Genomic DNA, 121511 nt, shown 5'->3' with positions numbered 1-121511 from the left:
CCCTAGAAATGATACTTTGTACCCATTTAATTCATGTGCTCTTAGTAAATAAACACTTTTTAAATTTTAATTTTAAATAGAGCTGGTATACACAAATTTGGAAACAAAACTGATTCTTGGTATTCATACAGTTCCAAGTGCTCCAAATAGGAGCCCACTAGCCACAAGCATTCGAGGTGCCCTGAGGGTCTGTGATCATATTTTATAGAGGATGGGGAACTTTGGCAGGTCACTTACAAGTGTCTTCCAGGATTGAGGACAGGGATGACTTACCTTTGAGTTTGGATCTATCCAGTTCTCATCTCCACTGCCATCACCCTGGTCTAGTCATCAAATGAGCCACCACAATGGCCTTTTAAATGATCCCCCTGTTTCCACCTTTGCCCCTATGACCACTTGTTCTCCCAGAATAGCCACAGTGTTCTTGAAAATCTTCACTCACATTTTTTTTCTCTGTCCCTAGGAACTTTCATAGAATTTCCATTATGCTTAAAATAATATAAAATCCAGACTTCTTTACATGGCATCCAAATATGGTTTCCCCTCTGCCAACTGCTCTCCTCTGATGCCAACCTGGCTGCCTTCCTGCTCCTTGGGCCTGCCAAGCTCCCCTACCTCCCAGGCTTACCACACCCCTTGTCCCAGAGCTAGTCTCAACCCCCACAGTGGCCCCTTCTCTGCAAGCCTTAGGTTAAATTTTTCCTCATCAGACAGCCTTAAATCATCCTCAAAATTGTCCCCTGAATCCTAATTTATTATTTACTTATGGTCTGGGTCACCGGCCACTCCCTACTTCCTTCAACAGGCAAGGTTTTGTCTACTTTCCTCCAATCTTTGCTCTCCTTGTACTTAGAAGAGGATCAGGCACTGAGTAAAGACTCAATATTTATTGAGTGATTAACATTATAAAAGCCTGAATCAAAGAGCTTTTTAGAGAAAATAGAGGTCAACAGTAAAAGATAATAAGAAAGAAAATGTAAGTCTTGAGAATTGTTACTCTGTGGGTAAACTATTGTGCTACTATCCAAGGAGACAGAGGGAGGAAGAGATTGAAGACAAGATAGATTGAGTTTGGAACATGCTAGATTTGAAATTCCATAGCCAATCCAGGTGGAGCTCTGCAGTATGCAATTAGATACAACCGTCTAGAGCTTCTGCCTTAATAGAGCAGAAGTCACATTAAGAGTATCCCGCTGGTGTTCTTCATTTCACTTGTCCTTAGTACAGTGAGCTAGAACATATCAGGGACTCATGTTAGCAGAACTAAAATGAAGACCAGAAATGGCATAACTCCATTTGTACCCTGGGGACAAGCATCATGGAAATGTGCCTAGTGGGCCCAGGTGTCTTATCCTGTTAATTTGTTTTTCATTCCATAAGTAATTTGTTACCACAGAAGATCTTGTTTTCCTTCCTTTAGAAGAAATATAATAATGACAATTTCACAAAAGTTGCATCTTCGTTCCTTGTTTATCTTAACAATTTTTAGTACTTTAGACAAAGAAGAAATTCAAATATAGTAGGCAATAAAATGAAAAATATTTGCTCTGATGATCAAAGAAATATGTGACAACTACAATTACAAGAAGAAAATGTAGACTGGGATTTTTTTTAATGGTGTTTTCAGTATAGTGTGTAAAAATATACTCAATGTATTGCTGGTGGTACAGTGATTTGTTTTAAGAATAGTATTTCTAGAGCTATTAAAAATGTTCACGGGTATGGTGGTGCACGCCTGTAATCCCAGCAACTTGGAAGGTTGGGGCAGTAGGATAGCAAGTTCAGTAACTTAGCGAGGCCCTAAGCAAATTAGCAAGACCCTGTCTCAAAAAAAAAAAAAAAGAGAGAGAGAAAGAAAGAGCTGGTAATGTAATGTAGGTAGTTAAGCATCCCTGGTTCAGTCCCTGGTACAAAATTAATAAAAAAAAAAAAAAAAAATTCGTGGCTTTTGACCCAACAGCTATACTTCCAGAAACTTAAGGACATATGTGATGTGTAAAGATTTGCTCAAAGGGCATGCCTCACATTTATCACAAATACATCAACACAAAGCTTCTCATATTAAGGGAATTTGCTAAACATCATGTGGTCTACAAAAAAGGTGAACTCTGTGATGTTGCAGAAGAATATTGGACATGCTCATGGTGTAATACTAACTGAAAGAAGCAGCTCACAAAAAAGCTTTTACAAGTAAAAAGGTATTCATTTAAGCATTTTATACAGAAAGAATAAATATAGAAAAATAATAACTTTGGTTATTTCCACTTGAGGTAGTAATGAAGTAATTTATTATTTTTTCTTTTCATGAAACTGTATTCTCTCAATTTTCTACAATAAATAAACATGACTGTAATTTTTGAAAATCATTTTTAACTAATAATAAATTGTTTTAAACTAATAATAAATTATATATAACATACATATATTTATATATTACCCCACCATCTATTTCATTTATTTACAGCAAATTCATCACCCTGTCTCCGGTAAAAGGAAGCAAGTTAGAGCACTGCTGTGACCTAAATGAAGTGTGAACATACTAAGCCCAGTCTACGACGTGCTCCTATTAATAGGTAGAGTTTGCTGTCCAACCCCCTATATCAAAAACCATCATCATTGACCATTCACAAAAACCCACCTCTAAACCTAAACTACTGTGGAAATGCTTTATTAAGCTGATACTGGTGAACAAACCTAATATTGTCCATTAACTAACCATATCATCCCAGTCATGTACCCTGTATATTAAATTGTGAAGACCTGAATAGAGTTTATCCAATTTACAAATGAATTTCCAAGTGACACATTAAATGGTTGAATGGTGGTTATCAAATTATATTTAAAGTGATTTTTTACTCTGTAAAATATTGGAAATTTGTATAATGTTTATAATGGATAAAATAACTTTGAACTAATAAATTAAACAGATAAGGCAATAATATATCTGGACACGTGGGGCCTGAGGGGAAAGTTTAATTAGAGATAAAAAGTAGGCGGAGACTTTTGTAAACAATCTACTGGGCAATTTCAGAGTGAGCTAGATCAAACACAAAGAGACAATACAGATTTGAAATTTGCTAAAAAAAAAAGACACCTCCAACCACTGCAACTAAATATGCCAACAAACACAATAAAAGAGTTACACCTTAAGGGCACAAACAAGTGAGGACACAACTATCCAAATCCTGCCTGGTTCCTCACAGAGACCACCCTCAAAGGTGGTGGCTCTTGCCAAGAACACAGAGCCATGAGTGGACCAGGTCACAAAAGCGAAGAAACCACTGACTCACCTCCTGCTGCAAGTGCCATCAGGCTGGGTGAGGCCCCCTCTATCTACTGCCACATCAGGGAATTCCTTGCAGTGCCAAACTACCGGGGAATTCTATATTTTTGTGTCTTCTTGCCTGCAATAGACCAGGTCAGAGTCTGCTGCACCAATGTTTATAAAATGATGGCACTGGACATGTTTCTTTGACATAAGTCTGTCAATCACTAACTCTAGTTTCATTCTTATTAATCAAAGAGCAGTGCCTTTGCCTAAAATGGAATGAAAATTTCCCTATGGTAGTTAGAGAAGGATCAGAAGACTGAGGAAGAAGTCTGTGAGTCTGCCTCCAGTAGAATGAATTAAGGTATGCCTGGGGAAAGAAGAAAGAGTGACGATAGCATGAGGACTCCAACTCCTGAGAGAACAGCAAGAGGACCAGAAGAACTTGCTGATAAAGCGGGGTCGGATAAAGAAGAAGGCTCTCAAGTCCAGGAGGTTTATCATCTGCCATGCCTCAGACCCCTATCCTTCAAACACATGATCCACGATCCTACATATAGTAGGTAGGTTCTTGGAGGAGCAGTTTCTATAATATGTGAACAACTTTGAGTTTAAACTAAGACCTTTATTGTATGTGCCAGAAAACACAAAATAAGCATTTGCAACTTGCATTTTTCAGCTGGATGATAATTACTAAGTGTTCCTACCACTTTACCTGGATATTTATTTACACGCCTTCCTCAGCATATTCTTTTTAAAAATCTGTTGGGTTAACTTTTCTGAGCATTTCATGTCTGCAAAATGTTCCCTAGTTTGTTCCAGCTCTTAGAGTCTCAGAAGCCTCTAAACTTACCTGCCTTTTAAGTCTAGTGAAGAGTATCCTTCAAAATTGGACAGACCTAAGTTTGAGTTTGAACTCTGCTGCTTATGAGGTGGGGCAACTTATTTTGTTATTTCTGAACCTCAGTGCTCATGGAAAATGGAGACAAGGATAGTGCCCACCAATCTGGCTTGAGAAGCCAGCCATGTGGAGAATCCACGGTGCTAAGCAGAGTGCCTGGCATGCTGGGGCCCCAGAAACAACAACACCCAGGTCGGCATGGATGTTGCACAAATGCTCCAGCGGTGTACTGTTCTCTGTACCATGAAAGATGCTTTTACCCCAGTCAGCCCTTTATGCCTCACCCAGTGCCTGCTAAGCTGGGCTAAAAAAAAGATAAGCCTTCACTCACAGTTTGGAGACAAGAAAGCTGTTTGCAAGCCTGAATTATCCAGATTCCCACCTTTCATAGACTCACTTGGTGTTGGTAGAACCTCTACTTGAAAAGACATTTTCACGGAAATAGGTTTTTAATGCACCAAGTTGACAATAAATCTCAGCTCTCCTTTTTCAACCTCATCTCCTCACTCTTCTGATTCCCAGGCCATTCTAGCCTTTTCTGCTGATCAACTGTTCTAAAAACTTCCCCATCTCATGATCTTCAAACACAATATTTTCTCCACATTTTCTTTCCATAGAGGAATAATGCCAGAACTTAGCCAGGGAAATCTCAACTTCCTGCTGCTGTGGTCTTTTTAATAAATCTTGTTTCATTGAGTGATACTCAAAAATTGTTTCATGGGCACTGGAATTTAAAACAAAACTTGTCATGTAAATGTACCAAACAAATTGGGGCAGTATTTAAGACACCAAGAAATAAGAAAATAAAGGAAGTTGACCTATTCATGATCAGGTATCAAATTCTTTTAAGCTTTATCTTGGAAATGTTTTTTTTTTTCATTTGGCTCAGTCTCGCCTTTCAACTTGTCAAAGGAATAATAATACCGATTGTGTGTGCTGTCAAGGCATGTAAAGCAGATATGGAGGGCACTTTCTGAATTTATTTTCAAGGTACAAATCGTCACCGTGACTAAACAGTCTTCCTTTGCGCTTTGGTTCCTCACTTAATTACATAGGGAGTTTTTAACTCAAAAATGTTTCAAAGTAAACATTATTGGAGCAACTATAGTCCACTCCGTTTTTCACTAACTTCTGCTGAAAAAGAAAAGGTATGCTCTGAGTTAATTGAATCTTGAGATGTGAAATAAGAATTTCCTTTAATTCAACTGATATACCTATAGATGCTGAGGTTCCTGCCCATGTCCATGGAATTTTTGGAAAATAAATGGCAACAAAAATGCAATGTATGCTGGCCATAGTTTCTGCCTACAGAAAGATCCCAGAAACAGTTTTAGTATTACTCTCAATTACCCATTTTGTAATCTCCATATACTGAAGCACTTGTTCAGCACCAATTATGGACCATCTGCTGTGTGGTAGGGCCTGTGCTGCAATGAACAAGGACCTTCATGACCTTAGACTTTGATCTTCTCTGTTGACCAGTCCCCACTCTAAGCCCTACACCTGGACATACTTCATCCCAATTCTGCCTGTGCTGTTCCCTCCAGAGTGCCCAGGAAGCCAACCCCACAGCAATTTGTATGATCCTTCTACCTTGGGTTGAACTTGTTTTTCTTAGTACCACAGGAGAATCAAAGTAGCCCTTCCCTGCTTACCACCTTACAATGCTGGCATATGCTCTGTAGGGGCTCAATAGATCAAAATGTATGCACAAAATGTTTCCAAGATAAAGCTTAAAAGAATTTGATACCTGATCGTGAATAGGTCAACTTCCTTTATTTTCTTATTTCTTGGTGTCCTTAAATACTGTTCCAATTTTTTTGGTACATTTACATGACAAGTTTCATTTTAAATTCTAGTGCCCACCTTGGAAATATCATTTCAAAATAGGGTATTTTGAACTCTTAGACAGCAGTTGATCCAGACTTACCCTCAGCACACAGCTCCCTTGACAGCAAACCTGTCACTGCCACAGAAGCCACTGTGACTTAGAAAGCTCTCCTACAGTGGGTGTAGGGTGACAGTTTGCAAACAGACTCCACCCCTCTAGATTCAAACCCTAAAGCATTTATGCCTGAGGGAGCCTGTCAAACCCTCTGCTCCAAATCCCTGGTTTTACAAATGAAAGCTCAAACCAGAAAGGTTACATGAACATGGGGACTGAGTGATAAAGCATTATGGAAGACAAGACTCCTTGGCTCTCAGCCTAGTGTGCTTTATTAGAGTGTCTCCTGCATTTCGTTATACCTGTAAAGATTTCACGGATGATGGATCATAGCCATTATCTGTGAATTATACCTTCACCAGAGCCAGGGGAGGGGGAGTTCTCAATCTTGTTCCTGACTCCAGGTTTCAGTTCTACCTTCTGGGCTAGATTTGGTGGGGGCTCACGAGTCACATTTTAATACATTAGCAAAGGGTCACTACTGGTGTCACCTCCGCCTCCCTGCAGGCTTTGAAAATCTCTGCCCATCCCAATGTTCCTCGTGTACCCACTCACCCCACCACCTCTGCAGGAGGACTCATCCCGATCCCCCTGGAAGGAGCTCTATCTCCTTAACTGCCCTGGCAGCACCACAAACACTGGAGTAGTCTGGAGTAAGGCAGGAGTCTGAGGGTGAGTCAGCTGAATGGAATGTCTACCGAGTGTGGGAACCGCCTGAGGTAAGAAGATGGAATGAGACAAAATCTTACATCCTCCACCAAAGAAATCGAAGAAATCGTAGTCCCTTTGTAAAGGTCTCTCCCTCTCAGACAGGTCTCTCCCGCTTCCTCTACTGCTGTCTTCAAATTCACACTCACTTCCCATACACGTTCCCCTAGGAGAATCCTGGTCCTGATGCAGAGGGTAAGACAAACGCTTTTCATCTCTACACTAGAACTTGGGAGAGGGCTGAAGCAGCCAATTCAGTTGTTGCACCGTGGGATGAAGAATAAGTACCCAACTGGTGCAAACACAGGGAGACATACCGTGGGTAATCCAGGAAACAACCTAGGAGCTGTCTCCCTTTCCCAGTAGTGACAAACAAGATGAACTTCCCCCTTGTTACCAACCTGCAGAGATTCCTTCCAAACTGAGGGCAGGACAGACCTCTAACACTCAGAACAGAAATGTAGCAGTCAAAGGTTTAATGTGGATATAGTCTATATTCTAAGGGAAGCTTTGTCCCTCTTTGTCATAGGTTCCCCAAGTGAAAAGTTAAGCAACTACAAGTTGTGGCTGGTTGTTTTAGAACTCAGAAGACATGTTTTAAACTCTCCCTCACTGTAACCTTCTTTGGTGCGGGTTTCTCTCACAGCACCAATATTATTTCACTCCACTTCTTTCTTAGTTAACTCCCCTCACTCGACTGAATGAAATAGCCTTTATCTTTTACCATTCCATAACCACCACTTAATATGATTCCTACAGTTAAATCTGGGATAGTCATGCTCAGCAAAGCTTCTAGAACTTACTGCACAGATTTGCTCAAACGCTTTAATTATTAAAAAGAAATCAGTCTTGCATCTTGTCTCCATGTTCATGTAAAATCAAAATACTGAACGGAAGCTTCCTCCTGTGAACTGACTGTAAGTGATGAAGGGAATGTCCCTAAACTCACAAAATGTCCCCATCCTCATCCCCAGACCGGAACCTATGTAATGGCAAAAGGGACTGTGGATGCGATGAAGTTAAGGCCCTAGAGATGGGGGATCATCCTGCATTGTTCCAACGAATCTTATAGGGCATTAAAAGAAAAGAATATTCCCTGGCTGTGACCATAGATGCAGAAATAGAAGAAGAATCAAAGACCACCGCCAGCTGGCTTTGAAGGAAGAGGAGGAGCCATGAGCCAAGGAGCACAGGTGCCTGCTTGAAGCTGGAAAAGGCCAGGAAACACACTCTGCTCAGAAACGCAGCCCTGCCAACACCTTGATTTTCCCAAGATCTTTGTGATTTGACTTCTGTCCTACTGAGATGTAAGATAATATATTCACGTTGTTTTAAGCTACTACGTTTGTGGTAACTGGTTTAGCAGCAATAAGAAACAAACACACACTGCAGTATCCCATGCTTAAAAGCCAGCAAAGCTCTCTGAACCTCCATTTCCTGATTTACCAAAGTAGAGACAATTAAGGGTCACCTAAAGGGGACTTTGAAATGCAAGGAAGAACGTGGAGCAGAATACAGTGCTTGGAACCTCAGAAGTGAGGAGACGGTTTCTCTGAATTAACTACAGAGTGAGCCCCCACGCCCACTGCTATGCTACAGTCGTGTGCTCGCACCACCCCTCTGCCAGCTGGTAACGAAAACCATTCCTCCCAGGCTGCCTGTTAGACAAGCTCCTGCTATTCTCTTGGGCATGGCTGAGATTGATTATTGGGTTTTAGGTAAATTCCTTAAATAGCAGTGTAGGTTTCCCAGAAAAACAAGGCATCTTCCAGTTACCATAGTCCCAGTTCATCTATCCTCGAGGAAAATAGGGACACTCCCAAGTGTCATTGCAACCCACCTACTGTCACTTGCAGGCTCGTCTTGGTGTCTGCAACGACACTCGCGAGACCGAAACGAAGCAAATCAGGGTTTCCGAAGACTGCATACTTTCAGACTCAAACATATGTCCAATCTTGTTACCTCGTTTTGAAAGGACCGTTTTCATTTCCAAAGTTTCAATTAATATGATTCAAACTGTTACCCATTTCCCACAAAAGGAGGTGACGGCAGCGGATTTTAGTTGGCGCGGTCTTGGCATTTACGATGGGCTTAGAGTGCCGCCTAGTGTGGACGATGAGTAACAGCACACCATAATATATTCCGTGGAGGGAAAGCTACCGTGGGAGATGTCAGGGATGCTACAGACTGAAAATCTCAAGGTCTCGGTGACCGGCTGCTGCTTCATGATCTTGCTTGACCTAAATAAGATACATTCCAAGGAAATGCGTCTTGGATAAGTGCCTCACCTACGAAAGTGTAGTAGCTAAATAAGGGTATCCATCCTTTCTAGCTCTCAAAGAGCCTAAAGAGTGTATTACATTTACTGTAGAATATTTTGGTGAATTCTTCCCCTTAAGTTTACAAAGTAGGAACATGAAATCGACTTTTACTGTAACTATTTTAATTAAAAATGCAAATGGTTATTATCCCCAATTTTGAACATTAATAAACTTCTAGTTTATTCACTTCTGTTATTTTACCTGTTTCACCAGAACGTCAGCTGCACAATGTTAGGGTCCATCTGTTTCTAACAGATTTTAATAACTCCATTCCAGAATTACTCCCACATTACCCTTTTCATTTTTTCACATTCTCTGTATTCCTTTTTGAAAACTGTTCCTTATTCTTTAGCTTCGTTGTTCTTTTCATTTTTCTTTTATCTAGTTTCCTAAGAATAGTATATTACTAGATAAATTGCTGTCACATTATTCTCAAAGAAGTAAAATTTCTCCTATTTACTCCTTATCTTCCTTTGAAGAACAGAGGTTTGATACCTGAGAGAAGTTGCTTTATTCAGAATTTTAAAGGTAGAAAGCTAACACTTGATCAACTGTAGGTGGGATATTTTTCCCACCTACAAAACCCATGATAGGAGACTAGTAGATGAGAGGAAGGAGAGGCAGGAGTGGAGGACAGTAGAAGAGGTGGATCTGACCAAAGTGTGTCATATATCATATGAATATGCCACAATGACACCCATTTTTGGCACTAATAATAAATATTCACTAATTAATATGCACTAATAATGCAATTTTAAAAACACATGATAGAAACTAGAAAACCAGGATTTTCTATTTATCCACCTCTTCTTCCTCCTTTGAAATTCACAGTCACTGGATGTTAACCAGGCCTCTTTCTCTCCACCTGCCCCCCATCCTCTCTACAGCTGTAAATTGCTGCGTCCAAACTCTGGCTTCTTCCACAGATCATCCTCCAACACTCCAGCCCTGTAACCAACTGGCATTCAGCACCTCAGTTTTGATGATCAATGTTAAGCTTATCCTCTCCCTCCCTCTGGATCTGATCCTGCTCTGAATGTTGCTTAGCAAGGTTAAATTATCTGATGTCACTGTGGCAGAAGCTGCAATGTAACCTTCCAGAAAAATCCTTCTTTAAGAATGTACTTGCTCCCTCCTCAGTGTGGACTGTTGTCTATGGCTCTCCTCTTTGTAGGAGAGCCACATTTAATGACTGATTTCCAGGAAGAACCACCACAACTCACATATCACTTCAGAACATCCTATGGGGTCAGCGAAGAGTTCTCCTTGCAGATTTAACTTCTATCCAACCCTCCCTTCCTTCTCTTTCTCTATTGAGTGTTGATGCCAAAAGTACTTCTTCACAAACCCCCTGTACTCTCCTCGCCATCTCAGAGTCTGATTCCCAGGGAGCCTGGCCTGTAACACTTGACCAAACACTTCCCAAATTTGATGAAAGACATGAATATAACCACCCGAGAAGCTCAACAAACTCTCAGTAGGATGAACTCAAAGACACCCACACTTAGACACATGGTAATCAAACTGTCAAAAGTTAACAGTTGGGTGGAAATGTGGATCACTGGTAAAACACTTGCCTTGCATGTACAAGGCCCTGGGTTCTATCCCCAGCACAGCAAAAAAAGAAAGAAAGAAAAAAAAAAAAAAGCCAATGACAATGACAAAGAATTCTAAAAGCAAATGCTCATCATGTACAAGGGATCCTCAATAAAATTAATTACTGATTTCTCATCACAAACAACAGAAGGCAGAATGACATATTCAAATTGCTGAAAGAAAAAAAAATGATCAACCAAGAACTGGCAGATAAAACTTTCTTAAAACATCAGGAAGAAATTAAGACACTTCCAGATAAACAGAAATGGAGGAATTCATTACTAGTCTACAAGAAATGCTTCAGACTGAAATGAATGGGCCTGAGACAATAATCTGAATCCACACAAAGTAATTAAACCACCAAGAAAGGTAACTACATAAGTGAGTAACTATAAAATATATAATTTTAATTCATTTGCTGTTTGTTTATAATGCCTTTTTTCAATTTTATTTAAAGCCAAGTGCATTGCAATAATTGTAAGTCTTTCTTGATAGACATATAATGTATAAATAAGCATGTAATATACATAGCATAAGTTTTGGGGAAGGATGGAACTATGTAGAAGCCAAGTTTTTTAATATTAAAATTAAGTTTGTATTAACTCAAAATAATTCGTTAAAAATCAGTTAATTTTGATCCCTAAGGAAAGCACCAAGAAAATAACTGAAAACATAGAGTAAGAGAAACTAAATCAAATGCTACTTTTTCCTATGGAACATTTTTTCCCGTATATGAGCCACACTTTTTTTGTTTCTTTGTTTCCTCTTACTGTAGTTATTCCTTGCTTAGCAACTTTTCCAAGCTAATTTTGTTAAATTTAAACTTTTCATTTTGTATGCCCTTTGAAGTGTCTATTCCATTGGTGGTCAGCCAAATTAAAAAGAAAAAACTAAAGTAAATTGGAATTGAAATGATAAAGAAGAATTTTTTTTAATACAAGAACAAAATATTGGAGAAATTAAGAAACAAAGACATAAGACATCATTTTAGTCTATTGTTATTGCTATAGCAAAATACTTCAGACTGGATAATTTATAAACAATAAAAAATTATTTCTTACAGTTCTGGAGCCTGGAAAATTCAGGACCATGATAAAAGAGTTGCAGGGTCAAGCAGTTCTCCTAAGTCTATTTTATAAGGGCATGAATCCTATTCCAAGAGTAGACCCTAATGACTTAACCACTTCCCAAAAGACTCACTCTTAATATTGCCAAAATGAACACTAAGTTTAACATGGATTTGGAGGGACACAAATATTCAAACCATATCAGACATAGAGAAAACAAATGCAAAATGGTAGAGACAATAATTACATTAAATTTAAGTGGATTAAACTCTCCAATTAAAAGAGATTGACAAATAGAAGGGAAAAAATCATGACCAAACTATATGTTGTCTACAAAAGATTTTTTAGGATCAAGTACAGATTTAGATTGAGAATTTAAAAATGACCAAAGGTATTCTACGAAGACCTTAACCAAAGAGCAATGGAGTGACTGAACTATTTCAGACAAAATAACCTTTAAGACAAAGATATAGATATTGAAGAGATGGCAGGAAGAAAAGAGAATCTCTAACTCCTAGTTGACTGTAGCATTGTGAAGAGGCCATGGCTATAAATATACTTGATGACAAGGATCATTTTTTAACTTAATTTGCATACTTAGCTCAGCACATAATAGGTATTTGATAAATATTGATTATATAAATGAATTTATACATGAACTCTAAATCTCTTAAATCATTCCCAGAGAAATGATAGTTAAAGCCATAATTTCAAATAAAAGGGAGAGACAGCAACAACTAAATCATGGAAAATGCTGGTATGGTTCATATTTGTGAAGCAAAAAAAGAAAAGCAAGAGTTAGAATTAAGGAAATATAAGAAAGTAACGGAGGGTTAAGAGAAGCAGACTTTCAAAAGAGTGCAGGACATATATTAATGTAGAGAGTATATATGTAATCCATGTTTAACATATACATATTACATACACACATTACAGTACCCCCTTTATCTGCAGAGATTATGTTTCAAGATCCCCAGGGGATGCCTGAAACCATGAATAGAACCAAACCCTGTACGCACTATGGTTTTTCCTGCACATGCATACATTTGATAAAGTTTAATTTATATATTAAATTCAGTAAGAGATTGACAATAAGAACTGATAATAAAATAGAACAATTATATAATGTTCTGCAATAAAATAGCCAGCACCGCTATTGTCACCTTTTGGTGATTTTATTAAGTAAAATAGGGTTATTTGAACCCCAAGCACCGTGATACTGTGACAATCCATCTGATAATCAAGATGGCTACTAAGTGACTGACAGGTGGCATATATAGCATGGATGGTGGATAAAGGATGATTCACATCTGGGTAAGAGGGAGCAGGACAGTAGGAATTCATTGGGATACTCAGAACAGCACACAATTTAAAACTTGTGAATGATTTCTGAAAGTTTTCTTTTAATGTTTTTGGATTACATTAACCATAGGCAAATAAAACTATGGAAAGCAAAATCAAGGAAAAAGTTATTTCTGTAACCAAAATGATCAAAACACAGACATGTCACTCCTTGAGCGTTCCACAGAGAAGCTTCAACTGGAGGGTTTTTGTTTTTTTTTGGTTTTTCTGGCTGCTGAAAGGAAACACTTAAATTCCACCAACATAATAAATAGTGTATATATAGCCTTCAATAACCAGCAAATACTAGAGCTATTGAGGAGAATCATTCCTAATCAGAGGCATTCCTACTTCTCAGTGTTTGTACATCTCTCTTCTAAGTAACAACTCTATTGCTTTGTCCTGTCTGTGTTTTCTTGATGTACACCAAGTCTTTTTCTTCTGAAAAATAGCTCAAATATATTCTACATAGTGCAATAAAGCTTCTAGTTAGAAAAGAAATGAATGATGTAAAGTGAATGTGAAGTTAGAGGAGGATTTTAGCTATTTTAAGAAATGCTTTTTCCAACAGAAGCATCGATATCTATCTTAAATTAGGAGATAGGAGAAAGGAAAGAGAGAGATGAAACAGAAATTGACTAACATTTCATCAATTTGTTTCCTGGGGCTGTAATGTAATGGTACCAAGTCATCCTTATTAGACCAAGCTTCTTTGGATTTTTCCTTTTTTTTTTTCCCTTTCTTTTTGCAAGGCTTGCTAACTTTAACACATTATCCAATTTGTTCAGTTAGACATATACCATTGTGGTGTATAAACTGTTTCTTACTCTGATTTCTGCAAAATAAGTCAGTGCTCAGGCTGTTTGCAAAGAATGAGAAAATGTTGCACTTAAAATTGAATTATTCTCAGTTGCCAAGTGGATATCAATGGTTTGAACTGGTGTGTTTGGGTTTTAGGTGACCAGCATCTATCCCCCTCTGATTCATGTAGGATCACTTTGATTATAGGACGTTAATAACCCCACTTCCTGCCTCTCAGTTCATGAGGGTTCAGGTGACTGACTCCAGAGGTAGGTACCTGAGCCAAACCTGGTCAGGCAAGTGTTCTGGCATTGAAATTTAACTCTGGGGTGGAACAGCTGCTCAAAGTTGGGATAATTTGATTTTCCCTACAGTTGGCTACTCAGGAAGAGAAATCTCTTAGATCTGGTTGCCTTGGACTCCAGAACCTTTCAGCTCTTTGACCTTCCTTAGATTTGCATTGTAAGCAAATTGATTCTGATCACTATTCAAATCACAGACAATAAATCCAAGTTCGTCTCTTAAGTTATTTTGATTATGTTCTTTACATATTCAAAGAAAAAATTGAAATTGATATATTACAAAACATCTTAAAAGTACAAAAAAAAAACTAATTCTCCTGTACTATCCAATCTGAGATCTACCACCAAAGGGTCCTGTAAGGCAGTGGGAGCAATTTTTAGCAAAATCTCAGAATTTAAAACTTCTGACCAAGAGTTTTCCCATGCTAAGTATGCTTTTCTGGAAACAGATGTCTAATTAATACTATATTCTTTTAAATACCTTTCAAGGATGATCTACTTTTATGATTGCTCTCTCATTTGTTTTACTCCTTATAGTCAACTGAAGGAAAGCATGATGATTTATATCAAAACATTTTTTTAGGGTAAAACATCATGTATGGTTAAAAACTATTTTATTATTATATTTATAAAACTTTAACATTTTAAAACTTTTTAAATACTCATCTGTACACTCATAGATGGCAAGCAGTTAGTCTTATCCAGGACTAACCAATAGATATATGATGAGAATCACATAGGAAATTTTAAATTTCTCAGTAGTCACATGTTTCAGAAGTAAAAAGAAACAGGTAAAATAAATTTCAATGATATATTTTATTTAACCTAGTATATCTAAAGTAGTATTTCAACATGTAATCAAACTTATTGAGATATTTGATATTAATGAGATATTTGATATTAATGAGATATTTTTATATATTGTCCTTGAAATTAGTGTGTATTTTAATGCTTAGAGCACTTCTCAAATCAGATTCAAATTTCCATTAAAAATATTTGGTTCATATATAGATTTTATAAATTTTAGAGTTGAAAAAGCAGATTTACATACCCAAGTTCCTCAAACATAAAGTTTCTAATAAATAAATTCAGCATCAATCGTTTTAATTAGCTAAAATTGCTTGCAATTAACTTCAGTTTCTCTACTGCACTAGCCATATTTCAAGTGTTCATTTCCTGTGCTAATCTATACTTTCTTTTTTTGTTTTACTTTGTTCTGTTTTCGGTACTGGGAATGGCACCCAGAGGCACTTTACCACGGAACTACATCCCCAGTCCTTTTTATTTTTTATTTTGACACAGGATCTCACTAAGTTGCTTAGGACCTTATGGGTTTTTGAGACTGGTCTTGAATTTGAGATGCCCCTGCTTCAGCCTCCCAAGTCTCTGGTATTACAGGCATGAGCCATCACACCTAGCTATGAATACTCTTTAGACCTCACAAATCTAACTGAACGCTCTAGGCAAATGTGTTCAACGAGGATGAGGAGAGGTACTCAAACATCCATCAGATCCCATTCAAGGTTTTAGCAGTTTAAACACTCCTCAATCATTTTTATTATTGAAAGATACAAGGATTCCTACTTCAGGTATTGCTATGGTTTGAAATTTGTCCCTTAAAGTTTGTGTTGGAAACTATCCTCACTCATACTAATAACATTTGAAAGTGAGAACTTTGGGAGGTAGGCAGGATTAGATGGGGTTATGAATTCACGGTCCTGACATATATCTGAAAGGATATATATAAATTGATCTATGTGTATTTTTTCCATTTTTCTTTTGGTCACTATTCTCGTTTCTTACAGGTATGAAGGATATTTATTATAGTTGTTTTAGTGATCATACGAAGTATGTTTATAAAAGTTGCTTTAACATTCTCTCCTTCTACAGTGATCCCACGATGGCATTAATGGCTTTATCAGAAGAGAGGCCTGAGCTGCTTGCTCTGTCTGGCCATCTGATGTCCCCTGCCATGATGTGATGCAGCAAGAAGGCCCTCACCAGATGCTGAGGAGATGCTCGTGCCAGGCTGTGGACTTCCCAGCCTCCAGAACCATTAGCCAAACAAACTTTTTTATAAATTACCCAGTCTCAGGTTTTCTTGTTTTAGTAGCAGAAAACAGACTAAGGCATGTTAACACTCATTAAACTGTAGCTTTATACATTTCATCAGAAATTTGGGGGGGTGTCAATATTTCTTCAAAGGTTTTTTTTTTTTTCCTTATTCTGTCCTATATCTTCTTCCAACTGCCCCCCCACAAACTACTCACCCAAATTAATACCACCATTCCAGGATTCTAGTTACCTACATGATCGACAGCTTGATATAGTCCCATATTGCTCTGTTCTTTTCTTTTTTTTCAGTCATTTTTTTTTTTCACTCTGTTTTATTTAGGATAGTTTCTGTTTCTGTCTTCAGCAGTGTTTAATCTGCTATTAATACCATCCATGGTATCATATATTTTTCTTTTCAGATCATGCATTTTTTCATTCTCTCTCCTCTCTCTCTCTCTATATATATAGAAATAGCTTGATTTATGCATATTTTTTTCTACTTTCCTTTTGGTCATTATGATGATTTCCTCTCCTTAAAATCATGGAGGACATTGATTAGTTGTTTTAGTGACTATATGGAGTATAAGGGCTGCTTTCACATTCTCCCCGTCTCTCACCTATGTCATTTCTGGATCTGTTCCTACTGTTTGATTTTTCTCTTAGTTATAGATTGCATTTTCCTGTTGAGGCCTGCCATAACAAAATACCATAGCCTAGGAGCTTAAAAACAGCATACATTTATTTCCCACAGTTCTACAGGCAGAGATGTCCAAAACCAGGCACCAGCAGCTACCGTATCTGATGAGAGTTCACTCTGTTCAGAGTTGGCACTTCTCACTGTGTCCTCACTTGACTGAAGGTCATCAGCAAGCTCCCTTGGGCCCATTTTATCAGAGCACTAATCCCATCCTGAGGGTTCTTCTCTCATGAATTCATCACCTCTCAAAGACCCTGCCTCCTAATACTGTCACTGAGGGTTAGAACTGCAATGCATAGATTCTGGGGAGATGTGAACATTCAGGCCACAGCGCCTGCCTGCCTGCCAGGACACCCTCACTCTCTGGTGTGGGCACTCGCTCTCTCCCTCTCCCCTTCTCTCCATAGCAACTTCCTTTCCAGAATTCTTCTCCACAAATTTCCTAAACTCAGCAGGACTATAGGGTTGTTTGAGTTTCCCTTGTAAAGGAGTGAGCCAGGGCGCTGATTGGTTCCTTTGGGTGAGAATCTCCATTCAATGCTATCTGTTGTCCAGTGTGTGAAAACTATAGTTCCATGTACTCTGTCCAGTTTTCCAGTGGCTTAAGGAGAGAAGGCAAATCTAGTTTATGTTATTCTAGCATGGTCTAAAGGATCTAAAATTTTAATTGCCATTCATTTAATAAACGTTGATTTAGTGCCTACTGTATATAAGAAACTGTGCAAAGATCTGAAGATTGACTGTTGAACTATACAGTCCTGCCCTCATGGTTACTACAGCCCAACAGGAGAAAACAACAATTAAAAATTACGCAAGTAAACATGTAATGTAAATCATGAAAACTGATATGAGAGAGGGCAGAGTGCTATAAAAGTATATAATAGGAACACGTTTAGTTTGGGAAAATTAAGAAAAGTTTCTTAATTTAGTTTAGTTTGGTAAATTAAGAAAAGTTTCCCCAAACAGAGGACATTTTAACTAGGATTTAAGGAATGAAGGAGATTTAGTGTCAGTGTTCTGCAGAGTAGGAAGATTACCAAGGAAAGCCGCATATGCAAAAGGCCAGTGGCAGAATGGAAACATTAGGGATCATCCATCCCAGCCCTTAGATTTCCCAATGAAGAAACAAGGGCTCAGAGAATTTATGATATGTGCCATCTGTAGAGCAGAGACTGAAATCCAGGAGTCCTACCTTCAGGTCTAATGTTCTTCCCATTCCACGATATTGCTAATAAATGTAGAGAACACCAGAACACATTATATAAGGGTATTTGTCATTTTTTGGTTTATGGCATTTTATGAGTAATACATAATCTTGTAATTTATTTTCATTTAAAAACAATTATGGCCAAAATTTTATTCAGGATATACTTTTAATTGTCAATATTTTTATGTAGTTACAGAGTGCATCCTGGAACACGTAAAAAAAAAAAAAAGTGCAAGAAAGCAAAAAATAGAAAAGAATGAACACTCACATTTAGCACACAGAAGCCATAACAGCATCATAATGGCCTGGGAGTGTTAACGCAGTTCCCTAAGTGGCTAAATTACACCCCAGAGATTCTTGCTCAGCAGTGTAAGCCTTTAGTGCTTTCAGACATTTTGGGAAATGCATCCATTGCCCCATTCCAGGTTTAATTGGCATAATAAATGTCAATTAAAGCTCCTTTAAGATTTTAAACTGCAAGACTCAAGTGAAACTATGTATGTATAGACTCATAGGAGACTTCCCCACCAGAAGTCTTTCCTAAAAGAGACACCACGTATTTACATTTACCATGGGCGACAAGGATATGCAACATGTAACCTTGCATTCACATAGGAAAAGATATTTCCCCAGCTAAACTAAACATGTCCCTCAAAAATGACTTGTAAACTATTACATATCGTACATGTCATTAGATTCAGCTTTCAACAAATATGGAGAGAACATCAACTTAAGGACTGGAAATATAGTAATGAACAGAGGAGACAGACGTGTGTCCCCCACCATCAATGTGGAGGAATCCTTTAAGGTGCTACCAGGAGGCTCTTTTCCCTCCTTCATTCTGGGTCTACATACATCTTCTTTCTTAACTTTTACTTATGAGGCTTAAAAAACAATTACTCATCCAGTGTAAATATAAAGCGGGGTCTTTGTTAACTTCTGAACTTGGCAAAAATATTTTTTATGTCTCATGCGTAGTTCATTGATGTAGGTGTCAATAAATTTCCCTTTCCATTAAGTAGCCCATGCTGCCAACTGTTTGATACCATCGTCTTCATCTTCTGCTCTCCTAGAAGATGCTGGAACATAAAAGTGATTTAAAAAATTAGTCAATTGGCATCATTCACACGTTCAGCCTACAAAATGGATATGAGTTACATATAAAATGTGTTTATTTGTGAAATCAAATATAAATAAGTGCTAAAAGGAATGGACCTGGCTAGTATTTTAGGAAACTGTACGAACACAGGTAGTGGAGATGGTTAACAGACCTGCTCGAGATCGGTGTGCAAAGGAGGATGTGGCTGGTCTTCTATCTGGCTGTGCCGGGAGAGAAGAGGAAGGCACATTTGGAAGTCGGATATTTGTCATCTTCTTATTTAATTCCTCCTGCTCCAATTCTTCAAGTTCTGCCATCAACTCATCCTGAACATAGGAGAAAGGAAGAATTACAGAGTTAACGTTTCAAGAAGTGGGTTTCCTTAAACACAATAACAAGAACATCTGCTACCCAATTGATATGTGAGAACCCAGTGAAATGGAATATTTATTTTAAAACTAAGTCTTTTTTGCAACACTGAGCAATGATTAAAAAATGAATATTTTGGGTTGTGCAAATTTGTTGTAGTTAATCTTATAATACTTCAGTAAACAGTCATTCAAGTAATTTGTGCTAGCTGAATATATAATCTCAGTTTCTGGGAAATTTACACCTTGCCTGTCATTTTTCCAATATGCTCTCTTCTTTTCTCCTGTTGAGAATCTGTGAAACTTTAATTGGAAGAAATAAATACTTTTATTTGGGCTAATGCTATTGAAAATAAAACAATAGCATAACAAAACCCTAATGCATTAAAAATAAAAAGAATCAAAGATACTATGGTACCTTTGTCAAATCATCAAAGTTAACATAAATCATGTATATGCTAGGGTTAATTAAACTTCAATTCAAACATAGGTATAATGGGGCTGGGGCTGTACTGTAGTTCAGTGTTAGAGGGCTTGCCTAGTACGTGTGAGGCACTGGGTTTGATCCGCAACACCACATAAAAATAAATAAATATATAAAGACATTGTGTCCATCGACAACTAAAAAAATATTTTAAAAAAGATAGGAATAATGTATTTTTTTTTTAACAATGGTTTAAGAGAATCTGGTTTAATCTTAAACTATTCCCTAACTAAAACCTGTAGAGAGGCAATATTAGTTTGAGGTCTTAAGGATGTAGGTCACCTTATACCACGTCTGAGATGACCTGAGGTAGTTCATATCTACCTGTCTCTGTAAGTCTCAGATGGGAATCAGCTCCCCTCAGAAAACAGTCAGGAATCAAAATTAAATTTCCATCATTGAATTTTTGAGGTTTTCACAATTAGAAATTACCTGGGACACCCTTATAGTCAACCAGGTAGATTCTTCATTTATTCATTCACTCCTTTTAAAAAAAAATGTTTATTAGTTGTTTATGAACCTTTATTTTATTTACTTATCTATATGTAGTGCTGAGAACCAAACCCAGTGCTTCACACATGCTAGGCAAGCGCTTTACCACTGAGCCACAACCCCAGTTATTCCACAAATACATTGAGAACTCACAGCAGTACGGATTTTGAACTCAGTACTAGAGACACAAAATTGAATCAATGCTCGCCACACTTAAGGAGTTCATGCTTAAGATAGGGAGAAAGATACATAAACGAACATATTAAAGTGAGAGTAATAACACCACAGGGGAAGAGAGGAGATACTTAAGTCAAGAACTCATTGATCAAATCCATGAGTATCAGATTCACAGCAAAGCTGACCTCTATTAAACTGACTGTACGTGAAAAAAATAAAACAAGAAGATGTATAAAATCAGGTCATGTGAAATAGCATGATAAGTGTGATTAGGTGCTTTATAGTTCTCCACAGTTTATATAAATAAAATGACATTAGAATGAATATCTGATGCCTATTTCTGCTCAAAAAACTATTAGGAACAAACATAGTAACTGTAGTAATGGCCCAATGAGCTGCTTCTTGTTGAATGCATGCCCAGAATGCCATGGGTACTTGACAGCAACAGCACCAGAAAGATATTGATGTTTTCTTCAGGAAATACGATGGACACAGTAGTCATCTCCTCAATCATTTTCAGACTTTAGGTTCCAAACTCTTATTTCATCATTTATAAAAAAAATTTTAGAACTTAATAATCCAGTGATCCAATAGTTTCCATTCTATAGATGAAAAAACTACAGGTCAGAAAAGTAAAGGAACGTAAGATGCCCTCATAAGCCCAAGTCCTTCCCACCATGCCACAATGCACGCTTTAGATGCTTGTTAGTCTACATAAGAGGTTGGCAAACGTTGTCTGTAAAGGGTCAGATAGCAATGTTTTAGGCTTTGCAGGCCACATATCTTTCCATCACATAGTCTTCATTGTAACTGTTTTCTACAATACTATAAAACTATGAAAACCATCCTTGGCTCCAGGTCAAACAAAAGCAGGCCAAGGGAATGATTTGGCCTACAAGCCATTTTGCCAACCCCTGGTCTACACCATTTTAAAAAGCTGTTAATGCTCAATTCTAATAGGATTCCATGGAGCCACATCTTACTTGTTAGATGTGTCATTTTCACTATCACATAAAAGGAAGTTGGATCCTTTGCTGTGCTACTCTGGGGTATGGAAATGTTTTTAAACATGTCCTAGTCCTACTTGTGTATTCCTTGAGTAGTGCAGCTGAAATTCACAGTGCAAACACCACCAACATAATTACATCCTCTCTGTATTATTAGACTGATTAATCTAAACAGAATGTGTGTGTTAATAATGCCACCCCACATTTATTTTGTTTCATAGTCTGAGTAATAAACAGAGGCAGCCGGACCTCTAATTTCACAACTACAGAGCATGATGCCTGGGTTTTACAAAGCGACACAGTCTGCTTTGTTTGCCCAGATGTGTGAGCACTCGATCCCTCCTAATGGGGCTATTCAGGCTCCAACCATTAAAAGTCAGTAACTTTACATAATCACATGCTGCTTTTTCCTTAATAGCTGAAAAGTTAATTAGGAGGCTGTTTGCCAAACTAGATTAATCTTTCCTTTAAATTAGAGGTACTAACACTTCATTTTCCCCTTAAGAGAAGTACATTTTCAACAAATATCATTTATTTTCTACATGACAAAACAATCTACCCATTACATATGATAGGCTGCTACCCTATTTTGGTACAGCAGCCACACACCACATTACCTCTGTGTTACCTACCTCATCAAAGCCATCATTAAATCCAACCCGTTGAGAAAATGCTTCTGAGATTTCTTGGGCAATGTCCTGTTGCTCTGTGATCTCTTGCATCAAATCATCTATTTTGTTCAGATCCCTAGCAAATAATAATTTGTAGAAACACTTTAAGATTTTAGCTTACAATTATGAATTTAGGCATAATTCTATATGAGAAATAAGTGAAATTTTTTTCCTTTGAGATGGGGCCTTGCAGTGTTGCCCAGACTGATCTCAAACTCTAGGACTCAAGTGAGTCCTTCTGCATTAGCCTCCCAAGTAATTGGGGCTACAGTTATATACCACCAAACCGCACTACAATGGTCAATTCAATATAAACTCATAATTATTTCAGTAGCATAACAAAAATTCCTGCTGATATATTTTGTCAACTTAAAAATAATTTGCATTTCAAGAAACTTAATAATCTTGTATGTGCACCTATATTTTAAATAAAGTAAATATTCATTACCTTTAGGAGTTACTAGAAATCAAATTATTTTATAACTAACAGAATTTATGGAGGCATTTTGAAATTTTATGTAGAAGAGCATATGTAAAATTTAGATATATACTACCATGCATCATTTCTGCAGGAGATATACCATGGACCACTGAGGACCACCAAGATGGAAATATGTCTGGCAGCTCTCAACAATCACTTTCTGAAAGCAACCATTTGTTGAAGGTAAACTCTGGGACTAGAGATCTAATTTCTACAATACCTAGTAGATCTCAGATCCTGCCTCCCTGAGGGTTTTCCCATGGTATGATGCCGGGGAGGTTATTAAAGAAAACAGGATTAGGCCTATGGAGCCCTCAGAAGAATCAGCAACTTCAGTAAAGGAATCCAGGAATCCATGGGCTGAGGATGAGAAGGGCTTAAAGGCACTTTCTAGCACCAGAGCCCCACTGGTCCCTAACCACCAGCCTAAGTTGTTGGTGTCCCCAAGTTCTAAGGTGTTTCTATAATATTCTGTCTATCTCCAAATCATTCCTTCAGATCTGAAACTGGGACAAACTGATTGGATACAAGGATACAAGAAAAGACAGAATATCTCATTATTAAGTAACCTAAACACTGAAAATTTGTGTCCCAGTAGAATTGATCTTTTTGAATTTTTCAGACTCTATGAAGGCAAAGTAGTAGGACATATCTTCATGCACTAATCAAAAAGAATACTTTTATTACTCTCCTACACCCTTTATCTCCAATCCTTTTTATTATACTTATAATGAATACATTTATTAAAAGGAGAATGAGAAATGTGTTGCTAAATTTTGGGGCTGGGTGTGAATTTTTCTCAAAAGGAACACAATGGTACAATGTTGCTAAGCTACCTAGAGAGAGAATAATTTGCACATTTCAGCACCCAGTTTACAGCAACCATAGAGGATTTAGAGTCTGATCATGAATCTAATGACCTCTCTGAAGCTGCCAAAATGGGGCTGATTGTTAATGAATTACCAAGGCAAGAAAATGTTAGCAAGGCTGTTTTCACTGCCCAGCCTCTGCGTTTTCCATTTTCCCCATCCTGTGTGAATTTGTCTACATTCCTCAGGCACTCATTGCTCTTGTGCATCTTTGACCAAGATTCCACTCTCATGACCAACATCAGGAAAGGATCAGGTCACAGGCATTTATTTCCCAGTGGGGTTGTAAACCAAACTGCCACCAGTCGCACTACCACTCTCAATGATTATTGAGTGTTTACTCTGGAAACTATGTTAAGGGCATTTTATCTAGTATCTCACTTAAATTTCCAATTTACAGATAAGAAAACTGAATCAGAGAGAAAGAAAGCTATCTGCCCAAGGGATAGTCAGCTGGGCAGCAAATTATAAACCATCAAATTTGACTCCCGAACTATAAAATTTCATCCCCACAACTGTTATTCTGTATCTATTCTATATGTTAGCCTATGTGGCTCTCGAAACTTGGATAATATCAGAATCACCTGGGAACTTGGTTAAAAACAAACAACAAATTCCATTCTACTTCAAGGAACTTAGAATCTGTGCTTTCTTGATCAGCTCAAATTCTCACTCAAGTTTGGCAAATCACTGTTCCATAGTTCTAACACCTGCACAGATGTTGATGTTGAAGTTTTCTTTTTTTAATTATAGAATTAAGGTATAGACAGGTAGCGTTTCAGGCAATCATGGGAAACTAAGAAACATGAAGGGTAAAAATGCACACCCTTCTTTATTCATGATTTGTTTGTCCTCAAAAGCAACCCCTGATCTACCTCTGAGAAAGTATTCCATTCAATATGCCAAAGAGCCTCAAATGAGTAAACACATTCCTGCCAAAATCATCATATAATTTCAAAGGCTCTGTCCAACACTGAGGGTGTCTATGATTCAGAGAGAGAACAAAGTCACTCACATGTTTTCATGAACAGCTTTCATTGCCTTTGCTGCAAATCCCATGTTCCTCAACACCTCGGTGTTAGTGTGGGAGTTTTCCAAGGCTTCTCTCTGGAACTCGATGGTGGAAAGGGTGCCATCAATCTGCGTGAGCTGCTTCTCAAACCTCTTCTTTCTCTTCAGTGCCTGTAATGCAGCTAAATAAGGGAGAGACCCCATTTGGAAGGGAAGATACACTACTCAAGAAGCATTTGCACACTAACCACAGACTCAGAACTGCTGACACCCAAGACAAAGCAAGGACCAAACACCCCTGAGATACTTAAGGGTAACATCTGTCCTCTCAACCACTATACCGGGAACACTATGTTATTCTTTCTTCCAAAGATCTGGAAGGTATAACAGAGGATGAAAAGTCAATTATCATATTCCATGAACTATAACACAGAAACAATTCTGTCAATATTGGATTTTTTTTAAAAGATGAAATTATGAATAAAAACTACACAAAACAAAAATAAGTCTTTAGAGGAGCAAAGGATGTTAATGGTTGTCAATTTTAGTCCTGATTCCTTAAAGGCAAGTTTATGGAGACCCAGGTAAAGAAAGTGCTTAAAGCCAGATCACTAATGGATGGGATCTGGAACCAGAACCTGGAATGTGGACCTACATGTCTTGATTTGAAATGATTAAGAAATGGCTATTAAGGTTACATTTAACCAAGTGTCCGTGAAATCAGTGCAGTTAGAGTCACCCTCAAGGAGTATATGGCATATGAGGATCATAAAAGAACATTGCCTTCAGAGAAACAATATCCAAATAACCTTCTCATTCACCCGTTAGCAAGATAACCTTACCTGCATCAATTTGAAACCACAAAACTTAGAGTCCTTTGACTGTGACACTTTGAAAGGCCACATTACAAGGCCCTAAAATGTTCATTTTGATAAGGCATTTTTGGGAAAGTACAAGAAAAAAGCAGCAGAAAAATGTTGGCATAAAGATCAGCAATAATTAAATGGATTTGACAAAAGAACTCAAATGGTTTGTAGATTTGGAGGGAAACAAATAAGTTATCACAACCTATTTCTGGAAAAAGTCTCCTACCTGTTTGAAACAATTGCTTTTTGTAACTCCAACATATTTATTTATTTCAGTGTTTTTTCACTGGTTCACAGATTCATAGCCATTGTATTTTCTCAAGGGATTTTATTAGTCATCAGTGTGACTCTCTTACACCCTCTCTGGTTACCTGAGCATCAGCCACCATCAAGAATGACACATTCATATCCAGACCAGGAAGTCCATGAACAACTGACCACTTCAGAGGAAACAAGTGGTTATTGCTTTCCTTCACCTTGAGAAGACAACAGTACATAAGACAGATACTCAGGAAAATCTAGCCAAAATGTACAAGATCACACCAGACATTATCTTTGTTTTTGGATTTAGAACCCATTTTGGTGATGGCAGAACAATTGTCTTTGGCATGATTTATAATTCCTTGGATTATGCAAAGAAAAGTGAACACAAAGATAGATTTGCAAGACATGACATATATGAGAAGGAAAAGACCTCAAGAAAACAGTGATAAAGTATAGAACAAAGGAAGTCAGGGGAACTTGCAAAGACCAGTGTTGGTGCCAGGAAAAAGCAGAGTAAAGACTCTGCAATGACAATTTGTGGTGACTATGCCAGTTTTTCATGAGAGGATTAATTAATGCAAAGACTTTTAAAAAATCAGCATAAAATATCATTCTCTGTCCCACTGATCTTTTTTTCCCCTTCAATTCCATTTTGGTTTATATTGAATTAACATTTTGACTTTCTTTTGGTTATAGTTTGCTTTTAATAAACTTTTTTGTGGACCTCTATTTCAAATTTTTCATTTGCCCTTTTTTAGGATGCCTATTACAAATAGCATATACTTGAATACCATTATGATTTAGATATGAGTTGTCCCCCAAAAGCCCATGTGTGAGACAATGCAAGAAAGTAAGTATAAAGGGGAAATGATTGGATTACAAGAGGCTTAACCTAATCTGTGCATTAATCCTCAGATAGGGATGAACTAGGTAGTAACTTTAGGCAGGTAGGGTGTTGCTGGAGAAGGTGAGTCACTGGGGGCATGTCTTTGGGGTTTATGTTTTGTCCATGGTGAGGAGAGCTCTCTAGTTCTCTCTGTATCCTGGTGGCCATGTTCTAGGCAGCTTGCCTCCACAATTCCCTTCCACCTTGATGCTTTGCCCACCTCAGGCACAAAGCAATGGAATTGGTGGTACTCTGAAACTTTGAGCCCCAAATGAGTTTTTCCTCTTCTAAAATTTTTCTTGTCAGGTTGTCTGGTCAGTTATGAAAAAACTGACTAAAACAGGTGTTTAGTTTGTGTGATCATTTTTAACCTATTTTAATAGACTCTTTTTAGTTGGGGCAGGGTACTGGAGATTGAACCCAAGGGCACTTAACCACTGAGCTACATCCCAATCCCTTTCTATTTTCTTATTTAGAGACAATATCTTGCTAAGTTGCTGAGGCTGGCTTTGAATTTGTAATCCTCCTGCCTCAGTCTCAGGAGCCACTAGGATTACAGATGTGCTCCATTTTTCTTTTTTTTTTTTTTTTTTTTTCTTGATACCAGGGATTGAACTCAGGGGCACTCAACAAGTGAGCCACATTCCCAGCCCTATTTTATGTTTTATTTAGAGACAGGGTCTCACTGAGTTGCTTATCACCTCGTCTTTGCTGAGGCTGGCTTTGAACTAGCCATCCTCCTGCCTCCGTCTCCCAAGTCACTGGGATTACGGGTGTGCACCACTGAGCCCAGCAGTCCCTGTCTTTTAATGTAAGATTTTAAGTCAATCTCATTTATTATAATAATTGATTTTACTAAATATGGTCTTTTTACTGTCAACTTCCGTGTTTTCTGATTGTTATACTTTTTATCCTTGTTGATTTTTTTGTCTTTATGTTGATTAGTCAAATATTTTGTTCATTTTTCACTTTACGTATATACTAAATTTATTCTAACGAATACACTTGTATTTAAAATGTATATGTATAATTAAACAAGTTTTGTAACCTTATTGAAAATTAATGTGTCTATAATATACTGTTCCCAGACAAGATTCTCTTCTCACCCCAGACTCCACAATATATAATTAAAATAATATGCAATTTTTTATAGTTCCAGATAATTGACATTTTTCTTATTATTCCTTCAATTTTTAAAGAACTCTTTCTTAATAAGTTTCATATTCACAATTTCATTTGTTATTTACACTAATCTATAAATTTAGTGACTTACTTTCTTACTATTGCTCCTTATATTCTATATTGTTCTCTTTTAAGTTTTACTGGAGTGAATCTTTTTTTTTTTTCAGGAAAGCATTTTCAGCATATAAATAAAATACTGTAGGTATAATCACATAAAGGTGCATAGATATAAACTCTCTGAATACCGATAGGTCTGAAACTGTCTCTGTTTCAAATTTGCATGATAATTTAGACTTTTCCAGAATTCTAGATGCCAAATATTTTAAACTATTCTGTTGTGTTGCTGTAGTCAACATTTCAAAAGTTCGAAAAAAGAATTCTCATTTCTTTGTAGATGCTTTGCTTTTTGTTTAACCTCTGAAAGTATTTCTTAAATACTTTTATTTTTTACATTACAGTTATGAAATTTCCCTAGCATAATTCTAAGCATGTGCCTTTTATATTTGTTTTTTTCCAACTAAGCATTTTTATTCTTAAGAATTAGAATAGAATTTTCCTTTAGCTTAAGGAAAATGTATTTCATTATTTCTTTTATTCTTTTTCTCTCTTCCAATATTTCTGTCACTCTCTTCTGAAATCCCTACTTATTTTTAATTATCCCTATGATCATCTGTTTCCACATAAACATTCTCTTTTCTTTCTTTTGAAACCTCTGTGAGTTAGATACCAGCTTCTCTGGCTCTATTCTCTCACCTATTAATTTCTCTCTCCATCTTTATGATCTACATCCAGGGAGAATTTCTTGACTTTATTTTCCTGATCACTAGTTTTTTTTTTTTTTTTTTTTTTTAAATTCTTCAACTGTATTCATTTTGCCTTTTCTTGCCCTTTAATTGATTTTAAAATTATGTTTTTAATTTCTAACTTCTTGTTTTCTACCTGCAGATTTTTATGACAGCACTTTCTTGTCTCACGGATGCAACAGACTCTTGAACCCTGAAGATACTAATGCAAAGTGTTTATTTTCCACCTTTCGTTTCTGAAGTTCTCTCTCATCTCTTGGGTTCCACTCTCTGCTTTGCTTATCTTCATGCTTTTGCATAATTGCCTTTCCTCAAAATGCTTCTGATTGTCTCTTATAGGTTCATATTTATAAACAAAAGACTAGAATAGTTGATGTAAGTTGCTGTGTGCCTTGTGGTTACAGAGGCCTCTCCTAGAAAGGAAGGCAGCCCACAGCTGCGTGGAAGAAGCGAGAATGCCAACAGGCAGGCTTCCTTCCACGGAAGGGAGCAAGCGCACACCTGGGGACTTTTAAGTGGCCCAAGAAAGGCTTCGCTTCTGGCATGGAATATTTCTAACCCGTGGCAGTGGTGACTTTCCTTCCCACCCTCCCTGCATACTGTGGAGCCCGGGGTTACCTCAGGCTCTGCTATCTCCCTCTTCAGGTGTGGCACCACCATTAAACTTTTATTGAATAGCATTTACACTTTATTTACAGAACAGCTCTTATTTGCTTGACCTGCCCTTTAGAAAAGAAGTAAAATATTTTTTCTTAAGTCAATTGGCTCAAAGACCTTCCTACAAGATCACACTTAAGAGAGGCTTACCACACTAATGAACAAGCTGTGTGAGGGTTTTCTCTACCACACAGGGAGAATGGCCAGCTGACCCTCTGTGTTGTCCCTCTGCCTGTGGATCCACAGCTATTGCTGTATCTGTCACACTGTATTGTAATTATTTGTAAAATCTGTTCTGCCCTACCTCTCCTGTGCCTAATTATAAACGTTTGATGGAAGATAGCACATCTTAGGTCTCTGTTTCTCCAGCATCTTGTCCAGTTCCTATGACTTGGTCAATAAAATATATAACAAAAAGTAACATTTACTGAGCATTTTCTATATGCTAAACTGGTGTTAAGTGCTTTGTGTGCCTGATGCAATTTATGCCACTTAACACACACAAAAACCTCAAGAGTACATACTACTATAAGCCAATTTATAGCTAATGGAATCAATGCATATTCAATGAATAAATTGCAAGATTTTGTGCCCACCATACAATAACAACATGGTACAATGAAAAGAGTATGGCCTTCAGGACCAGAGTGTGGACCCCTCTTCCCCAATTTAACAGATGTGTCACTTTGCTGTTTTGAGCTTCAGTTTGTTGCTCTGGCAATGGGGATTAAATCAGGTCAGGGAATTGTAAGAACTGGGATCATTTATATAGCTCCTGTGAATGACGGGGCCATGGCAACTAAATATTACTATCAATGACAGTGATTTATATAACATTCTTACTAAGATTGTATATCCTATTTCTGATAACCCTTGAAAACAAATTTTTTTTTTCAGTAAAACTCACCATAATGGGAACACAATATTACAAAAGAGCTGTACGTTTCAATAGGTACAGCAAATCATGGTTTCCAGCAGTCTCCTAAAAAGCTGACCTGCAGATACACAGGCGGAACTGGAATGTTTAGAGCAGGTCTCCTCCCTCTCTTGCCAGGCTGTTCAGTGCAGTGGTGCCCACTGACCCAAGAACGTTTCTTTCTAGAAATTTTTAAAGTTCTCCATTAAAAAATATACCATATTTGCTAGAAAAAAATTGTAGATGTTTTTTAAATTAAGAAATAAAATTTGGTATAAAGAAGTCTTGGCGCCTCCAGATCTATATTTTAATCTTACCTTTACCACTTAATAACTGTGCATAATAATCTTAATGTGTACCCTTAATTCTCCTTACTGATGTTCCCTCACTGGAATAATAACCATACCTGGAAGATAACAGTAGAACATTGTACTGTGAAACCGCCTGCTTCCAAATCTGGGATCCTTCTATCTACAGCTATATGGCTTTAATTGACTTGCTTAGCCTTCTGGTTAATGGGAATATAACTCACTCAGTTGTGAAGGATTAAAGAAGTAACACAAGTAAAATGCTCAGTGCTATGCCTGGCACACACCAGTAATTACAAAATATTAGGGATCTTCACCATCACTGCCATTTCCTTCACAGACTGTCAGAACCATAAAGAGGAAGCTACACGATATGAGCTCACCCTTGCAAATGGTAATTATTAATAAATTCTGGTTCAGGCACAATTTTATTTTATTTTATTTTATTTATTTATTTATTTATTTTTATTGTAAACAAATGGGATTCATGTTGATTCTCTGTACACGGAGTAAAGGCATACCATTCGTGTAATCATAAATTTACACAGGGCAATGTTGTTTGATTCATTCTGCCATTTTTCCCCCTTCCCCCCCACCCACCCCTCTTTTCTCTCTATACAGTCCTTCCTTCCTCCATTCTTGCCTCCCTCCCTAACCCTAACCCTAAACCTAACCCTAACCCTAACGCTAACCCCTCCCACCCCCCATTATATGTCATCATCTGCTTATCAGCGAGATCATTTGTCCTTTGGTTTTCTGAGATTGGCTTATCTCACTTAGCATGATATTCTCCAATTTCATCCATTTGCCTGCAAATGACAGGCAAAATTTTAAATGCCTATGTTAACATATGGTTTCTGCCTCTCAAAATTATTTGGGAGAAATATGAAAATTCCCCCTGGGTTGGGATCTCAATTTACACTTTAATTCCCATATTGCAAATTACAGATTGGCCCGCCCCAGAGTTCCACCTCACACAGAGCCAGTAAGATGATGAAAGTAAGTAAAGCAGGGAGAGGGTCCGGAAAAGGGCCTTCTTTCTTTTCTCTCTTGTGAGAGAGAGAAATGTTTCTCTACTGTGACATTAAAAAACAGTGCCAGGCCAGGCACAGTCGCACACACCTGTAATCCCAGTGACGGAAGCAGGAGGATTACAAGTTCACGGCCCGCCTCAGCAACTCAGCAAGACCGTTTTCAAAATTTAAAAAAATTTAAAAGGCTGGGGTTGCGGCTGAGTGGTAAAGTGCCTCTGGGTTCAATCTCTAGTACAAAAAAAAACCAAAAACAAAGCAAAACAAAAAAACTAGTGTCAGAACACTGGCCTCAGACTCAGGACCTTAAGAGAAGGAGTGGGGACCCAGAGTCCAGGGAGCATAAGAATGATCTAATGGAAGCAGCACCACTGGGCTGCCGTCTGTGGTAGCCCTGCAGACCTGCCGGCCCAGCCACCCACATGTTCAAAAGAAGCAAGAAATCTGGATTTACAAGCAAAGTCCCCCAATTTTTAAGTGCTCATTTAAATATTTTATTTAAGTCCTGTGTAGGTAAAACCAATTACTCCTGTATGACTGGATCTCACATTTACTGTGACTTTTTTCAAAGGCATGCAACAAATGCTGCAAATCAAGCATGGCTCCTGATATGGCAAAGGACACTTTTAGAACCATGTGGTTTAACCTGTTTGGAAGGTATAATTAAATCTTCCAAACTCCCAGCACATGCTTTTAAGCAGCTGGTGAGACCTAGGCAACTTTCTTTCTAAAACAAAAGACTCTATTGTATCCCTCTGTAGTGGAGAAATACCCAAGGGTTTTGTCTTCTCACGTAATAGTGACATACCTCCAGCAAGAGAGCTGCAGAACAATGTGCTGTATGTTCTCCTGCTAAGGTGATACATGAGGAGTCTTTATTGCTGTCCACTGGGGATTGAGAATGAAATGCAAGAACTATCCACTTCAACCAAAATAAAACCAACCCTATGCAACTTAACTGCCAAAGGAGGAAGACTTTCAGTCATCTGGGCCAAATAACTTAAAATAGCAGAAAAGGGCTGTAGTTTCATTGCTTGTATAATGGATAGGAAATGTTGGTTTTAAAGGTCAGTCTATTCTTCTATCATCTAGGATGTATAAATGTGTGCATTGCTAATCCTGGCAAATAGGAAGAACCTTTCAGGAGCCATTATATCCAGTGATTATAGACAAACCTGGTCATGAAATATAAAACTGCATGATGACAGCTCTTCTCTATGGGAGGATGAGCCCTAGGGAAGGACTAATAAATGAGGGTTTGAAGATTAAGCCCAGTTATGAGAGTTCCTAAGACAGCTATGTCACAGATAATTGGTTATGTCATCTTCTGTTTTTAATTGGGGAATCTCATGATCAGGTTTTATTTGAGGAAGTTTACTGTAAGCCCTGTTCTTATTCATATACAAATCGCTTCATAAATTAAGCAGTACCTCCCATTTATGGAACATGATTTTAGTTTTCAAAAAGCACAATCTGAATAAGTGTCACAAACATTTCACGAGCAGGATAAAAATAAAATCTTTCTGTTCAAAGTCACAGGTTAGATTGTAAACAGCTGAGGAAATACTAGAAAATTTTAACAGTCATTTAGCCAGGGACAACCCATTATGAATTTCCATTATTTGTGCACAAAGAATGTTCTTTATTCATTCCTTTCAGTCACTTAACACATACCTACTGAGGATCTACCACATGCCTGGCACTTTTAGGAACTGGAGGAACAAAGAAATAAGATGACAAACTCAGAAAGGCAAAATGCAAAACAGGCATTCAATTGCTTATTCACTACGCTGTGAGCATTTATTAGGGTTGGGGGTATAGCTCAGTGGTGGAGCACTTGCTTAACTGTGCAAGGCCCTGGGATGGATTCCAGCACCACATTTAAAAAAAGCAGCATTTATTAAGCACCTACTATATAATAGGCACTGCACCCAAGGACACTAACATGCATAAGTAACATTCTTCATCTCAAGTTATAGTGAGAATAATGAGAATATACACAGTATAGTTGATACATAGAGAGATTTGAAATCAATCTCTCCCCCCACCCCCCTCTCCCTCGGGGGTAAGGGAAGGCTTCCCAGAGGAGGCAACGTAGATAAAGCCTGGTGACTGTCTACGCATATACTCAATACATTGATCCATAAAAATCATGATCTCTTTCCTGTGAGGTCGGAAATTAGGCGACTATAGGGGGCAAAGCTGAGCGGCTGGAACAAAGACCAGCCCACCAAAGGCGACCAGAAAGTTCGCAACAAGGTGGATGGATCCATTGACACTTCACACCCACCTGTCACTCAACAGGACCCCCTCCCATCCTAGTCTATAAAAACCCTGGGCAGCCAGGGCCACGTGCGATTTTCTCTGGGTCCCTATACCCCAGGGGTCTGGGAATTTCGCCCGAGAGCCAAATTCCAATAAAGCTTCCTTCGACCACTTTCTGTCCCATTTTATTTGGCAGCTAACTGTGCCTGCCAAGCCTGCCGAGTTTACATTTGGTCCTGCCCGCCAAGCCCGCCAAGCCCGCCTGGGCTTACATTTCCTACTGCAAATCTCATACCAATATGAAGTTTGTGGCTGAGATATATTGGACACCAGGAACTATAAACCTCACAAATAGAGCAAATCGCACCAGCTTGCCACACCAGCTGAATCTTATATATAACCTCCATATTTTCAGAGGTCTCACCAATATTAAATGTCATGGAAGGGTAAATAGTAAGCTAAAAAAAAAAAAAAAAACTGGAACACAACAATGATATATGGGATTATACAATGGCAAGACAGATGCCTGAGAAAACAGTAAAAGGGAATGAGATTGGAGAAGCTAAATCAAAGGTTTTCTGAGGAAAGAGCATTTGGAAGTGGAATATTGCAGTAATCCCACAACTTTGAACCTCATTGTGTATTTTAAACCATGGTGTTTGATTAATATTACGAAGCACAAAAGACAAGCTGATCAGTGCCCTCCTCCTTCTACAGATGTAGAGAGCAAATGAACAAAGGAAATTAAAGTTATTTCCCAACATTAAAGATGCTCATCTCTTCATTCTAAATAGTTCACAGTTGCTTTTGAGGAACAGGCCATTCTTGCTGTCAGGATATCATACAGGAGCATATTAGAGTAGGTAAACCCCAAGGGGAAGCTCATGATCCAAAAATGCTATCAACCCTGAATTGCAAAAAAGGAAGAAATGTAGCGTAAAAGACTTATTTTAAATACCCAGTGAAATTCTCATCCCTTATAATTAATTGCTGCAGAGGTCAATTGCCAGGCAAGTGGAAGTGATCTGTTATTGGAACAACATACCAATACATTAATTAAAATCTACTTGATATTCTTTGTGAAAACCTAATTAATTATTTGACACCAGGCAGAATACATAACTGATTGAATTTTTTTAACTTGCTACTAGTATTATTCATAACCTCACAAATTGGTACCCTTTGCAGACCTGCTGTCACCTAGAATATAAGAAAAACAGTATGAATACGAAATCAGCAAATGTTAAGAGAAAAATCAGAAAAAGCTACTTATGCGTATACAGGCTAGATGTGTACTTATGATGGAATTTATTCTACATATGTACCATGTTATTTACATGTACATATTTAACATGGTTCTATTTTCTACTTGTTGAACAAGTTCCTTGTTCATGTGATGCAGCAATAGTTTGTAGCACTGTACATGTACCGCACAGTGCTCCATCACCTGAAGTTCAGGGACCAACAAAACGTATCCCTTTCAGGTCTCACCGTCGATGACTCTATGGCCACTCTGTTGAGAACTTATGATCAACAAATCTTGGAATGACTCAAGATGACTATTAGTATTTTAAACTCTTTAGAAATACACTTATCCTGAAATTAATGACACACTATGCTATACTTCAATTCTTCAAAGACAAGTAACACCCAACAAATCAAGACAGTTGTCATGAATAAAAATATTAAACATTTAAAGCTCACAAAATGATATAACATATACTCTTCTATATGTGAATCTGTGGGAGGCGCGGGGTTCTGGGGATTGAACCCAGGGGTACTTTACCCCTGAGTTACATCCCCAGACCTTTTAATTTTTACTTCGAGACAGGATCTTGCTAAGCTGCTTCAGGCATTGCTAAATGGCTGAGGCTGGCTTGGAACTTGTGATTCTCCTGCCTCAGCCTCCCAAACTTCTGAGATTACAGGCAGGGGCCACTATGCCCAGCTGTATATACAATCTTTGAAACATATACAAATGAATGTAACATAATCATGATTTTCTTGTCCCCTCCACCCCCACTTTCTCTTTCTGCAGTTAACAGACTGGAACTTTTGAATTATGGTAATATTTCTGTTCAAATTCCAAGGTTATATTTACTTTCACTCTGTATGTGTTACATATGTGGAAAGAAATGATATAGCTGGGTGTGATGGTATGTGCGTGTAGTCCCATACCTACTCAGGAGGCTGAGGTGGGAGGATGTCTTAAGACCAGAAGTTCCAGACCAGCCCAGGTAATATATCAAGACTCCATTTCAAAAAAACAAATAAAAATTTAAAATAAGTGGTAATGTAAATAGCATGCTTACTGAGCAAGGCTCATAGAACAATATCACAGCCACAGAAAATGAGACACACCCATTATGACTATGTAGCCTGTAACACTGTGAAAGGATCAAAAAGATTCACTAGGAATTACTTAAAGAAAGAACAAAAATCCGAAAATGCTTGTCAAATATTGGGTTGCATAGTTCTTTTCTCTAAATTTCTATTGAAGACTGTATTTCCTTTAAGCTAGATGCTTGACATTAAATTTTAATTTTTAAATTGAGGATTTAACGTGGAATGCAGGATTCCCAACTTTTCATAGAGAATGAGCTCCTTTTCTTTGCCTGTAATTTTAGAATCACCATTCTTGCTTACTTGCTTTTTTGAGTGTGTTTTCTTCTGTGGGTAGTGATTATGGGGTTGGTATTTTAAGGATATGATGGAGGTTGCACAGAGGGATGGAAGTGGGGCCTGTCCCAACCTGAGGGGCTCACCCGCTGTCTAGGGTGTTTGTTAGAACTTCTAACAAAGGATAATCAGAAGAAGCAGGGGAGACTAAAATCACCAGTATTGTGTACTGAAAGCACTAAACTGATTGCATTTACTAAGGAGGATGATTGAGAATGTGATTTAAAAAATAATAAATCCTCAATATTATATTATTTTAAGTATTGTGATAATTAAAAAGGACAAGTACAGTCACATGCAATTAAGCTTTTTACAAAAACAATACCAACGTAGTTCACTCATGCCTATTTCAAACCTGACCTCCAAAGCAAAGAATTCTACGTTTAAAAAACTGAGTATTAGATATATGACCTTCTAACTTGGCTGGAATACCACACATTTTCCCCTCCTGTTATCTTGAAAATTATCTGAAATGTAGTTCTAAATACTGAGAATCAAGCCAGCACCACTAAGAACACCTGTGGGTGAGCTCACTGTACTCTTCTGCCACAGATTCTCAAAATCATATCAAGTCCTCTAACACTAGTATAGTCATAGGTTAGTAGTGAATTTTCTGCTTTATTCTATCTTATTTTGTCTGATTCAATAAACTGAAAAAAAGTCAAAATCAAGGAAAATTATATTCTTTTCTTAACATTAATATTTCCCAAATGTAGTGTCTTCCAGTCTGGTGGAATTTAAATGAAGAAGAATAATGAATGTTTCAATATTCATAATACTGTTCCAAATTCATTAAAGTTTTTAAAAAGTAAATGTACTGTTATGAAACATAAGAGTCCCAATTGCTCTTCTAGAAGTGTCCAGAACGCATCAGTAAATTGTCAAAACCTGTGTCACACGTACTTGACAGAATGGTTCTAAAGCTGCAATATTCTACACTCTAATTCTGAGAAGTTAGAAAATAAGACAATGATAACTAGAAGTCCATATGAATTCCCAAAGATGTAAAATGCCAAACTGTTAACCTCACAGGCACCTTTTCTTTAGATGCTTATTCAAGGAAACTCCATGGACCACTTGCTGGTTTCCTAATCTAGGACAGAAAAGTCATACAGAAAGTTTTGAGGACCACAGTATTGAAACTTACCCTCATCTCTTGAAATCGAATCTCCGACTGCGGCATTCTGAAGAGCTCTCTATTGAATGTGATGAAGCTAACACACTATCAGTTCCATGTGTGAGATTCACAAGGCACATAGGGCATTTTGTGTCAAAAGGGAAAAAGTTGGAGAAACAAGATGATAACAAGTTGAAATGTAGGTCGGGTGTATTCATAGCTAGATGAATAACTGAACTCATTGAGTGCTGATCTAACATGCCATAGCTGAATCTTAGATGAAACACTGTCACTATCATGCCGAAGTTATCTTGGAATGAAGTCTCCAGTGGGGAAGCCATAAAGTTCTGTCCTTTGCTCTGTCTTATTTGATATTTTAACAAAAGTCTCTGTAGCAACAAAAAAGATTGATTGTGGCTGATTCACCTAAAAGAAATAGATCATATAAAAGACAATACAATTGGAATTAAAAATTCTTAATTTTAAATTGAGAATTTGATTAAAATTCTTAACACAAAAAGAAGGCTTACTAGAAATACATGTAAAATACTAAATTTGAACTTGACATATTGATTGAGATGAGAGGGTATTACCCTGACTAGAAGTTTTAACTCTTTCCAAATCTAGTAAGGAAAAAGTAAGCCACATGAAAAGTACATACAAACCGAGGATGTATTGACAGAGAAAAGGAGATAACAAGCCCAGGGCACTCTGTGCTGGTCAGTACCTAGGTGTGTGAGTGAGAGCGTAAGTCAATATAGGATCCTTGCCAGGTATCAGCGGGAGAGAGTAAGTCAATATGGGATACTTGACAGGGATCAGAAGCAGTGGAGGGTAAGTTTTAAAATCCCAGTTTAAGCAAATGGTATTTTCAGGGCTTGGGCAAATGTTTTAGGTTCTCCCACTATGGGCTGTCTATGTGGAGCCTCTGATGTGAGGGATGGAATCTTGGAATAGAGGCTGCGAGAAGGAACACATTTCTTCACATTGCTGTAACCTGCTTTTCTGGGAGAGAAAAGGGTCAGTTGACTGGGGAGGAGGACCTGGCCTAATATTCATTAATGATCCAGTTAAAAAAAAAACTTATTTTCTTTTTTTTCCTCCAGGTACTAGAATACAGAGTATAGTACAAGATAATCAGATAAACAAAGGCAAACATATATGAGAATGCCCAGTTGTAATTTGAATATTAGATAAGTCTGAGACCCTCTGTAACTGTTTGAGTTGTACTACCTATAGACGTGTGAATGTCCCTAAAGAAAGTGAGTCAGATAAAAAAAAAAAAAAAAAAAAAAAAAAAAACCTGAGTCAGGTGAATATGAGGACCTGTCAGAAGTTCCTTAACTATTGCTTCAGGTGTCTGAATGACAACAGAGAGGTGGAGAAGGAATGGGGTAAGGGAAGAAAACTGAGTAGAGATCAGTTGCTTGCAGGTGAATAGAGCATTGAATAATAGTTCACAGGCCCTCAAGTGTGGTGGGGATCAGAATCATTAAGGTAGCTCTTCAAAATTCAGATTTCTGGATCCCACACCCATCCTACTAAATCTAGCAGATACTGGTGAGCAAACATTTTAATATGCATCCAGAAGGAATGCTAATGCAGGTAATCGGAGAGCCACATTCTGAGAAACTCTTCGGAAAGGAGGTCACCAGGTAAGCTATCTCCCCCAGAGGACTTCTGCCAGGGTCCTGCTGTTACCTGAGCCACGCTTTTGCCCTCAGGGTTAGCTGGCTCTGTTGTGATTCTCTTCACACTGTAGTCCTTCTGGTCCCTGGTGAGTGAGGGTGGAAGCATTCAGCCTTATGATAAGTATAGTAAAAAGCAAAATCAAGAGACCAAGGAGGTTCTTCTCACTGACATAAGAGTGGGATTGTACACACATCCCTTCTCCGCAGCAGACCATGTCCACAGCATGACTGAAAGCAAATCCTTCCCTGTCAGTCCACACAGCCCAAACTCCAAAGCAAGACAGCTTATTCAAGTAGAGGATGTCCTGCCTGGGCAACTCACTTCTCCAGACACCTGATGAACTGGGGTGGGGAGGGTGGCCTCAGCACCAGATTTTCACTTGAATCATATGTAATGTTACCAAGGAGAGCTCTGGGCCAAATTTACTTCCTGCCTCAGCCTTTTCTATCAATCTATGAGCTCAGCAGGCTGAGGCCCACAGAGAGCCACAAATTGGATCCATTCCTTTTCACCTAATTACATATCTGGAGTTCCTGCTCAACGCTGGACAAGACAAGCAGCAGGGCCACCACTAGGTTAAGGGGAGAAAGAGGCAGGTAGGACACAAAACGCAGGTAGCACTCACTCAGGTCACACAGGGTGTGCCCTGGACATCTCACCTGCTGCACTCTAAAGTGGGCCCTGGGGAGCAAATCTCAGCACAGTAAAGAGGTTTGCTAAGGGAATAAAAATTGGGAGATCAAGGAAAGAGACTCTCAGAGAAAAGACTGCTGTCCCACAAAAGAGATGCAGTAGATTTATTAAACATTATTGCAAGAGACAAAATTTGGGCCAATAAGTGGGTTGATTTCAGCTTTAAAAAAAATGCAACTATCATATACTGATATTAATAGAGCACTATACTAAGTGCTTTATACAGAAATGTCATTCATCCTCACCACTCTAAGGATCTGTTATCACTGCATTATGCAGATGAGGAAATGGAGAATGAGCGATGCCAAGTGTCAGATTTAGGGTCACAGAGGTGCTATGTGACAGTCAGGGCTAGAATCAAGCCCAGTCCTGGTTACTCTGAAACCCAGGTTATTAACTACAACACCAAGTTATTTTATATCAAATTATAAAAGCTATACCATGAAATTGTACTTGAGCAAAATCCCTATGGCCATCTGTCAGGGATGCTATAAAAAAAGACCTCAAAAAGGAATTAGAAAATTAACTTCTAAGGTATATTGCCAAACCAATGTGGCAGCAGAGGTTTGCAGTGTGCTAAGATAAATGACATCTCCAGCTCTGGAGGCCACCAGCCTGGGGCATGAAGACTCCAGGCCTGCTTGTCTTATTCCAGTAAGCATATAAATAATCATTGCACATGGGTACATGATGTGAAAAGGGTCAGGAAGCATTGGAAGAGTAAGAGACCTGTTTTTTCCTATGTCATTAACAGGACAATGGATTTGGAGTTCTGATCCTGAAACATGGCAATAGGCAGAATCATCTAGAAGCACTTTTATAAAATCTGATGTCTAAACCCCATTCCAGAGAGTTGTTTCAGAATCTACAGAAGTGGATCCGAGGAATCCAGGTGACTTTACAATATAGCCAGAACTAAAAACTGCTGTAGGTGACAAGCGTTCAGAAAGGGAAAAAAAAATTAAGCAATATATAATGTTGCATTTGTACAAAGAAGACCACTAGCTGTAAAGCACGTGTTATATGATAGTGATCTGAAGAACTAAAAAATTAAATTCTGAATCTTGCTCCAACTGTTATTCTATTTGTTTTGGTCCTAAGAATTGAACCCAAGGACACTTTACTACTTTGCTATATTCTCAGTCCTTTTTTTAAAAATTCGTTCTCATTAGTTTTACATGACAGCAAAATGCATTTCAACTCATTGTACACAAATGGAGCACAACTTCTTATTTCTCTGGCTGTACACGAGGCAGAGTCACACTGTTCATGCAAGCATGCATGTACATAGGGTAATAATGTCCATATCATTCCACCATCCTTCCCACCCCAACGCCTCTTCCCCTCGCCTTACTCCCCTCTGCCCAGTCCAAATTCCTCCATTCTTCCCTATCCCCTGCTTTCATGATGGATCAGTATCAACATATCAGAGAAAACATTTGGCCTTTGTTTTGGGGGATTGGCTTATTTCACTTAGCATGATATTCTCCAACTCCATCCATTTACCTGCAAATGCCATAATTTCATTCTTCTCTAAGGCTGAGTTATATTCCATTGTGTATATATACCACATTTCCTTTATCCATTCATCTGTTGAAGGGCATCTAGGTTGGTTCCATAGTTTAGCTATTGTGAACTGAGCTGCTATAAACATTTATGTGGCTGTGTCACTGGAGTATGCTGATTTTAAATCCGTTGGGTATAACCCAAGGAGTGGGATGACTGGGTCAAATGGTGGTTCCATTCCAAGTTTTCTAAGAAATCTCCACACTGCTTTCCAGAGTGGTTGTGCCAATTTGCAGTCCCACCAGCAATGTATGAGATAGGGTCTTACTAAGTGGCTGAGGTTGGCGTTGAACTTACAGTCCTCTTGCCTCGGTTTCCAAGTTGCTGGATTATAGACATGTGCCACTGTACCCAGTTCTAAGCATTACTCCTTTGGACCAATAAAATCTTGAATATCATGGTATCATGGTTGTCACAAAGTCAATTTGGTTATATATACTTAGATTCTTTTTGGTAGATATTTAAGGTAACCCTTAAAGAAGATTAAGGTGAGGAAAATTAGCTATTCCTGCATTGCCTTGCTACAAGTTATAATGCAACCAAGTTTCTGACTAAATTCTGCATGTGCATTATTAAACAAGCATGCACTGGTAAGCAAGCAAAAACAGGTTGTCAACCTGTTTCACAAGCTCAATGAATTCCCAACTCTAGTCCTTCAGATGCTCCAAAACACATTATTTGAAAGGCTCACTGAGGCAGACAGTGACATTTCCTAGAAGGCGCTATGCCCTACAGGAGGTGCACTCAAATCAGAAATCCACCAGAACCAATGACTGGATGCCACAGTGATTTGAGATCAAACCTCAGGCACCACCTGGTGTTAAGTTGTTACACACCTAGTAGATTCTTCTCACCAATTCATACATGGGTGTCACTGGCTCTTTGCGGTTCCAAAATCCGTGGATATTTGTCACCGCCTGCAGCAACAACTTGCACGGGTCTTATGGGTGGTGGAGTGGAAACTGAGGCACTTCTATCTTTCTCTTTGGTGCACTGCTTTCTTGCTTATTTATAGAGGATAGAGGAAATGAGGTTTACTTGCTTTGATAGGAGAGAGAGAGAGAGTTTGCTTATCAGAGACAGAGACTTTGCTTAAGAGAGATTTTGAAAGAAGGACAGGCTTTTCTTAGAGCTTAGAAGAAGAGAGACCTGCCACGCCTTAAAGTCCTGCATCCTGTGAACTAAGGGTACGTCTACCTAAGGTGACCTAGTGATGCGTCTCAGTTCTGCGATCTGCCTTCCGCCGCTGCCTGCTAGCTGCTGTGCCGTTTTTCCCTACTAGCTGCCGTGGCGCGTTTCCTAGCTGCTTTCGTGTTTGAGTCTTCTTCTACTACTTTTCTGCTAATGGCTGCTGTAGCGTGTTTTTCCCTCTGGCTGCTGTCGTGCGTATGTCCTTCTTCTCCTGCTTTTCTTCTGCCTAATGGCTGCTGTGTCTGTCTTGCTCAGCCAACGCTTATATCACCTCCAGGAGGCGGAGAGCAGGGCCACGCCTCTTACGCAAAGATTAGGCGAGTAGCTCTGAGCGGGCAATTAGTGCTCGAGAACACACGCGCATACATTGTGTGCGTGGAAGAGAAAGTCACCTGAGTGTGCTTATGTCAATTAACCTCCTCGCTGCAGATGTGATCAGGCACCATCCCGGCGTCACCAACATGGCACAGCCCCCAACACATGGGGGACAAGGAAGTGTCTCTAAACTACCTTAGCCAATCTACAAATTGAGAATGCTTACAATAACACCAATAAGATCCCACTTTTAACACTTATCGTACTAATTTAGAGGTTACTTGTTTTTCCAGTGAAACTCCTCGTGGACTTTCAGAATGCTGTCAAGGCTTCTGTTGTACAGAAACAGTTCATTCAAGAACTATCTTCAATGTAATGCTAGCTGATCATTCAGCTAGTAAACTTGACAGTGTGTTAGCTGACCAACCATCTCCAGAAGCAAAGCTTTAACTGCACGTATTCTATGTAACTCTGGTTATAATGTAAACTACAACCATTCTAGCAATGGCATAAAGGACAATGGGAACCACTTAGTACTAAGTATACAGGGCTTTAAGTTATTATGAGTTTGAAAATATTCTCAGTGGCTAAAAGAAGTAATTAGGTGTGTATGAAGTTATCTTGTATGTTTGGGAGATACCGATATTAACAGTGTTTCTAATGCACAGGGCTATGAGTGAATTCTTTCCATAGTTTATATTATAGATGGCCTGATTCTAATCAACCTCTGATGATTACTTGCAAGGGTTACTATAGAACCAGGCCTGGGCTAACACCTGTGAAGTTCCCGAGAATAAATGACAAAGAATGAAAGGATTTTCTAACACTAGTTAGTGATTTGTTCTTCACACTTGCATCTGTAATTTCCCTGATTCAAGGAAGTTAGGTAGGTGCTCTTAGCATTGCCTTTAATTTTCTTTGTCTTTACAAAGTCAGCTTTTGACACACATTGGTGAATCGCCAATTAGAGACCATTTGAAAAATTAATAAAACCCATATTATTTTACATCTGATTCTCTGAAAAAAAAATCTACATATTTACTGGTTCCTTGAAGAAGATATTCAGTTTTTCTGATCATTTTAAACCAATATTTACTAAGCAACCACAGTAGATAAAGTTACATACAGATCCAAATAGATGACAAAGGCAAAAGATGCCTTGACAGACACTAAGCAAATGTCAGAGTACATATCAAACTGAGGAGGAAGGGTGGAGTAACAAATTGACCAGCAACATTTAAGTAAGCCATAATGGCATGGTCTCAATTTAGAAACTGCCATTTAATAACTTCCTAAAACATTTTCTGACATGAAGTAAAAATAGAAACCACTACTTAGCTCTAAAACAGGCTATAATATGACCAAAAGTTATATGCAATAGAAGAGAAAAATGAAACTTGACCTTTTCATTGTCAGTAATAAGTGGCCATAAAAGTATCATGCACACATTAACAAAAAGAGGCTGTCAAGGTCAACTCCATGAAACACCATTCCTTTCCTGCATTAAACAATGGTAGCATCAGTAGGGTGAACTCAGTCTTCCCAAGGATTCCTTATGACTAAAGAAGCCCAACTTGAGGACATAAATGTTTAGGGTTTGGAGGTAAGCAGAGTCCTGTTCTACCACTTCTATTTCTGGGTCTACCTGGTATTATAAGAACAAATCACTTCATCTTCTCACTGGGTTTTTATATGTGCCATGGGTATCATTTGGATCTAGTCCTATAGAGAAAGCCATATACTGAAGAAACCAATTAACTCTGGCAGAGAACAAAGGGTTCAAGGTGCGACAGGAGAACCAAGAATTATTACTGACTCAAAGTCCCTTGTGTGTGGTAAAAACCAGTGATAGGAAATTTAATATTTAATTCCTCGACCTTTTTTTTTTTTTTTAAATATCTCAACTACATAACATCCAACCAAAGTTTTGAGGAGCAAGGTAAGCCAGAACATACTACAATATGCTTCAATGGAGATTTACACGAGAGTTCAAGTGTGTGGTTTGTGATCTGGTATACAAACACTGCAGAAAACTTACATGTGCAGTACTGGAGTGGGAGGGCAGGATCAGAGAGAGGGAACCAGAAGCAAAATTTAAGGGAGCGCCAGAAAACTCAGTGTTCAAAATCAATAACATTTACTGCAATATTTACTAAAACTCGAAATTAATACAAACATTCATAAACAAAATATCCCATTAATTTTTTTTAATTAAAAAGTGCCATACAGAACAATATACTAGCCAGATACCAGAAAAAAAGAATTAGTAATACCTATCATGTCTTTATTTGAACATTTGATTTTGGATCCATCATGGATTTTTGTATTAATTTCGAGTCTTTTAAATATGGCATAAAAACATTGCTCATTTCGAGATTTTGGGAGCTTCCTTACATTTTGCCATCCAGGTAAAAGTACCTTGCTTAGATTGCCCTAATCACCTGGCCCTGGGGGCTAGGATCAGTTCCTAGAAAGGCTCTGAAGCAAATCCGGACGCCTGGGGGACCAGGATGCTGTGCGCCCGGCTGTTCCCAAGGGAAGGGCCAGAGGTAGGTGGGAGAGCTGCGGCCTGGGGGCGCGCCCCCAGCCTACCTCGCTTATTCTGCGTGCCGTGCTTCTTTGCCAGGGCGAGTTCTCTCTGGATTCGATTCTCCAGGTACTCTTGTTTCTTGCCCAGCATCTCCTCAGTCTCCCGAAGTCGGGCCAGGGCTTCCTGGGGGCTGGCAGCAGCCCGGCTCTTAGAGGAGCCTCCCCCTTTAAAGAACTTGCCCAACTTGCTCATGGTGTGGAGTTGGGGGTCGTGCTGTCCCGGGGCGTCTCCGGAACTCCCCAAGGATGCGCCCAGGGGACAAGGGGGCCAGAGAGTCCAGACCCAACAGGCGACGCTCCCGGCAATCAACAAGTTGTCAGGGCAGGTGACACACACTCCTGGGCATTTCCTGGCTGCCTGCTCGGCCCCGCCCCTCGGCGCTACCGGGCGGGGAGGGCACCCCATTTCCAGTCGGCCAGCCGGCGCCACCCGCCCTCTGGGAGTTGTGGGAGAGCAAAGTTGAAAAGGGCAGAAAGACTGCGCCAAAGTTGCTGCTTGATCCAAGCAGGGGACGCACGCAGGGATGAAGAACTGGTTTGTGAATGGCTCCAGGGGTCTTGTGCGGGACCTGAACACGTGTATAACAAGTGCGTTTTGCCCACCTGGAGATGTAAAATGCTTCATCCATGCGTGTGTTTTGCGCGCGCGCGCGCGTGTGTGTGTGTGTGTGTGCGTGCGTGCGCGCGCGCGCGCGGGCCCTGGGGTGGGCGCTCAGGTCTCCGTTCTTGTGAATAAGAATACTCAAAATATTTTTCTCCAAGTGTGTGTCCTGTAGGTAGGGGTGTGTGGCTTTCGGGACATTATGATAAATGTTTGTGAGCAAGTTAGGAGGAGCTGGTCAAATGGCTGGCCAGCATTTGTATGGTCCCGGCAGGTTGGTGTGTGCTTGGCAGCCGCTGGCATAAGTGTATCTACATTATTATCTTTAAATAGCTTCTAGTGAGAGAAAGATGTTTTTTTTTTTTTTTTTCCCTAAAGTCAGGACTTGGAAGTGTGTTTGGTGGTTATATTGACTTATATAATGAAAAATCTGAAGCTTTCTGTGTGATTGGGGGTATTTTAAAAACCTTAAATGGAGCTACTCTTGTGTTTGAATTTTATCAGATGCCTTTATATAGTTACCTAAGAAACAAAAAGTAGAGAACATCCTAGGGAAAAGATACATTATTTAGGTCATGCTCATTATCTTTGTCACATCTATTAGAGCTGCAAGCAAAGACTTTGGTAAAATGAAAGGATATATGTAATGATTACGCAATGCCACCAAAAACCTGTGTTGAATATGCTACAAAGAAGTGGTGTGTGAAATTCAGTCTGTGTTCAAGTTTTCAAATATTAGCAAGGTTCACTGCAGAATGCAGCCCTTTTGAGCTACATTATCCAACATCATCAGAACCTATTTGTAACTGTTAGCAAACCACTGTAATGGGGAAAACAGCATCCATTATTCTAACAAATTCACCTTGATACCCAAGATCAAGGACCTAATTTTGTCTACCATCATATTAACACAGAAGCAGCAAGTTATTCCATTTTACCCAACATTGGTATAGCTAGCATCAAATTTTGCAAGAAAAAAAAATTGAACATTTTCATAGTAAACTTACCAGTATACATCACACACACACACATAAGGTTACCATTTCCCAATAACTGCAGCAAGCTACGAAAAGTTCATAAACATGTTTTAAATTTGCTTTCTTGATTAGATTTTAATCCCCTTAAAAACTGAATAGTACACGTCCTATTATGCTTCCCACCACTGACCAGTTGGCCCAAATTTTACCAGTATATTATTTTTTAACCATGTTTTCTTCTTCTTTCCTTCCTTCCATCCTTTCTCCCTCCTCCTCTTCCTCTCCTTCTCCTTTTTTTTTTTTTTTTTTTTTGTACTGAGGACTGAGCCTAGGGGCACTGTATCACTGAGCTTCATTCCCAGCTTATTTTTTTACTTTAGTTTTTAATTAGGAGATAGGGGCCCTTTAAGCTAATGAGGCTGGCCTTGAGCATGCTGTCCTCTTGCCTTAGCCTCCTGAGTCACTTGAGTATATTCTACATATAAGAGACTGAGAATGCAAGTATAGTCCACCCTCTGGGAGGTTATTGTCCAGCTATTGTAGTGGTAGCTGCCAACTTTTGACTGCCACTATGTGGCAAGAGTGCTACATGCATTATCAATTAACCCTACATAACCCTGAAAGACAAATATTCCTTTTTCTGTTTGATAAAGGAAGTACCTAAGGCTCAACTGGTCACACAGTAAGAGTGGAAGAGAGCTTTATTTTCAAACCTATGATCTTGCCTGAGCTGGTCCAGAAGAGTAATTCATGAAGTAGTTCATATTATAAATAATATGATGTGAAAAGGTTATGACAAGGCATCCAACTTAAAGGATCCTATAAGCATTAATGAATTCACGGAAGGATGCATTTACATAGGAACTGGCCAGTATACCAAAACATTTTTTGTAGTTCACCATTATATTTTTTTGTTAGAAGAACACTGAACAAATGGAACAGAGGGACTGAAAGTTATAAAGGGGGTAGCATAACCATCCACCCACCTGCTCTCATTCTTCAGATATTTATTGAGCATCCCTATGTCCAAGGAATTGTGCTAGTAGTATTGGGGGATATGATTAAGACAAGATAGAACCATTCTTTGTTCCAACAAAGTTTATACCTTAGGGGAGAAGTCAGAAATTGAGCAAATTATCTCACAAATAATGAACTTTGTAAGTTAAAGTTATAACAAGTTCTGTGGAGGACAGCAACTATGAGAGTAAATAATAGAGGAAACTGATCTTCTCCTGGGATCAGAGAAGAGGGGTCTGAAAAAGTGACGCTTAAGCTGGAATTTGAATGATAAATGGAAGTTCCCTGAGTTTTCAGACAGGACATTAGTGTTTGAGTCTAAGAAATCACTCAGTCCTTTTTTTCCTTCTTCCTTCCTTCATTTGTTCATCACTTTTTCCTTAGTGTATTCTGTGTAGCCAGCACAGTTCTAGATGTGGAGGTTCAGTAGCAAACAGAAAGAAAAAAACCCGTGGATTTTTGTAGCCTGTGTTCTTGTGAAGGGAAGAGAGACAATTAATTAATTAAGAAAGTAATGTACACTATGTGCTACTTGGGGGAAAATGGGGACTGTTAGAGAATTAAGAGTACAAACAATATGTACAAATATCTCAAATCTGTAGTATTAGTGTTTGAAGGAAGGTCAGTATAACTGGGGTTTGGAGATAAAAGAGAAGAGTGTGAAAGATTACCTTCAAAGGTAGCATCCTGCTCACAGAGGGTCCCCATCATGTGTTAATGATTCATGTTTTATCAGAAGAGCAATTGAAAGTCAATCAGAAGATGAAATAAAGAATCTGGTTATTAATCTGTAAATTCAATGGAAAAAGTAATTTATCCAATTTAATGTGTGGCACTTTCAGAAACACATGTGGTATGCAAAGCAAGACACATTTAAATTAAAAATCATTCCCTTCCATTAATACATAAATTCAATAGGGAAAAGATAATACTTGCAAGCAAGTAAACCATCCAGATATGTATTAGTGTTTAATCCAGCAGTGGGATGTAGAAAATAAATTTTTAAATCAATGATTCAGAAGCTGAAAATAACACATTAATCTTCATTCAATACTCATCCTACAAATGTGATTTCATAAAGAGTTCTCAGCATCTAGTGTATTTTTCATTTTCTAATCTCAATTGATCTCAGCTAATAAGGAGGCTGTTGTTCAAAAGAATGATCTTGTTCAGGATGATTTACCATGGTTAAGATAGCAAAGGAAATTGGAAATTTATAGATCTGTTAAAAAGACCTAGATGTCAGGCTAATTGATACATTTTGGCCACCCCTTGAAATTGCATCCATTTTTAGAATGCCAAATGAACTCTCTAAAACAACAGAAGAATAATTATCCTTTAAACATACTGCAGAATAATCATCAAATAGTTATTTATTAAGCAGTTCAACCAGCATGTACACATTCTTTTCATCAGCAATTCTTTTTTGCTTCTTAGAACCAAATATTCATCGTATGTAATACTCAATCACAGTAATGAGTACAAAAGTAGTCATTATGAAAAATAATAATTTTGCAAAACTACAAGGTTGATTGCCCTAATTTGTAATGAAAATATATGGTGCCTGTGACTGAGTTCCACCTGTATTGCTTTTTGTCCATGTTTCCCATATCTTTGTCCATCCCTGATCAGAGAGAAGTTAAAAAAAAAAAAAAAAAAACCTAAGACTTATCAGACTTGGCTTTAAAATATTTTCTACACCACGTTTAATGGATATAAAATGTAGCCCCGCACACAGCTCAATGTCACCCTTGTTGCACAACCTTCTAAAAGCTAATTTTTACACTTTCCTTTACCTCCAGAATTTAATTATTCTTGAATAGAATCACATGAGATTTGTACCTAATCCAGAAACACAGATTCTCCCCAGTCCAGTTCCTTTCCTTCTCATTTAATGATAACCTCAGAGTTCCATTTGCTTAGGCCAAAAGGAATTGTCCTTGGAATTATCATTGACCCACATTCAATCCATCAGCAAATCCAGGGGCTCTAACACAGAAACCTGACCCCTTGTCACCACCAACATTGCAAACATCACACTTTGAGCCAAATTCCCTAGATTATCCCTGAGGGACTTCTGGTTGAATTCCCTATAAACACTCTGATCTTGCCACAGTTCCTACAGAGCAGCCAGAGTAAGCCTGGGTCAAAACCCTCCAGTGATTTCCCTCCTCACTTCAGTTAAAAGTCAAGGTCTTCACAAATGTCTTCAAACCCTCATTTGAAGTAATACTGACCCCCAGCCTAACCTCAGCAGGGACTCCCTGTCCATACATCCTATCCCTTTCCCTGGTTCACTCTGCTCTAGCCCCACTGGCCTCCCCCTTGGGCTGCAATACACTAGCACACTCTCCCTGCTGAGTCTCTGCCCAAGCTGCTCCCCTGCCTTGTAATTTACCCCCAGACATCTAATTTGTTCACTCCTCACCTTTTTTTAGGTCTTTTTATAAAATTACATTGTCACCCCACTGTATTTTAAGTCGCATCTCTAACCTCTGATACCGTTTTGCCCACAGAACTTCTATCCCCTTTCTTGGTTTTATTTTTCTCCATGATACTCACTACCATCTGTTATATGCTGTTTGGGTTGTTTTCATTCTGTTTATTTTCCATTTCCATTGCTCCCAGGATGATCCCCACTAGAGCAGATGTTGCTATTTGTTTTGGTCACCAGGATCTTGCCAGTTCCCAGAACTGAGCCTGGCACATTGTAGGCACTGTATTAATATTTATTGAATGCAGGGAGGAAAGAAGGAAGTGGGGAGGGAAGGAGGGCAGGAGGGAAGGAGGGAGGGAGAGGAAGGAAAACAACATAGGTGATAAAATATCCAAATGATGGTACAACAAATGAAAAAATTTGAAACTAGATCCAACAATCGGTGTCATCACTCTGACAATACAGAAGAGACACCCCAGTTCCCCATTAAATCTCTGAGACCAGTTACAAAAGTTCTCACAAAATACCTGGTCCATCTTACCTGAGGCAAAGGAAAACACTTGACCCGGTACTGCAACTAGAAAAGGAGGCAAATACTTTCTCAAAATAAAAATGTTTTATCTAGAAAATCATTGATATTTTTAGATCTGTTATTCCTTTTAATTGGTAGGAATTTCAAGGAGTGAAGGTAATAGTAGCTGTTGTTGCATCATCAAAAAACTTCTATAGTTAATTAGACTAATTAAATATTCACCTCCTGCCAAAATGCAATTTAAGCTGTTGTTTCAAAATGATTTCATGTGTGCTCGTCAGGGCTACTAAAATTATCTCTCTAAAGAATGATTACTTAAGAAAATGCTATAAACTTACCTGCGAGGGCAAACTATTGCTTAAAAATATGAAGATTTCAAAAATGCACACATACATACACAGCATGCATGAACACGGGTATGTATGCTTGTTTGCACACAAACATACAGATACACAAAGTGTGGCCATGATGATGGGACTGGGGACATGATGATAAGTTTTTCTCTATATCACATCACACAGTTCCTTCCTCATCTCTACTGATTAAACTGTAAGCATTATAAACACTCTATGAGTATTACATAATATGTTTTTTTTGGGGGGGGGGTTGTTTGTTTGTTTTGGTACTTGGGATCTAATTCAGGGCCTTGCACATGCTGGACAAGCACTCTACTACTGAGCTATATCCCCCAGCAATTTTAAATTTGATTTTGAGAACGTCTCATTAAGTTGCCCAAGTTGAATGCAAACTTTTGAAACTTCTGCCTCAGCCTGCTACATTGTTGGGATTATAGGCATGAGCCAGCAAGCCTGGCCATATTACTGTTTTTAGTTTCTTCACCATCCTGTTACCTTCCTTTTAATATCTTCCAGTTATCCTGTTTCACACCCAAAGTATATACTCAGAACCAAGCAAAATATTCCTGGTGTTTCTGATCAGAGGGGCACATAAAACACATTACAGTGTTCATGTTCCTTGTTCTAAAAATTGTATTTTAATAATTGTGGTTAAGATTATAACAGCTATCCCTGTAATTCAAGTGGCTCAGGAGGCTGAAGCCAGAGGATCACAAGTTCAAGACCAGCCTCGACAACTTAGCCAGGTCCTCAGCAACTTGGTGAGACCTGTCTCTAAATAAAAAATAAAATACATAAAAGGGCTAGGAATGTGACTCAGTGGTTAAGTGCCCCTGGATTCAATCCCTGGTACAAAAAAATAAATAAACAAAAGATTTTAACAGCTTTGGGGACAGCTATATATCAATGTTGACTGGTTTATTCATTGATTCAGTGAACAGATATTTTTTGAAGCCTTGCCATGTGTTGAGCACTGATCAATGAGCTGGAGATATAATGCATAAGACATTACCTTTCTCCTCAACTGACAAAGAGAAAGCAGATATAAATCAGTGGTAGAAATATAAACTTGAAAACTGTAACATGTTACGAAGAAATATTTGGAAATATGAGAAATGTAAGAATGTACACTGAGGTAGTGGAAATGATGGGCCCCAACATTATCTATGTCCTTATCCCTGAAACCTTTGGCAAAAAGGACTGTGTGTGACTAAAGTAAAGCTCATAAGATGGGGAGATTACTCTGAAACATCCCAGGGAGCCCATTGTCATTGCAAGGATATTTAAAAGAGGAAAGTAGAAGGGTTAGAGCCAGGAAAGGAGATACGACAGGAGAGATGGAGGAGTATGGGGAGGCAAGGAGAGATTTGAGGATGTCTGTTATGGTTTGGATATGAGGTGTCCCCCAAAAGCTCACATGTGACACAAGAAGGTTCAGAGGAGAAGTGATTGGGTTACAAGAGCCTTAACCCAATCAGTGAATTAATCACCTGATGGGATTAATTGAGTGGTAACTAAAGGCAAGTGGGGTGTGGGGACATAGAGGAGGTGGAGCATTGGGGACATAACTTTGGGGTATATATTTGTATCTGGAGCGTGGAGTCTCTCTCTGCTTCCTGATGTGAGTTGCTTTCCTCTGTCATGGTCTTCTGCCATGATGTCCAGCCTCACCTTGAGCCCTGAGGAATGGAGCCTGCCTTCCTTGGATGGAGACCTCTGAAATCGTGAGCCCTCAAGTAAACTTTTCCTTCTCTACATTTGTTCTGGTCAGATTTTTTAATCACAGCAGAGAAAGAGCTGACTAAAACAGTGCCATTTTGTAAGCCCTGGAGATGGAGGAAGAGGTCACCAAACAAGCAAAGCAGGCAGCCTTTGGAAGTTGGTAAAGGCAAGGAATTGGATTCACCTCTAGAGCCTTTGGAAGGAACCCAGCCATGTTATACATGGATTTTGGGATTTCTTGCCTACAAAACTTTAACATAATATATTTTTGTTGTTTTAAACCACTATATATATGCTAATTTATTAAAGCAACAATAGGAAACCAGTATATATAACAAAGGTCCTGACCGTATCTGGGACACATCCTAGAACCCTCTCCTGAGAGCCAAAAGATGAGGAAGAGATTATCAGGTAAATAGAGGGAAGGGAGAAAATTTTCAGACTAATAGGCTTGTTCATGTGACTTGGCAGGAAGAAAGTCAGGAAGTAAAACTGATTAAGAGGCCAGTGTGGACTTAAAGTGTAGAGTAGTTTTAGATGCTGGGGAGAATAAGGCAGGAGTTAAGTCATTTTTATAGGCCATTCTATAAAATGGGGATAATAATGGTATCTAGTTTAAAAACTTCATGAAATAATGCATTTAGTTGCCTGGCACATAGTAAGTAATCAAAAAGTTTAAATTATTAATATTATAAAATTTTGAAATTAGAATGTTCAAAAGTTGATATTGTGTGGGGGAAAAAGATAGACTCATACATTGCTGGTGGGACTGCAAACTGGTGCAACCACTATTGAAAGCAGTATGGAGATTCCTCAGAAAACTTTGAATGGAACCACCATTTGACCCAGTTATCCCACTGCTTGGCTTTTACCCAAAGGACTTTAAATCAGCATACTACAGTGAATCTGCCACATCAATGCTTATAGCAGCTCAATTCACAATAGCTAAACTATGAAATCAACCTAGGTGCCCTTCAGCAGATGAATGGACAAAGAAAATGTGGTACATTTACACAGTGAAATACTACTCATCCATAAGAAGAAAATAAATTATGGCATTTTCCAGTAAATGAATGGAACTGGAGACTGTCATGCCAGCCCCAAAGAACTAGAGGCTGAATGTTTTCTCTGATATATGGGTGCAAAATCACAATAAGGGGGATAGGTAGGGAAGATTAGAAGTACTTTGGATTAGATAAAGGGGAATGAAGGGAAGGGAGAGGGAATGGAAATAGCAAAGATAGTAGAATGAATCGGGCATTACTTTCCTATATGCACATATGAATACACAATTATATGTATAATATTCGAACTACATTCTCCTGTCATGTATAACTAATAACAAATACAAAAGTGGAAAAACAAAAAAGTAATATGACATCTTTAAAGAATAGAAAAGAATTAGTCAAGAAAATAACAGTTTTCCTGGTACAGAAGAAGAGACAAAATAATATAAAATCAATAACTAATGTTATCATAAAATTGTTATTTAAGTTATCTGTGGTTTACAAGATAAATTTTAATACTGACGTCTCATAAAAAAGTGAAAATAAATTTTGAAAATATATTCACTTGCTCCAATTTAGGTGAAAATTATAAAGAATATGTTGAGCTTGTTGAAAGTGCTTTCCATTTTTTCTTTCTTTCTCATTAATACATTCTCTTATCAAATTGGTTTCTCCTGTGAGTGGTAATAAAACACAGAAACTTTGATCAAATGATTTTAACTATTGTAAAAAGAAAGTTGATCTTGAGTGGAAATAATCCCCTATGAATTATGGAATACCTCACTTTCAATTGTTTTGTTTATTGCCATGATGATGCTGTGTAACAAAACACCCCCAAATTCCAGGACCTCAACAATAAGCTTTCAAACTCATGCTCACGGACCTACAGGTCTGTTAAGATTTGTCTGTGCTGGAAAAGGCATGGCTGTCAATTAACCAAGCTCCATTCCAGGTTAGGGGTTGGTTTGGGGTGTTCTCCGCATGTGTTCATTCTGGGGCCAGGATGGCAGTAGCTCTGTGGCTTACATTCTCCTTGTGGTGTAGCACTAAAGCACCAGGGGAAAGACAAACCATAGAAACACAGTTAAATACCTAGGCCAGATCTGCCAACATTCTGTAAGCAATGAAAGTCATATGGTTGACAAATCCAACATGTATGAGTTGATAAAGCACACCTGCCTTCGCTGGGGAGAAAGACAGTGAATATTTGCTGAACAATAATTCAAACTGGCACATCTACTGGTTCATAACAGATAGTAAAACTCTATATCAAAAACTAATAACTTTGGGCTGGGATTGTGGCTCAGTGGTAAGAGCACTTGCCTAGCATGTGTGAGGCAGTGGGTTCAATTTTCAGCACTTTGTATAAGTAAATAAACAAAGGTCCATCAACAACTAAAAGTACTTTAAAAAATAATGACTTCGATTAACAACTTACATTTTTCTCTCTTACTCATATTTATTAATATTATATTGAACTTAGATTTTGAATAACAAGGGATTCTAAATATGCATATAATATAATAATATAAGTAAATAATAGTAAATAATTATTTGCTTATAACATGGAATTTTGTATGTATGTATTCAGCACTGGAGACTGAACTCAGAGGCCCACTACACTGAGCCACCACTGACCCTTTTTCATTTTAAGACAGGGTCTAAGTTGGTGAGACTGGCCTCAAACTTGCAATCCTCCTGCCTCAGCCTTCCACTTCACTGGGATCACAGGTGTGCACCACCATGCCTGGAATATGAAATTTTAAAAGTAAATGGGATTTAAAAAGTAAAACATTATTGCACTCTTTCCAAATGTATAACAATAAAATAGCCACTTTTCACACCTACTTGAAAATTTTAAATGTTTCTAAGCAATCGTAATTTCAGGCACTAAGTTTATTCTTATACCTTTTGGTAGTGCCAGAAAATTCAAGGAAAAGTGAATTATATTTTAATCAATTAAAAAATAAAATAGAATTGGGTGCAGTGATGCATGCCTACAATTCCAGCTACTTGGGAGGATGAGGCAGAAGGATAGTAAGTTCAAAAGAAGCCTGGTCAACTTAGTGGGACCCTGTCTCAGAATAAAGAATATAAAAGGGCTGGGGACAAAGCACAGTGTAAAGTGTCCGTGGGTTCAATCCTCAGTACCTAAATAATTAAATAGAACATCAGTACTCCAAATATTTGTTATGAATGAGTTTGAACATCCTTATAGTGTTAAGGGGGATCATACGTAATTTCCTACTGCCTTGTCTAAATATGCCAAATCTTTAAATAGAATTAATTTTCCATTCTCCAGTATATTACTTTTAAAGAAATATTTTTATTGCAAAACAACATATTGGCAGAAAAGTGCACAGACACACAGAGACAGGTTAACAAAGAATTGTACAGAGAATATCAATAATAACCACAACATGTGACTCAGAATAGGGCATTACCCCCACTACCACCCTAAGTTTGCCTTTCCGATCAGTCTTTCCTTACCTCCACAGTTATTCACTCTTCTGCATTGCACTGTTATCTTTATTTTCTTTATAGGCACACCTCTATGTGCTGATCCCCAAACAATTTAATGATGCCTCTTTGAACTTTGTATAAGTGGAATGATATGATGTGCATTCTTCGGGTTTTATTTTACCACAGAATACCTTATTTTTAAGTTTTATCAACATTCTTGTATACAGTTGTATCGCATTCATTTTCACTGTTGTAAAGGATTAAACTGCTTAACTATTCCATGATTTATCTTCTCTGCTATTGGTAAGCATTTGGTTTATTTTCAGTTTAAGCTGTAACCAATGGGGCTCTTAGCATTCTTTTATGTCTCTCCTGTGCTCAAATTCCCTGAAGTACATAGCAATAATACTGTTTCAGGTGTTTAGATTGTGATCATTTTTCCATTCTAAAATCTGTAGAAAAGGGCTCTGCCCTCATTAGGTGTGAATAAAAACTCTAAATTTCAGCTAATTATTTCATAGATTTATATCAAATATTTATTATGTAGTCTAATGACATCATGGTAGATTGAAAGAATTACAACAATAAAAAAATCAACTGAATCCTCAAGCTGTAATCATATAACCTAGTAAAGGAGAAGATGTGCATAAAAATAACTATAAAAATTTGGAAGTAACTAAGTTTAATAAAGAGGTACAGACAAACCATACTAGGAGTCTAGAAGAAAGATTGGCTCCTTTGTAGTGGGAGGAACGAAGAAAAGCCCTGAAGTAATGACATTTGAATATGACTCTCAAGGATAGGTAGAAATTTGTTTTGTAAAGATAGTGAAAGGACATTCTGAAGCAGAGGGACTAGCACAAAGACACAGAGTAAAGAATTTGGGGATCGGAATAGGAAACCTGTAGTAACTAAAGTTCACCAGTGCATAAAACATCTAAGAATAGCTTTCTTAGTCATTTATTAAATATACATTTATTTTACATCTGACAGACTCAGGGTGATTACAATATAAGGGACAGGAAAAAAAGCATACATGACCTCTGTCTTCTTGAAGCTTACAGTTTAGAGGGGGGCATATTAACCAATAATCACAAACAAATGTGAAATCGATTATAAGACAACTGCTTTGAAAAAGATTCAAAATGAATTTAATAAAAGCAGGCTTTGTTCTAGTCAGGAAGAACAAAGAATTTCTTAAGCAAAAGATAACTGAGTGGGGTGCAGTGGCGCACACCTGTAATCCCAGCAATTCGAGAGGCTGAGGCAGAAGGATCGCAAGCAATCACTGATGCTTTTCCAGATCCTGTCATGAGTATAGTTGTCACTCCACTCTGCGGGGTGTCTGGTGTCATGTTAGTGGAATGGTATTCTTTTTACCCCACCTAGAAGAGTCTCTGAGGTGGCTCATCAGGCACGTAACTCCTCTACGTCCCAATGGAATCCTCATAATTCTCAGGTCGTTATGTTAAATGAATCTCTGCTCTAGAAACCGAGGAAGCCTACGTGCTGCGGACACACTCGAGACCTCAAGAAAAAATTTTCCTCTACCAGAATTAAAGAGAAAGAAACCGTCACTGCTTAAAAGACCTAGTGACTCCCTTTCAAGGGGCATTCAGTTCAAACCATATAATCAAGACAGTGTGGCAGAATGAGTCAGGAACTGAGTAATCAGTGCCCCTTTCACATGATTCTTTGTGCCAGGAAGTGTACAGTTTCCTGGAGTTTTATTAATTTTAAAAAGAAAATATCCTGTGAGACCTTCTCGGATCCTGGTGATTGAAAGCTCAAAAACTCCGCCACCCCACGCAAAACTCCAGCAGTGGGGCTGAGTTTGCGGTAGGAACTCGGCGTGAGAACTTCCGCTGGGGGGTGGTGTGTGCGGGGAACTCTAGAGGCCACACCCCTTTGCTTGGGGCCGCCCGAGTGGGCGCCTAGACCTCAAGGATTCCGGACTATGCGCATTGCCAACTTCCGGTGTTCGCCCCGCCCTCACCTGCAGGCTCCGCCTCCGTGCGTGCCACTCTCCCAGCAGGCGTCGCGCGCGGGACCTTGCCCCGCCCCCCGTAATTTCGCCCATTCCTTTGCGGGCGCTGCAAAGATGGCCGAGTTGGACATCGGTCAGCATTGCCAGGTGGAGCACTGCCGGCAGCGAGGTGACCCGGAGTCCCCGTTCCCTGGCCGCGATAGATCCAGGGTCTGCTTTGGCGCCACGGATGGTGGCGGCGGGTGAGGGGAGGCCGTAGGGCTGGGTGGGGTCTGAGGAGCGGGCGGGCGCGTCCCTGCTTAGTGGGCTATGAGATAGATATGTTGTTGCTTATTGTTATTCCTGTGTCTTTGGAAGAAATTTGTGGTCTCCTTGGTCTCCACGCAGTTTCTGAAAACTTACCTTGCAGAGTTCACTATGGTTTTCCAGTGTGTCTTACCCAAGAAGACCGAGAGTGCACTTCTGGCTCGCGGAGCACCCTCTGCTTTCTGATTAGCGCGGGGAGGGAGCTAGGAGGCTTAGGTCGGGACACTCAGTTCCCCTCTGACCTTGCGACCTGTACAAGCCACTTTCCCAACCTTTGTGTTTACTTACATGTCAAACGAAGGAGTTGGGCGAGATCACTTTTTAACCTGGTCTCCACGGGCCTCTCAGGAGATGAGCATGTGTGACGTTTTGGTCATGTTCTCAAAGAACTCCTTCCAACTATTCCATCAGATGATTATGTTCTCTCTCCTAGGTCATTCTTTGATTCTGTTTATCATTGAACAATTACAAGTCTTTGGTTTTGGAGCTGAAAGTATTGGTTTTGGTGCATCTAATGTTTACTTTGTTACCAAAAAAGTCTCAAAATAACAAATATGTACAATCTTTCATATTGAAAACATCACAAAAGTTTGTAGAATATTACATGCTGTAGTTTCTTTCTCTTATTGACTAATGTATTCATAATTTCTTTGTTTGAAACCAAATCTCATAATATCTTGTTTTAATAACAATAGTGACAGTTCATCAAGCCCTTTTTTCAGGTGAGGGAAGAATTATTGAGGCCCTCTTATTCCACAAGTACAATGATCCAAGGGTCCCTTTTGGTTGCAGTACAACCTCTTTCTATTTTGAATGAAGGTACCCTGTAGAATACGATCTTTTCAAGGCAGTTGTAGCTTTAAAGAGGGATGAGTTTATCTTCTGATTTTTACTTTGTAAAAGTAATATGCTTGAATATATCCAACTTCACTTGGCTATATAGTGTAATATGAGAAATATAAAAAATTTAAAAAGTTATTCATTATATTGAGTGATTAACTGTTAGTTGCCATTTTTGAGAGTGGATATTTTCATGTGTTTTACAAAAGTTCAGTTCAGTTTTTGTTATTGGTCCTAGTGTTCTTGTTACTCACCAGCAAGGAAACAATTCAGCAATTAATTTTGAAGTATCAGTTCATTTACTGAATTTCTGGAATCTCGTTGAAAACATCTCCACCCAGTTACTACAATATTTTTTGAAGTTAAATATATTCAAAGAAAGTTAATTGTTATAATCTTATTTATTATTGTTACTGCATTATTATTCTGACCTTTCACATATATCTCATTTGGATTTTATAGTTACCCTGTGAAGTGAGTGTAGCATACAATACATACAGATATAGCATACAGTGAGTGTAGCATACAGGTCCAGATACAGATGTGTGCACATATGCACATGCACATGTACACATATACAGATATTATATACTTATATTTTGTATATCTAACTCTATTTACCAGTACATATCTATTTATATTACCTAATAGAGCTTTTGTTTTTGTGTATATATGCATACATAGACAAGAACAGGTACACTATATCACGTATGTATACATATATATCTCCAAAGCTAACGTACTTAACATTACTAGATCAGTAAACAGTGAATCAGAATTAAAACCCAGATAGTTTACTCCAAATGAGGAAATTTTGCAGTATACAATTCTCAAAAACAGCATCTACTAAATCTTGGAAACAAAAAAAGAAAAATGCCACAGATCTCGTTCTTCCGATTTAACAAAGTTACCACAAGTAACATTTGTCTCCTGTTAATTCACTTTTTTTTCAGTTATTAAAATAGTTATTATTTCTGTTTAGCAGTGATTATGTAGTGACTTTCAACACTAATATATTAATGTTTTTTAAAATGTTTTGCTATAGAGATGGTCCAATACTTTGATTCTTTTCATGTAAGAAAACAAAATAAAAATTGGATACTGATCAGTACCTACAACATTTTCCCCCAACTTTAGATTTCCTTCCATTTTTATGTGATGGTTGTTCAGGAATATTTTGGTAAGTTTTTTTATGAAGGATTTGGGAGTAATTTTAGTATTTGTAATATGAGCTTTATTTCTGCAAAGTATTATAATTTAAAATAGTTATAACTTTAACCTTTGATATTTGATATTCAATATATTAATCACTTGAGAAAAACTGACTACTCATTAACTACTTATGTATGGTTATTCTGTAAACTTCCAGAATTGGGATTCTGTATGTGAATTTTATGTAAAATAATATTTGTGACTTTAAATTACGAAAATAATATACAAACATAAAGAATATGGTAAAGCAAACCAGCTATGGTTTTTACTATTTTAAAAAATAAAATGAAAACAACTCAACTATAAATTTTTTTAAATGTACATTGTATATCATTTGAACATATCACATGTAAAGTGAAACCCAAAAGCTAACCAAGAATTTTAGAAAATGTATTTTCTTTATAATTTAATTTTTTTTAAATTTTGAGCATTTAATTTATTAAATAGAACACAGGAAAAAAGCATATTTAGAATATAATTCAGAAAGAATTTTAGATTAATAAAAGTTGCATGTATATTTAAATTATTCAGAAATAGAGTCAAGTGTAGTAGTGCAACTAGTTATCCTAGCAACTTGGGAGACTAAGGCAGAAGGAGTACAAGTTTGGGACCAGCCTGGACAATTTAGTGAGACCCTGTCTTAAAATGAATGAATGAATGAATGAATGAATAAATAAATAGGGCTGAGGACGTAGCTTAGTGGTAGAGCACTACTAGGTTCAATCACTAGTACGGCCAAAAAAAGGAGAGTATTCCTTGACATTTCACTATTGATGTCCTTACTGATTTAAAACCATTAAAATATCTCAAATTATTATAGTTATCTGTGTGTTATTTGATTACATTTAATTAAACACTACTTTTTTAATTATTTAAGCCTTGAACACAGAAGCAGAGAGTCACATGGTTGTCCAGAGGTATGTTAATTTTCTCCAATCTGATGAAACATTTGTATCCATGCACTTTCATTCAGAATTTGATCAGATTTAAAGCCAGTCAGTGCTCTAGAGATTAGAGTTTGGCAGACAGAACTGAATATGTTAAGAAGCTTTTGCTTCATTTCTATTGTTTTTCTCTGATTTAAAGAAAAATTGTTCTATATGGTATTTACAAATTTTTATCCTCATCACTTTTATTCCGTGACATTTCTGTTTAGGTAACCCACTTATAACATTAGGTTGTATTTATAAACATACATTGGAATTAATATTCTCATCATATAGCCTTTCCAGTTCAGTGTTTCCTTCACTGTGGTGTTCATTTTCACTGGTATTTGGTGATAGGATCCTTTGATAGTAAATTTTCTGGCTCTATGAGCCTTCGTCCACCAGGAACAAACTTTCTGTCCAGCAGAATCTCTACCTTAATTCTGAACAAATTAATAGATTAAGGAAGGGTTGGCAGATATAAGTCGAAAAAACACCCTTATTATTGATAAAAGAGTTTAAGTTGAATGAAGAAGCTTAATGTAGAGTCAATTGGGTCTGCAAAGGAATACTAGAATTAGATAGACTTGCTCAGCAGTCATAGCAGCACTGGACCAAGTTAGTCTTCTTCACTGGAAAAAGATGAATTCCAAGTTGAAAAAGAGAAAGCTAGGCTCACCATGCCTAGTATAATCTTAAATTTGGACAAGAGAGAGGAAAGTTAGACTGAATTCATTCCATTTAGAAAAGCAATATTTGTCTTTAATACTTTTCAGTTGACATTTATTCTTGTCCACCATTTATCAGATACATTTCCAAGGATTTTTCATCTGTTCTTTCAATTATAGAAAACTTACAGTTACTGAACTTAAGCAAAATGTGAACTTTTAGGGGCTGGAGGTGTAGTTCAGTGGTAGAACACTTGCCTAGCATGCATAAGACCCTGGATTTGATTCCCAGTGCCTGTCCCTGCAAAAATCTGAATCTTTTAAGTTTTAAGTGATCTGTATATGAGGAAACTAAAAATTATCTAATATATCAGTGTTCCATAGGATTAATTGGAAGAGAATACTCCTTTAGAGTCATATAGTAAAATTTATTGATGTTTCTTATACAGCTCACAAATCTGTCCTGTGCTTCTTTGCTTGCTTGCTTTTTTTCTTTTTTCAGGGTGCCATTTGATTTCTATGAGTGTCACTCAAAATATTGGATTTCATTAAGTATTGAAATAAATTAATTTTACCATTAAATCACTGCAACAAATTAGAAAGGGTAGTACAACAAGATGTAACTATCATTAATGAAAATGAATTTCCTCTGGCTTTAGTATTCAAACAGTTCCCTAAATTTACTCAGCTCTATAAATCAGGTTACTTTAATGCCAAATAGCCTGGCTGATCTGGATTTTTTTTTTTTTAACCTTTCAAAAATTTTATCTTCATCTGATACAATATTTACTGATAATAAAATGTGAAATATAGCACAGAAAATAGTATATGATTATAAAACTACCTCTAGCCCTGGATAAATGGATAAATTACATATGGATATGTAATTACATATAGATAAATATGTAATTTTAGGTAGTCTATTCCCTAATTACCTGTTTAGTTCCCTAAAACTTGTATATAAAATAGTTATGACTTGCCAGTTCAGGATTGAAAAGATGATAACCTAACATATTATGGGGGCATTTGTGTGTGGGACTTTTATGAAATAGAAGATTAAAATCGCAGAGATAACTGAACAGTCATTTTTAAATTAGAAGATAAATATACCACAGTAGGAAAATTATGAAAATATAGAAAATTCAGCACAGTAATCATGTCTTAAACAATCATTGTATTTTTAATGTGAGAGTATATAACTTGATGTAATAAGTTTAAACCAAAAAATGATGTGAATTCTGCCTTCTAAAATGGATTTGCATATATGCTTTAAATGTGAAGGATAACTCCATTTTCCCCTTTTATATCTTCAGGTAATAATCAATGAGAGACTGAAGACTGATAAACCTAAATCTTACCCTTGCTCATTCAAGAACTGTGTTGAAAAAGAACTTGTGGCAGTCATATGTCCTTACTGTGAGAAGAACTTTTGCTTAAGGTAATTGCTTAGACCATTCAAGCTTTGTATATCTGTTTAAGTCATATTCAAGTACATGTGCTAGTGTCACTCTTCTCTTGTTCTTAGACATCGCCATCAGTCAGATCATGAGTGTGAAAAACTGGAAATTCAAAAGCCCCGAATGGCTAACACTCAGAAACTTGTAAAAGACATTATTGGTAGGTATCTAGAAAATTTGTTCTATTGATTTCCTTATTTCTATGTTCTCCATTAGTTCCAGAGCTCTTGCCTCTTATATCTACTTTACCAGTTATGGAAAGTATCATTAACAACTCCAGTGGTAATAACTTGTATTTTGAGGACATTCTTGCAATAGTATTTCTTATAAGGCCTACCTGACCAAAGAGAATCTGGGAACTGTGTGAAAATACTATACCAGATAGTCTCCTTGCTGGGCCGCTCAAATCAGCTGATTAACTATCATGGTTAGATGGTATTCATGAGAGTGACAGAGTAGTTTGCTTTCTTTTCAGAGCATACTCTAATAAGCCTGTTTGGCTGTATGATGAATGATGCTACAAGGTACCAAGAAAGACTAGATCTGTGACTTAGATTAGTATCTCTGTCAATATGTTAGTTCAGCAGAATTTTCATTGTGTATTAATGATAGTACCTATATTAAAATCTTCCATAACAAAATCCTAAAGTTTTTGTAAAACATAGTGACTGCTTTAGATTAAACAGGCTTAAGTTGGAAAGAGGCACATACTAGTGAAATTTTTGATATGGAGATTGGTTGATCAACCTCAGTGATATTTTTCCATTGTGTGCAATTTGTATATGTTTCAGGGTCATAATTAATAAATTAATTAATTCTTTATAGTAAAACTCTGGAAATGTAATGTAAAAGTTCTTATATGTTTACATGCTTACACTTACGTCTTAGATTCCAAGAAAGGAGAGACAGCAAATAAACGACGGAAAGGTGCCAAAAATAGTGAAACAGCTGCAAAGGTTGCATTGATGAAGTTAAAGATGCATGCTGATGGGGACAAGTCATTGCCACAGGTTGGTCTTAGAAATCTGGAGAAACAAAAATTTTCCAAATAGAGTTGAAGTCTCCTTTTTATTCCTCTTTCCCATCTAGTAACAATTGACCTGCATCTGATATGTATCATCTCTAATATTACATGGTATATGCTCTGCATCAATAATATGTATTTTGTGAGTTTTTTCACTTACAGAAATGACAGTGAACCATATGTTTCCTCCAACTTTTTCCCCTTTTTGGCATCATGTTTTTAAAACTTGTCCATGCCAGTACTTTTAGACTAGTTCATCTGGTAGCTGCATGTTAATTCCACCGTATGAACATACTCCAGGTTAACTACTTTTTTATTAATAAAATTTATTAAGTTTTATTAATAAAACTTTCCAAAATTGTTGTATAGTGAAGACCCTAATGTATCTGTGGGAATTTCCATAGGTAGTTGAACATTATCAGCTTCCTATTGTCTGTGGTTGTACTGATTTGTCTCCTTCCAAAAGTTCTTATAATCGTGTCCATTCCTGGCCATTTATTCTTTCAGGATCAGTTTGTCCTGTTCTGTGAAATTGCAATCTTTATAGAAATTGTGCTGAATTTTATATTAGGACCGTTAACATCTTCAGAATTTTGACTCATCCTGTCTATATCTATGCTTTATCTTTCTGATTTTCTTCAGGTCTTCTTTTATATGTGTCAACAAAGTTCTATAATACTTATTGTGTTTTTTTAACATCTTTCCTTAGGGTTAAGCTTATATTCTTTATCATTTTTGTTGTCATTGCAAATACATTATTAAAAAAGTCACATTTTCCTATTTGGTCTTTGTAGGTTATTATATGTTGATCTTATATTAGCAAATAAATTCTGAATGGTTTTCATACTTTGTAGATTTTTTGAAATGTCTTCTCTGCAGTCATATGTCTGCAAATGCCAGTTTCCGTGGGATGTTTTTCCCCAAATTTTCTTTCCTCTAACTCCTCTTTGTTATTATTATTTGTCTTTGTGCTGAGCTCTCCACAACAGTATTGAATAGTACGGATAGTAGCAGGCATCCTCATCATGTCTAACTTTTATACAAATATCATCAAATATATTTTCTATAGCCTTTATCGACCTGATAGTATTTATTTCTCATGCTAGTTTGCTTGGAATTTATATCATAAATGGATATGATATAAATTTACTGTTAAGTAAAATTTACTGGTTTTTTTCTTACATCTAATATGATGTTCATCTTTTTTTCTTCCTTACTACAATAATAAATTACATTGACCGATTTTTTTTTCATTGTTAAATCAGCCATATATTCCAGGATAAAACACTTGATTCTGGTAGATGATTATTTTAAAATGCATTGCTAAATTGATTTGCTAATATATTTTTAGTAACATTAAAAATTAGTAAAAGTATACTCATAAAATTAGCTGAGTGTGTTTGGGGTTGTACCTCAGTGGTAGAGCTCTTGCCTAGCATGTGAGGCACTGAGTTCTATCCTCAGTACCACATAAAATAAATAAATAAATAAATAAATAAATAAATAAATAAATAAATAAATAAATAAATAAATAAATAAATAAAATAAAAGTATAAAAAAATTAGTTGAGCAGCTTTCCCTCTTATACTTTGAGATAGTTGTAGAGGGTGTAGTGATTATAACATTCAGTTTTCATAACCTTTAAATCTAATACTTTTTCCAGTTTCTCTTTCTAATTCTTTTTAGATATATATGTAACAGTGGAGAATATTTTGACATATTATACATACATGGAGTACAATTTATTCTAATTAGGATCCCATTCTTGTGGTTGTACATGATGTGGAATTAACTCTGGATATATACTCATATACAAACATAGGAAAGTGATGTCTGATTCCTTCTACTGTCTTTTTGATTGCCATACCCCCTTCCTTCCCTTCATTCCCCTTTGTCTAATCCAATGAGCTTCTATGTTTCCCTTCCTGCCCCAATCTAATATTTTTTAAAAAGAATTTTAAACACTATTCTAGTACATTAGATAATTCTTGACTTATTTGGTGAATCTAGTTCTTCTGAAGTCAATTTTGGTAAACATTATTTTTCTAGAGAATTTGTATTAGCTGTAGATTTTCTAGTTTATTTTTCAAAATTGTTCAAGTTATTCTCTTATGATCCCAAATCTCTATTTTGTCTTTTGTTATTCCATTTCATTAATACTTTTTCATTTGTACTTTTCTTTGTTTCTCCCTTAAGTAGTCTTGCTAGAGATTTGCCTCCTCCCCCACCATCTTTTCAAAGAACCATGTTTTGGTTTTATTCACCTGTATTATTTCTTTGTTTTGTGTTCCACTAATTTCTGCTCAGATATTATTTCTTTGTCTCTACTATGTTTAAATTTTGTCTTACATTCTTTTTCCAAGTTCTTAAATGGAATGGTGAACTTAATTATGTTCAGTGTAGTTGTTTGGATGTATTTCTTTGATATTTTTATTTGTACACAATTTCAAACACAGAAGAGTTGCCAAGAATAGTACAAATAATTTTTCACATTCTCTACCCAAATGCACCAGTTATTTATATTTTTCTGTATTTGCTATAAAATGTGCAGTCTCTTTCTTTGTATGTGTGTGCACGTGTTAATCTTCTGTCTACTTGGTCTGTCATTTTCTTAGACAAATGTGTCAGTAAAATCTTCAACAATGGAGATTCTTCTTGTAATTTTAATGGTTTCCTGAGTTGCGTATTATCAGGTGTGTGGTATTTCTTCATTGTATTTTTTTGGTGAATTTTGCCTTAAATCCTATTTTATAATAACATTCTTTTGTTAGCTTTATTTTGTGAAGTTAACTATTATGTCTTTTTTCATTCCTTTAAATTCAACTTTTCTGTGTTGTTTTGTTTTAGGGTGTGTCTTGTAAGCAGCATATAGCTGGAGTTTGTTTTTTTAATCCAGTTTGATAGTATGTCTTTTATAGGTGAGTTAAATCCATTTATATTTATTGTGATCACTGATGCATTTGAACATATTTCTTCCATCTTATATTTTCTGCTTATCCTTGTTCTTCTTTCTTTCCTCTTTTTTCTTATTCGAATTTTCTTATATTCCCTTATATTCTAATGACTTAGAAACCATTGATTATAGTTTTATTTTTTTGATTATCCTTAATACCATCATTACACAAATTTATTAGATGTTTTTAAAATTACAAAGGTAGTACATACTTTTAAGTAGTATACCTGTTGAGAAATTGTCTATACCAAATACACCCTCTTGTGTCCCTCTTCCATTTCCATGCCCCACAATCAGTGATTCTCAACTTAGGGTGATTTCTCCTTCTGGGGGACATTTGACAATGTCTGGAGACATTTTTGGTTGTCACAACTTGGGGTGTAGTGCTATGAATATCTAATGGATAGAAGCCAGGGATACTGCTAAACATCCTACGATTCATAAGACAGTGCCTACAACAGAATTTTCTGGCCCAATATGTCAGTAATAGGCTGGGAGGTGGTTCTTACCTAGCTTATGCAAGGCCCTGAGTTTGGTCCCCACCACTGCAAAAAATAAATGTCAGTATTGTAAAGTTGAGAATACTTATCCTAAATCATCCAGTAATATCATTCACATTACTTTTCAATTCTTTCATTACTTAAAACATAATAGTTAAAACTTAAATATCACCTAACTTTGTTCTAGGCACTATTCTAATGTGTTTCATCCTTGCAACAAGCCAGTGAGATGTACACTATTGCAGATGAGAAAACTGAGACATGAAAGAGTTAAGTAACTTGCTATTAACATACCTAGTAAGAGAACTGTGAATTAAAACTGGACAGTTTGGCTTAAAGACTGTTTTCTTACGTGCTTTAACAATGTATTATGGAGCATTCCACAAATCTACGGATGTAGTTTTTCCCTTACCATTAATATTGGTGTATGTGTATACAAATATAAATATGTAGATATATGGGTGTATGTGTATGTTTCATAGGTAATATATATACTACACATGTGTATACATACATATGCATGTATATATAATGCACACATGTGTGTACATGTATGTGTGTTTATACATGTATGTGATTTTACTAGAAGTATATTCTACTTTTATATGTGTGCAGTGACTTGAAGAGTGTTTTTTGATTATTATTTTACAAAAATAGCGTATTTGTTTAGTCAGCATAATTTTTTGAACACTAGTTAAATATCAGGTCCCAGGGATACAGCAGTGAATAAAATAAAGTCTCTGCCTGAATGGAGTTTATATACTATTGAATCTGATATTGTTATGTATATGTGTAATACACACACACACACACACACACACACACGATGTATAGTGCTGAAAGCTAAAATAAAATAAAAGCAATTCTCCTTCCGGCATGGTGGCACACACCTGTAATCCCAGTGGCTTGGGGACTGAGGCAGGAGGATTGAAAGTTCAAAGCCAGCTTTAGCAACTTAGGAAGGCACTATGTAACTCAGTAAGACCCTGTCTCTAAATAAAATACAAAAACAGCAGGGGGTGTGGCTTGGTGGTTAAGCATCCCTGGGTTCAATCCTTAGTACCAAGAAAATGGCAGTTTCCTATGTATCTTCCTCCACATATACTTCTCATGTTTGCCTATTAAAGATTCCTCAAGTGCATTAGTCTGGCTTTCCCATTATTTTCTTTAAAAGCTGCATCATATTCCATAATGTGAATACACTGTAACTTATTTTGCCATTTTCCTATTAATGCTTATTCCTGTTGTTTTCAGTTTTGTCCATTAAAATAAGTAGCCTCAGTCTGGTACTATTATTTCTGTAAGATAAAATTCTAGTAATGTTTTTCCTGCATCAAAGGTTATATATATTTTAAAATTTAATAAATACTGGAAAACAACTCTACAATTCATATTTCTATTAACAATTCATATTTCTACTAACAGTAATTATAATAGCAAACCTTTATTGACTATACCAAGCATTGTTTTGTGGCTCTGGATTTTTTTTTATCTCTCACTGTTCTTCATTTCCTATAGTAATCTGAAGTTAAATATTGTTTAAGAATCACTCAGAAATCCCAGAAGCTCACAAGTCTGGGTCAGGAGTATCACAAGTTTGAGGCCAGCCTGAACAACTTAGTGAGACCCTGTCTTAAAATAAAATTTTAACAATACTGCAGGAAAAAAAAAGGAAAAATAAGAAAAGAATCACTCAGTTACAGCCTGCCCTCCTAACCAGTTCAGTATACTCTACTTGTTGCTTCTATATGAGAATACCTCTCTCCCATGATTTCCAGTAGCTGTTATCACTCCTTTTAAGGTTTTCTAGTTTGTTGGCTATAAAAAGATATCTCATAATTGCTGCAATTTGCATTTATGTGTCTCCTTTTGGATTTGAACATCTTTGTATGTTTTTAGCCATTAGGACTTGCTGTTTTGCCCACATATATCCTCCAGTTGTTTTTCTTTGGAGTTGTCTTTTTATTCTGTTTGGTCAGCTTATGGAAAGAAATTCTTAGACTATAACAGGTATTAATCCTTTAATAATAAATCTACTTTGCAAACTTTATTTGATATCAGGTACATTCTTTTCACTTATGCTTCTCATTGATGTCTCTGTTACAAATTTTCTAAGACCTGTCTTCTCTTTCATTTCTGTTTTGGTGTTCATCAGAATTTAAAAATATTTTTACATTTGTCTTTAATCTTTAATTTTTGATTTGTCTTTAGTCTGGGTATTTTTTTGTTTGTCTGTGATATGAGCTAAGGGCTCAATTTTATTTTCGTTCAGTTGGTTAGCTATTAAACAGTTTTGTTTTTTTTTAATGGAATTGAAATACCAAAGTATCACCTTCATGATAAAATAACATCCTACATATATACAGATCTGATTTTTACTTTCCAATCTATTTCGCCATCCATCTGTTCTTTTCTCATGTTAATACATAAAAGATTTTATGCAGTAGCTTTGTAGACTGTTCTGTATCTGTAATGTAAAGTCCTGTCTATATTTTTTCTTAGAAATTTTTTAGCATTTATTCATTCATATGAACTTTACAATTATTGTATCCAAATTTTAAAAAATGTGTCTCGAGATTTTCAAGACTATAATCCTGTGTGATACAGTTGCAAATGACAGGCTCTAGCATACACTGTTTAAAAATATTTTTTAAAGCAGGGGATAACACAGCATGGTCTTATAAATGTGTCTTCCTATCTCCTCCCCTTCCCACAAGGATGTAAGTTGCTCTCACTTTTAGCTTGATTTTCTATTAGACATTCTCAGCTCATACTCTTCATTGACCTCTGCCACCTGTTATTATGGAAACATCTTATTGTGGTTCATTCTTGTTGCATTTTATAATCCTCTTTTTTTGATAGCTTTTAAGATTTTTATTTGTGATCTTTTCCAACATTGGTGCAGTGTTTTTCCAGGTGTTAATATATTTTAATTATCCAACTGGACTCTTCAGATACATTTTTAATTTCATCTCTTCACTGTTGAAAAATTATAGTCATATTCTCTCTTGTTGCTTTGCTGGTGGTAGAGTCTCTAACGTTCTTGTTCAACATATTTTGGGGATTTATAATTCCTATCTGTGTCTTTATACTGTATTCTAGCTGACTCAATTAAACCTTTTATTGAGGAATGTCGAAATTTATCCAGTTTGAGTTTCTTACTTCAATACCTGTATTTTTAGTTTTCTGTTTGGATCATCATAACTTTTCTTGTTTCACTTCTACTTGTTTTGGTTTCATAACTTTTTGTTTCTTTGCATGGATATTATTTCTTTATCTCATTTTATATCCTAAGTAACTTATTTTAATGTCTTTTCCGTTATTTTCATTGGTCCTTAATAGCTTAACCTTGAATTTGTTTTAAAATTTCACCTATTACCCTGCATATTCATCTTGAGTAAGAGATTCTTTCTGGATCTCTCTCCCTCCCCTGACATGCTAATCCCTCTGTAGCATTTTTTTTTTTTTTTTACTTCTGCTTGATCCACACTTCTAAAACCTCCGTATCAAATCCAAATTCTAAACTATAAGCTTCTGCCCTGCAGAGATTTTCAAATTTTTATAAATGGCTTTACTGAGCTTTGTTCACTGTCATTAGGTTATATCATACTTTTCTGCCTTCAGAATATTTAGTTGTACAAGCAACAGCTCTAGTCAACATTTAGCAATCACTTCTTTAGCCTCTCTTCACCCAAGTCCCATTCCATCCTCTGCTTCCAACCAGTGAACCTGACCAAGGAGCTTTATCTCTATGCAACACCATTATTTCCCATTCACCCACATCTGAACTCTAGACTACCTCCTCCTTTGTTTTGGAGTGTCATGACAGCCTGTGTTATATGTTTTATCCTCAGACTTTTTTTTTTTTTTTTTTTTTGTAGTACTGTGGATTGAACCCAGGGTGCTCTACCACTGAGCACCCCAATACATCCACTGATATATCTCCCAACCCTTTTGATTTTTTTATTTTGAGACACAGTCTTACTAATTGCCCAGGTTGGCCTCAAACTTGCCATTCTCCTGCCTCAACCTCCTGAATTGCTGGAATTGCAGGAATGTGCCACAGTGCCTGACAAGGCTATATCTTTTTAGTTATCTCATTTTATATTTATTTTCTTACTACATTGTTTTGAAGCAGGGACTTTGTTTATGGACCACCAGAATTTCCAATGATTTCTTGTTTTTTCTTTGAGTGTTTGTTATCTTAATAACATACTCCACTGATTATCAACAAATCCAGATTCCCTAGTGCTGAGATGGGAAATGTGTTGATCAATTATTTCTTTAAAATATTTTCTCCAGGAACTTAGAAAAGCTGCAACTACATTAAAATTTTAATTATCACAGAAATTGAACCTTAAAGATAGTATATTTAAAAGCAGTTTTTAGGGATCAGTAAAGATCCTGTTTTCTTTCCTGCATTTGCTAATTAAGAAAAAAAAAAAGAGTATAAGGAGGCAGGTAGTATATAGAATACTAGAGAAACCATCTTTGAATTCCTGTTTTATTAATAAATTTTTTTCTAGGGTTCTGTAGGGTTTTTACATTTTATTTTATTTTATTTAGTTCCTTTTTTTCTAAAATGTCCTACTGTCTCTAAAAATGGAGTGGGGTCTTTTACACAAAAAGAAATGTGTCATGTTTCAAGAATCCTTAACTTGCAAGATACTGAAACTTGACTCCAAGTAGTATAAGCAAAACAGATTTGTTGCTGGGCACAGTGGCACACACCTGTAATCCCAGCAGCTCCAGAGGCCAAAGCAGGAAGATGGAAAATTCAAAACCAGCCTCAGCAACTTAACTAGACCTTGTTTGACAATGAAAAATTAAAAAGGGATGGGGATGTGGCATACTGGTTAAGCACCCTTAGGTTCAATCCCTGGTACCAAAAGAAAAAAAGGGAAAGAAAAAAATTCTTTGTTCTCTCATGTAATGGAGAATTATGTATTATCTCATTTAGTACCAAATTATGTTGAAAGAGTCCATCCATTTCATCTATTTTCTTGACTTTTTCCCTATACATGTTGAACTCATTCTTTCTCACTTAAGGCTACTTTTTCTACATTGGTTCAGGAATGACTAAAGGAGTATGAGGAATCACTGCAGGCAGCTCCCAAGTTTAAATTGGCAAGTTAGAAGTAAAAATTAAAAAAGAAAAGAACTCTCCCTACCCCCAGCTTTTGAACATAAAATCTTGGGAAAAAGAGCCCCATTAGCCTAAGATATGCCTCTGTTTGCATGGATAGCCCTCACACTGACTTTGCTGATATAATTGTGATCTTGCCTTTATAATCTTACTGCATTTAAGAGGAAGATATTTTAAAAGGCAATTTCTGTTCATATGCAAAGTAATCTGATTATTTTGAGAATTGCCACCTTCCAACAACTCCATTTTTTAGTGAGGTGAAATCTTAATTTTGAACATAAGTAAAATATATTGTGAGGAAATAGGTCTAATTATACAAATTAGGGGTATAATAGACCCAGGGTCTTGGGTCTTATGCCCATACATTTAGTTAGATTTGAGACTACCATGATTTGGCTTCCCATTAGCAGTTAATTCATTAGAGGGTAATCCTCTAACCAGAGGAAAAGAAGAAAGGATATCACCAGACCAAAACATGTGTTTTACTTCATATGTATATATAATCTATATTTTAACTTTTTATTTTACAGACAGAAAGAATTTACTTTCAGGTGTTCTTGCCTAAGGGGAGCAAAGAAAAAAGCAAACCCATGTTCTTTTGCCACAGATGGAGCATTGGAAAGGTCATAGACTTTGCAGCTTCTCTAGCCAGTCTTAAAAATGACAATAACAAATTAACAGCTAAGGTAACATATAGTTATAATAGTTTCCTTAAAAGTTTTAGGATACTCTATACAAGTGTATATTACAGTATGATTTATTTCTCTTTCAACAGAAATTAAGGCTATGTCACATTACTTCAGGAGAAGCCTTACCCTTGGATCAAACTTTGGAAACCTGGATTACTAAAGAGGATTACCCTTTATATAATGGTGGAAATATTATTTTGGAATATCTTAGTGATGAAGAACAGTCTTTAAAGAATGTTGATTCATATTTGGAATAGTCACTCAAGAATTCAAACTAGAAATCACAAGGAAATTTTTTATGTACTTGGTTATGTCAATTTATTTTACTGTAGATACTTTGATTTTTAAAAGTTGCTTTTTAATGTATTTTCATTTTTTCATAATTTATATTGTCTACTAAATTTGGGTTTTTATGTTTTAAAGTTTATGTGCTAAAACTCAATTGTTAGCAATTTTTTTAAAATTAGATTTTATTAGTTGATACTGTAGAAATATCAGCAAAGGTATGTTTCCCATTTGGTTAATGTCACCTGTTGATTGTGCACTGCTCCATCTCATTTTCACTCCAGTATACAAGCCGAAGGAACAACCCACTTTGGGGGGACTTTGCCTTTCTTATGGCAGAAGAAGGAGATGGTAGATATTTGGTCAGCTCTTAAAAGATACCTATATCGCTTTGGCTTTAAACAAATCACATGTAAAGCCTAGTATTATGGAACCAGAAAGTACAGCTTTATTTTCTGCCTACATGATGTACACATTGATGTGTGTACATAAATTATGTAGATTTAGAGATCACCTCCTTCAGTCTTCTAAATTTTTGGATGAGGACTCTCAGGCCTAACAAGAGAAACTTATTGCCTTGGTTATCATCTACCTGCATTGGGGTATGTTTCTGATAAAGAACGTCCTCCAGTAGGATTCATCTTTATTGTTTGTATGAAATGTACTACCAATGAGAGGGATGATGGGATAGCCCAGCCTTATTACAGTCTTTGTATATGTTTCAAAGCAAAACACCTGCTAACAAATACTACATTTTACCAACAAACTGAATTCAATGTTTCTGATGTTTTCTATTATGCTTAACAAAGTACTACTTTGCAGAAGGAATACAAATTATTTCTATATGTTCTTTGTTTTCTATGCTAATCATGGACATGTACAGTGGATTTAAGTTTAAAGGAATAAACTCTGTTCATTTGGTCTATTTTATTTCATATTATTTTCATGTGGGGAATGAATAATTTTCAGCTTTTATCAGGAGCTTATGCATTTATCCATTAACATAATTATTTGAATACCTACTAAATGTAAGGTTTGGTTTCTAGTTGTCATGGTAAATACAATGAAGATATGTATATAATCTTTTAACGGTAATACAAAGTAGTATAGCAAGTTGCAGATTAGTAGGCAGGATAGTCGTGTTCCAGGTACCGGTGGTTCCAGCATGAATAGTTGGTTCTCTTCTAAAGATAACACGGTGTGGGAGAAAAGGATCTAGTTCCTCTGGTTTCTCTAGCTCCCTATTTCCAATTTACTTAAGTCTGTCAACTTTCTCAGACTTTTTTGTAGGAATTTCATACACCATATAATTTTAGGGTTTTACTGTCCCCATCTCACCGTAGTGTCTCTTCACTTGCTTATAGACAACTTAAAATCCACGAAGAAAAAAGGAGTTTTAAAATTAGGTAAATAGGTAAAATAATACTGTGATACACAAATGAGCTTCAGTTTAATCAGGGAGAAAATACTTGTGAATGAGAGGTAATCAGATTTTTTTCTAGCTTAATCAGGTATTGTGCTCCACAATTTTCAGATAAGATGATTTGGGAGAACCTGAAAAAGGAAGATGGTTGTAGATAAAGCCATTGGAGTGGGGGAAAAGAAATACGTGCTACACATCTTGGACCTGAACAATAAAAATTGTGAATTAAGATTTGGTCAGAAAACTATAAAGATAACTTTGTGTTATGTTTGTTTTATTTTTGTCATTTTTAAATTAAGTTCCTTGGCAATTTAACTGAAATGTCTGGAACAGATTGTTCCATTCTCTAATTCTCACCATTGAGAATTTTGTTTTTCTTAGTGTTCTACATGAAATAAAATTTATGACATCTAAAGTCTATTGTGTTTGAAAGATTAACCTATATAAATGATAGATTTTTAAAAAAATATTATCAAAATATATGAAAAAATGACTGTTTTTGAGGATCATGAATGATCTAAAATTATACACCTTGTCTTCATTTAACAAATTTCGTCAGAATTACATGAAGAATCTTCTGAAATGGCCTCAAGCGACTACTAGATCTGCATGTTCACTAGTAGAAAGTTGTAGTGTTTGGGGTTTGGTTTTTTTCTTAGCTGCTGAGCATCAGAACTTCATCCCCTGTTTGGGAAATTACAGTCGTGTGTCTATGCATTGAATTGTAAAAAGCCTGTTGCTTTTCCTTATCTCTGGCAAGTGAAGCACAGACATATGACCTAAGTTAGGTTAGTTGATGTCTGTGTCCCTAACTGGATAGAGGTTAGTGTTAAAAAAGAAGGAATAAGACATTTAGAATTAGTGTCAGTGTCTTTCCAAGTACCCAGCAGCAGCAGCCCTAGCATATACCTTTGCTCATAATACCAGCCACCTACTTTCCCTATATTCCCCTATATCTGGTAACTATCTAGGAAATTATTTTCCTACTTAAGGACATCAAAACAGTTTCAATATTTTGTCTGACCCATACAATCACTCAAGGTGTCACAGAGCTATCAGCAGTCTAAGGCCAGAGTATGGCTTCTGAAGTTCTCTAAACCCTGAATGAGCAGAGATTGTACCTGACTTGCTTACCATGGTGTGACTGGATCTTAGTTCAGTGCCCCTGCAAGATATTCAGTAAATGCTTATTTTATTTTCATTTAAATGACATTGACTTTCAGGCCTCTTTAATATATATTTTAGATTTTTTTTTTATCTTGACTGCTTTCAGTGTAAATTTTTCTTAGCATAGAAAATAACTTAAAAAATGATACCAACATTTTTAACTTCAGGTAAATGGAACCTGTTCTTTTGTTTGGATTTTTTTTTTCCATTAGAAATGAGGAAGCCAGGAAGAAAGAGATTAGGTTTCTGTTTGTGTTATATTGAACCTGATAAATGCCATAACTTTTATTAACTACAAGTTAAACAGGTTGTGTCACAAGATAGTGTTTATATTAATTTGAAAAGTACAGCAGTCCCTCCCACTGAACTTTGATCGGGCAAAAACAACTTACCTAACTGCACATTATACTGCCTCTGAACACCAGTGGGAAAGAATATTCTTTCATTTTTAAAAAACAATTTGCTCTATGTGATTTATTCAAGCTTTCAAAATGATTAGAAACAATTTTATGATCCTACTTTTGTTGTTTGTGACTCTGGGAGAAGAAAGGAAGTCATTTCTCAGTTTTCAGAACACAGAAAAGACTGAAATACTATTTTTCACAAAGATGGAAGAAGTGATTATTGTAAGGTCAAGCTACAAAGATAAACGTCCTAACTCCAGCTACCTCTTTGTGCAATTAGAAAATCCTAAAATGCTGCATGTGGTGAATGTGACCAAGACCTCCTTGGATGCTACCAACTTTACCATAAACCTAAGGACAGATGAAGATGGAGAGACCAATTTGACTATTCAGCTCTGGGACTCTGAAGGTAGGCAAGAGAGACTCATTGAAGAAATAAAGAATGTCAAAGTCAAAGTGCACAAACAAACAAAAAAGAATCTTTTCCAGGCATCAATGCATGTTGATGGAAATATCCTAATGCTTATTTTACCATTGATACTATTAAATAAATGTGCCTTTGGTTGCAAGATTGAATTACAGGTGCTTCAAACAGTATGGAAGAGACCTTTGCCAATAATTCTTGGGGCAGTTACACAGTTTTTTCTTATGCCCTTTTGTGGTTTTCTTCTGTCTCAGATTTTGGCCTTGCCTGAGGCACAAGCTTTTGGATTTGTAATGACCTGCACATGCCCTGGAGGGGGTGGGGGTTATCTCTTTGCTCTGCTTCTAGAAGGAGATGTCACTTTGGCCATTCTGATGACTTGCACATCAACATTACTGGCCCTGATAATGATGCCTATCAATTCTTATGTATATAGTAGGATACTAGGGTTATCAGGTATATTTCATATTCCTGTTTTTAAAATCGTGTCCACACTCCTGTTCATCCTCATACCAATATCAGTTGGAATAGTCATCAAGCGTAGATTACCTGAAAAAGCAAACCTCTTAGAGAAGGTAATTCGACCTCTGAGTTTTATTTTAATGTTTGTAGGGATTTATTTGACTTTCAGAATGGGATCAATTTTTCTAAAAACAGCTAACTTGGAAATGCTTCTTTTGGGTCTCTCAGTCCCTACTTTGGGTTTGTCTTTCGGGTACTCCTTTAGTAAAGTCTGTATGCTGCCTCTTCCTGTCTGTAAAACTGTTGCTATCGAAAGTGGGGTATTAAACAGTTTCTTAGCCCTTGCCATTATTCAGTTCTCTTTATCACAGGCCAAGGCCAACTTAGCTTCTCTAGCTCCTTTTACAGTAGCCATGTGTTCTGGGTGTGAAATGTTATTGATCCTTCTGGTCTACAAGACTAAGAAAAGATGTGTCTTTACCAGAGAAGACAAAAAGTCTTTCCTACTCTAAAAATTAAAGCATTAAATTCCTACTCTGGGTTAGGTACTGTGGGAAATTCAAATATACAAAATAATGCATACTCTTAAGCCGCTTATGATCTGGTTAAAATTTGACCTGGGGATGTGGGGAGTATGTATGTAATCACATGTTTAGCGTGGTACAAACAGCAAAATATGCAGGAGTTTAGAGGAAAGAGACAACTTTTCCACTGTGTTAGTTTGGGAATGTTTTATAGAGTAGAATGTGAGTAGGATACTTCACATTGAGAAAAAGCAATCGAAAAATCTTTCATTATTAAGTATGATAAATCCTAAATATTAAGGAAGGGATGTCCTCATAGTACACATTTGGTAACTGCTAAGTTAATGAATAAACATGTCTTAAACTAAATGTGGCATCTCTGCTCGTTTACTTGTTTTTGTCTGTTTTTTACACTCAGCACTGGGGATGAACCCAGAACCTTCTACAATTGAGCTACACCTCCAAACCTTTTTATTTTATTTTGAGGCAGCTCCTTAGATTGCAAAAATTAGGCTTCCAACTTGCAATCCTCCCTCAGCCTCCCAAGCACCTGAAATTACTGCGTATGCCCTTATACCCTGTAGCATTTTTACTTGCACATCCTTCTGTCTTGTGTACCTCCCACAATAGCATTATCATTTACCCTGAAACACAGGATCATGCCTTCTCCCTCTTCTTCTGTCTTTCCTCTTTTTATTTTTTTTATAGTCAACCTCGTTATTAAAAAATAACATATAAGCCAGACGCAGTGGCACATGCCTGAAATCCCGGCAGCTTGGGAGGCTGAGTCAGGAGGATTGTAAGTTCAAAGACAGTCTCAGCAACTTAGTGGGGCTCTAAGCAACTCAGTGAGACTCTGTCTCTAAATAAAATACCAAAAATGGTCTGGATATATGGCTCAGTGGCTTACACGCCCCTGGGTTCAATCACTGGTACCAAAATTGAATAAATCAATTCCTTATCTTTTCATCAGTCTCCTCTTAGCTTCCCATGCTCTCTATCCCTTTTGTTCTATTCTACTTTGCTCCTTCCCTAAATTTCTCAAACTGGTTTTGGTCTCTATCCACCCTCCAATCACTGTCATATTAATCTTCTAAATATCTAACTTTGATCATGTAATTTTCCTTCAAGGAAGTCTTTTTGCCTTTCAAATAAATTCTGTATTCCTTAATGAGGCATTTACACTATATCTCTGACCTACCTTTCTAGTTTTTCTCCTCTTCCACTTCTTTACACACAAACTTTTGCTCCAATCAAGCAGAAAGACTTAGTATCGTACAAATATGCCTTTCACTGAGCCAGCCTGGCTTCTTTCACAGCTATTTCTGTTCCTGTTTTACCTTTCCTATTTTGCTCTAAGTCCCTGAACATAAGAATTATGTTTATTCATTTTGATATTTCCTGAAATGTCCAGCATAACACTCTCTATGTGTTTATTTAAATAAAGTATTGAATCATAGACTATGATCCACTATCTATATCTGGTCTATGTTCTTCTCCAAAGAAAGTGTAGGTAACAAGAATAGGAAATACAAGTCTTAAGGATCCTGTTTTCCCTATTTCCTAGACTTCTGGCTGTAGGAAACATATTTAATTTCCCTACAGTCCAGTTTTCTTACCTAAAAATATAGATAATGGTGTTACCTCCTTCAGATTGACCTGGGAATTAAAAGAGGAATTAAATTAAATGTACTTAAATAGGGCACCTGGCACATAGTGAGCACACTGTTAGCTACTATTATTATTTTACCAAAGTCTAAACTTTTGATCCTGATTTGTTGCTGATTTGAAGTTATGAAGTCAATAATTATGTATGGAGTCTAAATTTTAGCATTTTCCTATCAGTGGTAGTCACCATTTTGTCCATACCATTAGGAATTTTTGTTTACTTTGCTAGCTAAAAATATAACTGAATTATTTTATATCACCCAATCTAGTGTATAGATACCAAGATCTGTAACTGACCTGGTAGTGGGAGGTGAATGATTATCCCAGTCTCTAAACAATAATTTGCTCTGTGGACTATTTTAGTCCTCTAAACAAAAATCTTCATTTGGGTGTTTAAACTATAAGTAAATGTGCATGAATTTAATTTCTATACATTTTAATGAGAATATTACACTAGGAAGCCTGTCTTTCTAGTTTTATTTTATCATTGACCTTGTGACACTTCTCCACACATCAGTTTTCTAATCTGTAATATAGAGATTCAGTTGAGGTTTAAGAGCTCACTGAACTCAGTATTTCAATGACTCTAGTAAACAACTAGCACCTAATTTTAAGGAAAGGACCTAGCACTATGGGTAGGATGATCGAGTAGTGTAGAAGGTTCAGAATGATGAGAATAGGTACACAATGCAGTTGCTTTCTGATTAAGGAACAACCAAAATATGAGCTTCCTGAGGGCAGGAACCACATACCACACTTTGAATTCCCCACAGTGTTTGCATGATGCATTGAACAGAGTAGGTATTCATTGAACATTTATTAAATCACTTATCATTAGTATCTGTAAAGGTCAGAGTCCCACATTCAAGAGTCAAACTATGCCTATGTGGGCAATCCCAGCTCTTTCAATTTACTGCTGTGTAACACTAGTTATATTAATCTCTCTCTGTTTAAATTTATGTGGGAAATGGGGATTAAAAAATGATAGGGTCACACCCTGGTCTTGTTGTGAAGATTAAGTAAGTTAATATGAACAAGACCCTCAGAACAATGCCTAATACCTGGTAAACTTTACAGTTATTATTGTTACTCTATGCTTATTCATATCAAATTATAACTTATAAAGCCATTGGAAGTACATAGATGAAATTTTGGGTATATTTTATTTCTTTTATATATGTATCACAGAAGATAGATTTTTGCATAGTAAAACTTGCCTGAAATATGAGATGGGGATGAAATCACCCATTATTTTATTTTATTTTTATTTTATTACTATTTTTTAGAATAAGAGGTTGTTGGATCAATTTTTTTTAAGTTTCTTTTATGTCCTTTAGAAAGATGGTGTTATAATAACTATTCTAAGAATAACAATCCTCTGATATATATTCTTATAACTGGGAAAGCGTTGATATTATAGAAGCATGTGAGAAGTTTTAACCAAAGTTTGCAACTCCAACTTCTATCAAAACATAAAATCTTACTAAATAGCATGGAGACTCCACTCCTGAGTAGCTGTACACTATGTATGTAAGTTTGATTTTTTTATGACCTTTTTTTTTTTTTTTTGAGATGGGGTCTTGCTATGTTTCCCAGGTTGGTTGCAGCAAACTCTTGGGCTCAAGTGATGCTCCCCTCTCAGCTTCTGAGTAGCTGGGACTCCAGGATTGCACCACTGTGCTTGGCTCCAAGTTTGATCATTTTTAAATCAAAGACTACTAATAAAGAAGTAGCTGTTAATTAAGAAAGTCTTGGTATGTTGAACCTAAGGGGCTTTTGTTCATTTGTTTGTGAAAGGAGTTACCATTTAAAGGAAGTCAGTCCCAGAAGCTAAGTAGCAAGGCGCCCTCTATTTCTGGGGAAGGAATCCTAGTGGATGCCCCTTTTAATTATGCAAATAAAGGGCAAGTGGATACCTGTTGTCCTTGGGGGAAGGTTGGCTAGACTACTGCCTGGCATGACAATGGCCATCCTTCTCCAGAATGCCTTTGCATAAGATCTCACTTCTCTTCCATTTTGAGGTTTGACATAATTAGAACCTCTACAGATGGAAGTCAGCTGGCAGGAAAGAATGTGAAAGGCCTCTAAAGGGGAACTTGCCATCAGAAATCAAGAATAGAAACATGGTGATGTGGACATAAGGCCAGGCAGCAGATGTTGTCTTGTCATAGTGTATAGCTGAGATTGAAACCTGTCTCCTCCCTGTCCCTCACCAACCACTTTGGCACAGCAGATGTTCTTTGATATTGGAATCACTGACCGAAGATGTGACTGCAGCTTTAAAAACTGCCCCTTTGAGAACTCAAGAGTGATGAATCATTGTCAAATCAAAATTCTTGAGACCATTACAGCTACTAGTAGAAAGAAAATACCAATCTTAGGACAAGTGCCTTAAGCTACTAGCAGCAGGCTGGGTAGCAACTGGGAAAATGTCTACCAGATCTAAAAGGTGAGAGTATTGTATGGTGAAAAATTGGAGAAAAGAAAGCATAAATTACTTACAATGAAACTATATTGGCTATAGATAATAGGGTGGGACAAAGCAAAGCAGGCAAAGTTCTGGGATAAGAGGATAGTGTTTAAGGAGTTAGTGTAGCTCCCTGATTGGTTGGTGCTATAAGCAGAATGTGATAGCACCTCAAGGTTAGACCTCAAGGGTATCAGTCTATGTTTAGAAGTGTGAAGCAATTTTTTGTTTGTTTTTCTTTTTTCGTTTTTGTTTTTAACATCTCAGAATTCTCCTGTCATGTACTGAGGTCTCTGTGAACTACATTCATAGTACCCAATAAAGATCTTTTTGGCTGTGTGGAACCAGTTTGTAACAGGCCACAAAGGAATCTGAATACTAGATTCCCTATGCCCCGGCACATTCATCACTTCACTTTCAGAAGGCATTTGGAAGCAGAATGGCCTCTTTAGACAGATAAAACTGAGTCACCGGAGATCAACTCAACTGTGAAGTAGCAGCTGAGGCCTCTAGAATAAAACTGAACTTCTGCTCATCTGATGTAGGAAGCATGAAATGGTTTTAATTTGAAGGAGTAAGATATTGATCCTTCATCTTACTTCAACTTGCTTATTCTGATTTTAGCTGCTTTGCCAAACCAATGGAACCATGTTTGCTTAAAAAAGGTTTAAAGATGACTCTGATGATATTTCTGCACATGCCTGGAAAATTTTATTTAGTTACAAATCAACACTTGTCACATATATTAGGCAAGATTTTAATTTAACCTTAACGATGAAGAACCAATTTTTTTCTAGTTTCCGAAGGATTTTTTAAAATCAAGAAGCCAAAAGTATCATTTCGTATACCAATAGAGGTATCCAAATCAGATTCTTAACGTATCTTCTTCAGAAGAACAAAGGCAAGTCTCTGGCTCTTTGCAAGCTTTGAGAATTGAATTCACCATTCCTTGAGAACTGTTTCACACTGGTGATAATGTTTTGTCTTTTGATCAAACTAAGGGAAACAATCACTTCACAAGCAAGGAGCCAGATAACTAACTTTTCTGGTTCTGTTGTGGTTAGGAATCTTTCTATCTTTGCAACACTGTTTGCATTATAGTGATATGTATATCATGATGGCAAATTTGTTATTTCAAGAAGAGGAAGCATTTTAAAGTCCACAGACTATAGCCCTTGACCTCATTGTGCTGGATATATTCTTTCATGTGGACTTTGGAGTCAGTGTGTTCCTGTCTCTGCCGCGTGACCAGAAGGCAAGTCACTTAACTCTCAGTTTCCTCATTTGTATGATGAAGCAAACTATGAAACTGCTCATGAAACTGTTTCAACATGTATTAAATAATGCATATAAATCCACAACCGCCCGAAGCATGGTAAGTACTCAATAAATGGCATCTAAATGAATGACTGAGAACAGAGCAGAGTTGGTTGTGGCAATCAGTCATTTAAAACAAACCAAAAAAATCTACTATGGGTTTACCAAGCATAGGTTTAGCGCAAATAGGAGTTGTACAATCAAGTCACAGTTCCTATTTATGTTTGGTTAAAGTAGTACGAAATAAATGAGAGTAAGGAAGAAATAACGGGAACTGTAAAATTTTGAACGAATAGAAGATGAAAAGGAGGAGTGGGAAACAGGAAAAGCATTTTTGGAAAATAAAGGGTAAGCGGGATAAAACGAGTTAGAAGAGGCCAGATGTGTCGTGCGGGGCCTGACCTCCGGGGGGCGCAGCTGTAGGGGCGGGGCGGGGCCTCGAGGAGGCCACGCCCCATAGGCGGGTCTTATGAAGGCGGGACTTCCTGTCCTGGGCTGCCCCTCCACATCCGGAAGACTGGAGCCGCGTCTCAGGTAGCCGGCTGCTGAGCGGGTAGAACGACCTCCATCCCGAGGTGAGATCACTTTTGTTCCGGGTTGGGTGGGCGCAGAGGGCCGAGGCGACGTGGAGCGGCCTCTCTCCACTGGCCTCTGGCGCTGGGTCTGCGCCCGGGGCGAAGGCCGTAGTTGAAGCGTTCTGTTTGCTGCACCGTTATCCCGGGCCGCCGCAGAGTGAAATCGGAAACAGCCTCACCGTTAGTGAAGTAGCTTCGCCTACGCAATCTTACTTAATCCTGGAGGCACTTTATGTAGGATAATTGCCCAGTTCGCATTTTCATTTACTTTCAAGGAGCTGCCAGACCTGTCACATTCTCAGGGTTACATAGAGTGTAAGTGATGGGGTCTTGGCCCCAGTCCCGATGCTGTCCAGGGTCGCCCTGCTGGGGACAGGTGGCAGTAAAGTGTTGTGACTCCCACCCCGCAAGGCTGATCAGGAACAGAGACAGTTGGAAACGTTTCAGGTTTATATGACTTTGGGAAAGTGAAGAATGATAAAATCCAGCCCTTGTGAAACCAGGATTCTTGAGACCGAGAGAGATCCGAAACAAAAGGATTTATTGAGCCATTTATAGTTGTTAAACGGAAAAAGAACTAGGACCTGGGAAAAGTTACCCAAAACTACCAGCAACAAGGCTAGGTTGGAAAAATGTCCCTGGGACCTACAATACAGAGAATTAAAAAAAAAAAAAAATAGTCTTTTTATTGTTTTCACACACATTCCCAAACCGTTTACTAATTAATCCTTTATCTCTTCTCCTTTCTGTCCTGTGTAATAAATTATGGTCATCTCAGAATTTCCCTTAGCCCCCTTTCATCAAGAAATGCACTCAAACTTGTTGAGAAGATACAGCAGGCATACAGATGTAAAGAAGACATTGTTGAGTGTCCTAAAAGTGATATATGTTTTGTGGGTTCTTCCAGGCCAAGGCTTCAGGATTGTCATTCAGACTCAGAACCTCAGTTGCTGCCTACTCAAATGACTTACATATTTACATCTTCAGGGCATACTTCTTCGAGCTCAGGGTTCATATATATTTAACCAGCTAATTGACATTGCCACTTGATTTTACAAAGTGCTTCTGCCACAATTAAACTCTTGATCTTCCTGTCTCCTAACTCCTAAACTTGACTCTTCTGTCTGTTTCGTCCTTTTTCAGTAGTTGTCAATCATTATCCATTCAATTGCCAAAGTAAAATTGGGACATTCTTCGGCTCTTCTATCCTCATACATCCATGTCTGAGCTATTACCAAGTCTCCCAAATTTTATTCCACAAAGCAAGTATCTCTTGACTCTCCAATTTTTCTGCCTGTAAAACTTCCCATCCCAGGTTTAAACCAAACATTGGGTCTTCTCTGGACTCTTGCAGCCTGAATCTAAAAGTCTTAACCTGTTTACACACATCCATTCTTTGCTTTTCCCTTTACCATCCAATCCTTTTGTTCAGTAGCCACAATGAAATGATTCCTCATGGCTGTCATATTAAGTAAGGAATGATCCCTACTGCCTCCTCAGCCTTATCCCTTCCTATTTCCTTTGATCTCTGAGCAGTCATGTTTGGTCTTTCAGTTATGCTTCATGCACCAAGAGACTTTCAGTTGAGTTAGATGTTGCCTATTCACTTGTCCTTCTTATTTTAGCTTAATCATATCCTTGGAGAAGCCTTATTGTGTAAGTTCAGTCAGAGCGCCCCTGTTCCATGTTTCTCATTGCATTTCTTCTGCTTAGCCTTTATTACATTTATGAGTTTTCATGTAGTCTGTGATTTTCTGATTAACATTGACTCCCCATTAGAAAGTAAATGAATGGGACCTGGTTTTACTCACCATAGTGTGTATACAGCATATAATAGGTATTCAGCACATATTTATGGAATGATTAAACAACTGGGTAGAGAATTCCTGAAAGAAAAGGTAGCCTTTGAATTGAACCGTGAGTAATTGTTAGGAGTTATAGATAGGAGTTATATTGTTATTAGTCCGAGGCCAGAGGCTTGTCTCTGGGGATTCAACAAATCAGATCCAACCACTCATCCTAAAAACCAAATGGGAAAGATAACAGTGAGAAGCATGAAAGGAACTTTTATCAGTGTAGCTACACTCCGAAGACAAGAAGGGGACCCATGTGCTTAGCCCTGTCTTCCAGGGGCTTTGAGGTTTTATAGACTAGGGAATAAGGGTAGGAGCTGGGGGGTTGCATAGCTGGAACTTTTCAGTGCCAGAGGGAATGTGGTCTAGTCCACCACCACCTCAGGATTGATCAGGTAGGACTTTCTCCATGATAAGAAAGTTGCTATGACCTGGGGAATGGCTTCATCTCGTCACACAATATTTATTGATATGAACTTCTTCCTGGAATCCAAGGTCACTCATCCTAAAAGATGGATACAGAATGAAGGCAGAGATACCAAGTCTTTAATCCTGGTTTTAGTGATCTGTCAGACATTTTCAAACAAAAGGGAAGAGTCTAAGCTCATACAATATTAGTGCATTCAGAAGGTAGAGTAGGAGACTTTAGCAAATTAGTGGGAGGAAGCAAACACAGCCCAAGAACTCTACTTCTGATGAGAGAAGAGAATGAGAGAGGAAATGGAATAAAGGTTGTAAACCATTCTTGAAAAGCTCTAAGCAGTTACTTACATAAGTCAGAATGTGGCCTCCTTTAAAAAATCTTTGAATGTTTATCTCAGGAAGAAAAAGCAACCAGCAGAAGCTCTATCTGTTCCTTGCCCTCTTCTGTTTTCCTCTCACCTGTCCTGTAATGTAAATAATAAAATATAAATTTCTGAGTAGTCTTTAAGGTGAAATTCTATGTCTGTTGTTATTAATTGTAAAAGAGGAAAAATTAGCGTTGCTTATAAAGAGCGCCACATTTTCTGAGTATGACAGCTTAAAACGCTTCTCTGTGTTAGGTAGATTTTACAATGTGGTCAAGCCAGTAGTGAGTTTTCAGAAGTCAGTGGAAAGTTGGACAGGTTAGAACCCAAAACGATGTGATATTTTTTTCCCTCTGTCTTTGAAACGTAGGGCAGTAAATTTCATTTTTGTTTTTATAATTATATTTTTAGTCCTGGAATTTTATTCCTTTAGAATGTCCTAATAGAAAGAGCAGTGGACTTAAAAATCAGAATTGAATTAAAATCAAATTCTGATTTTATCATTTTTCTATATAGTGTTAGCATTATTTCTTACCTCACCTCTGAGCCTTAAATCCTTCATCCTTACAAAAACCTTAACTTTAAAATTTACTTATGTTTTAAGTACCTGTCTGGCTTTTATTAGAACATGTGCCTTTTGTTCCTTATTTTTAAAGCTTTGCTGATTTAAGTATTTTCAGTGTTTTTTTCCTTATTTTCGTTCTCCACCCAGTCATATATCTCTCTTTCAAACTATTTCTTGTCCATCTTTCTCCATTCTCCAAACCAGTAGGTGTTTTAAAGTTTTTGTTTTGTTTTTTTTTGTTTTTTAATCTAATATGATAGGGAAACTTTGGGAGATGATTTCATAGCCTGTTTTGTGTGATAAAAATGTTTCTATAATAGATGTGAAGTATTTGATAAAATATGATATTTACTGGGACTATAAGTAAATCCTAGGGAAAAAGTGAACTTTAAAATAGGGGAGGGGGTGAATCTTGAAATAAAATTTTGCTGCTAATTGAGATGCTTTTGTGCATTAACTGTTCTGTGACTAAGACTATCAGAGATTAGTAACTCCTTTGTACTTGTATGTGTTAGATAAAATCAGAAGATGGCTGATCCGTGGCAGGAATGCATGGATTATGCAGTAACCCTAGCAAGACAAGCCGGAGAGGTACAAAATAAAATTTTGTTCAATATAGCATGATAGGTATAGTAGAGCATAGTTACCTGTTAGATAAAACATGTATTTTGATTATTCTACATTTGTTTTAATTTTACTGACCTCTTTAAATAGAGTGACTATTCAGGTTTATATCATTAAGCTTTTTGTGATGACAGTTTGAATCTAAAATAGGAGATAAGATTATATAATTTTGTGCTTAGAAGGTCATAGCCATTAAAGAGTTATTTTATAACATTTTTGTAACAAATTTTTAAGAATATTATTGAAGACAAAGTGAATGTTTTAAATCCTATTACAGTATTTTATCTTTTTTGTTTTATTTAAAATTACTTATGTCTTTTCTATTTGCTTACCAAAAAATCTTTTTAGGTGATTTGTGAAGCTCTAAAACATGAAATGAATGTTATGATTAAAAGTTCTCCGGCTGATTTGGTAACTGCTACTGACCAAAAAGTTGAAAAAATGCTTATCTCTTCCATAAAGGAAAAATATCCATCTCACAGGTATTTTTTATATCAATTTCAAATCATAAAATGAAGCCTAGGTTGGAGTCAATATATTAGGCAAGATATTTAATTTTAGACACAGAACCTGACTTTAGTTAACTTAAACTAGAAAGGAATTTATTTTGAGGGTTTGGGGCAGCTCAAGCCAGGACTATGGGAGCAGGGAAGGCATACTTACAGATAACCCAGCAACCATTGTTTAGGATATTGCTGGTGGCCTCACCCTTACTGATGGTTTTGAATAATTTCTACCCAATCTTATATTTTTAACTCATTGGCTTAAGATTAAAAACCCTGGGCAGCAGCTTGTGAGTGCTGAGCTTAGGTTGTTTATCTATGCTCAAAGTGCCAGGGATCAGGGAAAAGGGAATATTTGGATTCTTTCATAAGAACATTCGAATGTTAGGAGGCAAAGGGCATGATTTTAAAGCTCAGTTATATTCTCTATATTGTAATATAGAAAATATATTACAATATATTCTTAAATATATATATTATATATACATTTATATTTTATATTCTTAAATATATATTATATATACATTTATATTTTTATATGTATTTTATATATATTTATATTTATATTATTAATATATTGTAAAAGAGGAAAAAATCAGAATTGAATTAAAGTCAAATTCAAACTCTCTCTACCACTTGAGAGAGTTAAGGGAAGATCCTAAAATCAGCTTTCAGGTGCTGAAATACAGCAGACACATTTTCATTTTTAAGTTTTAGCACTGTATGTACTTTAAAGTCCACTGTACTTCTGTACTTCTTCCTAGTCATGCCATTGGCCTTTCCTGGTCTCTTCAACTTTAAAGCTTGGCTAAAAATAATGTCTTCAGTAAAAAGATTTACAGTTAAGATAAAAAGATTTTTTTTTTTTTTAAAAGAGCATGACAAATGATTATTAGGATAGTTCAGTATTGAAAAAAGGGAAAAGAAAATAGGAATGTAGGACCCAATAAACTCAGATATCATTTATGAAATTTACCTAAGATTATTGTATAGCATGTTTTAAGAAGGCATGTACACAGAGTAATTTTTATGGGTGATTTACTTTCTCATTAACTTAATATTCTCTGTACAAATTATATATTGCTACAGAGTAGCTTACTCTGAAAACTTAAAGCTCTAGATGTTTTTATCCCACTGTTGTATTGGAGTTGGGAATATGAGAGTAGGTTAGCTGCATGGTTCTGGCCAAGGTCTTTCTTAAAGCTATAGTCAAAAGTGTCAGTCAAGGCTGCGGTCATCACAAGTCTGGACTAGGGCTGAAGGATCCATTCACTTCTGTGGCTGTTGGCAGACTTCAACTCCTTGTGGGTTTTCTTCAGCAGCATCCCTCAGTTCCTCACTGCGTGGGCCTCTTCTCTGAGCAGCTCACAACACAGCAACAGGTTTGTCCTCCAGTTGAAAAACAGGGTCATTTGTGAGTGAGTCTTCAAAGTTGTTCACTATCATTTTCATTTTATTCTATTGGTTAGAAATAAGTCGCTGTGTCTAACTCTCGAAAACTGAGAGGAGGAATACAGAATTTATGGACTTAATTTAAAATTATATGTCCTTAATGATTTCTCATTTGCAATAAATGCCTTTTTAGGTGCTTGTGTGTATACAGGTATGCGCCATTACATACCCTGATGTTGTATTTCAGAATTTTGAATCAGCAACTTTTTTTCTTTTTTTAAAATTTATTCTTTCTAGATATACATGACAGTAGAATGTATTTTGACATATTATACATACATGGAGTATAACTTCCCATTCTTGTGGTTGTAAATGATGGGGAGTTACACTGGTCATATATTCATATATGAACATGGGAAAGTTATGTCTGATTCAATTCTACTGTCTTTCTTATTCCTATCCTCCTCCTTCCCTTCATTCCCCTTTGTCTAATCCAGTGAACTTCTGTTGAATCTGTAACTTTTCATAGGAGCAAAGGCTCTGGGAGAAATAAAAAATAAAGCTTTTTCACTTTTATCAGGTTTTACAGAAAGAACAAAGAAGCAACAGTGGAAAAATAATGTACAGAGTTTGGTTATGTTTTATAGTCCATTTTTCTACTAAAGAAATATTCTTTTTTGAAAATTGTTGGAAACAATGTAGAGATTAGGAGTTTGTTATTCTTGTTTTTAGTTTCATTGGTGAGGAATCTGTGGCAGCTGGGGAAAAATGTATCTTGACCGATAACCCCACATGGATCATTGACCCTATTGATGGAACAACTAACTTTGTACATAGGTATGTTTTTAATTTTTTAATATAATTATTGTTTATATATTAACTGGGTAGAACTTCAGAGTACTCTGTTCTGAAACATATACTTTAGGGAGTTGTATAATTTGCTTATGCCTCTTTATACTAAAATATGTATGTTAATAGAGCAAAATGTATTATGTGGACCTTTTATCATATATAAAGGGGGTGAAAAATAGTGATGTTGTGAACTTGTACTGTGAAGTGCAATGTAGAAAACTAATGAAAGGTCACTTTTGGAGTGTTGTCTGTATAGTCCAGGAGGGAAAACTGTTAAAAGTATACAAATTTTAGAATCAACAGACTTGGACTTGAATTCTGGTGCTTCTTAAATTCGTTTTTGTGATCTAAGGCGAGTTAGTTAATCTTTGTAAGCCTCAGTTTTTTTAAGATTTCCTTTTCCATAGTAATGGCACCTTTTTGTTGTTGGGACTCAGTAGTTCATTTATATAAGAATTTAGTATATTGACTGGCACAGGGTAAATATGTTGGAGCTTAGTGTATTATCACTAGAAGAAAACCTGATGGAACTGGACAGTTAAAGTTAGTACCTAGTTTGATGGGATTGCACATAGATGTTTTATTTGAACTTGTTGTATAATTGTATGTGTCTATACCACATACAGAATCATTAAAGTCTGTAAAGTTAAGGTCTAGAATCTAAATGTGATAGAATGTTGTGCCTTGTAAATGTGGAAAGCAGCATATGATATATTGTAACATAAGAAGGTAACACAGGGCTCGGTTGTGACTCAGTGGTAGCATGCTTGCCAAGCACACATAAGGCCCTGGGGTTTGAGCCTCAGCACCACGTAAAAATAAATGAAGGTATTATGTCCACCTACAACAACAACAAATATATATATATATATGAAGGTAATACACTGCATACAGTGGGATTCAGTTTTTGTTTAAATAAAACTCAGTATTTAATACTTGAGAGTTTTTATTTTGAATAGTTACATTGAACCTATTTTGTTATTTTCTTAATTTCTATTCTCTTGTGAGTCAAATTAGAACCCCTGTGTTCACACTGTCATGCAGCCATAGGTAATCACTGTGGCCAATGGTTTATTTTTTAAATGTGAACCTCTGAGCTTGGCATTGAACTGGGGATAAGCAATAACTATTTATTCTATGAAGTTGGTTTTATCATAGGTTCAGACTGTGAGGCAAATGAACCAAATAGGGTGAGCATACAACCCCTTCTTTTTAACCAAGCTCAATTTAAACTTTTTTCAATTTACTTTATTTTATGAAAAGAATATTTTACATAGTTAATGTATTCATAGCATTTGACCTTCAACAAATGAAAAATGGCATGTATTACAAAGTGTACTTTGTACTTTATTCCCTGGTTTCTCAGGATCAATTTCTGAAAGTGGCAATTGTCGCCAGTTTCTTGAGAATCCTTTCAGATATGTTTCATGCCTGTAGAGGCATCCTGTATGTATGAATATACGTATATGTATACATACTACTTCTTCCTTTCCTCCTATTTACATATGCTCTGTACACTTAATTGGGGAAAGAGGGATGAACCCTTTGTATGGAAAACTTTGTAAGCACTTATGAAAGTTGAAAAAGTTTTTATTAAAATTAAGTTCTGTCTTGGTAAATTTGTGGGTTTTGTCTCTCTTTTTAAGATTTCCTTTTGTAGCTGTTTCGATTGGCTTTGTTGTAAATAAAAAGGTATGTTGTTTTAAATGTACCATTCATAAAATGCCTTGCTATCATATTCTGAGAAAGAGTAAATGTGTCTCTGTAATAATTTCAGATTTGTCTCTATATTCAGTTTATATAATTGTTTAATTTTGAATGTTATAGGACTATTAAAATTTTCATAATGCATTTCCAGTGAAGAAAATTTAATGTTTTCTGAGAAGCAGGAGTTGTAAATGCACACAAGTAAATGAAATTCAGTTTAGTATCTAATCACCATTAAGCATGTGATAGAATCAGATAATGATAGGAGTTGATGTGATCTAAAATGCTGGAAGAGGTTGGGTTTGGGAGCTAGGAGTATATTGGTAGGTACTAGTGAATAGAAATATTCAAAGTCTAGGAAGGAGCAAGAACCAAAGCATGACTGGAAAATGTAGACCTACACATAATTGAATACCTACATCCAGAACTCAATTGAGTAAAATACATAGCTATTGAATTTTTTGCTGATTGACTCCCTGGCTAGCTGAACAGTGAAGGATGTGTACTAACATCTGTCTTCAAGGAACTTGTGTATTAGATCAGCATGTATTAAATAGTTAAGACATTTCTGAAAATAAAAACACAAATTAGTTGAAATGAAATCTTATCTATAGGATTGTATTAAACACTGGGAATATCCCAAAGGAACTCTGTGAGCATTTAGCATATAACCAGCCTTGGGGCTATATGCTGACCCTACCACTGAACTCATATTTCAAGGCAGTAGAACACAGAAGGTATAAGCAATTCTGCATATTGTGGGTTGGGGAACTCTTTCTACCAGGAAGGGTCTTAGAAGTTAGTTATGTAAGGTGCTACTTAGAAAATTAGAAATTTGCCAGATAAAAAAGAGAAGGAAAGCATTTTAATCAGAAAGAACAGTTTGGAGAGAGATTAAAGAAATGATTTCAAATGATTTTGACTTCTTTGAGATTTTTGTAAGACAAAGTTTTGTAGCATGTGCTCTCGACCTGTAGTGATGGATTGATGGGAGCCAAAGTTTTTAATGGTAATTGAATTTGTGGATTGAAATAGACCAGCCTGTAAGAATGTGGAGAGCTAAAAGGGCAAAAGAAGCAATGGAAGAATGGAGAAACGACTCAGGTATACAGCTTTTAAGGACTAGGGAGAAGGTTAAAGGATAATGACACTTGTGAGTGAGGTACAACCAAGAGCCAGGAACACACAGGTGTCAGATTAAGTATTGAAGTACTGATCATTGCTGGCAGCCTCCAATTCTTTAGACAAGGCATTTGATCAGTAAGAGTTCATTGATTGTCCAGGAGTTTCGGAAGAATGAGTGTTCAAGACAGAAGCCAAACCATGACATATTAACAGGAGATAAGGAGATGCAAAGTGTAGACTACTCTTTGACGATGAAGGGAAAAGAAGGTTTTGTATACTGTCTTTGTCTCAGATATACTATAACAGAATACCTGAGACTTGGTGATTTAAAATTCACAGAGGCGTATTGACTTCCAATTCTGGAGACTGGGAAGAAGTTTACAGTCAAAGCACCAATAGGATCTATTCTTCCAAGATAGCTGCTTGAATGCTTTGCCTTTTGGAGGGAAAGAAAGCTGAATCCTCACTTGGCAGGAGGCATAAGTCCTGAGAAAGAGCAAAATCCTAGATTTAAGGCAATGAACATAACCCATGACAGTGGAGTCTTTATGGCCCAATAACCTCTTAACAGCCGTTTTCCCAATGCCATTAGGCATTAATTTCTACATTAGTTTTGGAGGGGACATACATTCAGAGCATAGCAGTAAGGGAAGAAGAAGCTTGGTGAGAAAGCACCAGAAGAGAATTCTAAAAGAACAGGGATCTGTTGATTGAGCAGTTTCTCAGAGAATGAACGAGAAAGAGGAATCAACACAGGAGAGCATTTTTACCTTAGAAAACAGGAAAGAGTTGTCTGCATCTAAAACTAAGGGAGAGAGGGAAAGTGGGTGCTCTGTCTACACTTGGGTGGGAGGAGAGTTGAGGATTTCAGGCCTCATGACCTCTTTTTCTATTTAGACTCGAAATGAGCATTTTAAGTATCCCACAGTTTTGTCATTTGAATACATTGTTAAACTGTTCCTTTGTTAGAAAAAAATTATTGATTTACAAAGAAAAATACTCAGGTTGGTAAAGGAAACTGGTTTTTCCTCTGCAGATGGAATTTGGAGTTGTATATAGTTGTGTGGAAGATAAGATGTATACTGGCAGAAAAGGAAAAGGTGCCTTTTGTAATGGCCAAAAACTGCAGGTTTCAAAACAAGAAGGTAGGTTTTTCCTCCAGTTTTTGGTGCAGTTGATTTTGTGCACTCATATTTTTTAGTTTTTAAATGTTTATTTCAGATCCATACATAAACTGGTTATATTCTATACTTTTTAGGTGATAGTCTAAGAAACTAGATTCTTCTTGCTTATTAAAATGATCAGTTGAGGAAAAGTATATTGGTATTTTAACATATAAGGCTTAGGAAGAAATTTGATAAAACTAGGAAGAGGCATAAAAATGTTATAGTTTGAATTACAAATGTTACATATTTGCTAGAATTCTGATATTAAAATCTAGTGATTATCTGAAACATTTCCTTTTCAGATATTACCAAATCACTCTTGGTGACTGAGTTGGGCTCTTCCAGAACGCCAGAGACTGTACGAATTATTCTTTCTAACATGGAAAAGCTTTTTTCTATTCCCATTCATGGGTGAGCTCTTTTAATTTTCCACCTAAAGTTCCAGATAATGTAGTATTTTTTAAAATAAAGAGTTTTTCTTTAGAAATGAATTTTTTATTAAGACATGAAATCAGTACCAAAATTCTAATTTTGTTACATAATTTTGAAAACTTTTTGTAATTAATTTTGAAATTTTTTAAAATAATTTCAAACTTAACAAAAATTGTAGAAATAAAATGGTACAAAGAAAAATAGTTTACTTTTTACCCAGATTCACTTGTTGTTAACATTTTATCCTACTTGCTTTACATTTTATCATTGTGTGTATGTGTGTGTGTGTCCTTGAATCATTTCAGAGTAAATTATGTACATTGTGGCTTTTTCCTCCTAAATTTTTAATTTTATTTCCTAGGAATAGGTACAGTTACTGACTTAATAAATACATTTTTATCTAACTTACCATCTGTATTTAATTTGATCATTTGATCTAATGCTGTTATTTATAGTTTTGTTTTTTTTTTTTCTTCCAATGCAAGATTTAGTCTAGGGTCAGCATTGCATTTTGGTTTGTGTCTGGGGTGGTTGGTGGTAGGTATTAACCCAGGACATTACATATACTAAACATGTACTCTTATCACTGAGCTACCCTCCCAGCCCCAGATTATGTTTGTTGTTGTGTCTCTTCAGCCTTCGTTAGTCTACAAAACTTTAGATATGCAAAATAGACTCTTCAAGGTTTTTTTGTTTGTTTTGTTTTGTTTTATTGCCTCAGTGGTTCCTTCGTCCTTGTCATCTCTTATTTTGAATATTTGTGCTTTTTTTTCCTCTGTTCTTTTTTTGGAGTCCTGATTAAATTACCTAATGATTTGTCTGTTCAGAGAACCAAGATTTTGATTTAGTAATGTGGTCTACTGTGTTATCTTTTCTGCCTTATTATTTCCCCCCCCCGCCCCCCCCCCCTTTTTTTTTTAAACAATGGGTTGAGCCCAGGGCTGCTTAACCGCTGCCTTTTTCTTTCTTTCATTTTGAGACAGGGTCTCGCTAAGGCTGAGCCTGTTTTTGAACTTGTGATCCTCCTGCCTCAGCCTCCCCAAGTTGCTGGGTTTACAGGAGTGCACCACCACACCTGGCATGGAGTTGTACTGTTAAATTTCCATAAGGAGAACATTTTTAAAATTTCATTTTAATCTGTAGTTTTATTAAACTATAATAATTCTTCTTTAATGGATACACTAGAGTTCTTTGTGCATTAGTCTGTGATCAATTTTTGTGAAGATTCCATGTACTAAAAACGAGTATATTCTGTACTTTCAGGGTATGATATTTAATGCATAGCCAAAAGATCTATCTTAATTGTATTACTGATATTTTTTTCTATTGTCTTAAATTGAGAGTGATGTGTTAAAGCCTTCTGTTACTGTGTTTGTGTTTCTCCCCATGACACTTGTGGCTTTTATATAGGTGGAAGCTATGTTATTTGATCCCTGAATGGTTATGCCTTCATTTTATAACCTTAATATTATAAAGTGTTTTTTGTCTTATTTTATGCTTTTGAGCTTTAAGTCTACTTTGACATCAGAATTACCATCCCTGCTTTTTTTACTGTTCCCATTTGCTATTTGCCTTGTAAATCTTTGTATACCCCCTACTTCTTTTTAGTCCTTTTAAATAACTGCATTTTAAATGTATCTCTTGTATACAGCATAAAATGGAGTTTTTTTTTATAAGTCAATTTGAAAATCCTTTGAATAGACAAGTGAGTTCGGTTGGTATGTTGACAGGACTGTTTTGTTTGACCTGAATTCTTCTGTATTGTCTAATATTGTAATTACTGTGTATATTATTTATAGTTACTGAGTTTATTTGGTGACTTCTCTCCTTTTTTTTTTTAACACTCTCTTTGTAGTTGTATACCATTAATTTTTATTCTAGTGAATTTCTTTTGGATTAAAACTTTTTATAGTGCCTTTAATATTCTTTTTTTACTTATTCACTCACTATCTGTAAAGGTCCCAGGATTTTTGACTTCCATTTGTTACATGTATAACAGATTTACTTTCTTCTCCCATTTTCTCTGTTTCATCTTATTTTTAAGTTGGAATTCTTTCTACTTTGGCAAAACATCAATTGTATGTATTCTTCAATTTGCAGTTCCATGAAATGCTCCATAGTCCTTTTATAAAGTTTTCCAGTCACCTTTTGATTGGATGAAGCACATCCTGTAGTAGATTCCTCAGAGAGGGCATGTGTGCAAAGTAAAAGTGTGATATTTTCCAAACTGTTTTTAATATGGCCTTGAAACAGGAAAGGTAGCTTGGCTAGATATGAAAATATGGACTAAATTATTTCTTGACAGTGCTATTGCACTGTTGCCTTGCTTTTTGTGTTGTTTTGAATAAGATGTCAATCTAATTTTCTTGGCTTTTAAGTTATTTCATTTCACTGGAGGCTCACCCCCGAACCCCCCCCCCCCAAAAAAAAAAAAATTCTTGAAGACTAATAGTTTTACAAAGTTTATCTTAGAATAGCTCATGCTGGGTCAGTTTTCTGTTTCAGTGTGTAGATTTATATCTCTATTTCTGGAAAGTTTTCCTGAGTTACAGTTTTAAATGCTATTTCACTTGTACTGTTTCCATTTTCTTCTTCAAAGAGCCAGCAGGAATGTTCAACATCCTTTGTGTCTTACATTTCACCACTTTCTCTATGTCCTTTTTTTACTTTCTTATTTTACTCAGTTTACTTGTTAAGTTTTTCTTTGGGAGCCTTGTAATTTATTCTTTGTTCTTTGGGTTTTCTCCCACTTATTTTTTAAGCTTAATCATCTGAGTTTTTAAATTTTTTTTTTTTATTTCTTTGGGTCCATTTCTGCTCTTAGTTTCTTTTTTTATGATTTAGCATTTTCTATCATATTTATATGTATTTGAGGATATTTATGGAATATTTAATTCATACTGAATTGATGTTTTAGTTTTCTGAAATAGTTATCTTTACAGTTTTCCTTAAAATTTTGGGAAGAGCTAGAGGTTTGAGGTTCTTTAATTTCTTATAGGTAATGACTATATTAAGTAGCATTTCTCTAACATTTATTGTAGTTAGTTTGAATGAAAAATCATGCTTAAAAAACTATGGAACAACAGTAGATTTTTATGACTTTCTTTTACTGCCAACTGTTTCTACCTTTCTACCTTTTTCCCCCTGAAAATATCATCACTGACTTATAATATTCTTGGCACCAAGATGATTAAATAATCCATCCTTCTTTTGTAGATCTATTTGACTGAGGCACAGTGAGAAAGTGGTTACCTGAGATCATACGCAGCTAGATGGAGATAAGACTACAACCCTGACCTCTAGAACCTTTCCCTTTCTCCACAATTCGACTTCTCTTTTAGGAGTCAAGTCATTCAAAGTATAGTTTGACAAACTATGATTGTGGGCTATAAATCTGTGTTCCATAATTGTAATGATGAAAGTAAAAGAATCACTGTCATGTAGCTGTAGAATCTCTCAGAATGATTGTGGGTGTCTCTCAGCCACATCCAACATGAATGAGAAAAGGGTTAACTGCCAGAGGATGGTGTTGGCTGTAAATCAGTTGATTACCTATGAACTTGTCTAATCAATAAACACAAAAGTCATCAGTACTCTTTTTAAATGAGAGTGGTCATGATGGGTCTGACCGTACCAGTGCTGACCTCTAACAGCATGGAGTAGCCCAACTCTCTTTTATTTATAGACATATAGGTAAAAGGAGCCAAGACCGGGAGGAGCGTCTTCTGTGATGGACAGGATAGGGTAGAGTTAGTGGAGTCATTTTCTCAGGGAAACTAGACAGGGAACCAACCATCTGATTCTGCTAGATAAGGATGGCTTCCCACAAATGATTTCCTTGAGGAAAGAACACCATGATTTAAAAATAATCGATTTCCACAGTTCGCTCTTTTGAAGAAAGGACTTTAACCATGGGCAATAAAATGGCTATAAAAGAGCCACAGGTGGTTTACAACTTTAACCCTTTATTTTGCCTTTGGCTTAAGTAAAATACAATTTTTTTACTTTAGGGCGTTTTCAATAGTTTAACCAGGAGAATCTTAAAGGAATATGTACTGATTTATTGATTTATTTTTAAATGATCAGTTGCATCCAACTGATTCTTCAGTTTTTGAATGTGACTTCAGAATTACTTATACAAAACAAAATGAGACCAAGAGAGTCATAATCTGGTTGGATGTCTTAAAAAAAAAAAAAAGAACAGTCTAATAGGTTGCTAAACATAATAATGTTTATGAAACAAAGTAAATGACTGTGGGTCAATTGCCTTTATTTAATTTTGAGGAATTCATTTAGAAGAAATGGACTGTCTCTCTTGTAGATTGTGTTTGACAATGGTTTAGGGAAAGTTTCTTCATACACAACTATTTTTCACTAGACCTTTTCTATGCTAGGCACTCTGAGGTGCTTTACATAGGTTATTTGTAATCATTTTAGTCATCCAAGGCAAATTGGTATTGCTGTTTTGATATTGAGAAAGTTAACTCAGATTTTTTTTCAAAATTACAGTTTTTAAGCAGCTGGGCATGGGAGCAAACTCAAATCTTTGTGATACCGTAGGTAGTCCTTTTTACTCTTTGCCATAATACCTCTACTGGAGGATCAGACTAAAGATTCAGAACACATAATGCAGAATTAGGGCTATGGCCTTATTACTTGGTAATCGTGTAACCTTTTTGGCAATCCTTTGGAAGTATTTATCCATAGAAGAATATACTCTTCCTGACTGTCATTCCTTGCTTGAGAGCCCAGTTATTCACTAGAAGCAGACCCAAGATTTACTAGTGGCTATCACAGTTGTTCTTCTAGTTTAGGGTCAGTCCCTGAATACAATACCAAGGGATTATTTGTAAAAGAGCTTGGTATGTTCTTTTTAGAGCATGAGCTATGAACACCTGTGCTATGAATTCTATGCCATGTGAGAAGGGGGAAGACACACCGTTATGAATTAAAAAAAAGTTCTTGTGAAAGGTCTTGATGAATAGAACTCACTGCCTTATTTCCATATATTTAAATGATTACACAAAGAGTTTGAGTAAAAACCATTTGAAAGTAACTTGCAGACTTGATGGCTCTTTTTCCTTAATACACACTAACATATTCATTTCTTTAATAAAATGAACATTCTGTAACATAACAGTAGAACGATTATAAAAATCAGAGAATTTGACTGAGTGTGGTGGCCCATACCTGAAATCCCAGTGCTCAGGAGGCTGAGGCAGGAGGATTGTGAATTCAAAACTAGCCTCAGCAACTTAGCAAGACCCTGATGCAAAATAAAAAAAGCAAAATGGACTGGGGGTGTGGCTCAGTGTTTAAGTGCTCCTGGGTTCCATCCCCAGTACCAAAAAAAAAAAAAAAAAAAAAAAAAATTAAGTTTCATATATAACCTAATACAGAAATCATATTCAAATTTTGAAACAATTTCTAAACCAAGGCCCAATTCAGGATCATGCATTGCATTTAGTTGTCCTTTCTCCTCAGTTTCCTTTAATGTGGAACATTTGCAAAGTCTTTGTCTTTTATGATCTTGAAATTTTTAAAAATTATAGGCCAGTTGTTTTGTGATTTGTCTTCTTGCTTGGGTTTGTTTGGCTTCCTCTTGTTTGTTTGGATTTTGCATTTTTGGCAAGAATGCCACAGAAGTAATGTTCTTTCCTTCTCAAGGCATCTTATCAAGAGGTAAATGGTCCTATTTTTTCCATTATGAGTGATGATAACATTGGTTGCTTGGGAAATGTAGAACTTAATAAAAATGATCTTTCCTATTGTAATTATTATGTGCCCTGTGGGGAGATACTGTGTAAAGATCAAACTTGCCTGGTAATTTTGGCATATTTTTTTGTTTAAATTTGAAAACTTTTTTTGGTACTGGGGCCTGAACTCAGGGGTACTATACACTGAGCTATATCACCAACCCTTCTAATTTTTTTTTATTTTGAGACAGGGCCTCACTAAGTTACTCAGGCTGGTCTCAAATTTATAATCCACCTGCCTCAGTCTCCTAAGTCATTGGGATTCCAGGTGCGCTCCACTGCTCCTGGCATTGATTTTAACATTTATTGATTCTTTCCTGATTCAGTTATTACTGTAGTGGCTATTAAGTAGTAACAGTATTTATCTTAACTTGGTATATTTCCAAGGAAGAGTTTCTGTGAGAAGACAACCCAAATTAATCTTCTAAGACAGGCTTAGGTCTCTGCAGATCCCAGGCAGGCTGTTATTCCTTCAGGTACATGTATGATGCACACCAGTTGGGACGACCGATAGCATGATGTTTTACACCTCCTGAAGACCATTTACACTGTCGTGTGTGTGTGTGTAAAATAAACTGTGGTGCCTGTATTTAGACAAATATGAATATATGTAAATGTTATCATAGTAGAGTTTCAGTATTTTCTTCAGTGTTTTTTCTGAAAAATCATTTGTTTTATATTTAAAATATATAAAAATTGTTTTTATGTTTATCTTATTAAATGATGGTTTTGTGAGGAATAACTTTTATAGTACACCAAGATAATTAAATTTTATGTATTTTATTTCAAAATTAAAGACCACCTTATTTTACTTGTATCCTCTAGATTGATTCAGGTTATTTGTCAACACTTAAAGTAAACCAGAAGTAAGGAGGAATATGTTATTTGAAAGGATGATTTTTCCCATCTTATTTTCAAATGTTAGAATCCGGAGTGTTGGAACAGCAGCTATTAATATGTGCCTTGTGGCAACTGGAGGAGCAGATGCATATTATGAAATGGGAATTCACTGCTGGGATATGGCAGGAGCTGGCATCATTGTTAGTGAAGCTGGTGGAGTGCTGATGGATGTAACAGGTAAAATTATGGGACAGTAAAGCATTTTTCTCTCTATTAGACTTTCCTGTTTATATAGGGTTTTTAAAAAATGTTTGATGCATGTTATATTTTCAGCTTTTAAGGCAAAAACAAGCTATACTGTCTTCTGCAAAGTCTGAAAAACAGTAATAGAAGCAAGGATTAGAGCTAATGGTAATGTGGAACTAACAATAAAAAATGTCTACACCCCTTGAAATGTATCAGGAACTCCTGAGGACTGTAGAGAAAGTCTAGACAGTCATTGGTTTTGAGGCTCTACCAAGAGCTTTCTGAACCGAGACCATGGTGATAGTTGACAGTGGACTTCCTCCACTACCACTTTGTCTTTGGGCCTAAAGAGATTAAGTAATACCTCATTTGAGCTGACAGTGAAATGTTTAAGGAATGAATTTGGGTTTAAGGTATTCACCAGTGACCTGGGGAAAAAACAACAAAGAAATAGGACATGAGAAAGGACAATAGTATGAAAATGCACTGAAGTCAGATTTCTTGTCCATAGATTCTCAAACAATAAAAAGGTAATAAAAGTGCACCAAAGAGAATAAGAGAAGACATTTTTCAGACTGATATAAGTTGAGATCCACCTTTACCCTGGTATTTACTCAAAGAAGATACCTAGAGACTTAGTTGTATACTTTAAGTTCAAACATTGTAGTTATGTGACAGTAGATTTAAAAAAACAACATATTAAAATGTTTAGATTGTTCATAGTATATATTGCTATACTTGTTTTTTCTGAGTTATTTTTGTATAGTATATAACAGTTTTCTCAATCTGATTTTAGGTGGTCCATTTGATTTGATGTCACGAAGAATAATTGCTGCAAATAGTAGAGCATTAGCAGAAAGGATAGCCAAAGAAATTCAGATTGTACCTTTACAAAGAGATGATGAAGATTGATTATAGTAGCCTTGTATTAAGTCACAATTGCTTTCCCCAGAATTGCTGATGCACTGATGGATATCTGTTTCAGATGTATGATATGATTGACTAAATTGTCTCTGATGTCCTGATTTTAAAATGGAAACTTTTTCCATAAAATAAGTATGCAAAAATAGGTGTAATATTTGTTTTGAAAATTTTTGCGTGTAAGAATATACTTTGGGAAAAAATAAACAGGATGTTTAGTTCATGAGCTATACATTAAAATAGTCAATTAGCAGTGTTGTTTCTAACTATATGATCCTCTGAAATTATTACTTTTTTTTTAAATTTTGAGATAGAATCTTGTTAAATTGCTCAGGCTGACCTCAAACTTGCAATCCTCCTGCCTCACCTTCCTGAGTCACTGCAATTACAGGTGTGTGCTATCATGTCTGGTTTGAATTACTATTTATATTCCTAAACACTCAATTAAAAAGTTACCTTTTTGGAAAAAAATTTGTTTCAGAAGCCATATTGTATGTAAGGATATAACAACTACTTAGATTTGTTTTAGATTTAATTTTTGTTTCTTTTTGGCAGAAAATCTTATTTGTTTTATTTATCACTGTACCTGTAGTACCTAGCACAGTACCTATCAATTATTAGAATGTCAAAAAAGAAAAAAAAAACATTTTAAGATAAAGATTTATTTTTTATTTTTTTTATTTTTATTTTTTTGGTTTGTACTGGGGATTCAATCCAGGGATGCTTTACCTCTGAGCTACATTCCTGTCCTATATTTTATGTTGAGATGGGGTCTCATTGAGTTGCTGAGGGTCTTGCTAAGATGCCAGGGCTGGCCTCAAACTTGTGATCATTCTGCCTTAACCTCCTAAGTCACTGGAATTTATAGTTGTGCTCCACCATACCCAGTAAGAATGGATGTTTTCAAGCAACATTTCCTTGTATAATAGATACTTAAGTAATGAGCTCATTGGTTACTTTTGCTTCAAACTTTGGAGTGAAAATTATTATCCTTTTTTATATTTCATATTACCACATCATTTTGCTATATGGTCAGATAGTATTTCTTACTGTGGGCATTTCTGCAACCAGTGTATTATCCAAAGCACATGTTATAACATACGTTTGAATTCCCTTTAAAGTCCCTGTGTAAGAGAGAAGAAACTTGAGGAAGCACTTATCAGGTATAAGATACAGGTAGATAGAGTATAACATTTTACTGTATTCAATATTCTTTTAAAGATGTTTACACTTATTCAATTGTGCTGACATATACAGTTTGTTGTTAATACGTAACTTTTTGATTCCTTCTCAAACTCTTTAATTTCATTGCTTCTAAATATTCTTTAATTGCCTTTAGCCTATCAGACTCAACAAGAAAATTATATTGGTCATAGACATATTTAAAGGATTAATTTATTGTAGAGCCTTGTTCCTTTGCATTTAACAGATTGTTACATTTTGTTACAAGTGCATATTAGCCTTGTAATTGATAAAATGAAAAGTGCTCATATAAAATTTCAAGATAGGGCATAATCTCATTGTTGAGTACATCTGATTCATTAAATCTGTATGATACTAACATTTGGGTATTGTAGTTGCTGTATTTGTACTGTCAGTAACATGCACTTAAAACATCTCATACTGTGTAATTCTAAGCCAGATTGTTTTTGCAATTAAGTTTATTTTAATGAAAATGACATGAATAAAATTTTAAAAGATGTAGTTGATATTTACATTATTAAAGTTTATAGTTTTAAACTAATTTTAGGAGTTCTGTTATAAATTACAATTACTTAAAACTTGCAGTTATGATTGAGTATATATTCTTATTTTTTGTTTATAATTTTCTCAACTTTTCTGAAGACTTTATAACATTTTTTTCTTAAAGGTAGTTTTTACAACTTTTTGTTCTAAGTGCAGTTGAATATTTTGTGACTGAAAGTTTTTAGATATTGAAAAGGGATTATTCTCAAGAATTATCCAATAATAATTTGAAAATGCTTTTGAGTAACAGAATTTCTTAGATGAACCTGACATCTGTATGTTACAGGCAGGGTGTATTATCTATCGGTATTTTTATCTTCTAGTCCATCCATTAACTTTTTTAGTTACCTTGTTTTTATTTCATTTATTGATTATGTTATCCTTCTTAGTATTTTTTAATATTCTGTCCTCCTTTTTTTCCCTTTCAAATTCCTCAGTTTTCAGGTGTTTTTATGTATGTTTCTTTTCTTGGTCTCTTACATTTTTGATCGTCAACTGTCTGATGGTCCCCTGTCTTGAAAATATATTAAAATGTGTGAGATGCAAGTAAGGCTTTATTTATAAAGACATCAATAGCCTTAAGTGCAAGGCAGGGAAACTAAGTAGAAGAATTGATTGATAGAAATGAAATGAATTCATTTTAGAAAATCCAAAAGAATGTACAGGTAATCCCTTAGAAAAGTAATGTCACTGTAGATAAGGTTAATATAACTGCATTTGTATAACTAACAACTTGCAACACATGAAGATACCATTTACAGTAACGTAAAAAGATGCCATCAGATACTTAACAATTATTCTAATCAACTGTGCACATTTGAGCTCTGCACAGAAAAACTAGCAAACATGACTGAGAAGAAAATATTTAAAGATCTTAATATTAGTTAATGTAATGTGTTTAAGGTTTGAAAACTCAATATTGCTCAAATATCAATTCTTACTAAATTGATCTATAGATTCAGTACATTCCTAGTCAAAATCTCAATAATGTTTGAGGGAGATAGGTATGTTAGAATTTTTCAGTCACTATAACAAAATATGAGGTAATTAACATCAAAAGAAAGAGTTTATTTTGGCTCACAGTTTTATATGTTCCATCTCTGAATGGTTGTCCCCACTGCTTTGGGCCTGTGGCAAAGTCAGCACTTCAGGACAAAAGATATATTGGAGCAAAACTACTCAACTCATGACCAGGAAGAAGTAGTCCAGGGTCCCTAAATTCCCTTTGAGAGCACGCCTCCAGTGACAGAAAGACCTCCCAGTAGGCCTCTCTTCTTGAAGACTCCTCCACCTCCCAATAATGCCATTCTGAGGACCAAGCTTCTAACACATGAGCCTCTGGGGAACATTCAACATTCAAACTAGCAGGAGATAAAATGAGACAGTTAACAACTAATGGAAATGTGGAGAGTCAGAAGCAAGCAAAACTAAAAGCAGAAGAGCCAAGTTAGAAGACTGTCACATCTTATACAAAAACACCATTTCATTCTAGTAATTTATAATTACTGTTCATGTTTGCTTTTCAAGAGTTACAGAACTCTAAAATAGTAATACTAGCACATGTCTTGATAAGCATGCCAATAAAATAGAGAAAAATAGACTCAAACATACACAGCTACCTAGTATGTGAAAAATGGCACCACAGTGCAGTAAGAAAAAGGCTGGTATTTTCAATAAATGATGTGGAATGAATTGGATGTCCATATTAAAGGGGAAAAATATTGATCCTACTACACCATGTACACACATCAATTCTAGATTGCTCATAAATGTAAATATCAAAGGGGAAAAAAGCCATGTGCAGTGGTGTGTATAAACCCAGCTTTGCAAGTTTGAGGCCAGCCTGGGCAACTTGGTGAGACACTGTCTCAAAATATTAAAAAGGCTGGGGATGTAGCTTAGTGGTACAGTGCTTGCCTACTATGCCCACCGCCCAGGGTTCAACCCCAAGTGCCAGTAAAAGATAAACACTTCTAGAAACATTTTCACTTGCAAAATACTTAATTTTCCCTTAAATGACTCCTAAAGCTTTCTGACCTTGGCAGACAATGAAAGGAAGGTTAAGCTGGGCATGGTGGTCCACACCTGTAATCTCAGAGACTCAAGTGCTTAGCCAGAGGATCTCAGATTTGGGGTCAGCCTTAGAAATTTAGGGAGGTTGTCTCAAAAAATGAGGAGGAAAGGGAGGATTGATAATTTTGAGCTACATTAATATTTTGTCATCAAGGTACACCTTTTAGAGATTCAGAAGGATAACCCACAGAGTTTGCAATATAGATAGATGTGACAAACCATATTGAATATATAAACCCCACATATTAATAAAGATAATTCAATCCTAAAGTAAGCAAATAATTTGAATACATACTCTACAAAATATATTAAAACAACATGCAAATATAAAAAGCATATCAGTCATTCAAGAAATGCAAATAATAAAGTTGTATCACTATACCAGAATGGCTAAACCAAACAAAAACTCAGCAGCAGCAAGTAAACCCCTGACAACATCAAAATCAAGCTGCTTCACCATATTAATAGAGGGGGCCATATCCTTGCTTCATGATGCAGCATCTCCACTCCTTGATACATACCTAACATATGCATACTTAATGTCCACCAAGTACGTTCATGCAGCATTATTTGTAATAGCTCTAAACAAAACAATCCCAAAGTCTCTATCACCAACAGAACAGATTTAAAAGGGCATGGAATAGTCACATAATGCTAATCAACATTGAAAAAACATGGATGGTAGTTACACCATAATGTGAATGAATTCCAATCTGCCTCACCTCTTTCTTCAATGGGTCTGCTCTTTTTGAAGTCACTGGATGATGCCTTTGTTTGCAGAAGCCAAATCTTTTCTCTAATTGACTTTCTGCAGATCTTCCCCTTTGCTTGTTCTCTGTGTTTTTAAAATCACTTTGAGATTTTCCCCTTTGACCTCTTCTCAGTCTCCTTTGTTGACTTTTCTTCTTCTGGCAATGATACTGTTCCTTAGAGTGCCATTCTTGGTCCTTATCACCAACTATCCAGTCATTGTGAAGAAACTCCCTCATGCCCATGACTTTGACTATCACATTCTGTGTATTGACTCAAATGTTGACCCTACTGTCCTTATTTACCTTCTAAATTCTTGCTCTGATTCTCCATCTCTTTCCTGGATGCCCCTTCTGGAAGTTTATTTTATCAGACAACATGTCTGACATCAAACTACTTAATTTTCTTTCTTTTTTTTCTTTTATTATTATAAACAAATGGGATACATGTTGTTTCTCTGTACATGGAGCAAAGGCATACCATTTGTGCAATCATAAATTTACATAGGGTAATGTTGTTTGATTCATTCTGTTATTTTTTTCTCTTCCCCCCACCCCTCCCACCCCTCTTTTCCTTCTGTACAGTCCTTCCTTCTTCCATTCTTGCCCCACTCCCTAACCCTAACCCTAACTTAATTTTCTACTAAGAATTTTCTCCTACTTTTATGTATACATCCCCCCCCCCACATAGGAACTTCTTGTATTTAATGTTAACCTTTCTCTATTCCCCACATCCAGTTTGTCATAAACAAGTAGGGTTTTTGTTGTTGTTTGTAATATGACTCCACCTAACATTGAAAGACCAGGTCTTCACCAAACTCCTCTGAGCCTTTATAGACAATGAGTCTGCCCAAAACAGACTGCATAATGCTAGCTTTTTTTTTAAGTGACTGTAAAGAACCTGTAAGTCATAAAGGTTCTTTTCCTCTGGAATTGCCTGGGCTGTGCCTACAGTCACCACATTTATAGATTGTATCCTCTGTCCCTTATTAATTCAGGAGAGTACATTAGATCTAAGCAGGAAAAATGAAATTTGCTAGGGAATTGGGAATTTTGAACCCATGATTTATCATTGGGAATGACTTGGGAATAACTTACTATATTATAAAGTGCTTTAGGTTAGTACTGGATAAGAAGTAATATCCTCTTGGGTGTGGCCGTCCTCAGATTGAGCTGGTATGGGCATTCAATCCTACATATTTTACCTATTTAAGAGGAATAGAAATATGCCACATAACATGCCAGGTACTATGTTCTAATTTCTAATATAGCCTATGTAACAAGTTCATATCCTTTAAGTAGTTTATTCTTTTGAATAACTCATATTTTCCTTAATAATAACTGTTCTTATTCAGGAATGTTCAACATTTATTGAGTGCAGTGTGCCACTTTATGCTAAGCACTTGATATTCATGATCATGTTCAATTCTTATACAAATCCCTAGAGAAGTTATCATCCTCATTTTACTGAGGCACACGAGTGTTTTAAATTAACCAAATTTCCCTGCATGAAGTAATGTGCTAAGTGATGAACTCCTGTAGAGATAAAGCTCAGTAGGGTCCATGATCTAAAGCCACTACTCAGTGGCCCTCAGCCTGGCTGCACATTAGAATTGCCTGGGAGCTTTTAAGTCATGCCAGTGAGGTGGTCCCATCTGAGCAAATCAGATTTCCTAGGTCTGGAGTATGGCCCAACCATATACATTTTTAAAGTTTCCCAGAAGTTTTAGTCAGTTTTGTTGTTACTGTGACCAAAAGACTTGACAATGGCAAATTTAGAGGAGGAGAAGTTTATTTGGGGCTCATTGTTTCAGAGTTTCAGTCCATAGATGGCTGACTCCTTAGCTTTGGGTCAAAGATGTGACAGAACATCATGGCAGAAGGGCATGGTGGAAGAAAGCAACCCAGGACATGGCAACAAGGAAGCAGGGAGAGCTCTGCTCGTAAGGACAAAATATAAACCCCAAAGACACACCCCCAGTGATTCAGATCCTCCAGCTACTTCCCACCTGCCCAGTTAATTCATATCAATAGATTAATCCACTGATTAATGACTCGATCATTTCACCTCTAAACTTTCTTGTATTATCTTACACATGAGTTTTTTTGGGGGAAACCTTATATCTAAACCATAACACCAGGTAAAGTGATCAGGTAGCCAGGATTGAGAAGCATTTTGTTTCCCAGAAATAACTGATTTCTTAAAAGTAGCCCACTCACCCATCTACCGACTCACTCACATCCTCAAATCAGAGAGTTTTGTGTTACAGTTTGGTATCTTACAATTGAAATGTTGCTTTGAGTGGGCCTTTTGCCCCTTGATAAACCTGCTTGGGAAATTATTGTAATAGCCTTTTTTAGTTCCAAAAATTAACACTAGATGGCAAACGACACATAGGGAATAATTTTTATGTTCAGCATTTTTATTTTCAGAATACTTTGTTTCCCTCCAATAACCTCATTACCAAACACTTGAGTTTAATAATATTAAGTTCTGGGGGTATAGCTCAGTGATAGTATGTGCTTAGAATGGGCAGGACCCTGGGTTCAATCCTACTCACTGCAAAAAAAATTAAAAGTAAAATCAAGGTAACTCTTCACAAATTGTATTGTGGGCTGAGGCTGACTCACATTCCCTTAAGCAGAGCTGTAGGTACCCTGAATATGTTATGGCCTGGAATTTGTCTCCCAGGTTCAGCTAGTAAAAGTGATTCATTAATCATAAACATATATAAAATGAACTATTTGTTTTTTGCTATTATACTTGAAGATATTTTTCCTCTAATAAAGTTCAACATTCCTGTTAAATAATTAACCCACTAATAAAAACATTTACCAATATCTTGCTTACCTCTCAGGAAGTTTGTGGCATTTCTAGCAGTACAAGGCAGGGGGCGCCAAGACACTACCGTGTGCTGGGTTTCCTTTTCCTTAGAAACTGCTTGGATGATGGAGATCTGGAGATGGGGTAAGGGAAATTATAGCCACATTATTAGATTTAGTCTCACAACCGACTAGGTGCCTTCATGTTTCAGATCTCCAGGTGGCCTCAGCTCATCCAGCCACCATGTTGGCATGCTAGGGCAGGCGGGACTAGGTGCACCTGTGGAGAAGCTTGGGATTTCCCAGGCTGCAACAGCCCTCTCTGTTCTACGTGTCTTTTACTTCCTTAGGTTTTCAAGCATTAAATCTTTCACAGCATTAAATCTTTCAAGCATTAAATCTTTCACACCTGATACAAGGTGACAAGTAAGGTCTGAGGGACTTAGGTGCTCAAGTCATCTTTCTAAATGCAGACGAATATCACCAACTTGCTAACTGCTCCATTCTCTTGGGGTACAGTCTCAATGTCTTCCTGTGGATTACAAGGCCATTCCAGATTTGGTCCTCTCTCCATGTCTCTAAGCCCCTTCACCTCCAGCCTCACTTATACCACCTAGAGGTCAGGCTTTCCCTGAGCTTCAGCACCACATCTTATCCCCCACCCCCAATTTTTTATTGGTGCAGTACAGTCTAGATAATGGTGGCATTTGTTGTTACATGTAAGTACATGCACACAATATAACTGTAATTTGACCACTATCACTCCCTAGCACTCCCTGCTCCTTTCCCTCCTCCCAACTCCTGGCCCCTTTCATCTGTTCTACTGATCTTTCTTCTATTTTCATGACATTCCCCAAGTTTCTTTTCCTTTTTTCTTCTCTAGTTTCCACATATGAGAGAAAATATATGACCCTCTATCTTCTGAGCATGGCTTATTTTACAACATAATGGTCTCAAGTTCCATTCATTTTTCTGCAAAGGACATGGTTTCATTTTTCTTTGTGACGGAATAAAACCTCATTGTGTATCCATTCATCCACTGATGGACAACTCAGCTGGTTCCATAGTTTGGCATTTGTCAACTGAGTGCACCTTCTTCTAATAAATGTTCACAGCAAGCAGTTTTTGGTTTGTTACTCTCTCCCACTTTCCATCTTGAATCTCATCCAAACTCATGCTCAATCCACCTTCACGTGTTTAACTTCTGATAGTATATTTCTTACATACTTGGTTTTAGTTCATATGCAACTTCATCCAAGAAGCCTTTCCTCACCACTCAAGTGTGAATTTCCTTGCCACTCAAGTGTGGATTTATTTCTTCTGTGGGTTCTGTGCTTTCTTCTCCTGGAAGACAGTAGTTGGCAGAACATTAAAGAAAGAAATTAAAGAAAACCTTAGAAGATGGAAAGATCTCTCATGTTCTTGAATAGGCAGAATTAATATTGTCAAAATGGCCATACTACCACACAGATTCAATGCAATTCCAATTAAAATCCCAATGATGTACCTCATAGAACTAGAGCAAGCAATCATGAAATTCATTTGGAAGAATAAGAGACCCAGAATAGCTAAAGCAAACCTTAGTAGGAAGAGCAAAGCAGGTAGTATCACAATACCAAACCTTCAACTATACTACAGAGCAATAGTAACAAAAATGGCATGGTATTGGCACCAAAATAGACAAGTAAAACAATGGAACAGAATAGAGGACACAGAGACAAAGCCACATGAATATAGTTATCTCATACTAGACAAAGGTGCCAAAAACATACAATGGAGAAAAGATATTCTCTTCAACAAATGCTGCTGGGAAAACTGGAAATCCATATGCAGCAAAATGAAATTAAATCTCTCTCTCTCACCCTGCACAAAACTCAACTCAAAATGGATCAAGGACCTCAGAGTTTGACCAGAGACCCCACACCTTAATAGAAGAAAAAGTAGGTCCAAATCTTCATCATGTCGACTTAGGGTCAGATTTTCTTAACATGACTCCCAAAGCACAAGAAATAAAAACAGGAATCAATGATTGAAATAGATTCAAACTAAAAAGCTTTTTCTCAGCAAAGGAAACAATCAACAATGTCAAAAGAGAGCCTACAGAGTGGGAGAAAATCTTTGCCACACACACTTCAGATAGAGCATTAATCTCCAGAATCTATAAAGAACCCAAAAACTTTACACCAAGAATACAAATAACCCAATCAATAAATGGGCTAAGGAAATGAGCAGACACTTCACAGAAGAAGATCTACAAGCAAAAAACAGATACATGAAAAAATGTTCAACATCTCTAGTAATTAGGGAAATGCAAATCAAAATTTGCCCTCAGATTTCATCTACCTGCAACGAGAATGACTATTATCTAGAATACAAGTAACAATAGGTGTTGGTGAGGAGGTAGGGAAAAAGGTACACTCATATATTGCTGTAGGGATTGCAAATTGGTGTAGCCGCTCTGGAAAGCAATATGGAGATTCCTTAGAAAACTTGGAATGGAACCACCATTTGACCCAGCTGTCCCACTGCTTTTTATACCCAAAGGACTTAAAATCAGCATACTACGGTGACACAGCCACATCAATGTTTATAGCAACTCAATTCACAATAGCTAGATTGTGGAACCAACCTAGATGCCCTTCAACAGATAAATGGATGAAGAAACTGTGGCATATACACAATGGAATTCAGCCATAAAGAAGAATAAAATTATGACATTTGCAGGTAAATAGATGGAGTTAGAGAATGTCATGCTGAGATAAGCCAATCCCAAAAAAACAAAGGTCAAATGTTTTCTCTGATAAGTGAATGCTGATACATAACAGGAGGTGGGATAAGGGAAGAATGCAGGAAAGTTGGATTTTGTAGAGGGAAATGAGGGGAGGGGAGAGGGGAAGGGAAAGGAAAAATGGTGGAATGGGGCAAGCATCATTACCCTATGTACGTGTATGATTACACAAATGGTGTGACTCTACATTGTGTACAACCAGAGAAATGAGAAGTTGTACTCCATTTATGTACAATGTATCAAAATGCATTCTGCTCACAAGACTAAATAGAACAATTGAAAAAAAAAAGTGAAAGATAGATGGAAAAAGAAAATATGTTGAAATATGTCTCTTCTGCCACAAAAGTGAAATGAATGAAACTTATGTGACCATGCAGTTCGTGTATATTGAGAAAGAACTTCACCACCTTGAGAACTTCAGATGATATGAGCCCACCAAAAACATTTAGAGCTTCCCAGAGAGCAATTTCCAGGGTCAGGATGAGTCTCCTTCCATTCCTGCTCCCTGTGCCTCCTCCTTCCATCCCAAGTCAAGCCTGGAAGAAGAGTACACTTTACAGGTAAGATTAACTACATTACATTTCCTCAAAATCACATTGGAGTTGTAGATGAACCTTATTATTGAGACCCTGAATCTCATATACTCTGCTGATATATTTAGTATGAGGCTCTTAATTTTTGGCTTGGTATAAAAATATTGAAGGACTGGAGGTGTAGCTCAGGGTAGCCTAGCATTGTGAAACTCTGAGCTTAATCCCCATCACTGAAAACAAAACAAAACAAAACAAAAAATGTGGAATTGACTAGAATCCTTTTTAATTCATACCCTAGGTCAAGCCAAATCAGTTCCTGAAGAATATTTTTATCATTTTTTTGCCCCTTCCCCAATTTTCACTGAATCTCAACATAACATATAAGTCTGTAAAAACCTGTTTTAAAGTTAATACAAGCAACAGCCTGCAGCTCTCTGAAACATCTTGCATCTCTGTGGGAATGTTTACTGTATGAAGTTCTAGTTGTCACTTCCTAGAATGTCCTCTGATTCTAATATCAAAAGTTCTTGCTGGGCATGGTGGCACACACCTGTAATCCCAGGGCTCAGGAGGCTGAGGCAGGAGGATCACAGATTCAAAGCCAACCTCAGCAACTTAGCAAGGCACTAAGCAACCTAGCAAGACTCTGTCTCAAAATAAAAAATAAAAAGGGCTGGGGATGTGGCTCCGTGGTTAAGCATCCCTTGGGTTCAATCCTTCGCACTACACCCACACATGCAATCAAAGTAACTGTTCTCAACCTGAGTATTTCCTTAGTTCCTTAGTTTTTGTCCGAGGGAATCAATGGGAACAGGAATGTGCTAACATGATCTCACTACATCCAGGCGGCTGGGGATGTAGTTTTCTGGTGGCCAAGTTTGATGAGAAACCTTGTCAATTACTTAATTACTATCTATAAGAGGGATTCCCAAACTTTGGGTGCCTCTGAATCATCTGAAACTAGAATCGCTGGGGCCCATCTACAGAATTTCAAATTTTGTAAATGTAAGGTGAGATTCTGGATGGAAGAAAAAAGAAAAAAAAGAAGTAATACTACTTTTTTATTGTACTCAGTGTACATGTACTAGCTGTAAAACTCTCATCCAGATGGTGATGTGGATGCTTCAGTGGACTGTTATGGTTTGAATCTGGAATGTTTCCCAAAGGCTCATATGTTGAAGGCTTAGTTCTCAGTGCAGCAATGCTCAGATGTGGGGCTTTTGCAAAGTGAGTAAATCATGGGAGCTCTGAATTCATCAGTAGTTAATCCATTGACGGATTCATAGCAAAATGAACTGTTAGGAGGTGCTAGAATGTATAGGAGGTGGAATCTAGTTGGAGGGGGTGGATTATTATGGGCATGCCCTTGAGGACATTTTGTCCCCAGACCTTCCCTCCTCCATCCCCTTCTCTGCTTCCCAGTCACCATGAAGGGAGCAGCTCTCCTCAACCACACCCTCTCTGCCATGAAGCTCTGCCCCACCACAGGTCCATAGCAATGGAGCTAGCTGACCATGAACTGACAACTCTGAAACCATGAGCCAAAATAAATTTTTCCTTCTTTAAATTCTTTTCCTCAGGTATTTTGTCATAGTGAGGATAAGCTGACTAATGGGACTGGATGCTACTTTTCCCCCTTTGTGTCCTTTCTTGCTTGGCACCAACATTTCCACTTATTCCCTGTTTTGTTGTCCATCACTTACTGGCCAATCCCCACAAAGACATTAATGTTTTGTAGCTTTAGAACATGATTCTCAGAATTATTGAGAGTCAAAGGGACCTGGAATTTCTTTTAAACGTTTCGCTAAGGGTAAATTCACTCTCTTGCCCTTCTATCCATAAGACAACCACTCTGCCTATGAAAATCCCTCCAAAATGGAGTTAAGTCTGAGAACACACCACATAGGGACTATTTGTTTTATCTGATGACTGTCATGTGTTATGCTGAGAAGCCCAGATTTTCCTAGCTTATTTTACACTTTCCAGTCTTCCTTATTAGGAAGCTCCAGGGAGGTCAGTTTGAGATTTCTCAGCTAAATGATCTCAGGGAGCCATTATGGGATGTAGCCTGAGGTCACTTTCCTCATAGAAACCAGGAATGAGGCTCTTGCGCATCATGGCCTATGTTAGGTTTTGACTTTGTGGATACTTACTTGTTACACAACTCTCCTTCACCTGGAACACAAGCAATGTTTGGACTTCATCATACCAGAGGCAGCTTTATGATAATTGTATAAGAATCAGGCCAACCCACACCTTAGAGCATTAATCTTCAGGCTATATAAAGAACTCAAAACACTTAACACCAAAAAAAAATTAAATGACCCAATCAATAAATGGGCAAAGGAACTGAACAGACACTGCACAGAAGAAATATGATCCAAGAAATACATGAAAAACATATTCAACATCTTGCAGTTAGAGAAATGTGAATTAAAGCTACACTAAGATTTACTCCCACTCAGTCAGAATGGCAATTATCAAGAATGCTAGACCAATAAATGTTGGTGAGGATGTGGGGGAAAAGGTACATTCATACATTGCTGGTGGGACAGCAAATTGGTGCGACCACTCTGGAAAGCAGTATGAAGATTCCTCAGAAAATTTGGAATGGAAACACCATTTGACCTAGTTATCCCACTCCTCGGTATATACCTGAATGACTTAAAATGAGCATACTATAGTGATGTGGCCACATCAATGTTTATAGCAGCTCGATTCACAATAGCTAAATTATGGACCCAATGTAGGTTCCCTTCAACAGATGAATGGATAAAAAAAGTGTGGCGTATATACACAATGTAATATTACTTAGCCATAAAGAATAATGAAATTATCACATTTTCTAGTAAATGGATGGAACTGGACACTATCATACTAAGTGAAATAAGACAATCCCCCAAAATCAAAGGTGGAATGTTCTCTCTGATATGTTGATGCTAACACAAAATGGGGGTGGGGTAAGGAACAATAGAAGTACTTTAGATTAGACAAAGGGGAATGAAGGGAAGGAAAGGGGGATAGGAATAAAAAAGACAGTAGAATGAATCAGACATTACTTTCCTATGTTTATATATGAATACCTGAGCTGTGTAACCCCACATCATGTACAATCACAAGAATGGGAAGTTATACTCCATGTATGTACGATATGTCAAAATGCATTCTACTGTCATGTATCACTAAAAAGAACAAATACAAAATTAAAAAAAATAATCAGGCCATTTTGATCCAGCTGAGAACCCCAGTGCCTGATAAATTCAACTGGGAAATATTCTTCAATGTTCTCCGGGTGAACACAATGTTCAGTCATTACTCAATTTTGAGGTGTTAATCAGAGTGATCCATTCATAGACAAGGGAGGTCCTCAGTTTATCGAAATTCTGAGAACCTACCTTTCTGTAAGTACAGACAGGTCATTTCTGGAATCTGGGGATGGGAACACTGAGTGCTCTTCTTCCTGATAATTATAGCAAATAGGAGCTAGCATTTAGTAAGCACCTGGTAGTTAAGGTCCATGATTTAATTTAATTTGGAAAGGTTGAGTCTTAATCCCTTCTTACAAATAAGGGATCTAAATCAAGAGTAAATAAGGAACTTGCCCATGGCTGTACATATTCAAAGCAACCGCTTTCTCCTAACTACTGTGCCATCCCTAGCGTGTGTGTGTGTGTGTGTGTGTGTGTGTGTAGGTGAAATAATAATTGTAAATCAAAAACTATAATGCCAAGAGTAAGAAGATAAGGAAAGTACATTGGGAGTATGACCAATAATGTGCTATGAAGATTTGGAGGGAAAACTCTGGAGAAATTGGAAAGATATTATTTAACTCCAACACTTGAGATCAAGTGTTGGACTGTGGCTCAGACCATGGGAAACAGATCAGAGAACCCAGCAGGTGAAGGAAGATGAGGGCACAGATGGGATAGCAGACATGCTTTATTTGGAGGTGGCAGCAGTCCCCCAGTCAGTACCCACTCCCCGTCCTTCCATAAGCAGTTTTTACATGCAAGTCACCCAAAAAAGTTACATTGCCAACAGGTTACATAAGTGAACTCATGCTCATAAACAAATGTTTATGACCGTGAGTACGTATGATGAGTCAGCGTGTTCATGACCTTGACTACATACTGAAAACAGTCAGTTAGAAGCCTTGGCAAGGGAGCCTACCTGCAGCCTACACCAAGGAATCTCTGAAATACAAGAGTTTATTACAGATGCATTAAAGATGCAAGCCAGAAAGAAAGGACTGGTCCTGGGACAAGTTTACACAAACAACCAGCAAGCAGGCCAAGTAGCAGTTGGAAAAATGTCTACCAGGCATCAAGCTAAGAGTACTTTTATAAACTTTGGAAATGGAAAGCATAGGCTGTTTTCATGGAACTTACATTGTCTATAGATAGGGGGCAGGATAACGGTAAAAGGGAGGGGAACTTTGGGATAGTCCATGAGTGGTAGTTGTTGCTTCTGACTGGCTGAGATAAATAGTCTGTCCAAAAGGGCTCTGTGGCCTTGGTGGAGGATGCTCCTGGGAGGATCTTTTTAAAGTGGATCCAGCCTTTCTAAGACAGGTTTATCAAGGAAGTTGGTATGCATAAAATAAAAAAGAGTAACTAAGCATTTGAACCCTATCAGAAACTGGTATCTTGACCTCTGAAAATAGTCTGTTGGTTATCAATAATAAGTACAACTTGTGGAGAAAAAATAGCTGGGTGTAGTGAAGAACTGCTTAGAATCAGTTGGCAAGCATCTCTTTCAAAAATTGTTTGTCTATTTAGTTATTTATGACAGCAGAATGTGTTTTGATTTATTGTACACAAATGGAGTATAACTTTCATTTCTCTGGTTGTACACAATGTAGAGTCACACCATTGGTGTAATCATACATGTACATAGGGTAATGACGTTTGTCTTACTCCAACATCTTTCCTTCCCCCTACCCACTCCCCTCCCCTCATTTCCCTCTATACAATCCAACCTTCCTCCATTCTTCCCTCACCCCCTCCCCCCCATTATGTGTCATCATCCACTTATCTGAGAAACCATTTGGCCTTTGGTTTTTTGGGATTGGTTTATTTCATTTAGCATGATATGCTCCAACTCCATCCATTTACCTGTCAAATGGCAAACATCTTATAGAACTCATTATACACAAAAGACTCAAGGAGGAAGAACAACCTTGTGATTTTTATCAAGAATTGACTAACAGGTTAGGCTTCTCAATTTGTGACAATCAGGATTCCCCTGTTGCTTTAAATATAAATAAATAAATATATATATATATATATATATATATATATATATATATATATACACACATGAAATAACCTCCTTTCAGTTTCTCCTTGTTGTTTGTTTTACCATATCTCAGGAAATAGGAACAGACACTGGCAATTCCTTTTCAAAATACAAACAGAAAGGGTGGCTTGAGAGGGACCCATCATAAAAGTCATTCCTGTATCTAGTAATTTTTCTTGTCTGCCCCAGCTATGGAAGGTGACCCCACCTCATTACCTCATAATTACTTGGGCAGTGCTACAATCCAAACAAACATTTATTCCAGCCAGAAGCACTTCAAATGGCAAGGTTACTCTTCCAATATTTACTATTCTGCAATCAGCAGCTTAGGCCAGAACACTGCTAATGACTTTCAAACACACAAAGAAACGTTAATACATGTGAATGATAGCTATCATACTCTTAAGTCACTTGGTTAGTGGCAAGTAACAGTAGAGAGAATATAATGGTTGAAGAAATAGGTACTATAAAAATAAATAACAAAATAATACTGTGGAACTTGACCCCTTTATACTGGCATTAGATTCCACTCCACAGACTCTGCTGCACAAAGGGCAGCTCACCTAGGTCCATCCCCATCCTTTGTCTCTAAAGTACAAATGGCCCCTTCAGGGGAATCTGCAGTCAATGGACGCTGCTTTAATGACTCCCTGCATCCTCTAGTAGTGAAATTCAGGAGAGATGGCAAATAAAAATTTTTGAAAGATTTTGAATCATCTATCCAATCAAATTTTGTTTCTTCACCTCCACTTTAAGAAAACTGAGGGATCCAAGATTGTGGACTAGAGGGAGGCTGCATTCCTTGTCGCTCTGTAACTCCAGTTTCAAGCAGAGGATATCTGTTTCTTGGTGAGGCAGTTTTTGCTGCTTATCGATTTCCTGGTGTTTACCCCATTTGTCTGCTGTGATGACCTGCAGTCTGCCAGCATATCGACGCCTTTTTTGAGTGCAGATTGCTCACTGTCAGGTGCCTATCATCCGCCATTTGCCTGCCTCTGGCTGGTCCATCGCCTGCCTTACACCTATCCATTACCCAACGCACGAGGTTCTCCTCCCGATCGTCCAACAACAATCAGCAAACTGATCGCCAACCGCCAGTGGAGCACCAGCTGCCTGCTGTTGTCTGGAAGTTCTCTGTCACAGTACCTGCAGGTTTGATTACACGTGGCTGCTGCCATTTTGAGACAACAGCCAGGCCCTGTAGGACCCCTGGCCAGACTGACTGAGCCCCGTCTCCAGGATCCCTCAGCCCGACCAATCACTCCCTGCCTCTGGGGCCCTCACATTGACTGACTACTCCCTGCTGC

General features: G+C 36.8%; 4 protein-coding genes and 1 long non-coding RNA gene across 9 annotated transcripts; 4 read left to right on the top strand and 1 right to left on the bottom strand.

Annotated features, from left to right (window-relative positions):
• Window positions 1-13864: 13864 nt before the first annotated feature.
• Window positions 13865-46242, bottom strand: CHMP4C (charged multivesicular body protein 4C). The gene is made up of 5 exons (XM_079109999.1): window positions 45892-46242; window positions 24873-25050; window positions 22469-22583; window positions 19481-19634; window positions 13865-19288 (listed from the first exon to the last, which is right to left on the bottom strand). Exons 1-5 carry the CDS (start codon window positions 46079-46081, stop codon window positions 19224-19226), a joined length of 702 nt encoding a protein of 233 aa, XP_078966125.1. The 5' UTR covers window positions 46082-46242; the 3' UTR covers window positions 13865-19223.
• A 63-nt stretch (window positions 46243-46305) lies between these two features.
• On the top strand, window positions 46306-55022 carry LOC306643747. The gene is made up of 3 exons (XR_013759036.1): window positions 46306-46476; window positions 52493-52569; window positions 53474-55022. It is a non-coding gene; the product is annotated as an uncharacterized lncRNA (long non-coding RNA).
• Window positions 55023-59048: 4026 nt separating this feature from the next.
• ZFAND1 (zinc finger AN1-type containing 1) lies at window positions 59049-75114 on the top strand. 4 transcript variants are annotated; one of them, XM_079105688.1, is made up of 8 exons: window positions 59049-59156; window positions 61271-61313; window positions 62223-62262; window positions 64253-64377; window positions 64465-64556; window positions 65285-65406; window positions 74550-74705; window positions 74795-75114. In XM_079105688.1, the coding sequence occupies exons 1-8, from the start codon at window positions 59102-59104 to the stop codon at window positions 74963-74965; spliced, it is 804 nt and encodes a 267-aa protein (XP_078961814.1). In that variant the 5' UTR covers window positions 59049-59101; the 3' UTR covers window positions 74966-75114. The 4 variants fall into 4 exon arrangements, with proteins under 4 accessions (XP_078961814.1, XP_078961815.1, XP_078961813.1 ...); XM_079105690.1 differs by having other exon boundaries at window positions 59077-59229; XM_079105687.1 differs by lacking the exon at window positions 61271-61313 and having other exon boundaries at window positions 59070-59229.
• Window positions 75115-77945: 2831 nt separating this feature from the next.
• Window positions 77946-82546, top strand: SLC10A5 (solute carrier family 10 member 5). Its single transcript, XM_079105656.1, has one exon. The coding sequence runs from the start codon at window positions 78075-78077 to the stop codon at window positions 79383-79385; it is 1311 nt and encodes a 436-aa protein (XP_078961782.1). The 5' UTR covers window positions 77946-78074; the 3' UTR covers window positions 79386-82546.
• Window positions 82547-82605: 59 nt separating this feature from the next.
• On the top strand, window positions 82606-104665 carry IMPA1 (inositol monophosphatase 1). 2 transcript variants are annotated; one of them, XM_079105728.1, is made up of 9 exons: window positions 82606-84907; window positions 89146-89221; window positions 89603-89736; window positions 91882-91986; window positions 93648-93693; window positions 95870-95978; window positions 96302-96410; window positions 103113-103264; window positions 104070-104665. In XM_079105728.1, the coding sequence occupies exons 2-9, from the start codon at window positions 89159-89161 to the stop codon at window positions 104183-104185; spliced, it is 834 nt and encodes a 277-aa protein (XP_078961854.1). In that variant the 5' UTR covers window positions 82606-84907; window positions 89146-89158; the 3' UTR covers window positions 104186-104665. The 2 variants fall into 2 exon arrangements, with proteins under 2 accessions (XP_078961854.1, XP_078961853.1); XM_079105727.1 differs by lacking the exon at window positions 82606-84907 and adding an exon at window positions 85304-85424.
• The last annotated feature ends 16846 nt before the right edge of the window (window positions 104666-121511 follow it).

Source organism: Sciurus vulgaris, assembly GCF_902686455.1.
Source record: "Sciurus vulgaris genome assembly, chromosome: 1".
In the NCBI taxonomy this organism is placed as follows: Eukaryota; Metazoa; Chordata; class Mammalia; order Rodentia; family Sciuridae; genus Sciurus; species Sciurus vulgaris.
This window is presented reverse-complemented; position numbering and strand designations above follow the sequence as displayed.

Coding starts and splice junctions, on each gene's coding strand:
- CHMP4C (XM_079109999.1), bottom strand. CDS start 46,081: ATGAGCAAGTTGGGCAAGTTCTTTAAAGGGGGAGGCTCCTCTAAGAGC. Junction 22,584..24,872: donor AAAGCTGTTCATGAAAACAT/GTGAGTGACTTT, acceptor ATTATTTGCTAG/GGATCTGAACAAAATAGATG. Junction 19,635..22,468: donor TTAATGATGGCTTTGATGAG/GTAGGTAACACA, acceptor TCCTATGTTCAG/GATGAGTTGATGGCAGAACT.
- ZFAND1 (XM_079105687.1), top strand. CDS start 59,102: ATGGCCGAGTTGGACATCGGTCAGCATTGCCAGGTGGAGCACTGCCGG. Junction 64,557..65,284: donor ACTTGTAAAAGACATTATTG/GTAGGTATCTAG, acceptor CTTACGTCTTAG/ATTCCAAGAAAGGAGAGACA. Junction 65,407..74,549: donor GGGACAAGTCATTGCCACAG/GTTGGTCTTAGA, acceptor TTTATTTTACAG/ACAGAAAGAATTTACTTTCA.
- SLC10A5 (XM_079105656.1), top strand. CDS start 78,075: ATGATTAGAAACAATTTTATGATCCTACTTTTGTTGTTTGTGACTCTG.
- IMPA1 (XM_079105728.1), top strand. CDS start 89,159: ATGGCTGATCCGTGGCAGGAATGCATGGATTATGCAGTAACCCTAGCA. Junction 89,222..89,602: donor TAGCAAGACAAGCCGGAGAG/GTACAAAATAAA, acceptor AAATCTTTTTAG/GTGATTTGTGAAGCTCTAAA. Junction 103,265..104,069: donor AGTGCTGATGGATGTAACAG/GTAAAATTATGG, acceptor ATCTGATTTTAG/GTGGTCCATTTGATTTGATG.